Here is a 139,674-nt window from a genome sequence, read left to right on the forward strand (position 1 = left end):
GAAGGATGTATCTGGTTAGAGGGCCCCCTACTCAGGATCCAAGAAGGGCGGAGACATCTAGGGCCCCTTGACGGCCTGGAGTCTGAGCGCCATGGTCCTCGATGTATTTCTTGGGGAGGCAAGGCAGTGCCGCTGTTCCCAGACGCCAGGGAACGTGCCCAGGGCATCCGGCAGAGACAGGACATGACCCTGGCTCTGCTACGTCCCAGGGGAGTGCCCTAATCACTTGGTCCCCTCTCGCCCCGGGGCCATGAGAGTCCAGGCGGGGGTGTTCCCGCTCCACAGCACCGGTGCCCCATGGCAGCATGACAGGGCCAGGCTGGGAAGAGCTGTGGGGCGACGGATGCCCCACACACCGTGGGGGGAGCACAGGCCTGGGCACAGCTCCCAGCCCCCTGCCCAGACCGGCTCGCTCTGGCGTTTCAGGCCCGCTCAGTGTCGCCGCCTATGTGACGCTGACGCCGCTGGTCCCGGGGACGATGGATGCTGCCCAGATCCAGCCGCTTCTCGGGGCTCTGCCCGCGCCCCGGCCAATGGCGGCCTCTGGGAGCAACATCACGGCCCTGGCCATCACCACCCGTGAGTAACACGCCGGCCCCGCAGCCCTGCAGCCAGGGAATTTCTCCTGCCCCGCACAGCCCGCCTGACCTGCAGCCAACCCTCCCCCCGACTGCCCAGACTGCGTCCTTCCCCCCCAACCCCCTGATCTGCGTCCTTCCCCCCCAGCCCCCTGATCTACGTCCATCCCCCCCGCAGCCCCCTGATCTGCGTCCTCCCCCCCGACCCCTGATCTACGTCCTTCCCCACCAGACTGCCTGACACACGTCCATCTGCCCCCCGCCCCTGGACTGCCCGACCCGCGTCCGTCTCCCCCCACAGCCCCCGTGCCATGGTTGGCTGCAATGGCAGAGGGTCCAGGGAGTTCTCCAGGAAGCCTCCGGCTGGCTCGGCAGCCCCCAGGGGACCCTAGGGCAGACCTCAGGCCGAGGCGGTTCCCACCCCGTCCTCACTGTCTCCTCTCTCCTCAGAGTGTGGCCCGATGCAGGGCACCAGCCGGGACTGCCGCTGCCTGCCGGGCTACGAGTGGGACAGCGTCCTCTGCCTCCTGTACGTGAGCTGCGGGGACCTGCTCTCCCCCTGCAGCTGTCTGCGCTGGACGGCCGACAGCCCGGGATACTGCCAGCCGCTGCTCCCCACAACCACAGGCAAGCACCGGCCCAGCGCCCCCCGCGCCCTACCCTGCCCCAGGGACCGGAGGAGCCAAGAGTCCCGCTAGCCGGTTCAGTCCCTGGGGCTGGGCAGCCGGGTGCTGTTTCAGGCAGCAGGTGAAACGATCCCCGCCAGGCAGGACTCCTGGGTTCCCATCTCGCCTTGCCAGCCCCGGGCAGAGGTGTCCGATGGAGGGGGGCTCGGGCCTGACTGTCAGAGGGGCCAGCGGAACAAGTGGGGTGCCCCAAAAAAGTCAGTGCCCCATTGGAAAGGGGCCTGCCCCCCTTCCTGGCCCCTTCTTGGGCCGGTGAGGCTTGGTGGGCATGCTGGGCTGGGTTCCGCACAGCCCCCTGGTGTCCTGTCCGCGTGGCCGAAGGCCACCGTTGGCCCCTGGTCTGCGCAGAAGGGTCCTGCTTTGGGCAGGGCCCGGCGAGGGCTGCTTCCGGCCCGCGGGGCGTGATCCCCCTGCATCTCTTTCCAGCCACCGCGAGCCCAACGCCGAGCCCGCTGCTGATCCCGGCCGGGGGGGACCTCACCCTCGCCTTCAGCCTGCCGGCAGGAGCCTCCGACGTGACGTGGTACCTGCTGGGCTACGACGGGAGCTCGGTGTGGATGCTCCGCAACGGGACGCAGGTGCTGCTGGTGACGAACGGCTCAGAGGCCATCCTGAGAGTCACCTCCCTCTCCCTGGACTGGACAGGTACCCCCCTTTCGCGGTCCTCCCCCCTGCACTCCAGCGGTAGGAGCACAGGCACGGTGCAGACAGTGGGATCCCGAGGCTCTCCCAGCCATCGCCAGCCGGAGAAACCCAGCTCAAACCGCTCCGGGGGGATGTGTGAAATCGTGGGCAGCCGGAGAGGTCATCGAGTCTCTCTAGACTAACCCTGCCGCCCTTCCTGGGCCCCCTCTCTGGGAGCCCCTCCAATCTGCTGACGGGTGCTGTGGCTTGTTTTCTGGATTTCACACGGGCGCAAAGGGGCTGGCCTGGAAGCCCTTCGACCTCAGAGCAGGTCCGACAGGGGCGGTGCAAGCGCCACCCGTCAGCCTGCACCTGGAGGAACCCCCCACCTTGCTGGGAGGGGAACCCAGTCCCCGTTGAATCAGAGAAGGTGAGGGGCCTCGGGAGGTATCTAGTCCCACCCCCTGCTCAGAGCAGGACCAGCCCCAGTAAATCAATGCGGGGCCATCCAGCCACGTGGGCCAATATTACCCTGTCAGGAAGTGGAGCTGTTCTGGGATTGTTGCCTCTCCATTCCAGGATGTGCTCTTACCACGTCCAGATGCCCAGAACAAAGAGAGGGATTCTTGACTTGTCCTTTGTTGGCGTTGTAACACTGCCTGCGGTGACTCAAGAACGCGGGTGCCACACTCAGGGCAGACTGTTACGCCCCAGGGCACAAACCCCAGACTGGCTGAGTTCTGTACGTAGATTGCTGCCAGGTGTGAACCCCTCAGGCACCATGACAGCCGAACCGTGGAGTCACAGCCGGTCTCCCGACCTGTCTCGCCACAATGGTCCCTTACCCCAGGAGTCACAGCAATAGTCAGGTTACTCCCAGCCCCACAGGACCCGTCACTTACCCCAGGCTAGTTGCACCTTAGATCTCTGCACTTGTAGCCAATCCTAGAATAAACTATAAAGATTTACTAAGCAGGAGAAGGAAACCGGAGAGTTATTGACAAGGTTAAAGCAGGTCAACAGAGATACCCAAATGAGTTGCGATCTTAAGTTTCAAAAGATAATAGAAGCTTCTACAACAAGCAAGCTCCGTTAGGGCTAAGCCAGGCTAAGCAGCTGGGGATCTTTCGCGTATGCCTAGTCAGCAGCACAGAGATCGTGTTCCCGCTTGTTAGATCCTGTTTTCTCTTGTTTCCATCCCTCTCCTCCCTTGTGCTCTGAGCTGCAAACTCAGCTGATGGGAGGAATCCACTTGCATGACACCTCTTCAGCGGGGGATGACAAAACAACCAACGTCTTTTGTCCTCTTTAACGTCCCAGTATATCCCATCTGGTGTTGATGGACCTTTCCTGTTGGGCAGGGCATCACACCTCCTGTCAGAGATCAGCCCTGCCCACTAGTGTATGGCCCTCTCCTGGCTGGTGATTTACACGGTGACAGAGGCTCACAGTACAACCGCTCTGCTATGACCTTACGCCAGGGGATGCAGTTATAATAAGTGAGATGAATGCAGGCAGCCACTCACACGCAGTCAGGGAAGTCTAAACACATTCTCCTAGTCTCCACACCTGTTTTAACACGACTAACACGCAGGTGAGCCAGACCGAGGCCAGCTGGAGATTTGTCAGTATTCAGTGGAGACATGGGGACCTTGGCACCTGCTCCGCCACCTCGCAATAATTTTGCAGGACCCTGTGGAAATCAGGTCTGGCCCACCCACCACAGGGCAAGGGGTGACGCTGTTTGATGCCCATCCTTGGCCTCTTTGCTGACGCTGTGCAGGCACGTTAGTTAGTTAGTTAGTTAGTTAGTTAGTTAGTTAGTTAGTTAGGGACTATGCAGGAGTCCTTCCCCCCCACTAGGACCCTGGCACATGAGCCTGTGAGACACCCTCAGCACATTGATCACCTACAGGCTGGAGCAGAGCAGGAATTTGGCACCAGGCGACAGGCCCCAGCAGCGTCTGCAGGGAGAAGAACTGAATTACAACATCTCCAGGGGGAAGTGCCGAGGGGTGGGGGGTGGATTTCAGGTCAGAGCTCAGCCAGGCCATCGTGGCTCATGCTCGCCTCTGGGCACAGCCCCTGAGACCTTCAGCGATCACGAGTGCTGAGGACCCAAGTTTTACGCCTCATCCAAAAACTGGTAGCCCAGCGCTCCCTGTGCTGACCTGGAGCGCAGCCACTTACTGGTTCACCCACAGCAGGGGTGTCCCCCCAGCCGAGCACCCAGCCAGCCTCGGGTGCCAGCTGGAGCGATCATCCCCCCCCTGGGCTGCAGATGGTGCCCCCTCCCACTGTCTTCCTCACCCCTGCGAGGCAGGCTGTGGGGCAGAGCGAGCCGCCCGTGACCCCAGCCTGCCGTCCCGCAGGGGAGTACGTCTGCCAGTACGTCCACAACAATTCCCAGGCGCAGCTCCGGCAGCGCGTCGTCGTCTCGCTGGGCCCCGACGACATCGTCCAGGGGCCGGCCCAGGTGTCCATGAACTGCAACGCCTCCGGCGGGATAAGCCTGCAGTGCTGCATCAGGAACAGAGGCGGAGCCTACACCGTGTCCTGGAGCCCCGGCCCCACAGCTCCAGGTGCGTGGGGTGGGGGGGAGCGCCACACAACCCCCAAACACTAGGACCCTGCGCTGGCTGTGGCTGGGAGTGGAGCCCACGGGCCGTTCCCCGCCCGAGAACCAGGACTCACCAGGCTGGCTCAGGCCCGTGGTGCAGCTGGTCTAGGATCTTGTTCCCTGCCAGCCTGGCGCTCTCGGGAGGCGAGGACAGGCCCAGCCAGCTGTGCAATGCTGACACCTCCTCCCGGAGCCCGGCTGAGCCCAGCCGTGATGGCGCTTAGCTGCGGTTTCCAGAGCTGGTCACTCGTGGCTGTATAAAAGGCCACGTGTCGCCACAGGCTTTCCTTCACCCACCGCCGGCCGGAAGGAAGCCCCACGGGCTGCCGGCATGCTGCCCAAAAGAGCCTCTCCTCCTGGTCTTGCAGGCAGTGTCGCCTGGTGGTTAGCGCTGGAAGTAGGCCCTCTTCCTGGCCGTCACTGAAGGGCCGTGTGACCTTCAGAAGTCGTCTCCCTCTCCGTGCTGCAGCGGCCCCGGCCCTGCGCCGCGGCTGATGCTAATTAATGAATGTGCGTCGGTCAGGCGCGCCGAGGTCAGACACGTCCTCGCTGGAGCCTCCCGCTTTCCAGCCTGGCCTCTGCCGCCCCGCCAGCCCCTGAGCCCGTTAGCTCGTGTGCGCTGCCTGCCGGCTCCCACGCGCCTGCCTGTGTCCCCTCTTTCCCTTGGCAGCTGACCTGGTCGGCGACACGGACCCTCTCTGCCATTCCCTCGCCCTGGAGACCTGCCCGGCCCAGGACACCCCATACCAGTGCGTGTTCGAGAGCCAGGGGCTGGGCTCGGCCCAGACGGTGGTGACCGTGTCTGGAATCCGAGGTGAGACGCGCTACGCCAGCCCCGGGAATTCTGCTGGTCCTTTCGGCTCCCCGGGGGCCAGGCCCGGCTCTCACCCCCAGCTGATGAAGGCATGACACGCTCAGCCCCTCTGGCGGGGGACAGCGTCCAGCCACCCTAACTCTCGGGGGCCCTCGTGGTACTCTCCGCTCGTCCGTGCCCCCATGGGGAGAGCATCTCCCGCTGTCTGATGGCGGAGGGCGCCGGAGATGCGCAGAGACTGTCACTGACAATCGGTCTGTGCGTTACGTCTCCACTCCTTTGTGCGGGCCTCGTCCCCGGTGTTCGCTCCGCATCAGCGGATTGCTATTTCCTGACGCTGTCCCCGGCCCAGCCGCTTTGCCCTCACGCTGTCTTCTTCTCCCCTCTCTGCCGTCCCAGCCGGGGAGCCCTTCTGTCCCAGCGACGACGCGCAAGGCAGCTGGGCCGCCACCAAGGCCGGGCGGGTGGCTGAGATCTCATGCCCTGACGACAGAGCCGGGACGGTGCAGAGGAGCTGCTCCTCCGAAGGGATCTGGGGAGCGGTGATAGCCCAGTGCACCGACCGGCAGCTCCTGGCTGGACTGCGCCGCGTTCAGGTGAGCCAAGGCTTCGTGCCACCCGTTCGCTCGTTGGCTCTAGGATCCCAGCCTACCTGCCTTCCACGCAGTGGCTGCATGCCAGCCTCACGGCTCACGCACCCCATGGCTAACACTCTCCCCGCAAGGGAGCCCTGCTTGCCAAGAAGGCTAATAGCATATTGGGCTGCATTAGGAGGAGCATTGCCAGCAGGTCACGGGAAGTGATTATTCCCCTCTATTCGGCATTAGTGAGGCCGCATTTGGAGTATTGTGTCCAGTTTTGGGTCCCCCACTACAAGAAGGATGTGGACAAGTTAGAGAGAGTCCAGCGGAGGGCAACAAAAATGATGAGGGGGCTGGAGCACAAGACTTATGAGGAGAGGCTGAGGGAACTAGGCTTGTTTAGTCTGAGGGGGGATTTGATAGCAGCCTTTAACTACCTGCAGGGGGTTCCAGGGAGGATGGAGCTAGGCTGTTCTCGGTGGTGGCAGATGACAGAACAAGGAGCAACGGTCTAAAGTTGCAGTGGGGGAGGTCTAGGTTGGACATTAGGAAAAAGGTGGTGGTGAAGCACTGGAATGGGTTACCTAGGGAGCTGGTGGAATCTTGATGCTTCCTGTTGCGCAGAGGAACGAGGGGCCCGCTGCTAGGATCCTGCCGCTGCCCCTTCGCTGGTGTACGGGAAATGTTCTTGGCTATAGAATGAGGGCCTGGAAATTCACAGCAGAGCTTCCAGCAACACACTTGTCCATTGCGTCCGTCAGTGCAAAGCGTCGTCAGCTAGCTGCCTCCAGCCGTGGAGAAAGGGGCTAGACCGAGACCCGCCGGGGCCTAGGCCTCCCCTCCACACCATCCTGCGGAAGCTGAGAAGCTGCCCCTGACTTTGGTGCCTGCATTGGCTCCCCTCCTGCATGGCCGGGGGGGGCTGGGGCCCTGCAGACCAGTGCGAGGGGTCGGCTTGGAAGTGGAAGGCTCCGTAACGTTGGTCCCTGAGTTCGTCCAGGTGCCTCGGCTTATGAAATCTCAGTCCCTCACACACCTGCGCTGGCTGACCTTCTCCCCCTCTCTCTTGTCACGCTCCAGCTGCTCCTGGCAGGTCTGGGCAACCCCCGGAGCGAGCTGGCACGGCTGATCGAGTGGCTGAGGGTGCAGACTCAGCCTGGGCAGGGCCGTGTGAGCAACGCCTTGGACCTCCTGGTTCTAGTGACCATAGTGGACACCATGTCCCGTATCACCACGGACAGCACCGTGCACCTCAACAGCAGCATGGTGACCGTGAGTACCCGGGACGCCGCGCGGGTTGGCTCGCGGACCTGGCAGGGCATGGGCTGCCCACTCAGGGCGGGATGGGGGGGGGGGGATGCTGGATGTTTTGCACAGGGCACTGAGGCTCCATGGGGACGTTGCACCCACCTACTTGATCACAGCTGTCGGGAGGGGGGGAAGCATGGGGTCATTCAGTCCTTCTGCTGGGAGACCCGGCCACCGGGAACGACACACGACATTCCCCACGGCCCGTCATTACTCTTATTTCCCGTTTACATTGCAGTAGCACCCCAGGACTTCAGGGCAGACCCGGCCTCCGTGGCATGGGGCGTTGCAAAGACACCCTGTCCCCACCCGCGGCACTAGCTTTCTTACACCGTGCATGGATTTGGCCCTCAATGGCAAGCATGGGGAGCCAGACGGGAAGAGAAATGCGGGGGGAGGATGGGGAGAGAGCAGAGATGGAGCTAGATGGGGGACCCACACAGACACCCCGCGGGCAACGGGGACAGTAGAATGTCAGCATTCACCAGCAAACATCGGATGAGTCACGGCAGTTAGCGCCTATGCCAAGGGTGGGGGAAGTGAGGTCGCAGCATAGACACGGAGCCCAGCCGCTGTCACTCCCTGGGGTGCAGGGGAGAGGCCAGCTCTGGGAATCAGCCCCAGAGGCAACCGAACGCTGGCAAATGCCGTCTTTCTTCTGGCAGAGTTTCCTGGCCGCTGCCAGCCAGATGCTTGACTTCGATCCGGACGCCCTGTGGGTCGCAGCACAAGCTCGCGTCCCCTCCACGGCCTCCACGTTCCTGCAGTCCATCGAGAACATCACCAGGCGGCTGGTCCCCGGGGAAGGCAACTTCACCTTCGTCCTGCCCAACGTCGAGCTCCAGGGGTCCGTCTTCCACCCGGACTCGCCGACCGACTACACCAAAACCTTCCGCACGCAGCCCCTGCTCCAAGTCCACATCAGCAAGGAGGTGGTGGCGGAGCTGGTGCGCCTGGGAGCCAATGTCACCGTCACCAGCATGGTGCTGAAGAAGCTGGGCAGATTTCTGCCCCCAAACTATGGCCGAGGGCTCAACAGCTCCCGCTATGTCCTCGGCAGCCTGCTCTTCTCCAGCAACATCATGTCCAGCAATGGGAGCGTGAGCCAGGCTGAGATTGCCATGAGCTTCGGCCACGGGAACCAGACAGGGGAGAAGGCTGGGGCAGCCTCTGGGGAGGAGAGGCCCCAGTGCGTGTTCTGGGACCACAGCTTGTTCCGCGGGGAAGGAGGTTGGTCCGCTCAGGGATGCCAGACCTTGGGCACAGGCACCGCCACCAAGTGCACCTGCCAGCACCTGACCTCCTTCTCCGTCCTCATGTCCATCCATAGCATCGCGGACAGCTTCTGGCTGGACTTCCTTAGCAAGTTCGGGGTCTGCGCCTCCATCCTGGCTCTGCTCCTCTGCCTGGGGATCTACTCCCTGGTCTGGCGGTCGGTGGTCAGGAATCAGATCTCGCACTTCCGCTACCTGTCTCTCGTCAACATCGCCCTGTCCCTGCTGATGGGCAATCTGTGGTTCTTGGGCTCCACCTGGATGGCCAAGAGCCACGAGAACAAGCTCTGCGTGGCTGCCACGTTCTTCACGCACTTCTTCTACCTGGCCATGTTCTTCTGGATGCTCGTCCAAGCCCTCATGCTTTTCCACCGCCTGGTCTTCGTCTTCCACCAGCTGGCCACGGCCTCCGTCCTGCCCTTCATGGTGACCATGGGGTACCTGTGCCCGCTTGTCATTGCAGCCGCTGCCGTGGCCGTTTACTTCCCCACGCAGGGCTACGTCCAGGCCATGGCCTGTTGGCTCAACGTGCACACCGGGGCCATCTACGCCTTCGCCGTGCCTGTCCTGGTCATTGTCCTGGTCAACGTGCTGATCCTTCTCGTTGTGGTGATGAAGCTGATGAGGCCGTCGGTGTCCGAGGGACCCCAGGGAGACGAGAGGAAAACCTTGCTCAATATTCTCAAAGCTCTGCTCATCCTGACACCCGTCTTTGGCCTGACCTGGGGGCTGGGGGTTGTCACCATGACAAGCCAGGCCTCTGAATTGTTCCATTATCTCTTCGCCGTCCTCAACTCATTTCAGGTAGGTGACGTGACTTTGCGATCCACCACCTATGTAAGACTCTATCTGCCTGTGACCTCTTTCCAGGTGTACGGGGGGCACCTCCAGACACACGGCCTGGCAGCCTGCTACCAGCAGCCCATGAGGGACAGGCAGCTAGGGATTGCCACGGCTCAGGGCTGGCCCAGCCATGTCCCCGTCCCTCTGTGTCTAGAGCTAACCATACTGAGCCTCACAAGTATCAGGAAATCAGACTATAGGTTGGGAATCAATGCCTCTTTTGTCTCTGTCTTCACAGACAAGGTCAGCTCCCAGACTGCTGCACTGGGCAGCACAGCATGGGGAGGAGGTGAGCAGCCCTCAGTGCTGAAGGAACAGGGTCAGGACTATTTAAAAAGGCTGGACATGCACAGGTCCATGGGGCCAGATGCATCCGAGGGTGCTGAGGGAGTTGGCTGATATGATTGCAGAGCCATTGGCTATTATCTTTGAAAACTCATGGTGATTTGGGGAGGTCCCAGATGACTGGGAAAAGGCAAATCTAGTGCCCATCTTCAAAAAAGGGAAGGAGGAGGATCTGGGGAACTACAGATCGGTCAGCCTCACCTCAGTCACCGGAAAAATCACGGAGCAGGTCCTCAAGGAATCTATTCTGAGGCACTTGAAGGAGAGGAAGGTGATCAGGAACAGTCAGCATGGATTCACCAAGGGCAAGTCATGTCTGACCAACTATGATGAAATGACTGGCTCTGTGGATATGGGGAAAGCGGTGGACATGATATACCTTGGCTTTAGCAAAGCTTTTGATATGGTCTCCCACAGTATGAGTTGATGAATAAACTATAAAATGGATAGAGAGCTGGATAGATCATCAGGCTCAACAGGCAGTGATCAATGGGCTCCATGTCTAGTTGGCAGCCGGTCACAAGCGGAGTGCCCCAGGGGTCGGTCCTGGGGCTGGTTTTGTTCAACATCTTCATTAATGATCTGGAGGATGGGATGGATGCACCCTCAGCAAGTTTGCAGACGACACTAAGCTGGGGGCAGTGGTAGATACCCTGCAAGGTAGGGATAGAATACAGAGTGACCTAGACGAACTGGAGGATTGGGCCAAAAGAAATCTAATGAGGTTCAGCAAGAACAAGTGCAGAGTCCTCCACTTAGGAAGGAAGAATCCCATGCACAGCTACAGACTGGGGACCGACGAGCTAGGCAGTAGTTCTGCAGAAAAGAACCTGGGGGTTACAGTGGATAAAAAGCTGGATACGAGTCAGCAGTGTGCCCTGGTTGCCAAGAAGGCTAATAGCATATTGGGCTGCATTAGTAGGAGCATTGCCAGCAGATGGAGGGAAGTGATTATTCCCCTCTATTCAGCATTGGTGAGGCCGCATTTGGAGTATTGTGTCCAATTTTGGGACCCCCACTACAGGAAGGATGTGGAGAAGTTAGAGAGAGTCCAGCGGATGGCAACGAAAATGATTAGGGGGCTGGAGCACAAGACTTATGAGGAGAGGCTGAGGGAACTAGGCTTGTTTAGTCTGCAGAAGAGAAGAATGAGGGCCGACCTGATAGCAGCCTTTAACTTTTTCACTCAGGGGGTGGTGAAGCACTGGAATGGGTTACCTAGGGAGGTGGTGAAATCTCCATCCTCAGAGGTTTTTACAGCCTGGCTTGACAAAGCCCTGGCTGGGATGGTTTAGTTGGGGTTGGTCCTGCTTTGAACAGCGGGTTGGACTAGATACCTCCTGAGGTCTCTGCCAACCCTCATCTTCTAGGATTCTCTGACTCACTGGACAATATTGGAGCAGCACTCGTTGGGAATCGATAAGCAAATGCCCTTTATTTCCCTTTCACGCAGGGTGTCTTCATCCTGGTCTTTGGCTGCCTGATGGACAAGAAGGTGAGCTGCCCCTCTTCCTGGCATGCATCATTCACTCTTGACCAAAGACACTTCCAGACAGCCTTCAAAAACAATCGCCATCTTAACTAGCTAAGAACGGCCATGCTGGCCAGACCAATGGTCCATCTCGCCCAATATCCTGTCTTCCGACAGGCTAACAGGAGTGACCTTGTGTTTCCTACAGGTGCGGGACGCTCTGCTCCATCGCGTCCATAAAGAGGTCAGCTCCATGGCTGCCACCTCCCAGGTGAGTTTGATCCCAGCTCCCGTTTAGCACAGTAGGAGTGAGTTGGTTTGCGGTCCGCCGTGCCTCCCGCATGCTCACCTTGGGAAGAAGGGAGCAGCCACACAGGGTGACACGGGTTCAAGACAAGCCAGTCACCCAGCCTGACTAGCAAAATCGTCTCCCAACGGCGAAGGTCGGCTGGAGCTGAGAACAGACTCCCAAGGGAGGGGCACCTGTATCATTTAGAAGCACCCAGACAATGCCCTGGGGAGGGAGGTGGTGAGCGGGGATGAGGTGTAATCCCACTGCCAACTTCTCTGATTCTATAACTGCCCCGAAAGTCTTGGCCCGAAGCAGTACATGGGATGTGGCTAGAGACAGGCATAACCGCCATGTGAGCTGTCATCAGTTTCAGGTCAGTGTGGTGCGTTGTTGGCATGAGATTGTAAGAGTCGCCAGATTTGGGGCTGGGAAGGAATTTCCCCCCGGGTCAGATTGGCCGAGACCCTGGGGGTGTTTTCGCCTTCCTCTGCAGCATGAGGCACGGGTCACTGGCAGCTTTAAACTGGTGTAAATGGTGGATTCTCTGTCACTTGACGTCTTCAAACCATGATTGGAGGACAGCAGTAGCTCAGCCAGAGGTCAGGGTCTGTTAAGAGGAGTGGGTGAGGTTCTGTGGCCTGCGGTGCACAGGAGGTCAGACTAGATGATCACCATGGTCCCTTCTCCCCTTAAAGTCTACGAGTCCTCGGCACGTAAAAGGGACACAGCCCTGGGGTCTCTGCCAGGGGCAGGTGCTGTGGATCAGACGTCTGTCCGGGACCTTGGGGATTTCTGTTGGCTTGCTTGAAGCTGACACCGTGGTGTGTTGGGGATTGTGTCTGGGACCATGTGGGAGAGAAGGTCAGAGACCGGCTGAGTGGCACTAGCATGGATCTAGCCTTCTGTCCTCTGAGCCTTGATCACGCTTCATCATCCTTGTGGTCACGAGGGGGCAGGGCTGACCTAGGAGAGACAGGTTTAAAAGCCAGATGCTAAGGGGAGCTAGTAAGCAGGGGGCAGCAAACAGGGGGATTTGAGAGGGGATTTGTAGGAGAGACGTGCATAAAACAGCATGGTTCGGAGAGGCCACATGGCCTATGCAAACACTGGCCCTAGCACCTGTGGCCAGACAGAGAACCCGACCACGGGCGCCTCTGCCCAAGTCCTGGTGTGGATTTGCAGAGACTGTGGCCCGCTTTGCCCCATCACAGAAAGCCAGGCTGCGGGGAACCGTCCCATGTGAGGTGCCAACTGGTGGACTCTCTCAGGACGCGGGTGGAAGAGCTACAGGAAGAGGTGGCTAGGCTTTGGCGCCTCCGCGCACACGAGCAATTCATTGGAAACATGCCCCCGCAGACCTCCAGTGCCGAGGAAGCCATCCAGCAGGAGCGGACTGCAGCAGCACCAGCAGGGGAGGAGGAAGCAGCTCTTTCGCAGGAAGAAGCTGGCAGCTGGTCACTTCTGGCAGCAGGCAGAGCTCCAGCCCCGCTCCCAACTCACTGGCCAGAAAGAGAAGAAAAGCGTGCCGCCCTGGCAATGAGGGATGAGGCGTCTTCCCCGAAGGGGAGGAGGAGAAGCCATGTACCCCCAGACTGGGAGGACAGAGGAAACGAAGGGTGGTGATCAGGCAATGGCAGAGTTCGTAATTCTAAGGAGCGGTGGGAGGGAAATCAGCACAACAAAGACAATGGACTTCGAGAAGGAAGACTTCAGCGAACTCGGAGAGTTGGCAGGTAAGATCAAGGCTAAGGGGGAAAAGAGTTCGGGACAGCTGGCAGGTTTTTAGAGACAATATTAAAGGCACCAGAGCTACCGAGCCCACTGCGTAGGAAAGAGAGGCAACATGGTAAGAGACCAGCAAATCTTCAACGGCCTGAAACTCAAAGCCCAGTTCTCCAGAAGTGGAAACGAGGTCAAATTACCAAAGGATGAATATAAAAAGAACCAGCACAAGCATGCAGGGACACAATTAGAAAGACCCAGGTGAAAAACGAGATTAAACGATCTAGGGACATAAAAGGTAGCAAGAAAACATTGTAAAAATCCATCAGACGCAAGAGGAAGGCCAAGGCCAGGTCGGCCCGGGACCCAATGAGGCAGGAAAGCCAATAACTGAAAACGCAGCCATGGCCAAGGTGTTCGTGCCTTTTTTTGTTTCCGTTTTCACCAAAAAAGCTAGCAGTGATCGGCCAATGAGCACAGTGAACAGCAGCGAAAATGAGGGTAAAACAGGGAAAGAAGACGTCAAGAATGACTTAGGCCTGGTCTAGGCTAGAGGGTTTTGTTGACAGAACGGTGCTGGTGTACGCACTGCAATCAGCACACAGCACCCCACCCACAACACTGCCCTGTTTGTTCGACAAAACAGAACCACCTGGACAAGAGGTGCAGGGCTTCTGGGCATAGACACTGCATCCCCTTGCGGGGGTGCCGGGACTGGCATTCTTGTCAATTTCGCCACTCCCTGGAGCGGTGACATTGACGAGAAAGCCAGGGGCAGTTGGAGCCTGGGGAGGGGGCAGCTGGACGCGGGTGGCTGCCGCCTGATTCCCAGCTGCGTGCCGGGACAGGGTAGGAAGCGGACAGCTGCCGCCCAGCTTCCTGGGACCCGGGTGGCTGGCACCCACCTCTGGGTGGGACAGGGCGGGATGCGGGCAGCTCCAGGCGGGACTGGGGAGTGTGCGGTGGGGAGCAGGGGGCAGCCCACAGGGAGCCCAGGAGCCTGTGGGCTCCCGGCAGGGAGCTGAGAGACACACTCCATGGACCTAAGGAGAGCAGAGTGGACAGCAGCCAGCGCTGTGATTATAGCAGTGGCCATGTTTATTGTTCTCGTGTAGGCAAGGCCTTAGACAAGTTCAATGTCTTCAAGTCAGCAGGACCTGACCAAATACGTCTTCGAATACCTAAGGAATTGGCTGAAGAGATCTCTGAGCCATTAGTGATTATCTCTGAGAATTTGTGGACGACGGGAGAAAGCCCCGAGGACAGGAAAAGGGCGAATATTGAACCCATCTATAAAAAGGGGAATGAGGACAACTCACGGAGTTACAGACCAGTCAGCTTCACTTTGGCACCCAGGAGGATAATGGAGCAAATAATCAATCAATCAATCTGTTAGCATCTAGAAGACAATCAAGTGATAAAAACAATCAGCATGGATTTGTCAAGAACAAATCATGGTAAAGCAACTTAAGATCCTTCTTTGACAGGGTAACAAGCCTTGTGGATGGAGTGAGGCAGCAGATGTGCCTTATCTCGACTGTAGAAAGGCTTTTGTTACTGTCACGTGACCAGCTCATAAACAAACTAGAGAAATACAGCCTGGTTGGAAAAACGGTGCTCAGAGAGTAGTTATCACGGTTCGTAACTGAGCTGGAAGGGTATATCGAGTGGGATCCCACAGGGAATCTGTCCTGGGTCCAGGTCTCCTCAATATCTTCATTTATGATTTGGATAACGGCATAGAGAGCAGACGGATAAAGCGTGCAGACGATACCAGCCTGGGAAGGTTGCAAGCACTTTTGGAGGACGTGATTAGGGTTCAAAAGGATCTTGACAAACTGGAGAAATGGTCTGAAGTAAAGAGGATGAACTTCAGTGAGGACAAATGCATCGTACTCCATGTAGGAAGAAAAAACCCAATTGTACGCATACAAAATGGGAAGAGACTGCCTCGGAAGGAGCACTGCAGAAAAGGATCTGATCTGGGAGTCAGAGTGGATCAAGTGCAGCAAGGGCAGGTTAGGTTGGACGTTAGGAAAAGCTTCGTAACTGTCCGGGCAGTTAAGCACTGAAACAGATTACCTGGGGGGGGAGGGTTGTGGACTCTCCATCACTGGAGGTTTTTCAGAACAGGTTAGACAAACACCTGTCAGGGCTGGTCTGCTTGGTCCTGCCTCAGTGCAGGGGACTGGACTAGATGTCCTCTCGAGGTCCCTTCCAGTCCCACATTGCTCAGATTCTATGGCCGAGCATCTCAGCACGGCTTCCTCCGGTGCCCATTTGGCAGAAGGGCGCCCGTTGCTGAGCCAGTGCTGGCGGCTCAGCAGCGTGCCACCTCTATCCTTTCTTCCAGGGCCGTGCGGGTTTTCCTCCTACCAGGCTGATCAGGAGTATTTGAGCATCCCTGGTCCCCGGAGGGAATCCGCCCCTCCTATACCCGTCATCCTGTATTGTGGCCAGCAGCCTGGAACGTCTCTCTCTGGCTCAGTCCCTCACCCGGTTCAGTCGCTCCTCTCTGGGGTTGGGCTGTGCTTTGTGTCCGGTCACTGTAAGGCGAGAGCCTGCCCGTGTTTCACTCATTGCCCTGGGGCGAGGCGTCCACTAGCACTTGCTCTGCGTGGGAGTCCTACAGCCGTTAGTTGATGGTACAGACCTGTCCTTCCTGCTGCTTATTTGTTGTGTTTTCTGCAGGGCTAACTCCTTCCAGCAGCTGGGGTTTTGTTTGGATTGGGGTCCCCCTATATTTCCCATTGCTCCCCTTTGAAAGCAGCCCCGTGCTCAGAAGCCCGCATCACGGCCTCTCTCCAGCTGAGCTGACTGGCCGCCCTGTGAATGAATTTCCCCTCTTCCCTTCTCTGGGCCTGGGTCTGCTGGCCGGCATCCAAGGGGACTGACATCCACGGGGACTGACCTTTTTCTCTTTGTTCACAGCGAGCGAGTGAAAGTTTGGATCCAAAGCCACGCGAATAAGGCGGCCCGAGGCCTGGGCATGTGAGTCTGTGTCCGCCCGGGAGCGCTCTGGGCTTGGGCTGAGCTGACCTGTGACGCAGGGGCGTATCCAGCACTTCTCTACAGCCCCCGAATATTTCTGGCCATTTGGAGGAAGGAAACCTTCCCCACTGTGTGCAGGGAGCCTGAAAATAGCGCTCTGAGAGCAGCCGCGCACCTGAAGGGTTTGGAAAGGGAGGTGGGGACGCGAACGTTCATTTGTTCACACCACTCGCTGGACGCATTCTCACCAGGCGTCCGCGCAGCGACCGGAACAAATGCAGCGCGTGACGCTGGCCGCCGCCGAGGGATGGTGGGAAACAAGCCGGGGAGCAGGTGCAGGAAGGAGGGAATCCACTGCCCAGGCCTGCTGAGCTAATCGGACACACGGCCGGGAGGGAACTGCACCACTCAAGTCCCCTGGCTGCTCCATATTGCACCTAGGAGCTAAGCGTGGCCATGCCCAGCTGACAATGGGCACGTGTGCCTGGCACCTAGCCGGTGTCCGGCCCAGCTCAGGCAGACGTGCATGGGGCCGCTCTGATCCCGCTTGCACACTAAAAACAGCAGCGTGGCCGCGTGGGTGCGGGATCGGGTTTGCCACCCAAGCGCAGACCCAGCCGAGATCCTAGCGCGGCAGTCAGGCAGCTAACTCAAGCTGGCACGCCTCCCGCCACGGCCACGCTGCTATTTTTAGCACCCTAGTTCAACCATAGCTACTGCTTGTACTGCTACCAGCCGCGGCATTGCAGCTCCAGCTGCCATGCAGCCGTGCATCTCCTGGACCAGGTAGGCAGGGACGTGACATCACCCAGGTACACGAAGCATAGCCCGGGAGGGGCTTTTCTACGGCCTCTTTCAGCTGAGGACCTCCAAGCACTGAACATTGTAAGGGCATGAACGGTGAAAAAACTCTTTCCACTCCCCTTCAGCACCTGACCTCCAGCCCCTTAGCAAAGCCTGGGTGCGTGCCCTGGGCCACATCACAACCCCCTGGAATCTCTGTTCCCAGCTGTACGACTGATATAGTAACACCTCCCTTGCAGGGGGTGCTGAGAGATGTAATCCAGATTTGCAGTGTGCTCTGAGAGCCGTGGCTGAAAGGCAATTAATATATGAGCAAAGCCCCAGCGTTGGCTGGGTGGATTGGGGCCAGCTCCCCACATTTCAAGCGATCTCCCCCGGCACATTAAAGATCCCAATCCTCAGTGGGCTGGGGGTGAGTCATTACGGTAGGTAAAGGCAATGTTATGAGGCCCTAAACTACTCAGCCATGGTACAAAGGTCACTTCTGTTTGCCATCAGTCAAGGCGCCAGCATGTACTGGGGGCTGCTGACAGGCAGACGAGTGATTCCTTGCTGTGCTCAGGTCTGCTCCCTTTGGGCCCTGTCGACACCAGCAGACCCTTAGCTCTCCCCGCTTGCCGTTTCACTGATTGTAGCTGTAAGTGCAGAGCAGCGCAGAGAACACAGGACCTAAGAACCCCAGCATGGACAATCTCTCACCTAGTTAGTTCAGCCCTGCAGAGCCAGCAGAGCAAATCAGCCTGCACCGCGCAGCTCGGCACGATGATGGGGTGGAGACATGAAGAGTTCGAGGATTTTGAAGGGAAGAAGAAAGGGTTTGGAGAAGCTAGTTGAGGGCATGTCTACATACAATGACATCCAGTCACCCAGTAACCTAGCTAGTAAAAACAGCATCCAGAGAAGACCTCCACTGATTTATAAACTGGAAAAAAATGATACCATATCTACTGAGAGAGAATGAACCTTAATAGGGGGTTTTTGTGGATCTGTCATCTGTTACTACACAGCAGCAAATGCTTTGGGGAAGAGTAATTCGCTGTGTGTGTAGAAGTCTCTTTTGGGGTAATTAAAAAACGGACACATTCTGTCACTAAAAAGGACACTGTGAGGAAGTAAGTTTTAAAGCCATTTTTCCCTTCTCACAACCCCTTTACTCAGCCTCCATGTTGAAAGTGTCGTTAGTGTGTGTAAGCGGCCTGCAGCCCTTCGCTGATTATGTAGCTTGATAAACATCAGCTGCGTTATTAATAAAACGACTTCAATCTTTTAAAGACAGCTTCTAATTATCTCTCTTCTAAATATTTGTCTACTTGGCAGGTTTTTGAAGACAAAAGCGGCTTTCAACTGACGGGCGTTCTTCCATATATTTCTTTTCTGCATCATAAAAGCGTTTACAGCTTCTGCTCCTGGAGGAAAGATGAAATCAGTAGCTCCATTTTTTTTTATACCATGTCTTAGTCCCTTAAAAAAAATCAACTCTACCTTGAAGATACAAAGACGTTTTACATTTTAAATATACACAGCCTGCTGCAGCAAGCACCCTGCAGAGAATGGCAACTGTCAGCAAAAACCAGAAAAAAACTTCAGCAATGAAGCAAATGCCTGGCAATATTTTAATGTATATCATTAAAAAAAAGGATGCTCATAAAATATTGAAGTAGTGTAGCACTTTGTGGGTGTGGGTGGACCGGAATAGCTGATAAAGAGTCTGTAGTTTAAATACGAGGCTTCTGCCTGTTAAATACCAAGGGGAAGGATGATGTTAAAAGTTAACAAATCCAAGTAATCCCTAGAACAGCGCAATGTAAGGGAAGATTTCCCACAGCTCCAAGATGCTCAAGGAGGGCAGATGTTAGCAGCAGCATGGTCCGGTCACAGGTGCTCCTGCACCCCCGGCTTGAAGTTTTTTCCATCATATATGGAGTTTACAGTTCGGTTCAGTGGCTCTCAGCGCCCCCACTATAAAAAGTGTTCTAGCACCACTGGGTCCAGTGAATAGGGCCCCAGACGAAGAGCCAGACCTGGTTTCTAATCCTGGTTCTACTACGGCCCTGCTATGCGACTTCGAGCAAGTCTCCTTGCCAGTCACGCGCACTTGTCAGTTTAGTTCAGAAGCCCTTCGGGAGCAGGACCACACTCTGACTACGTTTGTACAGTCACAGGCACCGGGGGGCCTGTCTTATTTGGGCCTCCAGCTATCACTGTAACAAAGATAATCAAGAACATCTTAGGAAGGGTGGCCGCCATGACAGCAGCAATTCAACCCATGGTTAGCACTCGGTGCTTTTCACGCACAGTGGCGAGTGGCGGCCCACCTGCTCCCTCTGGGATGGATGGAGATAGTGCAGCAGTAAGAGGGGAACTTGCCCAGTGTCACCCAGCAGCTCAGGGGCAGAGCTGGGAATACAAGGCAGATCTCCCGCAGTCTGTGCCCGGGACCACGCTGCCTCTCCAGTGTACCACTGCCATCTCCAGGGCTAATCTGGGGCCCACGCCCCCTGGCTTTAAGGGTATTGTGCCTGCTTACAGCACGGGTTAATCTGACTAATGACAACTCTTCGATTTGAATACCATCTTTTTAGACGTGAGGAGAAATTCCTTGACTAAAACCACAAATGCTTGTGTAGTCTCCCATCCTTCAGAGGTTCCTATTTGAATCACGACTGGTTCCTGTGAATGTCCCTCTCCTTCTGGTCTGTGATCATAGAAGATGAGGGTTGAAGGGACCTCAGGAGGTCTCTAGTCCCACCCCCTGCTCACAGCAGGACCAACCCCAACTACAGTGATGTCATCGTTTAACTGGTTTGGACCACCCCCAAGTCATTAGTGTAGTGCACCAAAGCATGAACACTTCTGGAGCACATGTTCATCTACCCTCATCAGACAGGCAGGGTATAAGAGTGTTAAGTTATGGGGCTACTCCAGATCCCCCCAGAAAACTCTGCCCTTGACCTCAGTCTCTGCCTCCCCTTATCCCGCTCATTACACATTCCAAGTAAGACCTGCAGCAGATGCTCCTTTTCTACAAGGAAACTAGGGAAGGAGACTTTTCTGACACTTACTGACCATTTCCTCACAACAGGTGCAGGCAGCAGAAGCCATGGTCTGTTAAATGTCCTGAGAATGTTAAGCACATGACAGGAAAAACCAAGCCCAAAGGTCCGGACTGATGCGATGTAATGCTGTGTAGCTAGAGCTGTATCAGTCCCAGGATATTGAGAGAGAGAAGATGGATGAGGGAATATTTTATTTTTGGACCAACTTCCGTTGGTGAGAGAGGGCCTTCCAGCCACACAGGTCTGGCAAAGTACTCCCAACGCCACAGCGAAAAGCAAGTGGAACACAGTGTTGCCTGAAGAGCTGTGTGGCTTCAAAGCCTGTCTCTGTCACCCACTGAAACAGACTAATGGGAGGTGAGTCCTCCCAGTCCTTCTACCACAGTCTTGGTTCGGAGAGCACAGCTGATCTGCGTGGCTGACAGCAGACAATGTAACTGAGAACATTTGAGATTGAATTCAAATTCTTACACTGCCTCCAATTTTTTTTTCATGTTTCAAAGTACTACAGAATTCTGTATTAAAACATGCAACTAAGTTATTCTGGGGGAAGCCGGAGGGTTTGGAAGAAGGGTGAGGGACAGTTTCATATAAACGTATCAGTTTTATTTCTTTAAAATTAGATTCTGGACCACAGGTCTGCAGCACCGTGTGGATTCTGTGGCAAATTCCATGGAGCCCCTTAGTCCTATTTTCAAGAGGCCAGAACAGGAACAGCCTGTGATGTCTCAAAGTCTCAGAGCACATCGTGCTTGAAACCTTCCATGTACATGTAAATAACCAAGGGAAGAAAAACAAACAAACTCTCCAGTCTCCAAATTCTTCTCTGGTTTATTAAGGTTGACAAGTGGTGACAGACACTGGCATCTAATGCAGTTGCAGTTACTTCCCAATGCTGCTTGGACTCTGTGGTACCCTTTATAAACACTAGCTCATTCAACTCAGTTTGCATCTCCTCTTTAATAAGCCCTATCCTTACCGGACAGCTTAGCCTAAGAGGCGGAGCCTGCAGACTGACACACTAAATACTTGGCAAGTCTCTGCTTCAAAACACAACTTCGCGTACCCAAAACTGCATTACTCGTTTTTAAGAAAAACCCTGTTTATAAAGAGTGACAGTTAAGTTTTGGTTAATTGCAGGAACTCCCTCCACGCCCAAGAGCCCAGTTAACTTCTTGTTGGCATATTCCATACAGCATTAATTAGTTCCAGATCACTGGCAGGGTAACTAGAAGGTATTTACAAAGGCCACCAGAAATCCTTTCCAAGAAGGATCACAGATACGTTATTAGTGCATTGAAATAGCATTGCCTGGCACGGGACGTGCCACAATCCATTCAGCAGCTCCTTGTCCTGTTACTGGGGGTAAAGTTCCACAATCATGGCATGGCCCTGCAATGCAGAAGCAAAGCATGGTTACTTCACTCTGAAAAACACTGCCCGTAATAAACACACAAGCCAACAGAGGAGCTTCATTGCCAGAGGGTGCTAGTCATTTTGGAGGGACAAGAAGAGATTAATAGCAGGAGTCAGCACACTGGCAGCACACTTCGGATTCTCGGGGGCCACTCCAGAAGCTCTGCAGGAGGCAGTGCATTCTTTTCAGGGGACGGGATTCAAAAGCATGCCTCAGGCTACTCAGGAGTAATCCTGCTAGTCCAAGTAAAAATAATCATGCAGCTCCCACAGAGAGTCCAGGCTAGCCCTCTTCAGATAGGTTTAGTGAGGGCAGGATTGATCTGGCTGTGACCTCTCAAACCAATCCACTGCAGCTAACCACACTAGGCCATTTCTGCAGTTGTCTACTAGCAATAGGTGTAATACTTCTACAGAGATTTCAAAGGACCGACCACCTGGAAGCAGGTCTCATCCCTCGTTTCACACAGTGGTTCTCTTTCCTTACACTGGTAGATGGAATGAAACAAGCCAGACTTTGGAAGGATTCTCAGGGTCCATGAGACAGTGAAAACTGCCCCAGCCAAAGCCACAGCAGAGTAAAGGGGCTTTGACGCATTCCTCCCTTTCGTACTATATCAACAGTGACATGCAGCACTGGCCACCAAATAAGGGTCACTCTCAGACAGTACAGAAATTCTGCAAAAGCAGAGCTGGCTGGCGGCAGCACTCAGCTGCTTGGATAGCATTAATGCCACCGGACGGTAACAAGATTTCCCAGCTGCACCAATGGCAGATGTACACAGGACATGACGACTTCTTGGCAGCGAGAGGAAGTGAGGAATTACTGCCCTTCTCAGCAGAGGGCACGAGGCCAGCAAACCCATGCAGCATTACCTGTCCTCCCGCAGCACAGGCAGCAACCAGACCGTACTGCCCTCCCTCTTTCTTCAGCCTGTGGGCAGCAGTCATCACTAGACGGCAGCCAGTGGCACCAAAAGGATGCCCTAGGGACAGGGAGCCACCCCAGCTATTGAACTTCTCCAGAGGCGGGGCTCCAACCTGCAAGAACAAACCAAAGGAACACGCATGCTAACCTCTGCCCGAGAGGATCACATGACCCATAGAATCATAGAATCATAGAATATTAGAGTTGGAAGGGACCTCAGGAGGTATCTAGTCCAACCCCCTGCTCAAAGCAGGATTAACCTCAGCTATATCATCCCAACCAGGGCTTTGTCAAGCCTCACCTTAAAAACCTCTAAGGATGGAGATTCCACCACCTCCCTAGGTAACCCATTCCAGTGCTTCACCACCCTCCTAGTAAAAAACTTTTTCCTAATGTCCAACTTAGACCTCCCGCCCTGCAACTTGAGACCGTTGCTCCTTGTTCTGTCATCTGCCACCACCGAGAACAGCCTAGCCCCATCCTCCCTGGAACCCCCTTTCAGGTAGTTAAAGGCTGATATCAAATCCCCCCTCACTCTTCTCTTTTGCAGACTAAACAAGCCGAGTTCCCTCAGCCTCTCCTCATAAGTCCTGTGCTCCAGCCCCTAATCATTTTGGTTGCCCTCCGCTGCACTCTCTCCAACTTGTCCACATCCTTTTTGTAGTGAGGGGCCCAAAACTGGACACAATATTCTAAATGCGGCATTACCAATGCCGAATAGAGGGGAATAATCACTTCCCGTGACCTGCTGGCAATGCCCCTCCTAATGCAGCCCAATATGCCATTAGCCTTCTTGACAACCAGGGCACACTGCTGACTCATATCCAGCTTTTTATCCACCGTTACCCCCAGGTCCTTTTCTGCAGAGCTGCTGCCCAGCTTGTCGGTCCCCAGTCTATAGCTGTGCATGGGATTCTTCCTTCCTAAGTGGAGGACTCTGCACTTGTCCTTGTTGAACCTCATTAGATTTCTTTTGGCCCAATCCTCCAGTTTGTTTAGGTCACTCTGTATCCTATCCCTACCCTCCAGGGTATCTACCACTCCCCCCAGCTTAGTGTCGTCCGCAAACTTGCTGAGGGTGCAATCTACCCCATCCTCCAGATCATTAATAAAGATGTTGAACAAAACCGGCCCCAGGACCGACCCCTGGGGCACTCCGCTTGTGACCGGTTGCCAGCTAGACATGGAGCCATTGATCACTACTCGTTGAGCCCTATGCTCTAGCCAGTTCTCTATCCATTTTATAGTCCATTCATCCAACCCATACTTCTTTAACTTGCTGATAAGAATACTGTGTGAGACAGTATCAAAAGCTTTGCTAAAGTCAAGGTATATCACATCCACCGCCTTCCCTACATCAACAGAGCCAGTCACCTCATCATAGAAAGCAATCAGGTTGGTCAGGCATGACTTTCCCTTGGTGAATCCGTGTTGACCGTTCCTGATCACCTTCCTCTCCTCCAAGTGCCTTAAAATGGATTCCTTAAGGACCTGCTCCATGATTTTTCCAGGGATTGAGGTGAGGCTGACCAGTCTGTAGTTCCCCGGATCCTCTTTCCTCCCTTTTTTGAAGATGGGCACTATATTTGCTTTTTTCCAGTCGTCAGGGACCTCCCCCTGTTCCCACGAGCTTTCAAAGATAATAGCCAATGGCTCTGAAATCACCTCAGCCAACTCTCTCAGCACCCTCGGGTGCATTGCATCCGGCCCCATGGACTTGTGAATGTCCAATCCTTCTAAATAGTCTTGGACCCGTTCCTTCAGCACTGCGGGATGTTCGCATCCTTCCCATACGGAGCTCAGGGACTGAAGAGATGTACTAGGCTGGCTAGCCATGCTGCTGGAGTGCTCCCTTAAGCTTACATGGGCTGACTGCAGCGTAAGCAAACGTCTGAGGCTTTATGGTGACACGACGCCATCTACAGCCAGTTAGCTGCTAGAGAACAGTGGTTTCTCTCACCTATCATTTTCACAGAGAAACATTAGCAGCACAGCCCTGTGTCTTTGCCTTCTCTTTTTGCTCATGTGCCAGAGGTCACATTCGAGTGACTACAGCTCATCAAACTAGGAAGAACTGACCCAAAATTATTGATTTTTAGGGAACTGAGCGTTTCTTCCTTGTATAATGCAATGAGCCTTAAAATTACAAAAGCAATGTGGACCTTAAAACCTGCTTCCTGATTGTGAGCTTACCTTCGACTTTCTGCCCATGTAGTTTTGTGCAAACCAATCTGAATCCATAGCTTTCAGGTTAGCCAAAATCTGCCCCTAGAAGGGAAGGGGGGGAAAAAAGACTCATCAGGGACTGCAGCAGACTCAGAATGAAGCATACGCTGGAGCGCTAACATGTTAGGGGTATCGTATTTCTTCAGACTAGTCAGTAACCAAGAAGTATCAACACAGCTGGTTGCACAAAGGGCTAAAGGAACCTCATTTGCATGAGCCTTGTCCCACAATCAGATGATACCTTCAAGAAAAATGTTGCCTCAAACTTAATACGCTGTCTGCCCAGGACAAACTGGACACACACAGCACCTCCACACAGACTAGCTGTTAATGTACAAAATCAGTGTGTGCATACATAAAACTCTATATCCGATAGAGGAAACTGAAGAACAGAGCTCTTGCCATTCCTGACAAAACAAAACAAAATATCCTTCCTATAGATCTTAAACTGGAGAACCCAAATCTGCAACCCAAGACACAAAGATGTGTCGCCTCCTCCATGCACAAGAACATAAGAACAGCCATACTGGGTCAGACCAATGGTCCATCTAGCCCAGTGTCCTGTCTTCTGGCAGTGGCCAATGCCAGGTGCTTCAGAGGGAATGAACAGAGCAGGTAATCAGCAAGTGACCCATCCTGTCGGCCATTTCCTGCCTCTGGCAAACAACAATCCCTGCCTATCTTGGCTAATAGCCATGGACGGACCCATCCTCCATGAACTGATCTAGTTCTTTTTTGAACTCTTGTTCCTGTGGAGATACTTACAGCAAAAGCTTCGTGAAATTCAAATACATCGATATCAGCCAGTGTCAGACCAGCCCTCTCCAGCACTTTGGGAGTCCCATACGTGGGGCTAAAGAAGAGTCAGAAAAGCAAAAATGACATTAATGCATGTGTTCCATGGACTCACCCCCTCCCCCACTACGAGTCCTCTTACATCCTTCCTCTCCTCAGACGTGAGCTGCAGAGTTTAAGATGCCAAACAACTAAGGGCTCATGATGTTTTCAGCCTGCCCCGCTCTTATGCTGAAGGGCACCCCAGAAGTCAGCACCATCTCATACAAAGATGCTTTAGGCAGGTCCAGACGAGTATTTCACTGTATTTCTGAAGTTAACTGACCTCTTTTCGCTGTGTATGCAAGTCTGAGAAGTCCAGACACCAAATGCAATTAGCTGGATTGCATTGCATTCAAAGTCTCACTCTCTCGAGAGGTATGCTGACATCGACACTGAAGCTTAGTACTGCCATACGCATCAGTAACTCGAGGCAACCCCATGATGCTCATGCCGGAGTACCCATGTAATTGTGTTGCTGTAATCCTTGCCTCAGCCCCTCCCTCCTGTTAGTCACCTCCATTTGTTGCCTCATGTCTAGGACTCAGACTTTCTCAGCTCTCTGGGGCAAGGCCCAGGACTTTGTCTGTGAAACTCCTCACTAAACTCTCAGACATTTTACCGCAAGCGAAGCATCTAGTGCTAGTAATTGATGATGTCCAGCAATGCTGAGGGTTTGACTGTCTGGCCATATACCATCACCTACCCCAGCAGGAGCTGGTCCTTTGGATCCTGGGACACGTACACAAAATCCCTGCACAAGAGAAGCACCATTAGTACCAGAAGGGGAAATAAAAGCATGACCAGCTTTCACAAGGCAGATAGAACTGTTCCTTCTACCTTAGGTAGGCCTTTGGTTTATAACCCATCGCCAGAGCCTTCTCCTCAGACATGATCAGAACTGCAGAAGCACCATCCGTCTGAAACAGCCGGACAAAACTTCATCAGACAATTGCTCACAGAGCACTCACACCATGCAAAGGCGACAAGTCTAAGTGTTTGTACAGCACCCAGCAAAACAGGGCCCCAGTCTCTGTTGCAGATACAATCGTAGTTCAAACACACAGAATACACAACAGCATAACTACTAATGCTGCTCTATCAGCTTCTCTGTAACAATCCACCAGAAAGTTACACAGAAAGTTACGCTTGTCTGCTAGTAATCCGTTAGGCTGTGGAACTGACAGTCTTCCAAAAAAAACAGCAGAAGCCTCATCGCTTGGGCTAAAACACTAGGTAAAACACACAGTAGTGAACAATGCAGCACTGGATGGATGGATGGATGGCTAAGACGATCTGTGAGTGGGCTAGCCAAACCAGTGAGGCTGCTGTGATAGCAATAAGCATACCAGATGTGGCTCTTTACTAAATGTGTTTTTTTGACAAAATGGCGGTCTGTGAATTTTATGTGTAGGTGCCATTTTGGCAGCTACTGCGCTTGTATAGTCAGTTTACCAGCATTGTAATTGGCTCATTTGTGCAAAAACGAACACTAAACTTTTATAGCAGAGTGTCTGATGCATCGATTTTATGCTGTCTCGAGAGGAGAATGTATTCCCAAGCTCGCCTACAGCAGAGCCGTAGGTTGTGTCTCTTATACGCCATTATTTTGCAGTGGGGTCAATCCTCAGCAAGTTCCTGGGAATTCCAGGCAGAAAGTGCTGTTGCTGCTTGTGACATGTTACTTTACAGCACAAAGAAAGAAACAGTTGCTGCAAAATGTGAACAGGGTCTAAACACTAGGGCATCTACTTTGTGCTGCACATGGGGACAACACGGTTGCCTTGTGCATTCTGGGAGAGACTCTGAAAGGCATAAAGAACAGCCACTGAAAATCACTGGGAATTGGGCGTGTAACTCTCATTTGTGCCTTGGAAAAACCTTCCCGTCCTGCCTGAAGGCAATTGTAATGAAGCCAACAGATAAAGCAGCCTCAAGTGTTTACAGCTAACATTTTGTTTTTATTTCGGGGGTTTATTGAAGTTAAATTTGTTTAAAAAGAAAATGCAAGTGTCATTTTGCAACCATATTATAAAACAAAGTGGACAACACGATGGAAAAACCAACAAAGTCCGAATAGTGTTAGCGTGACAGAAATATAGACTGGGCACCTGCAACAGGTAGAAAACTGGATCGGTCTCACACATTGCTACACAAATGGATGGTGGTGTACATTACCAGGAAGGAAGAGTTGGCAGCTGTGACAGTCCCATAAGGTTTGACAAAAGCAGCTTTCAGTTTACCCATCTGCTCCATTGAGGAAGGACGGACTCCATTATCTCGGATAACTGTGTCTTTGCCTGATAAAATGGAGCATTCACCTCAGAAGTGGGCATCATACACACTTTGCAGAGAAGAACTCAAGAATGAAGAGAGAGAGTGTTCTATATTTCATGGGAAAAGGAGTGCAAGGAAGGAAGGGAGGCTTCATTCATGCAATGCTGACATTTGATTTGATTTCTTGCCAGAATAGCTCGGTGTTAAGGGAACAGTCTTCAGTATTGAAAAAAAATTCTGCTTCTTTCAAATTGAAGATTTTCTGAAATAAGCTTCCTAAGGAACACAACTGGCACATGCTTCATCATACTGGCACTTTTACTTGGCCTGTTTTTAAACTGGATTTGTTACTCCTTACAAACACTTCCCTGTGGTATAAGTTGTTGCTTGTTAACGCTTTGATTCAAAGGGCAGGGGAGGGGAGAATTCCTCACCTGTGAACTCCTGATCTGCCCTGTACTAAGGCAATATGGAGTCAGGTGCTTCAAGATTTAGATCATAGACTCAGCAAGGACCCAGTCTTGACAACATGCTCCAGACCTAGATCATCGCTTTCTTATGCAGAAACAGGTTGTAAATTAAAGGTTTAAAATACATTTGGCACTGCTGAGGAGTGAAAGTGTGCTGAGAAATACAAAACTTCATGACCTGCCCTGGCCGCTTTCCCTTATAAAGGGAGTGGCATGATTTTGGATTAGCATTAGAATACACGGCTTTTACCTGGCACTTTGAAGGCTACCACATCAGTGAGCAGCCCCTCATCCTGGGCTTTCCTGGCCAGAGTGTGGGAACGCAGGGCATACTCGTCTTGTTCCACACGGGAGATGGCAAAGGCAGCAGCCAACCGATCTGCTGAGTGTCCCATGGTCTCACTGGTGGAAAACTCTGCTACAGCTGGGAGCTAGAGTATAAGGAAGCACATGGTAAGCATATATAAATACCCTCTGTGGAATGGTGGTTATGGGCAGCAAACTACACTACACCATTATAATTTAATATTTGGCTACGTTTCATACATGTAAATCCTTGAAGTCCTCCGTTTATAAAAGAGAGCAATTATTGGCTTTAAACAAATAATAATGCACATTAACTTACGATCAAATAAACTAGAGGAATCCCCATTTCTGAAGCACAGATGACAACGCAGGAAGGCCCAGCCTTTGACTGAGTAAGGGCCATACTGGCCACTTGCCAGGGGCTTGAGGACTGCTCCAGAGTTGCATACAGTGAGGCAGTGAGCAGCTGTCCTTGTATTCAATATGGAGCTGCAGATCAGAGTGACTGTAGGTCCCAAAATGAAGTGAGGCCAGGTTGCTAGGAGCAAGGTAGAGCAATGCATGCTGGCGCCTGCAGCCTCCATGGCCCACACCTCCAGAGGAGGTAGCGTGGAACACAGTGGGCCAAATTTAAGTCATCTTTTATTTAGGATTTAGTACTCCTCCATCTTGACAGAATGGAAGACAGCTTCATGCACATGCACATGCGCCAAGATTCCCATGCTGCTGGATGTGCTATTTTCCACTTCTGGAAGTCTGCTGCATTCAGGTCTGGGTCTCTTATCTCTCAGCTGCACTCTGAGTCTCTCTGCACTCCTACCATTAACTGAAGATAAAGGATTCTATCAATAGCATGTGTGCAAAAATAGCCTCTCTGATGAGGACAGAACTCCAGAAGTCCTCAAATCCTTCACTGTTACTACAACCCTTTTCCTACCCATTTCCACCACTTTACAAGTCATATTTCCTCAGACCATGAGCAGGTGGAGTGGCTCCCTTTACACCATGAAAATGCTAGAGAAAAGAAAGGAGACCATACTATCTAAATAGGCAGGCTGCCCATTCTCACCTATTACGATGAAAGCATTCAGTATCTTGCAGGATTGACCCTGGAGAATAAATTGACTGTGTATTGAGAGGTGTCAATCAAATCAGATGCACAATCCCAGTAATACTGGGAGGAGAATGCCTTCCTCTGTATTCAATGCATTGAAAATGCACCTGATACTACTAGCTTGAAGAGCAATTCATTTTGTCCCTCAATCCCTTGGTTCTAAGAGTTTCAGAAAGTCAAGACGAATTGCACAGCGTTTACACTGTTAGAGTAAGTTTCCTCTTTCCACATTTTAATGTCTTCAGTAAACCCTCTATGCTCTGAGTGTAATGAGTTGGAAAAAGAAAGGTATTTTGAAGTTTAAATAGGTGAAGCTCATTAAGTGCAAGCCTGACTGTCAGAGAACCCTGAAGACAAAAGCAATACATAATTCCGCAAAGAATTTTAGGAGCTGTGCTAATTCATTGGAATCTTGGCCTAAACCTAGACAGGTAGCATGTTGCAGAACAGCCATAGTCTGCATCCCCACATCACCATGTTGACTTCTTCACAGGGCAAAATTAAGTTCCTTTCCCCTAAACTGTGTGTTATTTTACAAGCAGCTATCAAATGGTGAGCTACACACAAAGAAGGACAGATTAAGAACCCTAGTCTCCTACTAAGAGATGGAAGGAAGGCTTTACCTCTGGAGCAAAGTAATCAGGACGGATTTTAGCAAACAGCGTCAGCCTCTGGCCCAAGGTCTTGGCCCTGTTAAGGGAGAGCATAGTCTTCCTCATCTTCCTACTGTGACGAATGGGAACATCCGACATCAACTCCACACCACCAGCTACCACCACATCACACTGGCCAGATGCAATCAGACCAACACCTACAGGAAGCGATGGAGAAGATCATCAGAAGTGTGGGTGGACATCTTTAAAAGAAGCTGAAATACTTCCACTTACTGAAGAGAAGCAACAACTAATCATGGATTTCTCAGGAGCAGATGCAACTAGAAGAAACATCTCTAATCAAGGAGAATATTTTGCATTTTTGTACAGCTGGTCAGCAAACAGATTTCCTTCCAGTGAAAAATGGAGTTTAAAAAAAAAAAAGTCATCCTGATCTGGGACAAAGTGCCAAAAGTTCAAAATTTTCAAAAGTTCAAAATTAAACTCCAAAAAACCTTTGTTTCAGGTCTATTGAAATGTTTCATTTCAATAAATTCAAAAACTTTTTCCCCCTGATTTTGACAAAGTTAGCAAAATTCTAAATTGAACTCCAGTCTTTTGTAATGTTGCACTACTTTCATGCAAGGAATTGAGACAACAATATCCCTCCAACAATTTGGGGCAGAAACCTGGATCTTCAATTTTTGCTCAGTTTTGGTTATACTGAAAGCCATGTTGGCATGAAAGGAGCTGCAACTTTGCCAAGCTGCCACTGGAATGGGTTACCTAGGGAGGTGGTGGAATCTCCATCCTTAGAGGTTTTTAAGGTCCAGCTTGACAAAGCCCTGGCTGGGATGGTTTAGTTGGGGTTGGTCCTGCTTTGAGCAGGGGGTTGGACTAGATGACCTCCAGAGGTCCCTTCCAATCCTAATCTTCTATGATTCTAAGTTCAAGTCTTTACCATTCAGTTTTTCTGGGCAATTTTGACTCTGAGTGGAAACTGCTCCTGAATGATACTGATGATCAAGAGCTGCTGAAGGCATAGAGTATGTTTTTAAATAATCTCTGCTACATTTTACTGAACCAGTGGTTCAATAGCCCCATCTAAACCTCCTCCAGACACTTAACTGTGTTCATTAAGCTGTGCAAGTAGGATAGAGGAAGAGAAAAGGGGCTGCTAATGGCATCTCCTAGTCTACTACCTGTTCTTTCAACCAACATACCTGTGGTCATAGCTTGGTTTGAAGAGATGCAAGCCATAGTGACTGTGTGGGCTGGAGTTTTGTCAGAGAAGCCAGCTCCCAATGCAGCCTATGGGCAACACAAGATAATGATTAAAAACCCCCAGCAGCTCTACCTCATGGCATTTCCTTCTTGAAACATTAAATGGTGGGCATCTTTGCAGACTTTAAGCTGCAGACACGTCAAGTTTCCACCTACACAGCTGAGGTTAGGCATTCCGCCCACATTCACTATGAGGAATCTTCCTTCTATTGTAAGCAGAGAGCTGGCCAGCTGCCTGGCTCTCAAAACTCTTTATCAAACTAGGTGGGTAGCCATCAGCAGCTTCTAAGTGAACAGACAAATTCTGCTTATGCAACACCACCACATTTCTGAACTCGTAATGTATTTTTACTTCATTCCATCATCTATTATAGATGCAAGAAAATGAATGTAATTTGGTTTGAGAACTTGAATACGCTTCAATAGAATACAAGTTGTAATTTGCATACAACTGAACATTAAATGTTTGTGGCAGACCAAGCTCTCCTGAAACAAAGGATATATATTGAAATAACAACAAGCTGTAACAGAGCAGGGAGTGGAGGTCTCGGTCACAAAAGAATAATTGTTTTGGAATACAGGAAGCCATAAGGCAGCACTTTAACTGACACATGGCCAACTAGTTTAAAGTTCAAAACTTCTTTGGAAGTTAAAATTAAACCACAGTCTCATTTGACAAACAGGTGGTCAAAGAAAACACTTGGACATACAAAAATAAACTGCTGATTGAATCTGAAAAGTACTGGTAATAACAAATGCATTTAGAAGAAGTTATGTAACTTTTTGGTGGAATGTCACTGGCTGTTGCGTAGGACATCAGTGAGGCTTCAGAAGTTAGGCTGATTAAAGCAGAATCACGCCTCATGTTATGGAGATGGCTTTACAGTAACAGATTTCTGCACTCTTTTCCCTACATTATGTATAGTCAGTTCTCTCTTTATATCCGCCACCAGGAAAGGCAGCTAAGCTGGCACTCTCCAGGCCACTCAAATGCCACATATTGGATTGCCCAGCTTTATTTTTTTTTTTAAATATTGTAGTGTTATCAAGTATTTCTGGGAAACCAGAGCTTGATCCCAAGTAGACAGTTCAAGTAGAATGATTTATCATCCCTTAATACGGTCCTTCTTTTCAGGCAGTCTCCCATGAAGGATTTCACAGTCATAGCATTGGAATACATTGACAGAGGGTAGATTTAGGATTTTAACAGAATGGGAGTGTCGTTTAATTACTTGATGCACAACACAGCATGAATGGCTTACTTTCCCAATCCACACTTTACTGAACCTATAAGGAGTAGTGATGAACTGATTCTTTTATAAGGGTTAGTTATCTCAGGTTAGCTGTTTAAATCAGCTTCACAGAATACCTGCTTTGTTCAACACACCTCTCTAGCAACATTGCTTGTTTTCACCTCCTGGATAACTGTGCCATAAACAATGTAATCAACAACTTCCTTCGGAACGCTGGTCCGATTCAACAACCCTCTGAGAGAAGAAATCAGATTAAAAAATGTGCAGCAACAAATGAAGTGAGAACTTTGCCAAGGTCCCCAGGCACCCAACTTCAAAAGCTAGCCTGCAAAACAGGGACAACTGCGAGCTTGGTTCTCTAATTCAGAGCAGGTTGCACATATGGCTGCTCAAATCAAGAGCTGTGATTATAAAGTGGAAATAGACTCTCAAAATGAAAGAGAGAAACTCCACCTCTCTTCTTCGATAACCACCCCCTCCCCCATCAATGGCAAGCTAGTTTACCCCTCACTTTCTGAACACCTACTGCTTCTACAAGGATCCACAGAAAACAAGCAGCAAATGTTTCCAAATTTCCATAGAAAATACAGTATACAAATGCTGCAGGATATCCGTACAAACAAGCCTATACATCTCTGTGCCCCATTGCAGGGATATACATAAAACCAAAGTCAATACACATTTGAATTCTGACTTCCTGACACCATCAAGTAAAAGGTACAAGTAAACATGACTCAGGTAGGGGTCTCTGTGGAGGCTTTCTAATGCTACTACCATAACCAAGTAGCCAGTGCACAGCGCTTAACACCAGCATGCAGTCCATGAACATAAAGTGCACAGTTTGCCTGCTGCCAGTCAATCAGATTGACCCCTCTTTGAATCCTTCCTCTGGCTCCCCCTCACCTACTACATCAACCTCAGTGTCAATGCTTTGCATGACTCCAACCCAGCCTTCATCTCAGACCTCAGCTCTTTCTGTGTCATGTCCCCACCACCCAACAACAATGCCAGCCTTGACAAACTCCTTCTCTCCCACCCCCTAACTCCCCCACCACAACTCCTGTCTTCACACTTTTTTCCACACTGCCTTCTACAGTAAGTCTGGAATGACTTCCCAAGCCCAATGTGCCAGGACCCCATCTTTCCTCATTAAAATCCCTCCTAGTGACCCTCTTTTCCAGTCAACCTCCCAGTGCCAGCTAGCCTTCTGAGCTCCTCTTTCACTCAGCTATTGTTTACTCACTGCAGGGAGGCTCTGGCCAAGTCATGCGGCATCAGGTCTGCATATCTGGAAGTTAAGAAAGACAGACTTACAGTCTATTTTATCTACCATTCAGAGTGTATATTTACAGAACAGACATTGCACAGCATCAGAAGTGCAATCACAGAGCCTCTTCATTTAAACATGGCCATTTCACAGTCTTGTTTTGTGAAGACAAACATGTCTACACATGAAAATCCATGTACAACTGCTGTGTGAAGGAAAATCCTGAAACAAGTTATAGCAGCAGCAAAAATATAAACTCTATCCCCTATTTACCTTAGGGAAATGTTAGTAATGGTCCCAATTCAGCTCTGAAGTTAATGGCATTAAGCATCAGTTTTCTAACAAAATCGTTCTGCTTTAGTTTAAAGGTTTTTCACTCCTGACACTGCTACTGGACTATGCCTGGGTCTTGAAAGCAGTTTTGAATCACAGGTGCAGTCACACGAATGGCATGTGAAGACAGATCAGTTGGCCTTGCATGGTGCTAACTGTGCACAGTGGACATATGTCAAGCCTAGAAAACCAGATACCCCAGCCCAGTCATTTCACATCCCTATAAACGCAGGATTTTCTTTGTATTCTTTGGTAATTCATCCTCCTTTCTCATCAGAATCTGTTCTCTCCTTACCCAAGCCAGACAGTCACACTGATGAGGCCCGTTACCTTATAGTTATAACCAAGAAGAAAAAAGGAACCACTTCCTCACCTCTGCTGAACATAAGATACCACATGGCTGCAACTACAGCCTTACTTGATTGCAGTCTTTTAGGTGCTGCTATCCCTGTCATAGGACACTGGAGGTGCAAGATATGTATTCTAACTCTTTAAAACAAGATAAAGAGGAAGGAACCCAAACCACCAAGTCTATTAACCCAGTAGAGTTCAGAAAAACAAGTTGTTAAACTCCTTGCAGTTATTACACTCATCACTCTTTCAGTTATGAGTATGAGTAGCGACAAACGTCAGAACACTGCTGGCACAAACTTCAGGCACAGAGTGAAGTCAATGCAGATAAAGAAGCACAAATATACCAAGCTCAATGTTTTCCATTCAGATTCTAACTGAATCTTTCTACGCGATTAATCAAAGCAAAGAGGTATATTTTCTTTTCATACTTACGAGGTGCCAGACTGCAAAAATGGAATCCGAACCCCATCCACCACAACAATATTCTTCACACCATTTTTGGCTAAGGTTTTCTTACTCTTGGGTTGTACTGTTTGAAGACAATATTTAAACAGCTGTTGACTAGCATGGGAGCAAGTCTGCAGCAAGCTTTTATTTAAAAACAAATACTATTAGAAAGTTTGGGTAAACATTTGTCTGTGGTTAAGTCACAAGCCAAATAGCTAGGAGGCCTGGATTGAATTCTGTTCTCTCCCAATGGCAAGCTGCCTGATCTTGGTCAAGTCACTTAACTTTGCTGACTCTCAGTTTTCACAGCTTAAAGTGATTCACCTCAGACCACACAGCGAGCCAACAGCAGAGCTGGGAACAAGACAGGCAATTCCTGACAGGTGCCTTTGAAATGCTGGATCACGGTAATTAGGAAAAAAAAAAAAAAAAAAAAAAGACCTACTCGAACATCAAATTCAACCCACATCTCCCATCTCTTAGAGTAAGATAAAGTAATATATTGCAATTCAGTAGCATTTGATTGATCATTGTCTGAAGGTATTCTGGACTTGGCCCTAGGAAAATACAGATTAATAAGAAGACTCAATGAGTCAATTTTCTAGTGCAGTCAGGGCTTAAGGGTCTCTTGATTTGTTAAGACAACAATACCAAGTGGTTGCATTTAGAAGACTGAGAAGGGCCATGGTACGTAAAAACTGTTTAAATCCAGCTAAGTATGAGAGCTTAAGTCAGTGAAAAAGCGAGTATGAAGATTCTGCATAGTACTTGTGCTATAGAAGTGGGTTATTTGAGTAAAGCTAAGGGAGAACATGACTATTTCCCAGGTCAGAGCCACAGTTCAGGGGACCACAGGCACTGAGCAAACAATTCAGGATTAAAATAATCAACTAAATGAAGTAGCACTTAAGAACCTCAGTAGCCATTTTTAGTATATAACTATATATACCCACATTAAAGCCTGAGCCCCTTACTCTGAGCCACAGACTGGACCTTATAACCTAATACCACAAGCCTCTTCCGGCCAGTGACCATCTCTTGGTAGGCAGAATGGTCGAGGTGTAACTATCAAACCTAGGCCATTCCAGTTTATCCCCTCTTTGTACAAATCCTCCAATTAGGATGCCATCTAATCTATTATGGGCTGAGCGCTTGTTCAGATCCTCCTTCTGGGCTGTGATTAGAGTCTCTTATTGCTTTTCTGCAGCTGTTTCTAACAGGGGTCCTTAGTGCCTGTGGGACTGCCCACACAAAGACTATCCCACCTCCCAGTACCAGAGCCAGACAAGCTGTCTGTTCCCTCCCTAAAGGAGGATTTGTCTCTCACTTTCTGAATTTCCCTCCAATTAGCTGAGGAAAACCAATTAAAAGTCAGGTTCACTTCCAGGTTCCCCATGCTGCAATGTCTGGGTTGCAAAAACTCCAGAGAAAGGTTTCTTTTAAAGTTCCAATACATTTCCATTGATCTTAGATTTTATAAAACGAGCCAAATGTTAATGGACATCCTCCCTTGAATTGTGCACATTGAGTGCTTCCCTGCCCCTTTCTACATTTTCTACAGTCCATATCCATAGTATATGAACTAGCTTGATATAGTGGACATGTAAACTCTCCTGAACATTAGGGAGTATCAAATATCGAGGTGTGTCATGCCATTTTATAGCTGCCTGCTACCAGCAGTGATAGTCTTCAGCTAACGATAGGATTTGCACTCTGTATCTTCTCAACAGAAATTGGGGCTCATCTCTGACACATCAGAAACACGTGAGATGGAAAGTGTTAGGTTTTAAGACTATTTTCAACTGTGCCATTTGCTATATACTGGGAATCAAGAGCCATATCTTATATCCATACAGTGAAAGGCATAGAAGTAAACAAATCAAAGGCATTAGTTTTGTTTGTCCTCATAAGAAAGGGAGATAATTTGTGATGACCAATAGAAAGGGAATTTACATCCAGACTGAAAATAAGGAAGTCCTACAGTCTGAAGGGGTTGGCTTTTTTTTTTTTTTTTTTTTTTTTTAAAAGGAAAGTTAGGAAACAATTCTTTACAAAAGCAACCTTATTGCATAAAGATCGGATGTGTTTTAGTAAGACAATGTAAGATGAGCACACTTGCTTTATTAAATATCCTTTGGTAGAAGAGACAGATCAGATATTCAGTACACTTATTCTTTTCACAGCCAGCTTTGATGTACTAGAAAAATATTTGGCAGCATATTTCTACTTTCATACTTTTAGAAATGTACTCAGAAACAGGGAAGACGGACTTGGGTTTCTGTGTCTGTCTGGGATAGGTGCAGGGAGAGCAAGGCACCTTGCAAATTTAGTTTTCTAACAGGAACCCATTGAAGATTTTGGTGCATTCACTTTACCTGTGGCTTGTAACAGAGGTGAGCAACTGAAAGATCTTGCAGCTGAAACACACAAGACAGAGGCAGAACAATATTTAAAAACTTGTTACAATAGTAGGAAAAATTTAGACAAGTAATGATGGTAAATGCAACTGCACATTTAGAGAAAACGTCTTGCATATGTTGTGTATAAGCAGCATGTGGGTTTTTCAGAGCAACATGGGAGGAAAAAAAACACATTGAAAATAGGAAAAGTGGTTGTCAAAATCACTAAGTGGCAAGACGACTTGGGTTCAGATGGCACACCTGAATCTACTTTTAACCCATTTCTTAGAAACGGCTAGATGACAGTGTCCTTTTACATGCCATCAACTTAATTTTTAACAATGGGAGAACACTTACAGAATCTGACAGCCCAGGTGGAGGTAGCAGGGAGGTTCCTGATAGCACGGCTCAACATGGAAGTCATTTTGAAATCTAAAGCAGCAGAGGAGGGGAAAGATAGCAATCAGTTTGTTCCGAGGCTTCTGGATGGGCAAGCTACCCAATTCACATGCAGCCAAAGGAAATGGAAGATCCATCTAGTCCATTGGAGGGAAGGACTGTCTTTTGTGGTGTATTTGTATAGTGCAACTTTAATACAAGTAAATAATTATCATTCCTCTTCTAAGACCATGGCACTACAGTATGTTCCAGTACAGACCCATTTTAAAATGCCCCCCACAGCGATGCTTGTGGGAGATGGTCCCACAATCTGACTGATCTCGCTGTTGGTACATTCATCCTGGCGTCCAGCCTTTGCTCAAGTTCGTCCCTTCCCTGATTAGTCACAACCCCTTGCGCTGCCCAAGTCAGCCTCCTTCGGGTTCACGTAGAGACCCCCTGAGCCAGGCAGGACCAGCTGGCACTGCTGGCCCCTGAGCTCGGATCCCTGCAGCCCTCCTGGGGGATCAGCACCGGAGCACAGGCCATCCGCACTGCCCAACCTCTGCCCACGGCTTCACTCACCCCCAGGCGAGAGATCAGAACCCAGCTCTACAGCCCCGCCCCTCTGCAGCCTGCCCCCCACCGCCCGCACTGGCCCCTGCCCTCACCCCAACCTCTTCAGCCAGCCCCCTGCCCCTGCCCTCACCCCAACCTCTTCAGCCAGCCCCCTGCCCCATAGCCCCCACTCCCAGCCAGCTGGCCCCCTGCGCTCACCCCAACCTATTCAGCCTACCCTCCAGCCAGCCAGCCCCCTGCCCTCACCCCACTCTTCAGCCAGCCCCCTGCCCCATAGCCCCCACTCCAGCAGCCAGCCGTCCGTCCCTCTGCCCCCCACCCCTCAGCCCCCACAACTGGCCCCTTGCCCTCACCCCAACCTCTTCAGCCAGCCCCCCGCCCCTGAGACCCCATTCCAGCAGCCAGCCATCCCTCTGCCCCCCACTCCAGCAGCCAGCCCCCCCCCCCGCCCCACCTCCCGCAGCTGGCCCCCTGCCCCCACCCCAACCTCTTCAGCCAGCCCCTCCCCTCCGGCAGCCAGCCCCTCCCCTCCGGCAGCCAGCCCCCCCCCCACTCCAGCAGCCAGCCAGCCTACCCCCCGCCTCTTCCTGGGACCCAGCCCCACCGCCACAGGCCGCCCAGCCTAGGTGGGGCGGGGCGGGGCGCTGTCCCCTCCTCGGGCGCACCCCAGGGGATCGCAGAGCTCCCCCCCACCCCGCGGGTCCCCGAGAGCCGAGGCGCTCCCTCAGAGCGAGGCGGGGGATGGGGGCGGAGGAGGGGCTGGGTCTCGCGCCGGGTCCCCTCTCGGGCCTCGCGCCACCGCCGTTACCTGCCTGCGGCTCTGCCCCTTCCTGCCCGTCTCCCTGACAGCACCCGACTAAGGCCCCGCCCCTCTGCCCTCGGGTGCGCCCCACCTCAGGAAAGACCCCTCCTGGGCCTCTCCCATAGCTGCCCGAGGCACTGCCTGATGGGAGCCCTCTTCGCCCCAAATCTGAACCCACCCGCGCCTGGCCACGGATGGTGACGAGCACAGGGAGGGCTTCGTTGCGTAGTGCTGCCGGGGCAGAACCGGGGAGGTTGGGTGGGGGGGTCCGACGAGAGAGCGAGCGAGTCAGGCAACGCCAAGGGCAGCTCTTCAGGACCGCGGTGTGAAAAGCCCCCGCTCCAGACACGGGGAAAAGGGGGCGTGACGGTCACTCGCCCGCGCGCCTGTGTCGACCTCCCCGAGCAAGATGGCGGCCGCGGTGCGGGCGATCGGGAGCCTGACGCGCTTCACGGCGGCGGCCAAGTACTGTCCACCCCGCCGCGCCGGCTGCCCAGGTGAGGGGAGGGGAGGGGAGCGGAGCGGAGCGGGGCCCGCGGCGGCGTCTGCGCCGGGGCGAGCTGAGGCCCGTTGTGCGGGGCGGGGGGGCCCCGCCTCCCCCCAGAGCACCTCTACCCGCTTTGCTTACCGCCTCGCTCGGGGCGAAGCCTCCCCCCGGCTCCCTCTGCCCCCGGGGAGGCCGCGCTGCCCCGCGGTAGGGCTGGGCCCGGCCCGGTCTGGTGCCGAGGGCAGGGCTCGGGCCCCCGCCTTCTGTCAGTGCTAATTCGGCGGGTGTCGGGGCCGGCTCCGCATCTCCCGAGCCCCTGGGGCCCGGCCCGGACCGGTTCTGCCCAACGCGGTGGAGGGAGGGGCAGACCTGCGGGTCCCCGCCTGACACGGCTTGGGATCCGCTCAGGCCCCTTCCAACCATGCCCAGGATCGGCCCCCACCCTCCCCACGTAACCCCCCCCCCAAACACGCCCAGGATCGGGGCCTCGCTGAGCTTTAAATCGCTGGCCTGGTTGGCTCTGGGGTCGAGCGGGAGGCGGCTACACCTGTTCCTGTTCGATTCCCCAACGGCCTTCTGCTTGTTGTGGCTTTTGTGGGGTGATGGGTTTGATGATGATGGGTTTGGTTTAAGATCAGCTAAAGTTGATGGGCGGAGGTGCCTCAGGGCTGGGATTCTGAGGTAAGAGCCCCTCTGCCGGATTCAGAGCCCGCTGGACTTTGCACAAACCAGCAAAGGTCAATCAGAGCCCAGTTAATTGTGGTGACTTACTGTACTGACTTACTCTCACTTAGTCTCTGATTCATAGTTAGCCTAAATCAATAGTCATGAGAACTAATTGACTAATCTGAGAGCTAATCCGATCATCGTTTGCTGGTTTGTGTGAAATTCAGTGGGTTCTTAATCCAGTGAACCGGTCTTTACATTGGAACTCATTTCCACAGTTGTCGATAGTTTGTTCTCGTTACTGTCAGCAGATGTATCCAAGACACTGACCTACACACAATTTTGGAGGGGCTTTTTCCAGGTCAGGGTAGAGGGCCAATGGAAGGGAGGGTTTCGTTCTGTAAATACAAAGTTAAATAGTTTGAAGAGAGTTGTGTTCCCATATCAGTTTAGAATTGTAACTTTGTCATAAATGATACATGATCTTACAAGCCATGGAGTGGAATGCTTAAAAAAAACAAAAAAAAACCCAACATTGCAGTTTTAATTGCTGGAGGCCTCTCTCTCTGCTTCGTTTCTTGTTTTCAGGATTCTCACTCTGACTGATAATCTCCTCCCTTAAAAATATGCCTTGTTTGGTTCTTTGGGCTCCCCATTCACCGTAGTTGATGGCAGCCTGCCTGGAATAGTCTTGTGCTCTTCACACCCCCTAAATGGGTGTTTGCCAAATTGGGGGGCAGGACTTGCAGGGGCAGGGCAAAAGACTGAGGACAAAAGCATCATACGTGAGGAAAGTTACATGATCTTGGAGCCATCCCTACTGCAGATAGATTTCCACTGCTGCTAGTAAAACAGGCAGCTCATTGAAAGTCTTCTGTCTTGTACCTCTCAGCTCCTAGTTCAGCTCATAGGTGCAGGGCTGGAAACATGGGCAACAGCCTGTCACCCAAGCTTCTTTTTTTCTGCTCCCTTGATGCTCAGTTTAGTGTTCCAGATTGTAAGAGGCCTGGCAACATGGAGCCACTTATGGATGCTATTGTCCCCACTGCAAGCAGCATGCAATCTACTGGTGAGTTGGAGAGTACAGGCAAAGAGACCAAAATAAATAAAATTGCTAGGAGAAAATGAGACAGCTGTGTCATGGTGTGGAGGATGTCATCCATCCTCCAATTCATTACAAGGAAAAGGGATATTCCAGCAAATATGGGGAGCCACTCCCCTAAATAAAAGTTCTGGTGAACTTGGCACTGTCCTAAAACTACTTTGCCCTTCTAGTGTTCTCTATCCAGTAGTTTACAAGAGGGTGTAATTTCTCTGCCTCAGTCTCCCCATCTAGAAAAGTCTATTTATATTCTGCAAAAAAAATAGCACCACATAGTTTTGTGTCTCCTCTTTTTGATCATTTTACTAGTAAGTAGGTGTTTCTTCTGTTATCAAAGTACCTAAGTCAAGCTGGATGTTTTCCTCCGTATGCATTCTCATCAGTAATGGTTTTGGTTGAATTCTGCCTTCAGTGGCACTTGTGCATCCAATTTGGGAAGCTTAAGTTCACTAATGTTTGTAAAAAAAATGTCTATCCTATAATGGGAAGAACTAGAGAAGTGCAAGGTATTACCAAGGTAAAAATCCGTTCCCCTCCAAAGTTACTTTTTTTGTAAAAACAAGCTTTTGCAAAACCAAACAATGTTACAAGCATTTTGATTGGTTTCAATGCTTTAAAAAATCTGTTCTTAACAAACCTTTCCTGCCGTGCTGGAAATGTATTCAAAAGTAGAATTGACTAGAAACTACCAACAGAAGTAAAACTGACTAATTTCTTTTCATTGTACAAGCAGGGTGAAGACTACAATATAAGCAGTGAAAAGTAAAACTAGATTTTTGTCTTTCAGTTCTAATATAATGTTGGAAATACTTAAGGAATTAAAATAGAGAGGCCTGATGCTGTTCCTTTAAAAAATACAAGACGATTTTATCTATAACCTTGATTTGTACAAATTCATGTTACTAGTTGTAAATGATTTGCAGTTTAAAGTAGCAATGTTTTTACTGTAAGCTGCCTGTAAGTCACATTTTGTTGTGGTTGAGTTTTAAGCCTGGTTATTGCTTTCAAAGAGCATTCTGGCTTCTGCAACTTTATAAAGACAAATTTTTCAGGATAACATGTATCAAAAGTATTTTAATGCTTTTGTATAGTTATTACTAAATCACCAAAATTTTTAGCTGGTTTGCATTTAACAATAGTGATGAGATCTCTGCCCCAGAGAGCTTACAGACTAAATAGATAATATGCAGATAAAGGAAGGGAGAGAGGATGCAGTGAAAATTAGCATGTTTTGTTCCAGATTCTTGTTGTTTTTTAGCTTTTGTACCTTTAGCCTGTTTTGCTGAAACCTCTTAAAATGGATGTAGGGTGCCCAGTATAAAGGGCTTCCTGGATAAAGCATTTAATGAGAACTTAAGAGGAGAGGCAAAGGCATATTAGACCATGTAACTTGGCAAGGGTTAATTCAGCCATTCAGTTACTTGCATAAGTTCATGAAATAAGAGATTCTGTAGCTTTAAAAAGGCAGACCTATTAGATGAAGTCTAGAACATTGTCAACATATTGAAGTGCAAATCCTTATTATACACATAAAAATACGTTGGTTAGTGACTTGTAATGCTCCCCAGACTTTCCTGTAATCAGGCCTTGCCTATAGCGCAGACTCCTGGGAGAGGTGGGGGTTGGGGACATTACCAGTCATGGTCATGTAATTTAGTCTCGGTTGTTCATCTCATTTCTCCCTCCTGCTGCATGTGATAGTGGTGCAACCCCAGGTCTAAACTGAGCAAGTTCTACAAGGTTGGTGCCCTTTATCACAAAAACGCAGCCTGCAAAAGTCACTATGAAATGCTGCATTTTACTCCATATGACAAGATGGATCATTTATGCTGGAACCTCAAGTGTCAAGTTGCTGCATCAGTTCTGAAGATGCTGGCAATGCAAGTGCTACATTTTGTAGTGATCAGATGCAGCTGGCTGGCCTTCAGTGACCCAAACCTAGGCACTCCCATTGCTAGAATCTTAAGGCTATCAAAGATTTCACAAAGCGTTTGTAATCTGGGCCTCCGTTTTAGCCAAAAATCATCTAAAAGTAAAGTCTGGAAATCAAAACCAGGAGGTGAATTTCTTTATTAGATGTTGTGAAGAATACATCACTCCCACTGTCTCAGAAAGGAATCCAAGTGTGACACGCACATTTTCCATTCTCCCAAAGCAATTTACCTTGCTTGGGTTCCTGGGCATGCTGAAATGTAGGCCATAGGTCGCTCCCTCGCTCTGGGAGGAGACCATTTAGAAATGTAGGGCAAAGTGCATGGAACAGCTTTGAGCCAAGATGATGTGGCTGTGGGGGAGGGGGTAAGTGCTGATTTGTGAAGCAAAGTGCAGCCTGCCTGATTAATCATTGTCTGACTCTACTGGCTGGTTGGAGATGTATTCCCCCACACTTGGTCCTGCTCCTGGATTTCCCAGGTGGTTTTGCCTTTGGGATAGGGATGGTCTGCCTCGTGGGTTGGCACCCTGAAAATAAACCAATGTAGCATCCTCTAATCTAATGGCTGTTTGCTTCCAACATACCCGTTGGGATTCACTGTTGGAAGAGCAGCATTTTTGATTGTTTGACTCAAAATAGCTGGTAGCAGTGGCTTCCACCGTCATGGGGAAAGCAGGTGCTGGCTCCAGGGGCTGTGGGCAGCCCAGAGCTGCATTGGAAGGAGCTTTTGGCCAAAGTGAAGATCATTTGAACAGAAGGGATTTTCAGAGTAACAATAGGGATAACTGGAGCAAAAAATACAAGATGCTAACTTCTGGGGGCAGGAAAAGGGATTCTCTGGGTGAGGTTCTGCAGGTCAAAGCCTAAATGTCCCTCTTTACTTGTTCTAGTACAATCAGAGGGCCCCACAAGTCAAAAGAGGACAAGCTTATCTAAAGATCTGCACGTACAGTTGTCATGGGTGGTGACTGAGCTACTGTGTTAGCATAGAGGGTGGAGGGGAGAAAAGAAACCTATTTGTGGGGCTTCATTTGTGGCCTATCAAGCATTCCTTGTAGATTACAGACTAATCCCCCAAGGGAAGGAGTGGAGGCCTTGGCCCATGTGATATTTATGACTGTGCTGGAGAATGCACTCTGCTGGCACAGGTCTGCTGTAGCTGAGGAGGAATGTCTAATGTCTGATTCCTAGGCTCAGAACTCTCCAGAATGCGCCATGTCCTGCAATCTCTGTAACTGAGATGGTTTTTTAGTTTGCTACACATGAATAAACAGATGCTGGACCATGCATGCTAACATCAAAGGCAAACAGCATCGGTGGGTGATACCAAAGTCCATGGGTCTCTTATGTGGGTATTCATGATGCTGGAAAGTCAGTCTGTGGCCTGAAGATCACAAACAGCACATGGCCTGCATGAGTTCTATGCTGCTACTGAAGAATCTCTGTAGAAGCTGTTGAGTAATATATGGGCAGGGGTGAGGGAGGAACTAAAAATCTCACTCAGTGGCTGCTTTGAGGACAATGTAACGTAAATGTGGCTGCACTCGTTTTTTGGGAAACCCTGTAACTCCTGTTAACTTTCCTTCCCAAGGTTACGCCTGCCGAAATGTTGCCACCTCCTCGTCTCTTCAGGGTAAGTGTAAAAAGACTGACTGACTGATTTGTGACCTGTTCTGCTAAAATCCAGTAAGAACATAAGTCTGAGAGAGAATGTTTTGCCTTTTGTTTCCAGCTAGAACGCATGTTAACTATGATGTCAAAGGAGATGTTGCAGTTGTACGTTTCAACTCCCCAGATTCAAAGGTATTGCTTTAATCACCTGTGACTACTAGACATGTGTTTTTCAAAAAGGCTAAAGTGAGAATAGAAGTAATGGTTGAGAGAAGGCATAAAAAATTATTAGCAGTCTAAAGAGAGGCTGAAAAGTCACATTGTTTAGATTTGAGGGGACATGATATAACAAATGAGAAAGTATGTCAGGTGCTCCTTTTACTCTTTTTTTATACAGGAACTAGGGGTTATCTACTGAAATTGAAGGGAAGTATATTTAAAACTGATGAAAGGAAACTTTTGTACACCGTAAACTAACCTGTGGAATTCACTGCCACAGGATATCAGAGTCCAAGAGCTTACTAGGCTTCAAACTAGATGATCCTTTCGTATGGCTAATGAGAACATCCATAGCTATGATATGGAGAACTAAAAGATTTAAAGGGATCATAAGTTCTCTTGCTTCAGATCACAAACCAACCACTAACTGATGAGAGTTAGGAAGACACTTCCCCTAGAGACAGGTTATTTCACAATAGCAGATTGAGATTTCACCTTTGAAGCATCTGGCACTGGCCACTGTCAAGGACAGGATTGTGAATTGGAGTCTGCTGTGCAATTCCTGTGGCGCACTCAACCTCTCAGACTTTATAGCAGAACTCTGCTCTGAGTAACTTGGCTGAATACAGTGTTATATTGTGCCAGGCTATAGGCTTACTCTCCTGGGGAGTTCCCAATCTATATCTCTCCCCCACACACACTTCCTGCATGAAGCAAATATAAGCAGGTGTAGAGCAAATAGTAGATCTTTCTTTTCCCTTGAAAGTCTTTTAATTTTGCAGGGAAATGGAAAGGTATTTGTCCACGAGGGGTTAAGCTCTGCCTCCTCCTTCATTCTGTATTTACAGTGTTTATTTGCTGTCTGCAGGTCAACACTCTGTCCAAACAACTGCAGTCAGAGTTCACAGAAGTAATGAATGAAATCTGGGCCAATGAGGCTATCAAAAGTGCTGTCCTAATCTCTGCAAAGCCAGGCTGCTTCATCGCTGGGGCTGATATCAAGTAAGTTTTGAGGCTTAAGTCACCTGCCGACTGACGCTTTGTTCATGCCCTTTGCAGACAGGAGTATTTTCTTCTGTCTGGGATCCTAAGTGACATGAGCTTGCTAGCTGTGCTTCCTCACTACTGAGGCAGCAGTCTGATTACCCAGTCTGTCCTCATGTATCTTGGCAGAGGTCTGCTTAGCAGGACTTGGAGCTGAGATCGCTTGGAATGGTGGATTCCCCACCACTGGCCGTTTTTTAAGTCAAGATTGGGTGTCTTAAAGATCTGCTCTAGGAATTATTTAGGGGCAGCTCTCTGATGAGGTCAGACTGCATGATCACAATAGTCCCTTCTGGCCTTCCAGTCTATGGAGCATGGCTGGTCAGTGCGGCCCGTTACATTCTGACATGTTGCCCCCACTTCCCTGAATGCAGAGGTGCAGTCCGAGAAACAGCAATTCCCAGAATGCGTTTACTGTGAGCCAGACAGCCTGCGTGGTTTGAGCATTGCATGCTGGCAGGTGGGCCACGCGTCATGAGAAGAGCGGGTGCATTATGCTCCAGAGGCAAATGAAGTTGGGCCCCAGGTTCCTGGCAACTTGGCAGTGCAGCCTTTGGGTTAGGCACGTTTCTGGGCCTCCCTACTGTAGGGGTGTTTAAACACCAGAATGCGTACACAGACTGCACACCGGCTCCCTGGTCGGACAATGAACGCTGCCCTGCTTTCTGTTCACATCTGCCTGCCCAGACGTTATCACTTCAGAGTGACTTGGGAGCCTTGTGTCTGGACTCAGGATTTTATATTCGGGGTTCTCTGGAGAGAGCAGCAGCTTCAAGGAATTGATAGTGAGCTACTTGGTCAGGTGGGAAAGGGGGAAGCTGCGAATTGAAAAGGAAAACTTTGTGCTCTTCAACACACTGACTTCCTCGCCAAACCCTGGAAGGGAAAAGATTTGATCCACAATGCACTGTGGAGGAGGAGGTGGCCAGAGCTGCTATGTTCTTTTTGAAAAAGGACGGGTTGAATTAGAGGCTTCCCTTGGTCTCAGCGTGAAGATCCTGCTACACTGGACCTGGCTGGCAGCAGAGCGTGTTCCAAATGGCACTGGTTGGCTAGCGGTTTCTAATTGGATGAGTGTGTGAGATCGGAATGCAGCCATGTGCTGCTTACAAATTATCCTGCTGTCCTCTACCTGCCCTAGGAGGCCAGTGTTGGCAAAGCCTCTTGAGTGAGCTCTTTCTCCCCTGTAGTTGATCAGCAGAGCTCTCTAGCGGAGTGATTCAGCCCACCAGTCTTAGCAGATTTCCTGCATTGCCTGGCAGTTAGGGCTAGAGGTTACATTGATCCCGCATGTTGCTTAATACAGCTTTGGGGAGTAGGAAACCGCTCCCCATTTTACAGACGCTGTCTCGGCATTGCCATGCTAATCTGATCAGTCTTTCCACCCTGCTGCAGCATGATCGAATCCTGCAAGACCGTTCAGGAAGTGACTCAGCTTTCTCAGGAAGGACAGAAGATGTTTGAGAGACTCGAAAAATCTCCAAAGCCCATAGTTGCTGCCATCAGTGGCTCCTGCCTGGGAGGAGGATTAGAGGTACTGTAGGGAGTTTCAGAGCTGCTGGGGAGATGGTGCTGTCATTCTGGCATCAGTCTGCAGAGATCTCTGGGCTACTTGAGAGAATTCAGCTGCATTCCTGAGAGGGTACAAATGAGATTTCAGGCCTTATAGCAGCCAGCATACCTGCTAAATTCATTTTAGGGTAAAGGACATATTTTGTTGCATTTGAGGTCTCTGGCATAGTCATCCTTCTTCTTAGCTTGAGGTTTGATTGTCTCACAAGCTTAATGCAGGGATGGACCAGGCCAGATTTGGGAGACCTCTAGGGAAAACACAAGGGCTGTCACAAGAGGCATTGGTGACTTGACAGATGGCCGTCTGTTCTGATGCTGACCTGATGCCTTAGCACTGTGCTAGAGGGCATGTTACTGGAGCTGCTGCTGTTCAGATGAGACCCAGAATTCAGGTGCTGATCACTTGTGTTCTTTTAAAGGCCCTTGCTAGAACGAGAATGTAAAGTGGGGCTCCTGGCCATATTTCAATTTGAGTAATTGTACCCATCCTCTCTACAGTTCCCTTGTAACTTCAGCTGGGTACAGTATTCACTTCCTAGTCTGAATGGTTTAGTGTTATGCACTGTCAAATAGCTCCTGCACGCCCCTGGTGGGGATAGGAATGTGAGAGGATATAGTCTAGGAGGGAGGTGAGCGGTAAGAGTTTAGCTTGACGGTTGTAAACTGCCAGCTCTTCTGGTGGCTCTGGAGGAAAGGCATTAAATGCAAAATGGTTATTGCTAGGAATGAAATCTCAGGGGTTGTAGGTTTGGTCCCTTGGCCTGTCTCTCTGCTATCTAAGCCTCACCGATCTAGTGAAGGGTCTGGCATGGTATCAGCATGGGGGTAAATGCCATCTTCCGTGCCACAGGGTTAATCTGTAAATAGGATTATGCTCTGTTTGCACTTAATGAGATTAGCCAATAAGAACCAGGTGATCTTTAAAAGTGCCCTGGCTGGGGTCTAGCAGGAATCTGCATGGCCCCCGTGACCCAGTGTCCATCCCCAGAGCTGGAGGAGACAATGGCGGAGTCCCAGGCAGTTCCGCTCACCTAGCGGATGGGAGTGGGGTGTATTGATGGGCCTTTGCATTTTCCCCAGTCATGGATGCTATGGAAGGGCAGGCTATTCTATTTGATATATTTGTCTCCTGTCCAAGGTTGCCATCTCCTGTCAATACAGAATAGCTACAAAGGACAAGAAGACCGTCTTGGGCACACCTGAGGTGTTACTGGGGCTGCTGCCAGGTGCAGGGGGCACTCAGAGGTTGCCAAAAATGGTAAGTTAACAACTGACCTAGAATGAGCAGTCCCTGTCCTCCAAATCGCTATCTCCAGGTCTGACACCCTCTGTCTGCCTTCCAGGTGGGGCTTCCTGCCGCCTTTGACATGATGCTGACGGGGAAAAACATCCGTGCGGACAGAGCAAAGAAGATGGGGCTGGTTGATCAACTGGTTGATCCACTAGGTGAGATGCCAAGTCATGAGAATGGCCTTAGAGCTGCTTGGGAGCTAATCTGTCACCCTTTGGGTTCATCCCTCCAATTCGATTAAAGGGGTAGAGAAGTCCTTGGTGCCGTCATTCATCTAACTGGGTGCAGAGTTCACCCTCTGGGCTGGGTGCTGCTTTCCAGATTCTCTGCTTTTGGGGAGGCAACAGGAGTCGCAGTGCAGTGCATTCACGGTGGGGAGCATATGTTTGCCATAAGCTAGATGAGTTTGCCAAGGTTAGAATACAGGGTGGCTTGGTTGCTCTTTTTGTGAGCAGATAATTTGGGCTAAGAGCCTGCATTCTGTGTTGATCATGTCTTGCTAATTGAGCACATCAAATGATTATTAAAAGTAATGGATATCCCAAGGCCTGGATTTCCGGGCAGTATCTGTGCTCTGCATAACTGTAGGTGATCTGCTGTTTCTCCAGTGATGGGGGAGCCCCAGAGCTTTTGGGCACTCAAAATTGCTAATCCCCTTTCACTTAGAAGGGGGAAATGCCTTGCAAGTTGCAGTCATGATCCAAAGTGCTAAATCTCTGTTACCTGTGAAAAATCCACACCCCTGAGTGATATAGGGCGTATCTGCATTTAAAACGCTGCACTGGTGCAGCTGCAGTGCTTCAGTGAGTACACGCTACACTGACAGGTGAGAGCTGTCCCGTTACTGTAGTTAATCCAGCGCCCTGAGAAGCAGGCGCATTCTCTGAATAGCTCTGTCTACACAGGGTTTAAGGTCGGTGTAACTTGTTGCTCAAGGGGGTAGATTTTTCATACCCTGAGTGATGTAGTTATACCAACATAGGTTTGTAGTGTAGACCAGACCATAGTTCAGCCAACCTAACCCCCCAGGGTAGACTGCGCGACGCCAGTGGAAGAATTCTCCATTGACCTAGCTACTGCCTCTTGGGGCGGTGGATTGCCTATGCCCCAGGGAGAGCCATTCCCCTCAACATAGTGTTTCTGCTGAAGCACTAAAGCAGCACTGCTGTATTTCAAGTGCGGACAAAGCCCTTCGAATGTCACAGCTAAATACAAGGTAGAAGACTGGGGGACAGATTGTTTAGCACCAGTAGTTTTGTTTCTGTAGCAATTTGTGGTCCGTCCCGCCCTGGGTGCTTGGCCAGCTCTGAAGGTGCTGAGAAGTAAGGGTGGCATGGTATGGTATTGCCACCCTTACATCTCTGCTGCTGTTGGCGGTAGCAGCGCCCTCAGAGCTGGGTATCTGGCCAGAAGCCGCTGCTCTCCGGCCACCCAGCTATGAGTGTTTGCAGTAAGTGGTATTTGGGTTTTTTTTCTCTCCTGCAGCTTTGCATGCCCCCTGGGGAAGGTGCCCCTCCCTGTCCTCCCTCCCTCCCATTTGAGAACCTCTGTAAGGGACTCTTCAAGGGGAAGTGAGCAGTTAACACCTCCAAAGTCATAGGACAAAAAAGGGGGGTTTACAGATTGTTACAATAAGCCATAAAATCCAGTGTCTTTTAAGTCCATGATTTTTAGTGTCTAGCAAAGTTGTGAATTTAACTTCCCAGGCATGTCTTTTGAAGGAGTTGTGTAGGTTTCCTTTGAGGGTGAGCGCTGAGAGGTCAGATACGGAGTGATCTCTTTCTGAAAAGTGTTCACCCCCGGGTGATAGAGCGGTTTTGTCTTTTATTGTGTTCTGTGTGTGTTGGTTTGAGAGCGTAATGATCCTCGTTTTGCCCACGCAGCTGCTGTTGGGCAGTTAGTGCACTGCATGAGGTACATCACATGGGATGGGCATGTGTGGGACCCCTGGATCTTGAAAGGTGTGTTGTGGGGGTGTTGATCCTTGTAGCAGTGCAGATATGCGTACAGGTTTTGCATCTATTGTGTCAGGGTCTGGTGCCGTGTTGAGTTGGTGTGCACTGGTCTGAGGGGAGCTTGCGTCTGATGATGAACTTAGCAAATTTGAGTGGTTTTTTTGAAAGCCAGAAGAGGTGGTTCAGGAAAGGTTTCTTTCAGGCCAGGGTCCCCCTTGAGAATGGGTTGTAATTGTTTAATGATACCCCATGTGGGTTCCTGGGTAGGGTAGTAGGTGACAACTGGGGTGTGTGGTCAGAGCGTTTTTCCCATATTGAAGCAGGTTCTCTTGAGGTATTTGGGTGGCCCATTCCATGATGTGATCTACCTCTCTGGTGGAGTGTCCTTGTTTGGTGAGGGCCATTCTGAGTCCTGGACTTTCTCCTCAGAGCATATTCTGTGGTATCTCAATGCCTGGCGGTAGATAACAGATTTCTTGATCTGTCTGGGGTGGCTACTGGATCTGGGAAGGTAGATGTGGTGATCACTGGGTTAGTTGTCTGTAGGGTTCCATTGCTGAAGCTGATTGTGGTGTCCAGGAAGCTGATGCTAGTGTGGAAGTGTTCCAGAGAGAGTTTGATGGACGGGTGGTGGTGGCTGAAGTTGTGGTGGAAATCTATGAGGGAGTTCAGGTCGTCTGTCCAGAGGATGAAAACATCAGTCTCTCTTAGGTGTATTATTAGTTTCATGGTGCACTTTTCCAGTAATTCAAGGTGGCCCATGAAGAGGTGGCCTATTGGGGAACCGTCCTAGTACCCATGGCTATTCTCGGGGTTTGGATAAGGTGTTTTGTTGTTGAATGTAAAATTATGGGTGAGGATGAAATGGATGAGTTTGATGTTTGGGGTGAATATCTGAGAGTTGTTCAGCGTCTTGTAGATATTTGAGGCAGGCAATGGTGCGGTCACTGTGAGGGATATTGGTGTATAGGAGGTGACATCCATGGTACAGCGTGTTAACTACTTACATTAAACAATCTGTTCCACCTCGTGTTTTGCTCTGAGACTCTGGTTACCTTTCCCAGACCTGAAGAAGAGCTCTGTAAGCTCAAAAGCATGTCTCTCACCAACAGACGTTGACCCAATAAAAGATATTACCTCGCCCACCTTGTCTCTCTGACATCCTGGGACCACTCTGGCTACAGCACTGCATACAACAATGGACAGTGTACTCCCTGCCTATTTCTGCAAGGTTTTAGTCCACCCACACTGGCGTTACTCAGAAAATGCCATAATGTTAAAGCTAAATTGCAATTTTATGCCTTCCTTAAAAGCTCTTTGCTCAACTCCTCTGTAATTGATATTTCTACTTGATAACAGTTCTGTGGGCTAGGGTGGTGCGGTGCTCTAGAGATCAACAGAGATGTGTCCGCTTTGGTCTCATCTTTAGAGGGAGAACTGTTCCCAACAGAACACCTCCTCCTCATGTAATGCTGTGGGCTGCATTCCCCCTCTCTGACCCATCCTTTCTCTGTTCACAGGCCCAGGTATAAAAAGTCCAGAAGATCGAACAGTTGAGTACCTGGAGGAGGTAGCGATTGGCTTTGCCAGAGGACTCGCCAATAAGACAGTGTCCCCCAAAAGGGAAAAAGGGCTGGTTCAGAGTAAGTGCATGGGCTGCAGGCAATAAAGCTTACCTTAAAGGCGTTTTAATAGGTTCATTCAGTTCTGCCTCTAGACATGTGATTTTGAATCCTCAAGAAATCCCTCTTGGATTGGCCTGATTTTAGACAGCAGTAGCCATGCTGTAAGAACCCCATGAGCTGGCAGGATTGCTGGTGTCTGCTGAGGAGCAGGGCGTGCCGCACATCGGCCAAGCTGTGTGCAAGGGCCCGTGGGACAGGAACAGTGGGGAGTTGTTCAGACTGAGGTGCGTTGGTGGATCTGTAGGGGGAAACCTCTGCAGTAGCTTCCCACAGTATCCTGGTCTAGCCGGTGTTAAGGTCACGCTTTTCATCTGGACTTGTGCATTGACTGCGGCTATGATCCTGTTTAGAAAAGCACTTTCTCGAGTGGGTAGCGGTTAGAATCGTTATTTAATGGAGTCTGGGGAAGCCACGAAGTCTCACTCTGAAGTCCTGCTTCATTGAAGTCCATTAGCATTCTTGCCCTTGATTTCCATAGGAGCAGCCTTTAGCTGTGTATGGAATTTATCGCACTGGAATGGACTCTAAGAAAGTTCAGTTGTCAAAATGGCCTGCTTTCTAATCTGATCTGTGCTAGCCATATCTAGTAACGGGGTTTAAGATAAACCCCTCTCTTCTCCTTCCGTGTTAGTGAGTCAGAGCTGCAGCATTCACACTGGTCACTGTAGCTGACTAGCTTGTGTCCAGTTAAGAGCTGGACTTGGGCATACGACACATCACTGAAGTCTTGCCTTGTGTCATCTTGCAGAGCTGATGGACTATGCCCTGTCTGTTCCCCTTGTGAGGCAGCAGGTCTACAAAACAGTGGAGAAAAGGGTGCAGAAGCAGACCAAAGGACTCTACCCTGCTCCCCTGAAAATCATTGAGGTAATCCCCCACCGAGTCACATGGCACTAACATTGCATCTGTGTGGGGTTGATGAACTCTCTGGGGCAGGGATCATTTGTACAGCACCTAACACAACAGGGTTCTGGTTCATGACTGGGACACCTGGGGCTAGGTTAATACAAATAATTGCCCTTTACGGAGGGAGATTGGTCTTCCCCTTGCACTTAATCAAGTCTAAATAGCTGTAAGAATTCGGATGGGTGCCTCTCTAATCAATGTCTGTCCACTTAGTATCATGGGTAACTTGTGCCGCAGATTCAGCGGAATTCAGAATAGTTTTCTTTTGGAAACTAATCCTCATTCAAATACAAGCATTGCAGTATTCTGGTGATGGGTGATACCAGAACCACCGTAGAAGGAAGGAGGATGGATAAGAGACACAATTCCTCTGTGAAAGCTTCAGCTGCAGCCCTTGCAGCATCCTCACGCCATCTCTAGTTAGATAACTTGATGGTAAATTCATTGGAGCACTGTAATTTTTGTGCAACGCGAAGTACACGGGGTAAAAATCTCAAGCAGCTAAGCCATTTAGGCATCTAAATCCCGCTGAACCAATTACATGTAGGCTCCTAAGTCACTTAGTTGCCCCTGAAAACTTTGCCTGCCATGTCCTGTTGTTTTTAAACTTTTTTAAATAACAGGCCACTCTTGGTGAGTCACTAAAATCTTTCCGCTGCCCCTGCTGGTGTATTAGTGCCAGTTGCCTTAGCCCCTGAGTTGTGCAAAGCACTACTGAAATAACTACAGATTCTAAGAGTGGTGCACGAATTACACTGACAGGAACTTGTATGTCCACACCATCGATATATCTACTGTATGAATATGTTGACGTGAGCTCTGCTTAGGATAACATGGAATAGATGCGCAAGAGTTTAAAGAGAATCTCATGGATGGAACTGGCCAGGAAGAGCTGACAGTTTGGCTCTTCCTGATGTTAAATGTGTTGTCTGCAAAAGGAGCATAATGTTGTATGAAATGGCCCGTTTTCACTGTGTCTCTTCTGCATCTAGGTTGTGAAGACTGGCCTGGAGCAGGGGAATGAAGCTGGCTACCTCATGGAATCCCAGGTAAGCATGTGACACTCTTCTTTTATTCTTCAGCTACGTGTTTCCCTCAAACTTGTTGTTTTCAGCCTGGCACAAGGGAATGTTCTTTAAAGGGACAATCCAGAAGGGGATGGTGTTGGGCACCTGTCCTGTGACACTAGGCTGCCATTCTGGGCGGAACTGGGTCTGTACCTTCCCTACCCGCACATACGTTCACATTTTAAACCAGGGAGATAATGCAGTCAGATATTCACGAGAACGGCTAAGGCACCTCCTGTTCCTGGGTCATAGAGGCTATGGCCTGCTAGCAGAGTAGGTAAGTGCTGCATGATGAGAGCACAGCCAGAGACCGAACAGGGGGATGAAACACAGGAGCTGCCATACCAGATCAGGGCAGTGGTCTGTCTTGTCCAGTTATCTGTCTGACAGTGGTCAGTACCAGATGCTTCAAAGGCAATTGCAGGAAACCCCCTTTGGGCATTAACGGAATAACTTGCCTGTAAAGAAGCTTCTTCCTAACCCCGTTAGTAGTTGGTTCCTGCCCCTGTGGCAGAAGGGCTTCCCTTCCTTAGGATGAGTGTCTTTATAACTTTGGCTGGTGTCGCTAACACAAAGATCTAATCCTGTTTAGTCTCTTTTGAGGCTTTTGGCCTCTGCCATGTGGCAGTGAGTTCCACAGGTGGCTTGTGCATCATGTAAAGTATTTTTCTTTGATCTTTTAACCTTTTGTCCTTTCACTTTCACTAGCTGTCCTCTAATTCTTGGAGTGTGAGAAACTGTGAAGAAGCACAGCATGTATCCCCTCGGCACCATGTGTCGTTTTGTGTTCCTCTAGCACCGTGGTCCCTGAACTTTTTGGTCCATGCCACCCCTGCCTGAGAGCCAGGGGTTGGAGCTGCAGCAGGGTTGGGAGCTGGGCATGGGCCGGAGCGGAGCTGAGGGCAGAGCAGGGCTGGGAGGCGTTCCCCCTTCCCCCCATGGGGGCTGGCCTGGGCCCTGCTGCACCCTCCTCCCCCAAACATTCCTCTGTGCCCCTCTAGGGGAGCGTGTCCCACAGCTTGGGGACCACTGCTCTAGCGTGTCTCCTCTGTCTCTTCTGAACAGTTCTAATGGTCTCAGTCTCCTATGGAAGTCTTTCCCCACCTGTCTGTGATCCCTCTGTTTCTGTCCTGTAAGAGGCTGACCTGAGCTAAGCACAGTGTTCTGGATAACTGTATAGGGCTCACTCATATAATGGTTCACTTAACAATTTCATTATTTTCTGTTCCTGTCATTCTACGTCCTAACGCTGTTTCCTTTTTCGATCGGTGCTGTGCATTGGACAGCTGTTTTTTATAGCGTTGTCCACAGTGATGTCCAGGTCTCTTTCCTGAATAGTTCCAGGTAATTTAGGACTCAGTAACATGAATGAACAATTCAAATTATTCCTTCCAACATCAGTTACATTGTATCTTGTCAGTGCTGAATTTCATCTACCATGTTGTCCATTCACCTAGGTGGGTTATGTCCCTCATTCTTCAATCGTAACTAACCTACTTAATTTGTCCTCTGCACATTTTTCCACCTCACTGTTTAATCCCATTTTCCAGGTCATGAATATTTAACATCTGTCCTAGTAAAGATCATTAAGGCCTCCCATGGTTAACTTTGTGCCATACTGAAAACTGGCCACTTTTACTCTCCAGGTCAGGACTTCACCATGCATCATCCCAGGGTTTCATTAATAGCCTCATGAGGGACTCTGTCAAAGTCTCTTTGAAAGTCCAATATATTCATTTCTCTATTTTGTGGACATGCTCAGAATAACTTAATAGATTAGTCTGGCACAGATTTCCTTTGCAGAAATCTTGCTAGTTAGTCCTATCACATCCTGTTTACCTGAGTGGGTGTTTTTTTGTCATCACTTCAACAGTGTACCTGATACTGAGGTAAGGCTCCCAATCTAACTCCCAGGACCCCCACTGCCTTTTTTGACACTCCAGTCCTCTGACACATTAGCTGTTTTTGAAGGTGTTTGTTCCTGCGGGACTCCTGGGTGTATCCTGTCTGTTCCTGGTGACACAGCCCTCCTACGTTTGAGTGGTGCTGGAACAAACTCTTCGATCTGACAGTTCCTTAACCGAAAGAGTAATCCAGGATAGATCTCCCCAACATCCTCTGAAGAGTGATGTGAGGAAATCACTTAGCTTGTCAGCAGTAGCTCTATATCTGATGATTCCCCTTTGCACCCTAGCAATAGGCAGACCTGCAGATTCTCTTACTGGCTTCCTGTATCTAATATCCTTAAAGATTTCTTGTGGAGTTTTTTGTCTCTGGCTTTTTGCCCTTCACTGTGAATCTTACACATTGCCTCCTGTAGCATATGCTGTGTGTGTTGGTTTCCCTGGAGTTGGATTTCCAGCTTGAATTAACACCGTGAGCTTTGCTGTTTAACCAGACTGACATTTCTTGCCTGCCTGCTTCCTTGGTGCTTTAGTTAAATGGCCAAGCTCGAGAGGTTATTCTGACCAAAGCGTGGGGAGCTGGCTCACCAGCTTCTCCAGACCACTGATGTGACAGCAGAGACGTACAGGCTGCCAGATGAGAGTAGGTAGAAACTGGTCTATAAAGGGATATAAATGTATGCTTCATGTGCATAAAGCCTTTGAGACTAGGACCCTTACTATCATATTTCCTAGGATGGGTCTACAATAAGTCCAAGGAAGCACAGGGGGCAAAAAATTAGTGACCCTGGACCTGCCCTCCAATGAGCGTATACCAGTGGTTCCCAATCTTTTTAGCTTGAGGGCCACAAATATGATTTTTATAACCCTAAAGGGTCACCAGTCTCTGCCAACAGCCCTCCTTACCCCCCTGCAGCCAGCGGGAAGGAGTTCAGCGAGGAGGATCTCCTGTCCCCCTGGCTGCAGCAGGGAATCCTGCGCTCCACCTGGGTTCCTAGGCAGTGACTCCCTTCTGCAGGTGGGGGCATGGATGATCAGTGCTCCCCTCCCTCTGGCTCCGGCAGGGACCCCAGCACCTAGGGACCCAGGTGGAGCGCTTTGCTGTGCTCCCTGCTACAGCTAAGGGGAGGAGAGTGCTGATCTCCCCTTTCCTTGGCTGCAGCAAGGAACCTGCACTGTCTTTCAGCCCCGCAGCAATGTGCTCTGCCTGCGTCCTTGGACAGCAGCAGGTCCCTTCCGCAGCCAGCGGGAAAGGAGCACAGGCTATTGTGAAAGCCCCCACAGGCTACGGGTGGGAAACCACTGGTATATACCCTCGCCCAGTGGCAGAGCATCTCCATTCCCACAGCAGCTCCGAATGCAGCTGGCCACAGGAGTAGCTCCGGCATTAGCCTGTGGACTGCTCTCCTGGCACCCTGCTACACAGCCAGAGTGTACATGAACCACAAGCAGCTGTCCTGTCTGCGAGCCGCACGCGGGGAATGGAGGAAGAGCTATAAATTAGCAGAAAGCAAAAACTCGTGTGATGGGGTGGAGGAACAAACAGGAGAGAGAACCAGCTGAAATCAAGTCCCCAGCTGTGCTGGGCTATGGCACCAGTGGGCCCCCTTGTTCGTCACAAGGGAGGCACTGCTAGATGAAAGACGAGAACAAGAGAGGTTCTACAGTCTGTGTTATGCAGGAGGCCAGGTTAGAAAATCAGTGGCCCCTTCTGGCCATGTAATCTGTGAACACTGTGCCAAGGGGTGGATGACACACGTCAGAAGCCATAGATCGTGTTCTAGCTATAGGAAATCATATCCTTGAAAGAGCAGGCTTCTGCTTGTTTTTTTGGCAACCCCAAAGGGGGGCTCACTGGAATTTGATGGGTCACTGCGGAGACACTAGTGGTCTGAGGCTGTCAATAAGAGGTCGCAGCAATCCCTTGTTCTTGTCTCCCTCTAGAGGTTTAGCTATTCTGTACTCCCACTAGGGGCGGCAGTGCGTTATCCCCCGGTGCAGCTCTAGAATGTCGGCACTGTTCTGGAATGCCAGTGTATTTTTTCTGTCTTTTCATACAAGCCACAAATGCTGACATGGTTAAATCCCAGAGGCCAAAACTTCTGACTTCCTTTCCAGAAATTTGGTGAACTTGCAGTGACTGGAGAATCTAAAGCGTTGACGGGCCTCTACCATGGGCAGGTGCTGTGCAAGAAGAACAAGTTTGGGACACCAAACCAAGAGGTCAAGTAAGTTCAACGCAGACTGGTTAAAAGATAGTAATCAGAGCAGTGAAGAGAATCTCTTAGACCTAGGCATGCCCCTCTAGGCCGTTAAGGGCTGGAATGCAGACCATTTCTGTTCAGCAGTGTGGCAAAAAGAGCAGTTCCAGCATCCTCTGGAAGGTCTGACTTCTCCCTAGCAGGTAGAGTCTCCCCACTTGAGGATATGTTTTTCTAGGTGAGACTTGGCTGCTGTCAGATGCAAATGTGTTCAGGTTGGTGATCTGCCCTGAGGTTAACCAGCATTTCTACTAGGAACTTAGTTTAACCAGGGATTGCTGCTACTTGAATTGCATTGACTGACAAAACTAATGAAGGGCACGCACAGATTCTTCTAACTTGCTCTTGTTTAACTTGTGCGGCCAACTGCCTGTTGGGTCATCCTTAGGCTGACCCCATGCCCTATCCTCCGGGATTGAGGAAGATCCTTGGAGTGATGCAGTCCCTCACGCTGCCTGGAGTGGCTTACGCCTCGGGGCAGACTTTCAAGAAACAGGGCACATACAACACAAGCAGTCGGGGGTCTACGTAGATTTCACCAACCAAGTAACAAGTGTGAACTCCTCGGGCACTAGAACAGCCTTAATAGGGAGCCACAAACAGTCCCCTTGCGTACTGTGGTCTGTCTTGCCACCCAGGCAAGCTTGACTTGTTGATAGATGGTCCCTTACATCAAAAATCACAACAATACTCAGGTTACTCCCCGTCCCAAAGGACCAGTCACTTACCCCAGGTCATTTGTATGCATATCTCAAGCCAAAGATCACACTTGTAGCCAATAAACCTTTAGTTAGTTTTGTTACAGGATTAACTAGGAAAAAGAAATGAGTTATTTACAAGGTTAAAGCAGGTAAACGTACACAAATGAGGTACAATCAAGTTCAAAAGGTTGTAGAAGCTTCTGTAATAAGCAAGCTTTTATGTCCTTTCAGGCTAATGCAAGCCAAGCAGGCTAGGGGTGTCTTGCTTATGTTTAGGAATCTTTGCCCCTCAGAGTCCAGACAGCATAAAGATAGCAATTTTTCCTTAACAGGCATTTTTATTCCCTCCCCCTGCATTCAAGCGGGGGTGGAATGTGGACTTGTGCACATTGCTTCCCCACCCCCTGAGAAGGTATCAACAAAGTCCTCTGTCCTCAACGGATTGTCTGGTGTCTGTAGACCCTTTTTGGGGGAGAAGATAACCCCACCTGTGATAAACTAGCATTTCATGTTTGGTAAAGCTTCTCCCCTGACTGGGGGGAATTTACAGTCCGAACAAACGTATATAGGACAGAGCAAACATTTAAATGTTCCCTTATAACTTGGGATACCGATATTGTAAATGGGATTTGACTCATGCTGCGTGTATTGGCATTCCATGGGATCTAAATACATTCTTATAATGCTAATATCGGGTTTTAACCATACTGGCCCCGGTGAGCCAGACTGTAGAGCCCTGCAATGGAACTGGGATCCCGCAGAACCCGCCGCCATAATAGCAGGAGCAGGATTTTAAAAATGTTCCGCGCAGGGTTCCGACAGACTGATTTTTCAGCCATGCATTTGTCGGTGTTTGGCGAGGCCTAGGGCCCTTGGCATGAGCTGGCACCTGGTCTGCCAGCATCGCCCTCCCCCGCCCGCAGTTTGCAGGCGGTGCTCTCTACCTTAGTGGGAACAGAGCAGTGTGACCAGTTCTTAGATCTGCAGCGAGGCTGGCAGCCTGCCTGTTAGGAGTGTGGAAAAACAAAACTTTGTGTCTAAAGATCAGAATTGTGACATGCACAGCAGCTGCTTCCGGGTGGCCTGACCCGCTCTCCCAACCTGACTGACGCAGAAAAGCCCAGAGGCAGCCTAGTCCTGCTGAAATGGTGTCTGCTTTCTCCTCCCTGTCATCGCACACTCTGCCACTGGGGATCAGCCAGGCATACAGGTCTCGCTTACGGACAATCCGCACTAACCCGACCCCCTCTGCCACAAAACAAGGGTCATGCTAATAATTGCTCAGTATCAAAACTGTGAGAGTTGAAAGCCCCTGGGAAGCCCCCTACCCAAACCAAGAAGTGAGCCCGGGCCTCTGCTATGGCACCTGAAAATGAGCCTCTGGTATCCCTCGAGGGAAGAGCAGGGCATTGCTTTAAGTATTGTATTGCAGAACAAGCCATGGCTGCCGTGCGTCCCATTTGGGAACAGGATTTCTACTCTTCTTAATGTTGCTATTGCATGAACTTATTTTATCAGCTGCAGCAGTAGAACAACTATAAACCAAGACTTTCCTGCACTGATTGGTTTTAAAAATTGATTGGGATTAAATTTGCATGTTAAGCTGTCTAGGCATTTATACAATCTTCAAGACTGCTATCTGAGCTTGCCAGCCAAAATCCGTACTGTCTTCATGAATACAAATGCTAACGATCTAAATAGTAAGTTGAGTGTACTTGAGAGCCTGGTATTCAAGGATATTGATATAATAGGCATCACAGAAACTTGGCAGAATGATGATAATCAATGGGCGATGGTAATACTAGGGTAAAAAATACGTAGGAATGACAGAATAGGTCATGCTGATGGGAGAGTAGAACTATATATGAAAGAGAATGGAGTCAGATGTAGTAAAAATATTAAATGAATCATAGTATCTAGAATCTTTCTGGATAGACATTCCATGCTTGAATAATAAGAAAACAGCAGTAGGACTATGCTACCGACCACCTGTCCAGGTTAGTGACTGTGATTGTGAAATGCTCAGGGAGATTTGAGAGGCTGCAGAAACAGAAAACCCAATAATAATGGGGGATTTCAGCTATCCCTATATTGATTGGGAACATGTCATCTCTGGATGGGATGCAGAGATAAAATTTCTAGACATCATTAATGACGGCTTCTTGAGCAGCTATTCCTGGAACCCCCAAGGGGAAAGGCAATCCTTGATTTAGTTCTAAGTGGTGCACAGGATCTGATCCAAGCAGAGAATATCATGGAGCCACTCAGTAATAACAGCCATAATGTAATAAATTTAACATCCTAGTGGGTGGAGAGGGGGAAATGCCAAAGAAACCCACCACAGTAGCATTTAACTTCAGAAAGGGGAACAACACAAAAAGGTGACTAGTTAAACAGAAATGAAAAGGAAAAGTAATGAGTGAAATGCCTGCAGGCTCTGTGGGAACTAGTTAAAAACACCATAAGAGGCTCAAACTAAATGTATACTGCAAATTAAAGAAAAACAGTAAGGACCAAAAAAAAAGCCACCATATTTAAATAGAGTAAGAGAGACAGAGGCAAAAAGCCTTCCTTTAAAAATTGGAGTCAAATCCTGCAGAGGAAAATAAAGGGGCATAAACTTTCTGGCAAGTCAAATGTAAAAATGTAATTAGGCAGGCCAAAAAAGAATTCAAAGAGAACAAGCAAAAGACGTGCAGACTAACAGAAAATATTTGTAAGTACATCAGAAGCAGGATGCTCGTGAAACAGTCAGTGGGGCCACCGGACAATGAAGGTGCTAAAGGGAAGCACTCAAGGCAGACAAGGCAGTTGCAGAGAAACTAAATGAATTCTTTGCATCTGTCTTCACTGCAGAGGATGAGGGAGATGCCCACACCGGAGCCATTCTTCTTAGGTAACAAATCTGAGAAACTGTCCCAGATTGAGGTGTCATAGAGGAGGTTGTGGAACAAACTGATAAACTAAACAGCAGTAAGTCATCAAGACCAGATGGTGTATCACCCAAGAGTTCTAAAGGAACTCAAATGTGAACTTGCAAAACTGCTAACTGTGGTATGTAACCCACCGCATAAATCAGCCTCTGTTCCAGATGACTGGCAGATAGCTGATGTATTGCTGTTTTGGTTTTTTTGTTTGTGTGTTTTTTATAGAAGGCTCCAGAGGCAATCCTGGCAGTTACAGGCTGGTAAGCCTAACTTTGGTACCAGTCAAATTGGCTGAAACTACAGTAAAGAATAGAATTATCAAACACCTGGATTAACCTGATAGGTTGGGGAAGAGTCAACATGGTTTTTGTAAAGGGAAATAATGCCTCACCAATCTATTAGAATTGTTTGAGAGGATCAACAAGTTTGTAGACATGGGTGATCAACTGGATACAGAATATTTAAACTTTCAGAAAGCCTTTGATGAGAGCCTCATCAATGGCTGGTAAGCAAAGTAAGCAGTCATGGGATAAGAGAAGGTCCTCTACTGGATCAATAACTGGTTAAAGGGTAGGAATATTATCAGTTTTCATGGTGGAGAGAAGTAAATAGCAGGATCCTCCAAGGATCTGTACTGGAATCAGCGTTGTTGAGCATATTCATAAATGATCTGGAAAAAAGGGTAAGCAATGAGCTGGCAAAGTTTACAGAAGATATATTATTTAAGATGGTTAAGTTCAAAGTAGACTGAAGAGCTATAAAGGGATCTCACAAAAGTGGGGATGACTAGGCAACAAAATGCTGATGAAATTCATTGTTGATAGATGCAAAATAATGCACATTGGGAAACGTAATCCAGCTATACCTACAAAATGATGGGGTCTAAATTAGCTGTTACCACTCAAGAAAGATCTTGGAGTTATTGCAGACAATGGGGGAGGTCTAGGTTGGATATTAGGAAAACACTTTTTCACTAGGAGGGTGGTGAAGCACTGGAATGGGTTGGATGAATGGACTATAAAATGGATAGTGAACTGGCTAGAGCATAGGGCTCAACGAGTAGTGATCAATGGCTCCATGTCTAGCTGGCAACCGGTCACAAGTGGAGTTCCCCAGGGGTCGGTCCTGGGGCCGGTTTTGTTCAACATCTTTATTAATGATTTGGAGGATGGGGTAGATTGCACCCTCAGCAAGTTTGCGGACGACACTAAGCTGGGGGGAGTGGTAGATACCCTGCAAGGTAGGGATAGGATACAGTGACCTAAACAAACTGGAGGATTGGGCCAAAAGAAATCTAATGAGGTTCAACAAAGAAAAGTGCAGAGTCCTCCACTTAGGAAGAAAGAATCCCATGCACAGCTATAGACTGGGGACCGACGAGCTGGGCAGCAGCTCTGCAGAAAAGGACCTGGGGGTAACAGTGGATAAAAAGCTGGATATGAGTCAGCAGTGTGCCCTGGTTGTCAAGAAGGCTAATGGCATATTGGGCTGCATTAGGAGGGGCATTGCTAGCAGGTCACGGGAAGTGATTATTCCCCTCTATTCGGCATTGGTGAGGCCGCATTTAGAATATTGTGTCCAGTTTTGGGCCCCCCACTACAAAAAGGATGTGGACAAGTTGGAGAGAGTTCAGCGGAGGGTAACAAAAATGATTAGGGGGCTGGAGCACAGGACTTATGAGGAGAGGCTGAGGGAACTGGGCTTGTTTAGTCTGCAAAAGAGAAGAGTGAGGGGGGATTTGATACGGCCTTTAACTACCTGAAAGGGGGTTCTAGGGAGGATGGGGCTAGGCTGTTCTCGGTGGTGGCAGATGACAGAACAAGGAGCAACGGTCTCAAGTTGCAGGGAGGGAGGTCTAGGTTGGACATTAGGAAAAAGTTTTTTACTAGGAGGGTGGTGAAGCACTGGAATGGGTTACCTAGGGAGGTGGTGGAATCTCCATCCTTAGAGGTTTTTAAGATGTGGCTTGACAAAGCCCTGGCTGGGATGGTTTAGTGGGGGTTGGTCCTGCTCTGAGCAGAGGGTTGGACTAGATACCTCCTGAGGTCTCTGCCAATCCTAAACTTCTAGGATTCTCTGAAAATATCCGCTCAATGTGCAGTGACCATCAAAAAAGCTAACAATGTTAAGAACCATTCGGAAAGGAATAGATAATAAGACAGAAAATATAATGCCTCTGTACAAATCCATGGCACTCCCACACCTAGAATACTGGGTGCAGCTCTGGGTGTCACATTTTAAAAAAAATATTGCAATTGGAAAAAAAATACAGAGAAGGGCAACAAAAATGAATAGGGGTATGGAATAGCTTCCGTGTGAGGAGATATTAAAAAGACGAGTTATTCAGCTTGGAAGACAACTGAGGAGCGATGATAGAGGTCTGTAAAATCGTGACTGGTATGGAGAAAGTGAGTAAAATGTGTTTAGCCTTCAGATAATGCAGGAACCAGGGTCACCCGATGAAATTAACAGGCAGCAGGTTTTAAAACAACACAAAAAAGTACTTCCCATAACGCACAGTCATCCCCTGGCAACAAGTTCCACAGGTTGTTGTGAAGGCCAAAAGTATAACTGGATTAAAAAAAAAAACTAGATAAGTTTATGGACAATTGGCCCATCAATCTCTATTAGCCAAGGTGGCAGGGACACAGCCTCATGCTCTGGGTGTCCCTAGACCTCTGACTGCCAGGAGCTGGGAGTGGATGACGGGAGGGATCACTCAATTATTGTCCTGTTCTGTTCATTCCCTCTGAAGTATCTGGCTCTGGCCCTGTTGGAAGACAAGATGCTGGGCTAGTTGGACCATTGACATGACCACCCATGCTTAGGTGACTCCAGGAATGAACTGCTCGTTGGACTCTTAAATGTCCAGCTGCTTGGTGTGGTAAAGTGACGGTAACGAACTTGCAGGGCATGATCCGTTGGGACATCGCTGTCTACAAGGTTCATGTGCAGGATGAATGTACAGGGGGGCAGCTGCACCTTGCGTAGGCATGCTGCGTGGAGAGATTGGACCAGTTAAATAGTTAAAACAAGAATTTGATTCTTGTGCACTAAGGCCTGGCCCAGGAAGGAGGAATTAGTGATCTCTGGCTGTTGGAGCCTCTTATCAGCTGGCACCACGTCTCTTAGGGCCTCTCGCTCAGAGTCTGGATTGTTGTGTGGATTTCTAGGTGTCTTTAGCTATGGCGTGTGTAAGGCAGCAGTGAGCGTGAGAGCGTGACTGAATTTGGCATCTGCTAAAGAGTGTGCAGGGGCAAATGTGCAGCCGTCTGGCATAGGTGACTTACGAGATCTGAACAGCAAATGGCCAAAAGGACCTTCCGGTCACTAGGAGGGTGCTGGGTGGACAGCAGCCCTGAGAGCAGTCACTGCAAGGCTTCAGACTCTGTTACTCTGCAGTGAGGTTTTTAGGGACGCCTTTGCTTAGGAAACGGAAATCCGGACTCTAGGTGATTCTCTCGGGCGTAGAATAGCAGGGCAGTGCTCCTTCGCTGCGCCTGGGAAACCCATCAGCATGAGGCAGACCCTTGCAATATGGCAGCTCCCCCAGTCAGACAGTACTCAAGCAGAGGATTGACCTCGGTGGGGTGGCGGTGGCCCGGGGGTGAGTTTTTTGTCCTGCATCTAACAAATGAAAGCAGATCGCTGATGTGTCATTCATCCCCTTTTGCTGCAGGACCCTGGCTGTGCTGGGCGCTGGGCTGATGGGAGCCGGGATTGCCCAGGTGTCTGTGGACAAGGGCCTGAAGACCATTCTGAAGGACACAACGCTACAAGGATTAAGTAGGGGACAGCAGCAGGTCTTCAAAGGGTACGTGAGCGTCAGACAAGCAGGGCTGGGTTGGAGGGGGCCTCCTTTGTGCCGAGTACTTCTGCCTTCACAAACTGAGCGGGGCTGACTGGCACATCCACTCTCTTGGAGCCTGCTGCGTGTGGAAGGGCGTCTCCCGCCACCACGGCAGAGCGGGACATTTGCACACACTGCAAGGACGCTGCTATTTCTGGGTCTGATGGACCTAAGGAGCGAAAAGGCTGGATGGCTTGATGGTGCCTTGGCATCAACACTTACCCAGACGTGTTCCTTGTTCCAGGCCCAGGCTGTAAGCGGTAACAACCAATATACGCCATGCTGGTAACCAGGCCCAGCCATCTGTGTAGAGACCTGTAGTGGGACCTGGTGGGGCTTCTCAGGTGGGCAGCTGGAACAAGGTGTGATGCTGATCTGCCCTTGATCTGATGCAAGGTGTGATGCTGATCTGCTTGCACTTCGCCGAACATGGGCTGCATCATGTCTTCACTAGCAGCGGAGTGTGTGCTTGTCCCCTCCCGCGTCCCCTGTGACACACAGACCCGTTGGCTTCTGAAGGCAGTCATTGAGCAGATACTTGTTCTGCCTCACTTCCCCCAAAGCCGCCTCCCATTGCTGCCAGTGAAGTTTAGCTTATGTAGCTAGGGAGTGGGGGGCTTTAAAACCTCATTTCTGGTTCCCCCTTTTCTGTGTGCCCCCTAAGGCTGCGGGATGATGCTCGCCTTCCCAAGCATCAGGATGAAGGCTCAAGCCTTAGGTTTGCCACCCAAACCCCTCCAGTCTAATCAGAGAATCATAGAAGATGAGGGTTGGAAGGGACATCAGCAGGTGTCTAGTCCAACCCCTGCTCAAAGCAGGACTAACCTCAGCTAAATCATCCCAGCCAGGGCTTTGTCAAGCCGCAGCTTAAAAACCTCTAAGGATGGAGGATCTACCACCTCCCCCAGGTAACCCATTCCAGTGCTTCACCACCCTCCTAGGGAAAAACCTTTTCCTAATATCCAACCTAGGCCTCCTCAACTGCAACTTGAGACAGTTGCTCCTTGTTCTGTCATCTACCACCACTGAGAACAGCCTAGCCCCATCCTCCCTGGAACCCCCTTTCAGGAAGTTGAAGGCTGCTATCAAATCCCCCCTCATTCTTCTCTTTTGCAGACTGAACAAGCCTAGTTCCCTCAGCCTCTCCTCATAAGCCTTGTGCCCCAGCCCCTTAATCATTTTTGTTGCCCTCCGCTGGACTCTCCAACTTGGCCACGTCCTTTTTGTAGTGGGGGGCCCAAAACTGGACACAATACTCCCTGCGGCCTGACCCTGTTCCTTCAGCACTGCGGGATGTTCACCTCCTCCCCATTCTGTGCTGCCCAGTCCTGTAGTCTGGGAGTTGATCTTATCTGTGAAGACAGAGGCAAAAAAGGCATTGAGTACCTTGGCTTTCTCCACATCCTCTGTCACTAGGTTGCCTCCCCCATTCTGTAAGGGGCCCACACTTTCCCTAATCTTCCTCTTGTTGGTAACATACCTGTAGAAACCCTTCTTGTTCCCTCTCACGTCCCTTGCTAGCTGCAACTCCAGTTGTGCTTTGGCCTTCCTGATTTCATTCCTGCATGTTCAAGCAGTATTTTTATAATCCTCCCTAGTCATCTGACCAAGCTTCCACTTCTTGTAAGCTTCTTTTTTGTGTTTAAGCTCACCAGAGACTTCTTTGTTAAGCCAAGCTGGTTGTCTGCCATATTTGCTATTCTTCCTGCACATTGGGATGGTTTGTTCCTGCACCCTCAATAAGGTCTCTTTAAAATACAGCCAGCTGTCTTGGATTCCTTTTCCCCCTCATATTAGCCTCCCGGGGATCCTGCCCATCAGCTCCCTGAGGGAGTCAAAGTCTGCTTTTCAGAAGTCCAGGGTCCGTATCCTGCTGTTCTCCTTTCTTCCTTTTGTCAGGATCCTGAACTCGACCATCTCCTGGTCACTGCTGCCTATGTTACCACCCACTTCTACTTCCCCACCAAATCTTCCCTGTTTGTGAGCAGCAGGTCAAGAGGAGCATGGCCCCTAGTTGGCTGCTCCAGCACTTGCACCAGGAAATTGTCAGCGACGCTCTCCAAAAACTTCCTGGACTGTCTGTGCTCTGCTGAATTGCTCTTCCAGCAGATGTCAGGGTGATTGAAGTCCCCCATGACAACCAGGTCCTGTGACCTGGAAACTTTCCCTAGCTGACTGAAGAAAGCCTCATCTACCTCGTCCTCCTGGTCTGGTGGTCTATAACAGACACCCACCACAACATCACCCTTATTGTTCTTGCTTCTAAACTTAACCCAGAGACTCTCAACTGGCTTATCTCCAGTTTCATACTGGAGCTCAGAGCAATCATAGTGCTCTCTTACATACAGTGCAACTCCTCCCCCCTTTCGCCCCTGCCTGTCCTTCCACAACAGTTCATACCCCTCCATGGCAGTGCTCCAGTCCTGGGAAGCAGCACTGTTTGCATCAGGAGGCCTCCTGGCAGCAGAGCGTCCCTCCCACAGCCGATAGACAGGGCAGTGATCCTCGCCTGGATTAGACAGGTGTGTGACAGGGCCCCCGTGCTGGCTGGGAGGGAGGGAGGGATTGACGCACAGGCTATGCTGTGCGCGGCTAGTCCTCGTGTAGCACGGCCAGGCTGCCTTGCTCTGGGGGGTGCTGCTGGCCGAGTGTTAACAAGGCTGCTTCTCACCAGGCTTAATGACAGAGTGAAGAAGAAGAGCCTGACCTCATTTGAGAGGGATACGATCCTCAGTAACATGACAGGGCAGCTGGATTACAAGGGCTTTGACAAGGCCGACATGGTGATCGAAGCTGTGTTTGAGGACATCGGCATCAAACACAAAGTGCTGAAGGAGGTGGAAGCGGTGAGTTTTCCCATCTCTGAACGGCTTCTGCCCAGCATATGGCATGTGTATGGCACAGCCTGCCCCACCCTCTCCAGGGGACTATCAGGTCCACTCCGTATGACGCAGCTCACACTACCTGCAGGAGGTTACTCGGACCTATCTAGCTTCAGTGCCTGGGAGGGCTGCAGGGAACAGTTTTCCTGCTCTGTCTCACCAGTGCTTTTTGCAGGCTTATGCCTGTCGTTGGCCTCTTGTTTCTTGGGGGTTTGAAGTGCAAAGGGGGTATCTCACCTACACCATCCCTCCTTAATCCCTTGTTTACCACCTCATGCTAACTTGCTTCTTCCCCACTTGCTGTTCGTTGCTACCAGGTTAGTGGTCTTAGCAAGTTACTCTTTGTGTTAGAAGAACTGGTCTCTGTTCCTGTATGGTGCTGATTGGGGTGCGTTGGCAGAGCCATGTGGGCCAAGGATTGGAATAACTTTTAGTCAGATTGTAGGAGCAGTGCGTTGAGGAGGAAATCTGGTGTTGGCAGTCACAGCACAGGGCTGGGAGTCAGATCAGGCTTTGCCATGGACTTGGAGTTGCTGAACATCTCTGGCTTCAGTCTCCATCTGTAAAACTGTCCCACCTACCGAGGTGTTACGCAAAAGAGCTCAGATCCTCTGGTGACGGGTGCTAGACATGCACAGTGATACTAGGAGTCCTGGAAGGATTGCTGAAGTCCGCTTGTACGTGGTGTTTATGGTGCCTGTTCTTGTTTCCGTAGGTGGTCCCCCCTCACTGTATCTTTGCCAGTAACACATCTGCTCTTCCAATCAGTCAAATTGCTGCTGCTAGCAAAAGGCCAGAAAAGGTGAGTACCAGAGACCCTCATGCAGTTCACACAGAGCAGCCTGGCACAGAGCGGTGAATGCCAGCAGATTGTATTTTCCAGTCTGGGGGTTTGCTGTCGGAGGCAGTCGTGGAGAGGTGCAGATGGTACAGCTCATTTTCTGTTGGCAGCAGGAAACAAGCCGATGTGAGCTCCCCAGTGCAGTGCTTTGAATGAGCTTTTGTACCTGTCTGCGGATACGTTGCTGAGAGGAGTGAGGCGTGGGGAGATTGGTACTGAACTGCTGCGTCCAGTTCTGGTGTCGGTACTTCAAAAACTCGGTTGAAAAATTGGAGCGGGGTCAGGGAAGTGCCACAAAACTGATTCAAGGGCTGGAAAAAATGTCTTAATGAGACTTAAAGAGCTCAGTCCGGTTAGCTGATCAGACCGAGGTGACTTGCTTAATGCGCAAGGACCTTCGCAGGGAGAAAATACCAGGTACTAAAGGCCCATTTAAGAACATAAGAACGGCCGTACTGGGTCAGACCAATGGTCCACCTAGCCCAGTGTCTGCCTCCCCACAGGCTGCTGCCAGAGGCTTCAGAGGGAATGAACAGAACAGAGCAATTATCGAGTGATCCTTCCCGTCATCCAGTCCCAGCTTCTGACAGTCAAAGGCTTAGGGACACGTGGAGCAGGGGGTTGCATCCCTGACCATCTTGGCTAAAGCCGTCGATGGACCGATCCTCCATGAACTTAGCTAGTTCTTTTTTGAACCCAGTTAAGCTTTGACATTCACAACATCCCCTGCAACAAGCACCACAGGTTGACTGGGGGGGCATGTGAAGAAGTACTTGCTTTTCTTTGTTTGAAACCTGCTGCCTACTGATTACATTGGGGGACCCCCTGGTTTGTGTGTGATGTGAAGGGGTAAATAACGCTTTACACCGGTGACTGCGATTAGCAAATGTCTCCAACAGCCAGTGCTGGGACACTAGAAGGGGAGGGCTCTGCGTTACTGCGGAGGATTCTTTTGTGGGTGTCCAGTAAGTGGGTCTTGCCCACATGCTCAGAGTCTAACTGATCACCACGTTTGGGGCTGGGAAGGAATTTTGGGGGTTTTCACCTTCCTCTGCAACATGGGCCGTAGATCACTTGCGGATTTGAAATCGAGTAGATGGTGAATTCTCTGTACCTTGACGTCTTTATAACAAGCTTTGAGGACTTCCATAACCTCTGGCCGAGTTACTGGCCTATGATAGGAGGGGGTGGGTGAGGGTCCGTGACCTGTGACATGCAGGAGGTCAGACTCAATGATCATGATGGTCCCTTCTGGCCTGACAAGGATGGAGCTTTGCCTTTCGAGATCGAGAAAATGCTGCACATCAGACGGTCTTTACTCCAGCTAGAGCTGGGTATGTTCTTGTGGAGTAGTGTAGTGACCGAACGTCAGGCACTGCATGCGCCCTCTGGGACCGGAGGGGCTGGCGTGCTGCAATGAGCTAACCAGAAGGCACTGGTTCACGTGGAAGCGGTTACCACAGCTAAGCTTGCTCTAAGGCGAGCCTGTGTTGCTAGTGGCAAGGACTCTTCTTCCGTTCCTGTAGCAGTGAGTTCAGGAACCTGCCTTGGGACTCCAGGAGCAGCAGGGGGAGGAGGTGCAGCGTACGCTGTGCCATAGTGCAGATCCTTAGCGGCTGTTTGTTTCCATGACACGAGCAGGCGTTGCTATGGGGAGGGGGGAGCTGGAGGCAGTGTGACTGGCAGAAAGGAGCCCACTGCTGAGTTGGAGGAGAGCAGCACATTGAGGGCAAGTATGGGCTGCGGTCAAAGAACCAAAGCGATGTGCAGCTCAAATGGCTTCAGCGGGTTCCCTTGCCTCCTGCAGGGGGCCCGTTCCTGTCTGCGCTGGGCAGAGTCCGGGCAATGGAAGTGTTCCCTTTGTTAGGTCAGGTTACAAGGCCGTCACTCAGTCTGTGGCAAGGGGCTCACCAGCTCCATCTGGGTACTTGGTGAGCGGGGCTCGGCTCCAGGCCAGCTCTGAATGAGCCATCGGTACAGGGAATAGTTCCTCTCCTCGGTTCTCAGTTACTTACCACAACAATCGCTCTCTGAAATGCAGATTGTTCAAACTTGCAAATGAGCTTCCTCCATTTCCTCTTGCGGGATAAATTGCCCGTGTGACCATGCTTTATGGAAAACCAGTCGGGTGTCAGTTAACTAATTAACATACCTCTGTGAGATTGCAGTCTGCAATGCTAGTTAAAGGTGCCTCTGTCGTGTTAGTGCAATGTGTAGCTTCCAGCAGGCGTGAAGAGGACAGCCTGATTACATGGCTGCATTAGTCAAATAGACTGCAGAACTCAATAATGTAAACTTAAGTGATGTTCCCGTAGGAGGGTTGCCCTTACCTCTCTATTAGTGTCTGAAAATGAACCGATCTGTGCTCAAATTCAGAGCATCTCTGTGCAGCAGCTACAGAAAACCCAGGCTGCGGCACAGGGAATTCATTCAACATTGGTAGCTCTTTATAACCACTGCTGTAGCGTTTGTTTGTTTTTTTTCAGTTTCCAAAGCACTGAACAGGCATTAGTCCCATTCCCCGTCTCCCCCAGTGAGTTCCTAGGTCTGTCCATAGCCTTGCCTTACAGAGGGGAAGGCAGCACAGACATCATGTGGCTTGCCCAGTGGCTGAGCTGAGACTACTAGAGTACAGAAGATAGGGCCTTCAGTGACCATTAGCCAAGATGGTCAGGGACGCGACCCCATGCTGTGGGTGTCCCTCAGCCTCTGATTGCCAGATGCTAGGACTGGGCCCCTTGATAATCGCCCTGATCTGTTCATTCCCTCTGAAACACCTGGAACCAGCCGCTGCTGGAGGACTAGATGGACCGTTGGTCTGACTCAGTGGGGCTGCTCTTAGGTTCAGATAATGCTGCTGCCTCCAGGCTGTGTGACATGCTGATGTTCACACCCTGCCTTGCTAGGGAGTTGTATATTTGCTTTAAAAAAGCCAAGCTTGAGTCCTGTGGGAAAAGGAAATAGACCTTTAAGTGATATTTTGCTTAATACTTGGCCACTGAAGTTGAGTGCAGAAGACATCTCTCCATTCTGACAACTCCAAGGCTGAGATTTTCCCGTTAAGTTTCCTTAACCAAATTAGGGACCATATCCTTGGTGTAATAAACAAACACAACTCCACTTCTAGGCCACCACGTCAAATCCCTCCTGAGGTTTTAGAAGCTTCTGTCTGAAACCAGTCTGTGTCCCTAATGGAGAACTTCACACCTAAAAACCACTACAAAAACCAAACGTCCGGAAAAGCCTCCATAGACGTTGTACAGCACATTGCTGCTTCCTTCGCTGAATTCTCAGTGATCTTTGAGCAGTACGGTTGCAGGGCCTCCAGAGAAATGTGTGACTCTTACTAGGATATCAGGAAGGAGGCACCTTTGAGAGTCTGCCTGAAACCAGAACTGTGTGTTAGCCTCCGAGCTGTGTCCAGAGAGCTGCAAAGCAAGGTCCATGCCTTATTTTCTGAACCCTAAACCCTTCCGCCCTCCTTCCTCCCGCGGCAGGTGATTGGGATGCACTACTTCTCCCCGGTTGACAAGATGCAGCTGCTAGAAATTATCACCACGGACAAAACCTCCCCGGACACAGCTGCCTCCGCCGTAGCTGTGGGCCTCAAGCAGGGCAAGGTCATCATTGTGGTCAAGGTAAAGTACTGCCGCTCGAGATCCTGGCAGTCCCTATACGGCTGAGAGTGTCCAAGGTGGTCGCTGGTTAAAGAGGAGCTTGGAAGCCTTTCAGGCTTGGTCGGGGGGGTTGAGTTGCTCCAGTGTTAATGGCTTAGCCCTGGGACTAGGGAGAGTTGGAGACATTTGTCAGACCCTGGGCCTGGTCACTCCCCCGTCAGTGAGAGCAGGTGTGTGGGGCTCTCTGAGCCGGCTCCCTGCAGTGCTGGGAATGGTCTGTCTGGTGGTAATACTGTGGTCAGAGCCTCTGACTTGACCATTGGTCTCTGGAGAACACTCACCTTCTCTCTGACTTGACAGCAAAGGTGAGTGTTCATCTTGTTCCCCCGACTGCTGCTTGGGGCAGTTCATGTGCTAGGTCACGTCCCTTCCTATTCGCTGCCCCCCAGCACAGACTGGGCTTGGTGTGAATTCCACAAACGTGGTACAAGAACAGACCCTGCTTCTAAACTGCAGAACTCTGGCCGTGACCCACCCAGCTCAATGGGGTCTCTGGCCGCTGTTGTGCGACATGCGTTTCAGGAGCTTAGCAGGAAGCAGACGTTTGAGGAGCTTCCCGCATTCCTGTATCTTCCACTCAGGTCAAAACAAACTGTTCTAGGAGTTGATGGTTCTAGAGCATTGAAAATCCTGGGCAGTTCAGTGTGTCTGAAATCTGGCTCCATCTCGGTGGAGAAGCAGGGCTTGCAAAGTAACTAGGCAGGGGATCCTTGATGTAGCAGTGCTCCTGACACTAACCTGCCTTGCTGTTCCATTTCCCCTCTCCCAGGATGGGCCAGGTTTCTACACCACCAGATGTCTGGGGCCAATGCTGGCTGAAGTGGTCCGAGTGCTCCAGGTGGGTATTGGAGGCGAGCGTGCTGTGGGGAAGCACCAGGGCAGCTGCCAAATGTTAAAGGACACCAGATTCTCCTGCTTCTCCCTATAAAATCAGGCTGGCCCTAGAAGGGGGTATGAGAGAAACTGTCTTCTCCCTGCCTCCTGGACTGGGCAGACCTCTGCAGCCCCAGGGCTGATGCAGGTTAGGTCTCTGTAGATGCCTCCCCACCCTTCCCTGCATATCCATTCTCCAGCTCAGTGCGGGCAGTTGCTTTACTTTCCCTGAGATTATGCGCACAGGTGCTTGGTGTGTAGCAAACACCCCCGGTGTCCGTTTTGGGAGGATGACAATGTGCCCACCAATCCCTGGATCCCAGCCTGCCGAGCGGCTGGTGGGATTGTTACAAAGAGGAAGTGGAGAAGGACGGAGGGGAGGGAAGTCATTCCTGTCACTTGACTTGGGATCTCTTCCTCTGATACCGAGTTCGGACACAAAGCATAACCTCGGATCGTCTGAGAGCTCCTTTACCATGGGGTTACTGCCTGAGCGTCCAGCCGGCCACCGGGCTCTCCTACCCAAGAACCCGCAGGCAGCTCAGATGGTGCCACGTTGTACATGAACTTGTGTAGAATTTTTGGCAGCTCCAAGCTGCCGTTCCCCTGGTACCGGAAACAGGGATTTGCCTGGAAAAATAAGTGGTGGTTGCCACCCACAATCCCCTCTGAGCCCTGACCTGTGGTGCTGTCTGCTGGTGAACGTCACACCTGAAAGAGCAAGTCCCTGAACCCCTTTGCCTTCGATGATGTCCCCACCTATCCGCTAGGAACCCCTGCCTCTCTGAGGGTTGAGTCAATGTAGATCTGGTAAAGCTCTTTGAGATCATTGGCTGGAAGGCCCTAGTGAAAGACACACATTGTACAGCGAAGGGGCAGAGTAGTCCTGAGAACGGGCAGGAGGCATTGAGTGGCAGAAATGTCCCCTGGATGGAACAAGGGTTTGAGCTGGGAGAGCAGCAGGTTCTAATCTCATCTCTGCCACGGCCTTGGTATAAAGCTTTGGGCAAGTTGTTTATCCTCTGCCTCAGTTTCCCCATGGGGGAACGCTTGCACATCTGCGTGAAGCCTGGGGGTCACTGGATGGACCAGAAGAGCAGAGGTCTTCACGAGCCTACGCTCGGACTGTGCGCACTTTGGGGCTGGGGCAGGCGCTTTAGCACAGTGGGAGCCAGGTCCAGGGCACTGGCTCCTAGGTGCTCCATTGGTACATAAAGTCCAGTGCTGTGCCCCCGGCCACTGGCTGACACTTGAAGGGGGACCCAAAGAAATCTGCCTGGCTACAGCTGGCTGCAGCATCCCCAGACATTTTAAAACTTCCTGGGTTTGCGCCGTTCCTGGTTCCTGCCACCGTTTGCCTATTTCCCTGGAAGGGTGTTTAGCTGGCAGAAGCCAGATAACGTCTAGATTGGCCAGAGGCTGAAATGTACCAGCAGGGACTAGGCCTGTGCTGTTGGCTGGGCCCCGGGCGGTAAGGCTCTACGTCTCCACCCTCGGGGACGCGAGAGGCCTGTGTTCTCCTGAGTGCTCACCGGCCTTTGCTCCCCCTCTGCCCCCACAGGAAGGCACTGACCCCAAGAAAGTGGACGCCCTTTCCACAGCGTTCGGCTTTCCCGTGGGCGCCGCCACCTTGATCGACGAGGTGGGTGTGGACGTGGCCACGCACGTCGCGGAGGATCTTGGCAAGGCCTTTGGCCAGCGCTTCGGGGGAGGCAACACTGAGCTGTTCAAGCGCATGGTGGAAAAAGGCTTTTTAGGTGAGTGGCCCCGGTTCTCTTGTTCGGTGCCAGCCCCTCTTCTCCCTTTGTCCCAGGACCGGGCTGCCCATCGTCCTCTCCAGGGATACACCAACTCGCTGCTGAAGGGCCCCTGTGAGTCCTGGTCCGAGGAGGCTGGTTATTGACCGCCTGCTCCTGGGTGGGGCTGCAGCTCAGCTCACCCCACCCCACCCCAGTGACATGGGAGTCGCATGAGATGCAGCTGTGACAAAGCAACTGCTGGCCACCAGAGGCCGCGGTTCCCTGCAGGTGTGCCCCAGGGCATGCCCCTTCACCAGGGGCTGCTCGACAGACAGCTGGACTGCGTGTTCCAGCCTCCCAGGGAGTGGTGTAGGCTGGGACCTGTAGTCGAGGCGGGCTCCGTCTCTTCTGAAGGCTGCTGGACTGTAGACATGGGCTGCAACTGGCCAGCAGCTCCACTTGGCTCACTCCGGTCTCAGTTTTGGGATGTCCCGTGAGCCCAGTGGGTTCCTGCTCGGAAGCCTTGATGAGATGCGAAGGCCGGGGAGGGTCTGCTGTGGGGAGAGCAGTGGCAGCCGGCCGCCCCGCCTCACCTGTGCCTTTGAGCAGCGTCAATCTTAAATACCGGGGAGACTGGCAGTGCCGGCTGCCTCCTGGCAGGGCCCCACAGATCTGCCTGACCACCCCTCCCGCTTGCCTGCCCCTTCCCTCGGGACGTGAGCTGTTCCCATCTCCAGTGGGCTGAGATCCAGACGTCATCTGGCTCCCATCACTGAAGTACAGGGAAGAGGCTCCTGGGTGGCATTTGAGGTGGGGGTGGCCTCTGGTCCCCTGGGTACCTGCTGCTGGTGTCGGCAGAGAAGCACATACCTGAACCGCCGTCCGTATGGACCAGGCAACCCATCGGATCAGTGACAGTTGGAGGGCTGCTCCCCCCAGCTCAGCCGGTGACTGATATCCCCCCCCTTCCCCGGCAGGCCGCAAGGCAGGGAAGGGTTTCTACGTGTACCAGGAAGGTGTGAAAAACAGGAGCGTGAACTCCGGCATGGACGAGATCTTGGCACAGTTCAAGGTGCCCTCCAACCCCGAGGTGTAAGTATGAACCCCAAGGAGGGGGGGGGGCAGCGTGGGCTGGCTCTGGGCACCCCACCTCTCCCAAACCAACTCTTCTGTTGCCTGCTGCTGACACACCCCTGGGGCTGGTCCCCTGTGGGGACTGGCACGGGCTGTGCTGGGCATCCAAGCAGAGCAGCCCTGGGAGCTGGGGCCAGGCCCTCTGGCCAGTCTGGTGCTTGGCTGATCTCCAGTTTAACTGGCCACCCCGCACCCCTAGGGCACTAGGGGGTCACTGGCAGCGGCTGGGTGTCTTGGGGAATGGCCAGTGCCCATGGGCATGGGGCTGTACTAAACGGGACGCTGGTAATGCACCCCCAGGCTTGGTGCTAGTTAAAGGGGGATCGGTACGGTCCCTGGCCCCTCTATCTGGGACAAGGATTCTCAAACGGGGGGGTCAGGACCCCTCCAGGGGTGGCGAGCTGGCTGCCCCGTGCATGGCTGCAGAGCTGCGTGGCCAGAGAGCAGCGGCTGCTGGCCGGGTGCTCTGGGGGCAGCGCAGGAGTAAGGATGGCATTGGGGGGGTCGTCACAGCCTGAAATATTTTCAGAGGGGGTCCCAGGGAAAACAGTTTGAGACCCCCTGAGCTAGGATCCGCTACGCTCTGAAAGCAGGTCTGTCGCGGGGCCTGCCCGATCTCTGCCTTACCGGGGGTCCCCAGGCTGGCCCTCGCTGCCGGCTCCAATCAGGAGGCCGCTGCACACCGCCTGGCACTCGGCAAGCCGTGGCTGCCCTTTCCCTGCCGCCCCCGCACGCTCCTCACTGCGTCTCGAGGCCGGGGCTGCCCCTGGCGTCTGCCCCATGGCCGCTCTGTGACCTGAGGACTCTCGCTCTCTTCCAGCTGCACCGAGGAGGACATCCAGCTGCGCCTGGTGACCAGGTTTGTGAACGAGGCAGCAATGTGCCTGCAGGAAGGGATCCTCAGCAACCCCGTGGAAGGAGACATCGGGGCTGTCTTTGGCCTGGGCTTCCCGCCCTGTCTGGGAGGTGAGTGGCTTGAGTGGCCTGGGAGCAAACACGGGCGCCCAGCAGGGCAGTGAACTAGCCCAGTGGGCCTGTGCCCACCAGAGATCTAGGTCTCAGCCCCCGTCTGCTGGGAGGGGCGTGACGTGCGACCGAGCCAGCCCCTAGCATGGGTGCGGGGTTTGGCCAGTCTAACGACTGTTGCCTCTGGAGCTTATTTTGCTTGGGAGGCCCGGAGGCTGGGCTGGAATAAGCTGTGCTGGCTAAAGCGCCGCTTCTCCTTTAAAGCTGGGGCCGTGCAGCTACACCAGCAAAGCCTGCCCCGGGTGGCTCCGGTGTAAGGCTTAGTCTGCACTGCAAAGCGCTGTGGGCACAGCTGGGCTGGCTGGAACTGTTCAGTGCTGTATCTAGGTATATAATCCCCCCCGCCTTGCCCCCAGCCAGGGTAGCTGTGCCGCCAGAAGCCTTGGTTTAGATGCAGCTAGGCCCACAGAAGAGTCTCTCTGCTGAGATGGTGTCCCTCGGGGAGGGGGTGTCACTGTGCTGGTGAAAAAACTCCTCTCCTGCCTTACGCCGTCTCCTTCGGGGGGCTCTGCAGCATGGCTATACCGGCCCAGACTGTAGTGTAGACAAGACCAAGTAACAAGTGAATTGGACATGGTGCCGGTCTGCGTTTACACTGCATTGTCTGGGGTCCTGGGAGTGTCGTGAGAGCTTGAAGCTGTGCCTGGTTCCCGCCCGTGAGCGCTGAACTAGTCGGCCGAGAGCCCGCCACGAGACTGGCGCGTGCATGGCAGGCGTTCAGCGATGTGGGGGGAGTTCGCCATGGGGCAGTTGTCTAGGACACGGCGAAGCGTGCGCACCGCTCCGGGACGGGCTGCAGAGACCAGGGATCCTGGGCTTCTGTTGAAACTGCCCTGAGGGGCGAGCTCTGCGCAGTCCCCCGCTGCCGCCTGCAGACCCGGGGCATGGCGGGGACGAGAGCACAGCTGATTTTAACATGCGATTTCTGACCCGGCTGGGCATGGCCAGGGTAAGCGCCTGGGGCCCAGGATTCAGGGGCTTGCCTTCCCCTGCTGTTGCCTACAGCCCTGTCGAACCTCCTAGCCAGCCGCTCGACCACGCTCTCCTCAGGCTCCTTCAAGCAGCTGCTGTGCTCGGTGTGGGCAGGGTGGGCGTGCTGAGACATGGAGCAGGGACTGAATTCGCCTCCTGGCTGTTCCGGGGAGCCTGCCCCCCCACACCCGAGCAGAGCTCAGCCCCCAGCCCAGGGGCGGGCTCTAGGATCGAGTCTGGCGTCTTGCCCCTTCTCCCGGGCGTGGCCTGGTTCCCCACGGGCTCTGCAGCGGTGACTTAGTCCCGTGTTCTGTGGCAGGTCCTTTCAGATACGCAGACTCCTTTGGAGCCAAACAGCTGGTGGACAAGCTGAGGAAGTACGAAGCCGTCTACGGAAGCCAGTTCACGCCGTGCCAGCTGCTCCTGGATCACGCCAAAGACCAGAGCAAGAAATTTCACCCCTGAGTGCGTCCGCGTGCCTCCATCCCTAGATGGACTCGCAGGGAGAGGCCGGGGGGAGCCTGCTTGCCAGCCAGACGGCGCCGTTCTCTGCCAGTTCATCTCCGAGCGATCGGGGTGGGAGGCAGTGAACTGTCCTGAGGTTTGGAGCCCACGAAGTGCCTTAGCAGCTGCTGCCTCTCAGGCACTCGGTCGCCCTCGCCCGTCTCGTTGGAAGATGCCCCTCGCGTTTGAAGAAGGGGGGGTTTGCGTTCAGCCTCTGCACACTGTGCCCTTCAGAGCCGTCCGTCCAGCCTGTGGCGTTAACCGCCTGGCCGCGGCCCACGGCAAACGTTTAACAATAAACCACCCAGCTCTTGATTTCGGACTCTGCCTGCTTCATCCTGTCTCGCTGGGGAAGTTGCCGGCCTGGGCCCTTGTGTACAGAGGGGTGGAACCAGGGGGCGGGTGGAAATCAAGCAGTGACTCCAGGGTGGGCCTGGCTGGGGCGGGCAGTTTGCTGAGGTGTGAAACTAACAAAGGGGCCCTTGGAGTTAATGGAGGATGTGGGGGGGGAAGCGGAACAACAGCCTGTTCTGTCCCCTCTGGCGTAAATCAATACCCAGCCTCCAGCCCTTGTCTGGCGCGGCTGGCGGCCTGCGGGGTTAGCCTGGCAGATGGACCCTCCTCTAATGGCAGATCAATCCCCCAAGGCCAGGAAGGTCTGCTGGGGGAGAGCTTAATTTAAACTAGAAGGCTTTAAATCTCTGCGCACCTGTCACTAATAGCAGGCCGGCCCCTCCCACCGGGGTGCATGGCGCAGACCCCGCAGGACATGGTGCTCCGGCTTCCTGTAACAGACCCCTCGCCCCCAGCAGGTGCCTCTCCCTCTCCTCTAGCTGTTACCGGAGTGAAAACGGGGGGCTGGGAGCCTGGGCCTGAGCCCCTCGGGTGCCAACCACCCCTAGTCCTGCTCCCACCGCCTCCCAGAAGGAAACGTTCCCTCTGTTCGGCTCTGGCCACCTGCCCCAGTGAGACACCCCTTCCCCCCTCCAGGCCTGTTAGCTGGCTGCCCAGCTGCAGAGGTCACCTCCACCCCTGGGAAGTCGGGGTCCTCCTGGTTTTCCAGGGGACGGGGCTGTACATTCGCACCTGCCGGAGCTCTGCCCCCTCCGCCCCTCCTCTTCCCTCATCGTGAGCTGCCTGCCTTGTTCCAGCAGCTCCCGGCTCTGTGAGCACCGCAGCCGGGGCCACGTTAACTGGCTGGGGCGTGGCTCCCCGCCACCCTCTTGTAGCCAGCGATGGGTGGAAGCTGGGTCCTTGCCCTGGGCCGTACGCAGGCTACGGCAGGGAGCCGTCAGGCTGTCAAAGGGCCGAGATTGATGCCCAATGCGGCTACGGGCTGCCTCTCTCTCCCCCTCTGGGGCAAGATCTGCCCCCCAGCACCACTTGCTGCACTAGCATCCAACTAAGCCTGGCTGTGACCCACCCCCTTTGCAAGAGGTGGGTCCCCTTCTTCTCCCCCCCCCCCCCCAGCTGAGCTTTCCCCTGGGGCCAGCGGGAGGGAAGCAATGGGAAGTGGCCCTGCCAGCTCCCTGTTCAGGGAGCTCATGCTGAGTCTACACTGCAGCCTGGGGCAGCTTTCTCTTCCCTCTGCTCTCAGGCCTGTTCAGGAGGGGGCTGAGTCTCTGCTAGGCCCTGCCTCCCCCTGGGGCTGGGAAAGGTGGGTGACCAATGCGGGGTGGTTCCCGGCACCCACTCATCAGAGCCTGCGGCTTTGTCCTGCCAGGGAGTTTGGTGCATGCTGCTCTGCCTCTGCCGTCAGGACAGGTCTTGAGCCAGTTTCTTGTCCTGCTTCCAGCCGTGTCTCCCCGTGGACTAAAGCCAGGAGCAGGGAAACCTTCCTGGGGTCTCAGCCCTCCTGCCTTGGGCCGTCACCCAGGGCAGCCCCTGCGCTGGGTGTGGTGGCTAAAGCGATCTCGGCCCGTGGGGCAGCTGTTGTAACTCTTCCTACGAAGGCAGGTGTGGTGCGTGGCCAGGTCCCTGCCCCCCTTTGCCATTGGCAGCGGCCGTGGCGCTGTTAAAACGCAGACTGGCAAAACGCAGACTCTGGCTTCTCAACCGCACGTTTCCCTTTTTCCCCGGGTCAGTTTTCAAGGCCGAGCCCCGGGTGGATTTCAGCGAGGCTCCCTGGCGCCTTGGCCAGCCCGTGCCCCCAGAACTGGATTTCTGAGCCTCTGCCTGCACTCCCTTGGGCCCGGTGTCCCGGAGAGGCCCAGCCGCTCATCGGGGGCCGGAGATCTGACCCCCCTCCCCCCCCCCCCGCCAGCTTCTTTCATCCCGCCTAGCTGAGCGGCCCTCCCGCCCTTGCACACACAGCCGTCCCCAGGGGCTGGGGCCTCCTTTTCACACCTTTATTTCGCTAATCCGCCAGGATTAAAATAAACCAGTAGAAACAAACAAGTCCGGCCCCGCCCGGTGGGGCTGCATTAACACAGACGCGGGCTGAGCGCCTGAAACGAACCAGCTGGAGCCAAGCTCCTGGGGAGAGGAGAGGGCGGCAGGCCAATAAATACCCAGGCCCCTCTGGCAGGCGAGTTAGCCACGCTGGGGCCGGAGTGGCCGTGGCCAGCTGAGCGCCAGGCCCTGGTTTAGTTCCCGTTACGGGGTTGGGGGCAGGCACAAGTGGCCTGGAGCCGGCAGCGCCACGGGGCGAAGGCTGTACACAAGGCCACGCTGGTTTCCAGGCACGGGGGGCTGGGGGCTTGCCCCGAACAGAAGGTGCTAACGGCATCGTGGTGCAGGCCGGGGCGGCTGGGGCGGGTCCCTGCCCCGGGTGCTGCAGAGGCAGCTGGACGGGGGCAGCCGCCCGGCAGGGGGCTAGGTGGGGGATAGGGGAAGAAGCGTGGCACCTGCACCACTGGCTGGGGGCGGGGGGGGGGGCTGCCAGCCCAGTATCAGCCAGCAGGGCGGGACGGGTGCCCCACTTCCCAGGACCGGGCCCCGGGGCTGGCCACGGCGCTCAGCGCCAGCCTGGATCCTGCCCGGTGCCGCGGGCTCCTGCGCCCGTCGCCTGGGCCCGGGAAGCCGCGGGGGGGGGGAGCAGGAACCACTCGTGCCTGGCCTAGGGGAGGCAGCGGGACCTGCGAGGTGCCAGCCCCGGCCCGGGGGGCAGAGCCTTGACGAGCGGTTTGGGGCTGGGGGGGGAGCTCCAAATCCCTCCCTTAGCCCCATGCGGGGCAGCGTGGGAGTGTCTCTCCTGCCCCCTCGTGTGCGGAGATCGCTGCCCCCCCCCCCCCCCCAGTGGTACCCGGCCACAGCAGCCCTGGCTCCTGGCCAGCCCCCAAAGCCCCACAGGGCGGAGCAGCTCCCCCTTACCCCCCCATTCTGCCTGGGTGAGGGGCTGCGGGGGAGGCCGAGCGTAAAGCTCTGACTGAAAGGCCCCCCCAGCGCCTCCCTGAAAGCAGCCTTGTCCCTGCCATGGCGCCGGGTGGGGGCTGGGCAGGGGGGGCATCGACCCAGCCAGGCAGGCAGCTTCCTCCAGTCCAGCAGCAGCAGGACCATGCCCCTGGGGAGGGGGGGGAGGCGGCTGCAGCCCACCCAAGACCCAAGGAAATGAATTGCAGCGAACTCCGTGAACGCAGCATGGCAGCTCCGCTATTCACTGCAGGCGGGCAGGCCTGGCCCTCAGGACACCTGGGTCCCACTCCCAGCTCTGCCACCCGCCCGCTCGGGCACCCTGGGCAGGTCACAGCTGCCCACCCGGGGGGGTGGGTGAAGTAAGGGGGGGGGCCCAACATCCCCAGCTCCCGCGCGGGATCCGGGCCCCAGGCCCCATGCAGCGGTCAGCAATGGGCCCCACTGCTGGGGGCCTCTGGGTGGTGCAGCGGGAGGATGGGCCCGTCCCGGGCCGGTACAAAGCACGCCCAGCCCCACGCATCGGGCAGCCCCAGGCGGGCAGGGGGCCGGGCGTGTGCAGCGTGGGGTGCTGGCGTGCACGGCCAGGGCCGGGCGGGGTCCATGCCGCGGAGGGGGGCTCCGTACCCGCCCCCCGCCCGCTAGACCTTGGGCCGCCAGCCCTTGATGAACTGCCGGATCTTGGTGACCTGCAGCCGGGGCAGGCGGAAGTCCTCGGCCAGGATCTCCTCGCTCAGCTGCACGAAGATGCTGCCGTCGATACGCTCACGGGCGAAGCCGCTGACCACGTCCTCGGCCAGGCCGATGAAGCGCAGGCAGCGGGACACCTCCTCCACGCCCAGCGCCGCCAGCTCGGCCGGGGGCTGCCAGGCCGAGCCGTCCCCGTTCAGCCGGGGCGGGCCCGGCACGGGGCCCAGGCTCTCGCCCGCCACCAGGCGCGGGGCCGAGGCCGGGGGCGCCTCCACGACGCCCTGCGGGAGGTAGGGGCGGGGGACGCCCCCCTCGGCCCCCCGCCCCGCCACGGGCGGCAGCGGCTCCGGGCCGCGGAGCGCCAGGGTCTCCGCCTCCAGGCTCCGGGGTGGGCGGGGCGGAGGGGCGGGGCCAGCCTTGCCCCGCCCCTCCCGGCTCCGGCGCCGCTCCGGCTCGGGGGAGGCGTCCGCCGAGGGCTGGGAGGTCTCTGCCGCGGCGGGCGTGGGGGCGGAGGGGGGCTGCGGCCACTCCAGGGCCTCCAGCCAGTCGGTGGAGGAGGAGAGGCTGGGCGCGTAGGCGGGGCTGGCGAAGGGGTTCAGGGCCCCGAAGGGGGCGAAGCGTTTCTGGGGGTGGGGGGCCTTGAGCCGGGGGCAGCTGTGGTAGGTCTTGATGGCAGAGGCGGCGCCCCCCAGCAGGGGCACGGAGCGCCCGCTGGCCACACTGGGGCCCGGCTCGGCGTAGGCCCACGGGTCCGACCAGGACGTCTGGCTGGGCTGGGCGCCGGGGGGCAGGGCCCCGGGCAGCTGGCGCCCGGCCGAGTCCCCGGCCTTGCAGTCGCCCCAGGTGCAGGGGTAGCAGTAGAGGGAGTAGGAGTCCGGCGAGGGCGAGCAGCTCCCGCTCCGCGGCCCTGACCTGCCGGGAGGAGACAGAGGGTCAGGCGACAACGGGCCCAACCCACGCCCGGATCTGCCTGGACCGGCCCCCGCTTTGGCAGCTCTTGGCCGAGCGGTGGGGACAGCCACCCCCCCCCCCCTTCGCGGGGAGACGCAGCGGAGACCGGCCGGCAAACCGATCTGGGCAGATCTGGGATGGGGGCCAGGGCCACGTCCCCTCCACTTTGGGGGCTGCTGAAGCTGCCGGGGTCAAGAGAGGAGGACCAGACCCAGTGAGATCTAGGGGGCTGTGGGGGCAACTCCCAGGGCAGAGATAAGAGCCCCCCCCCAGGACGGCAGAGGGTCCCAGCTGGACTGGATGGTGCTCTGGGGTGGGATGGCACCTAGGACGTCCCATCTATGCCTAATTTATAGGAGGCTGTGGTGTTGCCTTCCTGTGATTGGCTTACCCCCCTGGGTGAGGGCGGGGCTACAGGAGACGATAACCCCACCCCCCTCGATCCACAGCGGCCCATGCTTGTGTGTTACATTGGGCCGGCCCACACCCCGGCCCCGATTCCACGCCGTGCTGGTGTCAGGCGGTGGCTCAGAGCTGGGGCGGTCGAGGGCCGTGCCGGCGGGGCTGACCCAAGCTGGAATTTGACCTGGACACAGGATTTAACACCCCTGTGCTCGCGGCAAGAGCCCGCAGCAGGGACCCAGGCCGTGTGAAAGCTGCCCCACCCCACAGTGGCCAGCCTGGGCACTGGCTCGACACCATCCCCCCTTCCCTTCCCCCCAGGCTGCCCGGCCCCGGGAGCTCACTCACCCATCGTGCAGCCCGGACGAGTAGTAGGAGAGGCTGGGGCTGGGCGAGTGCGCCGGCTGAATCTTGGGGAAGCGCAGGGGGACGGGCGGGCTGGCGGTGGCGAGCGGCCGGCTGCCTCGGGGTGGGACGGGGGGCGCATTCAGCAGGCGGCATTCCTCCCGCACCTGGAAGACAGGAGGCGCTGGGGATGGGGCCAGCCCAGAGCGAGACGGGCGCTGCCCGCCCAGCGCGGCCCGAGGCCTGGGCTCCACGTTCGCGCTGGACCCCCAATGCCCGGCCCACCTGCGCTGCAGTATAAGTGCTGGCGACACGGGAGCTCGGCCCCCACCAGGCCCCAGCTGGGACCAGGAAGAAACTCCTCCCCGGTGTCTAGCCCTGCTCAGTGGAGCGAGGGGATGCTGGATCTGGGGGGGCCTCGGGACTGCGCCTGCATCTTCCAGTTCCTGGGCCACACCCCAGCAGCGCCTTCTTGGCCATCATCTTTTATCAGCTGGGCAATAGCCTTGGACCCCACCAGGTTCTCGCCCTGGTCAGGGCCCAGGACCCCGCCCAGCCCAGCCTGTCTGCAGCCAAGCAGCTCTCAGCGCAGCCCCCCAGAGCTGCAGCTAAGTCCCAGCGTCCCCCTGGGCAGCAACGCACCGCCCGCAGCCACAGCCCCACGCACCCAGGGCCTGGGAGCAGGCTGCCGGCTCAGCCTAGGCAGCGATGCAGAGAAAGGCCGAGCCGGGCGCTTTCCAGCCCAGATGAGTGCAAGCCACCGGGTGCGGGGCCCATAAAACCCTGCTTCGACGGCTCAGCCCAGCCGGCGTCTCCCCAGGCGGCAGGGAGCGGAGTGGGGGGTCCCCGGCAGGGGATTGCTGGGGCGCACGAACCCAGAGCGTCAGTCACCCGCCCCGTGCAGACACCTGCCAGCGGGGCCAGCCCCGCGTCACTGCCGCAGCCCCCCGGCTGCTCCGCACCGATCCCGGTGACCCAGGGAGCAAAGCCCTGGCTGGCGGAAGTGAGGGGCCACTGGCCCACGTGGGGGGCACCCTCCTCCCCCCCCCCCCCCCCCCCCCAACGTCCTCAAAACATGCTTCTGCTGGGCCAGCCTTTTAGCCCCCGGCCGCCGCTCGTCAATAGCCCCAGGATCGAGCGGTTCTCAGCCCAGCCTGCCCGCCTGGTCTGCGCACGGTCCGAGCGGGATCCCACCCGGGGCGCCGGCCCCGCTGGCAGAAGCCAGGCGTCTCTGGCTGCCCTGCCTTGGGCAGAGAGCGCATTTGGCCAAGGCTGCGGCGGGGTGCAGGGACGGTGCAGACTGAAGGACAACCTCACCCCAGCTCGGGCACCCGGGGCCGGGCAGGACGCCTGGGTTCTCCCCCGGCTCTGCCGCTGCCTGGCGGTGGGAGCCGGGCTCTGTGTCCAGCGCGGGGCTCATGGGGGTGGCGTCGGGCGCGCCCGGAGACCCAGGGGCCGCAGCCGAACGCTGGCATCGGCTCACGGAGGCAGCAGCGCCCAGCCAGCCGGGGAGGGGGTCGCTTACCGCTTCGGATTTAGGCGGGACGGGAGGCGGCGTCTCGCCCCCCGGCGCCTCCCCCGGCGGGGCGGGGCGGTGGGGGGAGCCCCCCGGCGCGGCGGCGGCGAAGGAGATGAGGTCCCGCTGCCCTTTGCTGGAGCTGCCCAGCCCCGGCGGATGGCTGCCGGGCTCCGAGTACTTCCCCGGGGGCGGGTGGGTCCAGAGCTCCTCGTAGGGGATCTCCAGCGGCTCCTGAGTCCTGAACTCCAGCTCGGCCCAGTCGGGCGTCACGTACTCCCGGTCCGGGTCGGAGAGGTCGGACGGGGCCGAGTGCTCGCGGCGGGGCAGGAGCAGCGGCTGGGGCAGGGGGTCCGGGTGGCTCGGGGCGGCCGGCTCCTCGGGGGGGTGGGCCGCCCCCCCGCCGTAGATGCAGAGCGAGAGGCGCTGGAACGCCGGGGCCAGCTCCTCGCCGGCGCAGCCCTGGAGGCAGAGGCGGACGCGCCGGGGGCTGGCGCACTCCTCCGCCAGGTCGGGCTTGGCCTCCCGCACGGCTCTGGAGTACTCGTCCGGGTTGAAGCGCTCCTGGCAGAGGGCGGCGCTGTCCCGCACCAGCTTCTCCAGCTGGGGGTCGCCCCAGAGGGCCCCGTCGGGCAGGGCGAAGCGGGGCATGTCGGTCAGCAGCAGGAAGTGGAAGGGCACCACGGCCTCCTTGCGCAGGATACAGCAGAGCACCACCGTCTTGGAGATGATGCTGACCAGCTTGTAGCAGTGGCCCTCGCGGATGGCGTGCAGGTCGTAGGGGTTGCGGGCCGGCCGGCGGGGCACGGCCACGCTGACGGGCAGCCGCACCTTCTCGATGATGCTGCGGACCGTGTGCTCCCCCTCCCGCATCTGCAGCTCCAGCGGGCTGCGGGTGCTGAAGCGCCCCTTGCACTGGAAGGGCAGGCTCAGGCTTTCGTTGGTGCGGTGGTTCATGCAGATCAGGCAGGGCATCTTGCCCTTCGCCTGCCTGGCCCCCGGTGGGCCCGCCTTGCCCAGCCTGCGCAGCAGGGCGTTGAAGCGCGACTTCTCCTTGGCCGCCTTGGCGCAGAGGAGCTCGGCCTGGCCCATGGGCGTCAGCTCGTCGCCCGCGTGCAGGGTGAAGTTGTAGACCTCGCTGTCCTCGCTGAATTCCCCGGACACCACCTGCGGGAGGGGAAGACACGGGCACCGGCCGTCAGTGGGGCCGGAGAGGCAGGGGGCACCGCGGGGGCTGGGAGACACAAAGGCGCCGGTGGGTGAAAGGGGCTGGAGCAGCAGATGGCACCGGGCGGTCCCCAGGGCTGGGATGCACGTGGGCCCTGAGGAGTGAATGGGGCCGAGAGGTGGAGGGCACTGGAGACATGGGGGCTGGGAGGCAGACAGCTAAGGAGGGGTGAGTGGGGCCAGAGAGGTAGCTGGCACCAGGGACACGGGGGGCTGGGAAGCACACAGGCCCCGTGGGGTGCATGGGGCCGGAGGCACTGGGGGGCAGGGGCTTGGGAAGCACCCAGGAGGCCCAATGAGGGAACAGCCGTGTCCGTGGATCAGACGAGCGTCTCGGGTCCATGGGCGAGGACACCAACCGCCCAGGGCGCTACATGCCTCAAGCTGAGCGGGCCGAGGCCGCGGGTCCCGAGCGCCGGGTTCCTGCAGGCCTCCAGCACCTTCCTCTGCACAGCCGGTGCCAGCCAGCGGATACTGGGCCGGCTGAGTCCCGCCTGTCCCACGGGACCTGCGCCCAGCCAGCCTGGCACCGGGGAGGTCTGCTGGCAGTTGGCGGGCCGGGCCCCGGCGTGGCGCTGACCTTCACGCTGAAGGTGATGGCCTCCATGACGAAGACGCGGTCCGGGAAGATGCTGGCCACCTCCTCCACGCTGTTGAAATACTGGACGGGTTCTCGCACGTCCCGGTCCTGGTCCAGCAGCTTAAACTTCCCTGCAACGGCCCAGCGCAAACCCCGGTTAATGGCTAGCGGCCCTGCCCAGAAACCCAGCCCCACGTACCCCCAGCCCCACGCCCAGGGGCTCCCAGCAGGTCCCCTCTGCGCCCCCCCAGGGCAAGGGAGCCGGCTCTCCAGGGAAGGGTTGTGGCGTCACCTCCCAGTGGGACAGGCCGGCCTTGGCTGAAGACGGGGACTGAACGAGACGAGACCCGGCAGGGGTTGCCCGGCAGGGCTGTCGCAAAGCCGTGCACACTCTCGCTCCCGGCACCTGGCCCGGCCAGCCTGTGTGGACGCCGTGCGCCCAGGAGGCGGTTTCTCTCCGGGGAGCGGTTGCCAGGTGCTGCAGCGTTGGCTCTGTGCCGCCATCTCGGACCGGCGTGAGGCCGTGGGGCGGAGCGGCCCCTGGGAAGCGGGCAGTGGGGTTTGGGCCCCGATTGCTGTGTGCTTTACGGAAGAATATCCTGTGAGCCCGGCACTGAGTTCTCCTCCGCTGGGGCACGGACCTGCAAGGCCCTGAAATTTGCTCCCGCAGGGCACGGGGCGTGGGGGGGGGCACATGCTGGGATTCCTTCCCGGGGGGACCTTCCCGTTGGGAGCCAGGAGACCCACCTCCCCTTTCTTCACAACCGGACCCAGGCTCCTCTGGCTCTAAGAACAGGTTCCCCTGAGCAGGGACCTCACGGGAGTGTGAACGCAGCTCAGCGCCCTCCCCGTCCCCTCCCCACGGGCCCGGACCCCAGCTCGGTCGCTGGGCGTCTTCGATGGAGCTGCGCAGCATGTGCAGAGGAGGCGGGGGGGGGTCACCTAGCGACAGCCTGTGGGTCCTGCCGCCCCGGATCCTCACCTGGGGAGCTGACGTTTGCACACGGCTGATGCAAGCCCAGGGCGTCAGTGCAAAGCCAGCTCCAGGGGATGCCTCAGGGGGTGGCCAAGGGGTCCTGTCCATGAGAAACGCCAGCAGGCAGCACTGAGCACCTCCGCGCTTCTTCCCCCCCCCCCCCCCCCCCCGAGAGGGTCCCCTCAATACAAATATCAGGGTTTCCTGCCCCAGGCTCTGTTCCTGGGGCAGCCCCGGGGCTCCCTCCCTCCTCAGTCTGCAGCGGCACGGAGCCCAGCCAAGCAGGGTGTCCTCATGGCCCTGGGAAGAATGGAGAGGGCCCGGCCCCCCCTCAGAGCAAGGCCAGCCCCACAACACGTGGGCGCAGAGCCCCGCACAGGGGATGCCAGGGAAGACGCGAGGCGGGTACCGCAACTGATGGAAAGGTGCCCAGATGCTGCCCCGATGGGTGCCAGGGAAGAGCTGACCAGAGATAATGATGCTCCCAGCCCTCCAGAGGCCAACCAGAGCCAGGCCCGCCCCAGTGGGAGCTCACTCTCGGGCCAGCCCCCTCCTTGCGCCCAGAGAAGTGCCCAGTCGCCCCTGCTGTTACAGCCCGGGGCTGGGAGGACGTGGAGCTGCAGAGAGATGAACGGGCGGGAAGGATGGTCCAGTCCGTGCAGCATCTCTTGGCAGGGATGAGGTGAACGCCCACCGCTGGGATGTGGGAGGAAGGGCTAGTGCTGTGGGGCCAAACCCCTCCCGCGGGTCGCTCCAGTGACAAGTGGGGATGATGAATTTGGCTTGTGATTTTTATCCCTATACCAGCAAAACCCAATGACCCCCATCAGCCCTTCCCAGGGGTCGGTCCTGGGGCCGGTTTTATTCAACATCTTCATCAATGAGCTGGAGGATGGGGTGGATTGCACCCTCAGCAAGTCTGCAGATGACACTAAGCTAGGGGGAGTGGAAGATACCCTGGAGGGTAGGGATAGGATACAGAGGGACCTAGACAAACTGGAGGATTGGGCCAAAAGAAATCTGATGAGGTTCAACAAGGACAAGTGCAGAGTCCTCCACTTAGGAAGGAAGAATCCCATGCACAGCTATAGACCGGGGACCGACGAGCTAGACAACAGTTCTGCAGAAAAGGACCTGGGGGTAACAGTGGATAAAAAGCTGGATATGAGTCAGCAGTGTGCCCTGGTTGTCAAGAAGGCTAACAGCATATTGGGCTGCATTAGGAGGGGCATTGCCAGCAGGTCACGGGAAGTGATTATTCCCCTCTATTCGGCATTGGTGAGGCCGCATTTAGAGTATTGTGTCCAGTTTTGGGCCCCCCACTACAAAAAGGATGTGGAGAAGTTGGAGAGAGTGCAGCGGAGGGCAACAAAGATGATTAGGGGGCTGGAGCACAAGACGTATGAGGAGAGGCTGAGGGAACTAGACTTGTTTATTCTGCAGAAGAGAAGAATGAGGGGGATTTGATAGCGGCCTTTAACTACCTGAAAGGGGGTTCCAGGGAGGATGGAGCTAGGCTGTTCTCAGTGGTGGCAGATGACAGAACAAGGAGCAACGGTCTCAAGTTGCAGTGGGGGAGGTCTAGGTTGGATATTAGGAAAACGTTTTTCCCCAGGAGGGTGGTGAAGCACTGGAATGGGTTACCTAGGGAGGTGGTGGAATCTCCATCTTTAGAGGTTTTTAAACTGCGGCTTGACAAAGCCCTGGCTGGGATGATTTAGTTGGGGTTGGTCCTGCTGTGAGCAGGGGGTTGGACTAGATACCTGCTGAGGTCCCTTCCAACCCGCATCTTCTAGGATTCTTCCGCTCCGGGCCATGGGGAAGGAGGGGGCAGGCAGAGATGAGGCCAGCTGGCTGACGGGAAAGCCTGTCCCCACCCCCAAGTGAGCGTGGCATGGCGAGAGAGCAGGAAATCCCCGAGCAGAGGGAGGCTGGATCAATGGGCTGCAGCCAAGCGCTTCCTGGTCAGCTGAGGCTGCGGCGCTGGGCCGTCCCCGGGGTCACTTAGCAAGGACCTGAGGTCAGCTCCGTTCCGCTGGCGCTGCACAGCCAATGCCAGAAGGGGCAGGGGACGCAGAACCAGAGTAGAAACAGCCCCCAGCTGCTCGGAGCAGCCTCTACACGCCTCCCCCTGGAGCCGGCTGCAGGTCGCACTCCCCCTGGTGCCGTGGGGAGCTGCAGTCCGGGGTCACAGGGCTCTTCCCGTGGAATCGGCCGCTGGGGTTTAGGTCAGGAGCCGTGCGACCTACTGGCCAGTCTTTAAGCTGACAATAACAGCTCCCCCCACCGTCGGGCTTGGACCGGGCCCTTCAGAGACACAGCGGAGGCTTTGCCCCTAGCAAGCCACTAGCTAGTAGCAGCAGTAGGCTATTACCCACTCTGTGGACCAGCCACAGGCGGGGGACCCAACTGTGGGAGTGTCACATGATCAGGGTGTGGGCTGGGTGCTAAAGAACAGGGGTGTTACTCCTCTGACTAGCTGGGAAACTTTCTGGGGCGGGGACACCTGGCCCCCCGGCAAGCCGGCGAGATCCGAGAGTTTAGGGGCTGTAAAGGCTGAGGCCTTGTTTTTTGGCTCCGCTGAGGCCTCGTTCCTGGGATAAGCGGTGGCAGCCGTGCCAGGACAGGCAGCCACCACAAGTTAAGTAGCAGGCGGCCACACCTTCACACGCCTGGAACGACCGCAAGAGGACAGAAAACCCGGCTGGTGAGAGGCTGCTCCTGCCCTGACAGAACCTGCCACCCGCAGATAAAGAAACCGATCTTACGCTGCTTACAGGAGACGCTGGGTGACGGCATTCTGCCGGGAAAGGAATCACGTAGCCACACTTGTCAAACTTACACTGCCTGGTGTTTTGTCTTTGTGGTCCCCAGTTCCCGATAGTTTATCCGGATGAGTTCTGGCGGGTTCTTGGATTGTGTCTGGCTGTTGCGTAATGAAGTGTGCACTACTGAAAGCAGTGATGGTGTTGGGCTGGGACTGGTGTCTCGTAGAAAGGACTGGGTGAGGTACAGCTAAGCAGGTCCCACGTTTTGACTATCTAAACTGAGGCCCGAAAGGCAGTTCTTGGGAACCAGACTCCAGGACACAGCCCGTGATCAGAGCTGCCCGACCTCAGCACCCAGCCGACCACACCAGGCAGAAGCTGGAGTCCCCAGCTGATCTGATCCTGACCGGCCGCCGGAGCCGTGTGTCTGCCTTACGGGGAGCGTTGGGTGCTCGGCGGGTGTGTTCTGTGTCGGTCATTGTTCATAAACATTCCTGTGTAAGGCGCCTTCACGGTAAAAGCCCACAAGCCCGCAGAGAATTACACCCGGAGCCCCACGGGCTGGGAAAGGGTGGTGGTGCCTTACCCGGGCTATGGTTTGAGCCCTATGGATTGGGGTAAAAGTGGGGTGCCCTAGTGTGCGGGTAACAGGGCAGCCCGGCCCTCCTTCCAGTGCCAGACCAGAGAGGGACTTGGCTCTCTGAGTGACAGAGGTCTGAGTGCTCCCCACACGCACGCTCTCCTGTACGTCTGTCCGTCCGTTTCAATACACCTGGCTAGCCAGACAGAACCCATCTGTGTGAGCCCCCCACAGACCCATCCCGTTGCTCCATGCTCGACACAAACAGAAGCTGACGCACGGTCCCAGCATCACCCTCTGCTGCCAGCCCCACCACTGGCTCACGGCCCATCCAAGCCAATCTGAATTCATCTGGGCCCAGAGTTTTCCAGCCCTCTGGGCTGAAGGGGGGACGTCACCTGGGCTGCGTATTGGCCCCTTCGCCCAGGGTTGACTCTCACCCTCCGCGAAGATCCTCAAGCACCTACTGGCTTCATAAGCTGATTTGTTGTGGGGTTTGTTTGGCCCAGAACTCTCTGCACATAATTAAGCCCTAGTCAAATAAATCACCTGGGATTGTTTCCCTTTCCTGATTGGACAAGCGTGCAAGAACGTCCAGCGTATATACTTGTGTGTGTGTAACATACACACATAGTGTTCATCAGCAGGGTTTGAACCTGAGAGAGTTTCGGTACCAAAGGACAACTGAAAAACTTGCTTAACTGGTAGCAGTAGTAAGCTGTTACCCTGAGCACCAAAGCACTAACTCCCTTAGCTGGCAGCAGTAGTTGGTTGTTATCCTTGATGTGGAGCAGACACTAGAGGGGGATGCAACACACATTTTCGCAGTATGTTACATGTGCAGGTTAGAGACATGGGGGTGCCACCGTAGTCCTTCCTTGTGATGCCTACCTCCGCGAGGCTAGCAGAGAACTCTGACACCACTTACTATAAAGAACACAAAGAAGACCCCCCACACACACACACACACATCACAATTCATACAGGAATTTAGCATTACCGTCAAATCCTTCTCCAGACAACTCCAAGACAAACGCTACAACCTCATCCCCCACGAATCCACCCCACGCTCCCCAAGACACACAAGCCAGGAAACCCAGGCAGACCCATTGTGTCTGGCCACGACACGCTTACTGAAGGAATATCAGGACTCACAGAAACCACCCTCAAACCACTCACCACACAAAGGGCCAGTTTCTTCCAGGACACAACCGACGTCCTCCCGAAACTCCGCAACATTAACAACTCGCTCAGAACTCCACCCTTGCCACGGTGGATCTCGCCTCCCTACTCACCGACCTCTCTCATCGCTGCCTGGCTCACAGATCTACAAGACAATGGTCGGAGATCCACCCAAACCCAGCGCCAAACTCACCCATTGCAGCCTCACCCACAAAAACGTCCCACTGAACAAAACACTTTGTCCAAACCCTGGGAACAGCCATATCTAGCGAGGGTGACCCTTAAATACGCCAACCTCGCCATGGGCCACCGTGAGGCAGCAGTGCTGGATAAATGCACAACAAAACCAATGATACAGCTGAGAGACATTGATGACGTTTTCATCCTCTGCACAGACGACCTGAACTCCCTCAGAGGTTTCCACCACAACTTCGGCCACCACCACCCGTCCAGCAAACCCTCTGGAACACTTCCACACCAGCATCAGCTTCCTGGACACCACAATCAGCTTCAGCAATGGAACCCTACAGACAACTAACCCAGGGAACAGCGCACCTACCTTCCCAGATCCAGTAGCCAGCCCTGACACACCACGACACCTGCTACCCACAGCCAGGCACTCACACTCCAGAATATACTGCAAACCGAAAGTCCAGGATACACACCTTGACACAACCAAAACTGCCTTCTCCAAACAAGGACACTCCACCAGAGAGGTAGGTCACATTATGGAACGGGCCACCCAAATACCTCCGGAGAACCTGCTTCAGTACAGAAATAAAGCCCCCTCTGTCCGCACACCCCAGCTGTCACCTACCGGCCCACACTGGAATCCATACAGCTTAACAAACAGCTACAGCCCGTACTCGATGGGGACCCCATCCTGAAAGAAACTTTTCCTGAACCTCCGCTTCCGGCCTTCAATCCACCCCCCAACCTCGCCAGGATCATCACCATGGGACGCGTGCTCCCCACAGAGCAGGACACACCCACGCAACGCGGCTCCGAACCCTGCCTGAACAACAGATGCAAAACCCGCAAACATATCTCCACGGCCGCGATGATCAGCAGCCCCTCAACGCACCTTCCAAGATCCATGGGTCCTGCACATTCCTGTCACATGGGATGCACTAAATACCCCCAACGGCTCTGTGGGTGAAACCAGACAGGCACTGCGCGCTCAGATGAACTCACGCAGAACAAGGATAAAGGACACCCGTGGGTGGGCACTTTTCACCGCAATCCCTCCATCTCTGACCTCCCAGCCCCCATCGTCACAGGAAACCTGCCCAACGCCTCCAACAGATGCACCCGGGAACTTCCATCCCTCGTGGCTGGACACCACACGCCACGAATGGAACAGACGCCGCGTTCACGGCTCGTCACGCACGCTGCCGCCTGCCGCCCTGACCTGCCCACTTCATTTCCAGTGCTCCCCGAGCCCGGCGTGCACCATGCACGCTTAACAGCCTGGCCCACTTTGTGTTTCGCTCAGACACCCCCCGACCTGCCCCAGACATGGAGAAGAGCTTCAAAGGCGTGCCCGGCCACCGGCAGAAGCGGGTCCAATAAAAGATAGCACCTGGCTCGGATCCTGGGACCGACACGGCTACAACGCGGCCGCCAGCACGTGCAGGCGGCTGGTCTGGGCTTCCCACGAACCCGGGCACCCGCGGCCTGAGCGTTCGCTTCCCGCGGCTGGGGAGCAGAGAGAAAGCAGGGTTCGAACCCAGCCAGACACACCCTGGGGCACCACAGCCCTACTCCGCTTCCCCTGGTGCCGCACGCCAGCACCAGCCTCAGTGTCCGGGGCTGGGGCTTCTTGGGGTTCGTGTGAGCCCCTCCCTGAAATGCCACGTGAACGTGGCAGAGCTCACCAGGGCAGCCCCCGGGGGCAGGCAGACCGGGCCGCACAGCGGCTCCCTGTTCTCTGCTGCCCGCTGTGACAAGCGGCTGGGGGTCGGGTGGTTCCCGGGGAGGCAGGGCCGGGGTCTGTGCAGGCCGGCGGGAGATCACGGCGAGGGAGAGCCTTCTCCTTCCCGCCTCTTCAGCGGCGCCTCTGCCCCCGGCCCCAACCCCGGCCCAGCAGCTCCTGCCGCTCCCAGGACTCAATGGCAAACGCCAGCTGGTTCCTCTCCCGCTCACTCCGCACGGCCCCGCAGCAGCCCCTGGCATGAAACACGCTGCCCAGAGGGGGAGGAATGGGAGGCTCCTGCGCGGGCCCCCTGGGAACCGCCACGGCCCATCTCCCATTGCCATGGAAACTGCACGCAGGCTGCTGTGGTCCCGAGCCCCCCACGCCGGCCGCAGCTGCCCCAGGGGCTGGGAGGGGGCACGGCAGAGGCTGTGCTTGCAGGGGGGCTGGGAGGGGCCCCTGTGCCCTGCCTCGGCCCTCAGCTTGCTCCGCTCCCCCCTGACACACACATAGAGCCGAGAGAGCCCCGGCCCCGGGAGGCTGATAGACAGAGCTCCTGTCACATCCCCACAGCCCTGGGTCACCCAGCGCCGCTCATCAAGGTGTGTACGGGGGGATCGAGGCTGGGGGGGGAGACGATGCCCTCCCTCCATCTTCACACCCACTCCTGAGTCCAGGATCTGCCTCCCAGGGGAAACAGCTGAGCAGGCGGGCGGCCAGCACCCAACTCGGGTCCCCTCTGCTCTCCAGGCCAGGATCCCAAAGATCCAGGGTCCGACTTCCCCCACCCCCACGGGGACGCGTGTAAGCCCAGGCGCTGGGTGTCCCCGAGGGGGCCGGGGATGAAGCGTGCTGGGGAGCCTGGCTCGCCCAGCGGGATGGCTGGTGGCGCAGGGGTGGAGGGTGACTGCGGGGGCTGAGCTCCCTCTGGGACACGGGGAAAGACCAAGCCCTAGCCCCAGTTTCCAATTCGCTCCTGCTGGGCTCTGCCGGCTACGTAGGAGGTGGAAGGGCTGTCTGAGCCGCAGCCGGGCTGCCAGCCAGTCCCCACCGAGCCAACCCACCTCGCTGTGGCCAGCAACAAGGACTGGGCAAGTTCACGTCCGGCTGACGGGCCGGGCCGGTCTCTGCTGGAGACCCCGGTTCACATCCTGTTTTGGTCACCAGTGGAATGAGTTTGCTGGTCTCAGTGAGAGTTGGGGCACAGGGGCCCAACGGGGCCGTAGCCACCGGCCCACCCCATCTGCTCCCTAGCCCCGGGCCGGCCTGCAGGAGGCAGCGAATTGTTTACTGAAATAAAATAATCACCCGCGCCTCCCCCTCCAGGGAAGTGCTGCTTGGGGGAAACTCCTGTCTGCCCCAAACTGCTCCCCCCCACAGCCAGCACAGCCCAGTCGCCCGGCCTAGCGCCAGAGCGGGGCTGGAGACGGGTCAGAAATGATTCTTGTGCAGTCACACCCGACACTGGGTCCTTGGCTGGAACCAATTCCCAGCCAGCCGGCAAACAGCGAGGCCATGTTTAAAACCGGATCCTCCCGCCACGGCCCGGCAACTCGCCCTCCATGCGCGGCAGAGGAAGGGGAATGTCCCAGCAGGTCGGCGGGAGGCAGGGAGGGCGGGTGTTTAGGGCTAAACTGCCTTGCAACGAAGAGCTTTCCTCTACGTGGATTCGGCTTTGGTCCCAAAGAGACGCGAGGGACCCGGGAGAGGCAGAACCGTCGGCAGGGATCGGAGCTGAGACCTGCCCCCTGGAAGTGCTGGCGACCCACACACGACACAGCCCCAGCAAGCGACACGGACGATTGACCGGACGTGAACGCGACCAGCCCGGGGTCCCCGCTCCCGGAGGAGTGACATGGAACCGGGCTGCACGCCCCGTGACCAGACAGAGCGTCTGGGCCGGCTGCTGCTCGGGACCGGCTGCCACCTGCCGTAAGGACCCGGAGGGACGGAGCCCGGGCAGGGGGGGCAGGTGGCCTGCATGAGTGAGCGGCCGGCTGGGGAGTCACAGACCTTCAGCTCCAGTTACCCGCTGAGCCCTCCCCACGCAGGGGCCTGGGTGATATAATGAAGCGCCTGCCTGGCCCAGGGAAATGTTGTGGGTGCTGAGCTGGCGGAGGTCCGGGCAGCTGCTGCAGGTGGTGATGTGGGTGCAGACGTCACCTGGGGAGGGGGAGCCTTCAGGGACCGTCGCTGGGGCGGGCGTCAGGGGCAGTCCTGCACCAGCGGCTTTGAGAACCGCCCCCTGCATGGCCCCAGCACCGCGGCGAGGGCGAGCGCCTGGCTCTGCAACGCTCCGCTGGGCCGTTTGGAGACCCCCGTCGCCCCGTAACCCCCAGGCACTGGGGCCTCGAAGCAAAACCCGGGGGCCGCGGGCTCTGTGTGCTAGGACACCCCGTCCCCTAGGCGTATTGCCAGGAAATGCACGCACCCCCCGTCACTAACAGCCCTCTCTGCCCCTGTGATTACCCAGTCACCTTCCTTCTGCCCTCCCGGGGACGGCTCCACCCCGTGCCTAACTCCCCTTTACCCTCCTTGGGGTCAACCAGAGCTACGGTCAGAGCCCTGCGGAGATGGGCATGCCCACAGGGTGTGGGAGGATGGAGGCCCCGGGGGCTATCCCAGGGGAAGGGTGGCTAGCCACGCCCCAGCAGGGCTCCGGCCAGGGCCCAGCTCCTCTCACAGGGTCTCACGAAGCATGCCGAACACAGGCTGCAGCAGGCGGAGGGGGCCGGGGCGGGGAACCAGCCCCAGGGACTGATCCCAGCTGTGACCCGACAGCGGCAGAGGAATCCGGGAGATGCTCAGTGCAACTGTGGGATGTGGCCCCCGCCAGCACTCCCAGCCAAGAAGAAGCTGGGTCCTGAGCAACTGATTGGCCCCAGCGCAATGAAGACAAACCAGGACAAACCCCAGGAGCTCAGGGCTGCCACCAAACGCCCTCCCCCGCCCCACGCACCGGCAGGTCTTCATCCTCTGGGCCCCACTGGGGAAGCCCCACCCCAAGGATGCACCTTGGCCTGAGGGATGGCGCTGTCCGTGGGATATTCCTTCCTGACCCCTGCAGGTGGCTGTCTCTGGCCAGAAGTAGGAGGTTCCATCGCCCTTTCCCAGAGCTACGCAAGTCACGAACGATCACCGAATTACCCAGCCCTTTCTCGGATCCAGCCACAGCTGAACCTCAGTGACTGCCCCCTGCAGCAGGGAGTCCCACAGGTCACATTTACGCTGTGTGCATGTTTCCTCTTTAGAGCCAATAACGAACTGCCCTTTCACTGAGTGACCCCCTTGTTAGCACGGGGCCTGACCCCGCAAGGTGCAGGAATCCTCGTGAGAGGCACTGGGCACCCGGTCTTGCCTCCCGCTATCTGGTACCTCCCGGTACCTGGGAATGAGCCCTCAGCTCCCCGTGGCTCCAGAGGGAACGAAGGGCGCACCCCACTTCGCAGCTAATCCAACCCCCACACCTGCTTAGCCCGGGAGCTGACCCCAAAGTGCAACACAGAGAGGCTCCGTTTCCCAGCAGGCCGGCTCGAGGCTGGTGCATAGAAGGGGCAGCCGGCAGGACGGACGGACCTCTGCCCGTCCGAACGTTTCCAACAGGTGGCAAAAAATACCCAGCCACGCCGGAGCCTGCGAGACGGCCACGCGGGGGTTAATCGGACCCGGCTGGGATTCAGCGGCCAGGATTCGGGCTCGCCAAGGGGGAGCTTGTTCTGATTGCGCCTGGCTTGTAACTTGCTACCATGTTTGTGGGGGCGGAGTTCTGCGGCAAGCCCCTCCCCACCCGTCTTGCACCGGCAGGCTGGATTAACCTCTCCCGCCCAACACAAAGACAGTTGTTATTTTGCTACGTTGCCGTTAATTTTCACCACCAGAGCCCGATGCGCCTCCGGGGGAGGAAGCAAAATAAGTGGGCGGGTCTTTGGGGGAGTGGGCGTGGTCACCGCTAGCTTGCCTTTTCCTCGTAGCCCAGGGTGGAAAGCGCCCATAAAGCCAGGGGCCGGCTTCGCCCGTTAGAGGACTGATGAATTATTGAAAAGCTCCCCGAGCCGCTTTACTCGCCTGTGCCCACAAACCAAGCCCCTCAGGGACGCGTTTGCTTAGCGGATGTTTTCACGGGCGTCATTTTCCCAGCGTGAAGTGTTACATGGGGCGCGCCCCCACGCAAAGAACCCGCACACGAGGGCGGGAGACGAGACAAGAAAAGGCCAAACTCAGCTGCCAGGAATGTTATGAAGCAAATCTGCCCCAATCCTGCAAACACCGTGTTAGGCCAGAACGCCCCCTCCTCTCAGCTCACAGATAACTCCGCTGAGCAGAGCCAGGTCTCATAACCCCAAGGAAATAGCCAGCAGCTTCCCAACCTGCCTTTAAAATCTCCAGGCATCCCACAGGATTTTCTCCTTCGCACCGAAAGAAAGACCAGAGAGCGGAGGTAAAAGGTGTTCGCTAGCAAAGGGGAGCTGTCAGACCTGGAGGAGCAGGCGGATGAGAACGCCACTCGTCAAGAGGATTTGGAGGGACTGAAGAGAAGAAGGAAGTTCCTGTGCAAAGAACCAGGGGAGTCCCTTGGAGTTCGTGTGACCCACCTCGTCACCCGCTCCTCCAGCGACTGGGCCACGGAGGGAGACAAGCACCGGCTGCGGAGTCGTCCCTCGAGTCGACATCCCTGCCTGGAGCACTGCAGCTCCCAGCTTCCAACCCTTCTGCTGACCACGTGAGGGCAGAGGGCAGGCAGCCGGCAGTTCGCAGGGTCTAATCCCTGCTCTGACACTGACTCGCTGGGACACCTTGGGCAAGTCTCCAATTCAGCCTCGGTTGCTCTCTGTAAATCTGATTCGGAGCGGCCCGGCTCCTGAAGGACAGAGCCAGGACTGCACGGTTGCTGAGTGCCGGGAGAGGGCAAAGCCGGCTGTGCTACAAACCAGCCGGAAGAGGAGCCACACGTTGGGCTCCTGGCACCCGCTAAGCGCCTTCCTCCTGGTTGCAAGCGAGCTGGTTTAAATGCAGTGGAAGGAAATGCTTCTTTCTTCCCGCGCCCCATCCTGACAGCTGGGCCCGCAGCATCGCCAGGACTGGCAATGCCCTGCGGGTATGTCTGGGGCTGTGGACGGGGAGGGGGGGGGCTCTTCCCTTTGGAGAGCTCTCAACTGCGGAATCCCCTTGGCTTGGCCTGACAGGTCCCAAGTGCAGCCTTTCAGGCCCCTCTGCGAGGCCAATCCATCGGCTGAGCGGGGGGGATCATTCCTGCCGGCTCTTTCTGCACCCCCAGAGGCTGACGCCGGCGTCTCCCGGCTGTGGGCTTTGAACGAGGCAGCCCAGGCACCAGGAGGCTGCGAGACGCGCCTCCAAGACACTGAGCAAATCCATCAGCGTGACGGAGACGGCCGTTCGTGGAGGCCAGGCCGCAGGCGGAAGCACAAAGGCCCCCACCCCCCAGGTCTGCGCGTGCAGATGGAAGGCAGGCACGGCCCGGGTGCACAAAGGAACGCGAGCTGCTCCGGATGCAACCCGGGGCGTGGGTGTCACTCCAGAAGCCCGTTCCTCTGTGCTCTGGCCACGGCTGGAATTGGCCGCTGGGCGACGCGGGCGCGTGTGTCACCACCGCTCCCCAGGGGCGACCCCAACGGCTGGTGTACATGTGACTCCGGCGCTCTGCAGTGGCTGCCGGTTCAAGAGGCTAAACGCCCAGCTGCCGCAGCACCGGGGAGAGTCCCCTGGGGAACCTCCTGGGGCCCAGCCCTGAGTTCTCATGGGTGCGGGTCAGCCGGGGTCCTTGCCTGGTTCTGAAATTCTCACGGGCCACCCGCCCCAGCCTCTGGCAGCCCCCCCCCGCAGCTGGGAGCTGCTTACTCAGCCCCGGCTTGCCGCCCGCCTGGTTCACTGCCGGGAAGCTCTGGGATCCTAAGCACCCTGCCCTTGGAGACGGGCACCTCCTCTTAGCTGGGGGGCCCTCTGCCCTCGCACCACCTCCTGACCCCACAGAGCGCTCAGGCTGTAGCTGGAACCTCTGCACCAGGCGGCGCCCGCTGTCTCCTCCCAGGCCCCGTTCAGACACTTTCCAGCGTGATTTGTTTGGAGCAAAATCCACCCGGGGGTTCTGTGCCGTGGGCAGCAGCGTTCTGCTTTCGTGCCCATGCACGACTCACGACAGGAGCGAGCTCTGGGAAAGGGGCACTTTTGAGAGATTCCCCCCCCACACCCACCCCCAGCTCATTGACACACACAAAACCATCCGGCCGCCACCCCACGAATGATCAGAAAATGCTACCGGCGCCTGGACAGCTGGGATTTTACGCGCTGGCGGCTACCGGCCTCACGGTGGAGAAACGGTTCGTACGAGAGCCTGGGCCACCCGAGTTCTCAGCACTCACGGAGCAGGCGCCTCCCACTGAGCTTGCCTTGCCCGGGTATCGTTGGCCCCAGAGGGGAGCAGACTCCCTGGCCAAGGCCAGCCGGTGAGTTCACGGCAAGGCGTGGAGTGAGACCTGCCTTCACATCCCGCCCATGAGCCGCGCTGCCCCGGGAACGGTCTCGATGCAGGAAGGTCGCCGTGCACAGGGAGCGTCTGGCCCGAGATCTGTCAGCCCTGCTCGCAGGCTGCACCGGCAGATCTGGTGCCACAGCTTCCCGCGGTCACGGCTGGCGCAGTTCCCTGTGCACCACGCGTGCCGTGGGGCCGAGCTGGAGCCCGGCGCGCCTCCAGCTTCACCCCAGGGTGACGGCGACCCGTGGGGGGCTGCGCTCGCCCCGGAGAGCGGCTCCGAGTGCCTGGCCCGCGGGGAGGCCGCCCAGGTCCGAGCGGAGCCCGGTGCGAAAAAATGGGAGCCGGGAAGGGGTGGCCTCTTCCCGCTGCCCGTGGCCACCTCCCCACGTGGCAGTTTCCAAGCCACCAGCCGCAGAGTAAAGGCACCCGCTGCCCTTCAGGCGCAAGCCTGGCAGACTCTGTGCCAGGCCCCGCCACCGCGCCGACACCTGAGGGGCCCCAGAGCCTCCCCCTCCATCTCTGGACACCTGGCAGCTGGCACCACGGAGGCTCTCCATATTATCTGTGTTCCTGTGGCGCCTGGCAGGGCCCACACGTGCGGGGGGAAGGTACACTTTACCAGGGCCTAGAGGCCCTGGGGGGCCCAGCCCAGGCTGCAACCCCCATAACCACGAGGAATAAATGTTTCCCGGCTCATGAGATTGTCTGTCTGGGGGCAGGGAGGGTTACACGTTTGTGCCAGGCCCGAAAAAATGATGCTTGGGCCCTGGCCCACCTGGCCCGGGCCCCCTGGTGCTGGGCGCTGTACAGACAGAACGAAAAGCTGGTCGCGGCCCGGCTAAGCTGAGAGACGGCTGGCTGGGGAGCTGCAGACCGAGGGGTGGGGGTGCAAGGAAAGCAGGCAGCAATGCTGGCGGGGGGAGGCGGGGGGGTCCCGCTGCCTGGACCATCATCCCGCGGTTTGTGGGCCTCATGGCAGAGGCCAGCTGTAAGGAGAGATGTGAAGGGGGCAAAGAGGGGGCTCCCCCCACATCTAGGTCCAGCCCTGCCCAAGGCTGGACCCGGCCCTTTGACTCAGCCCTGGAGCGGTCGGCAGCCTGCCAGGTGCCCCTGTGGGGAAGGAAGCTGAGCTCAGCGTGTCCCCCAGACACCGAGCAGGGCCCCGGGGGGGTCAGTGATGCTGCCCCCCCCCCCCCCCGAGTGCTGCAGTGGCCTCACCCAGGTGCAGGGACACGTCAGAGGCGGCTCCTGTGATGCCCCGCGGCTGCGTTCACGCGAAGGATGCGCGGCCCAGGGACCCCGTCTCCTGGGGGGGCCGGAGGGCAAGACTGGGGAGCACGGGACGAGCTGCGGGGGGGGCTGGGAGGGAGCAGCTGAGGCTGGCTGAGCCCAGTACAGCAGGTTAACACGCTGCTTGGCCTCCCCTTCCCCGCGTCTGCGCCCGGAGCTGGCGAGTAACCGCCCCCTCCCCCCCATTATTTATTTATGAGCAGGGATCGTTACCGGGGGGATGCACTTAGCACAGGCAATAGGGCGCTCTCCACGGCGGCTGCAATGATCTCAGCACGAAACACACAGCCCCATCTGCTCCCAGCCCCCGCCCCCACCCCACCAGCTGGCCACGCACCAGCCTGGCGCCAGCCCTCCTGTGCGACCCCTGACCTCGGACTCACCTGGGCTCCCCCCGGTGACCCTTCGCCCCCCCACGGAGCCCCAGATCCCCCCCCCCCACCAGGAAGCCCCAGGGCGCCACCGAACTTTGCCAGGCCCCAGGGCGGCAGCTTGTGACGGGCTCAGGCCATGGGGCTGCCTGTGTCCGGCTGTGGGTGCGAGCCCCAAATGCAGACGGAGCGACCTGTTCCCAGCTCCATCCTCCAGCCGGCAGGACCCAGGATCCCAGAGGAATCAGGCTGCTCCGCGTGGACCTGCCCCTCTGCAAAGCCCGGCCCGGAAGGCCGTGGGCAGCGTGGTGAGCAAAGAGCGGTCAGCATCACGAGCTCCCGCTTTGCACACCAGTGCTCTGCCAGCCCCGCTCGCCGACGAGGGGCTCGGCAGAGACACGTTCGCGCCGGGTCTCCCGTGAGCTGGCTGAATGCTAAGCAGTACCTGGGGGCGACGCTGCACCCTGGGGTGTTTCCTCCGATGCCGCCGGCCGGGCGCGGGTGAGCGGGCAGCACCGGACGCCCGACCCCCTGCCCCGCTTTCACTGGCGAGCTCAAAGGATGCTGCCGACAGGTGGGGCCTCGGGGAGCTGAGCTGCGCAGCGCGCTGGGTAAACCGAGGCAAGGCTGGGGTAAAATCATGGCAGGTGAGGGGTGGCAGGGACCTCAGGAGGTGTCTAGTCCCACCCCCTGCTCACAGCAGGACTAACCTCAGCTAAACCATCCCAGCCAGGGCTGTGTCACGCCTCAGCTTAAAACCCTCTGAGGATGGAGATTCCCCCACCTCCCCAGGTAACCCATTCCAGTGCTTCACCACCCGCCTAGGGGAAAACGTTTTCCTAATGTCCAACCTAGGCCTCTCCCACTGCAACTTGAGACCATTGCTCCTTGTTCTGTCATCTGCCACCACCGAGAACAGCCTAGCCCCATCCTCCCTGGAACCCCCTTTCAGGTAGTTAAAGGCTGCTATCAACCCCCCTCATTCTTCTCTTCTGCAGACTGAACAAGCCCAGTTCCCTCAGCCTCTCCTCAGAAGTCTTGTGCTCCAGCCCCCCAATCACCCAGGACCCAGCAGTCCTTCCTCCCCTCCCGCTGTGTCCTGCCCCCCACCCCCGGTCACGCTGCCCCTCGGGCAGGCACCGCCGTTTGCCCACGTAGGCCAGACAGTCCCACTTTTCTGTGCTTGGTCCCCAGCTCGTAACGAGACTAAACCGGGCCTGGCTTTGTCCGGCACTGGGCAGGCGACGCCGGTTTGAAGAGCGGCCCCCCCCCCCCCCGCCCCGCCCCCATGACCTGGCACGTACAGTGCAGGTGCGGTTCTGCCGGCGCGAGCGGGGTCACGGGGCAGGGCCGCAAGCTTGGATGCCAGCAGCCAGGGGTGCCCCCTCCCCCTCCTTCCCCAGCCCCCCGTGCCCCCGCCACGCCCCTCCTGAACCCCCAGAACCGCCACCGTGCCCCTGAGCCCCCAGCACCAACAGCCAGATGCCCTCCCACCCCCCAGCATGCCTGCGGGAGCTGAAGGTTCCTCTGCCCCACAGACGAGCCCTCCTCAGGGCCCAGTGGCGGCGCTCGGCTCGCTCGGAGCTCGCTCTCCCGGGGGGGAGGGGGGGCCGGGCCGTGGCGCCCCGCTGGGCCTGGTACCTGGGTACTGGAGCGGGATGTCGATCTTGGGCCCGATGACGTAGTGTCCCTCCTCCAGGCTGTGCGCGGTCACCGTGGTCCACTGGCGGCACGAGTGAATGAGGAGCACGTCCCGCTCACTCACCCCTTCCACGTACTCTCCTGCAGCGGGGACAGAGAGAGGCCTCAGCACCGGGCGGGGAGCCAGCCTGTCGGGTCCCCCCCCAGCCCCCCGCCCCAAAGAGCCCCGCGCCCCGTGGGAGAGGACGTCCCAGCGGGCCCTGGGTTCTGCCGCTGCGCCGCAGAGCGTCACCGCACCGGAGCCACCGGGGGGGGGGGGACACACAGGGCAAGGCACGGACACGGGAAATCCAGCCCCCACCCCACACGTCGACTCAGCAACCTCCGCCGGGCCTTGGCAGGACAGGGCTGGGAGCCAGGACTCCTGGGTCCATGGCCCGGGCCACGCTGCCTCCCCTGTCTGAGCCTCACTTTCCCCTGGGATTCTGCATTTATTTTTTATTCTTCTGGCCTGCGAGGAGAGATTCAAACCCCTGGGTGCTCAGCCCTGTAAAAGGAGGTGGGGGGGGGTCCCTGAAAACACACGTCCAGCACGGGAAGGGCTGTCCCAAGGATGGTGGATGACATGTTCTCCACTAGCGCCAGAAGAACTGGATTTCGTCTGCAGGAAGGCTGGATAGTAGGAAAAACGTCAAGCTGGAAATGCAGCCAAGCTGGGGCAGGCTTCCAAAGGGGGCTGGGGAACCCCCGGCCCTGGAGGGTTTGAAGAACAGGTTGGACAAACCCCTGTCAGGGACAGTCTAGGTGACCTCCCGCGGTCCCTGCCAGCCCGATGGTGCTATGATGCTGTGATCTGTAATACGGCGCACGGGGAGGGTTGGCGCCTTCATTAGTAATCAGCAAATCTCTGGACCGAATTAGTAATCAGCCGGTTTGTAAAGGTGCAATACGAGCCGGTCAGCAACAGAGAGCAGAGCATCCACAGTGGGTTTGCGCTGGTTTAACTGGTGCAATTGTGTGTGTAGACAAGACCTTATAGGACTAAGGGTAGGAAGCACCACAGCTCCATCCCGTCCCCCTGGCCACACTCACTCTCTCCGCTTTGCATGGCAGGTCGAGGGCCCCTTTGGGGACAGGAACTCCTTTCAGAGCCAGGTCGGCTTTCGGCCCCATTCTCCTCCCCGGGTGCAGCCCGTCAGCCCGGGCGACGTAGCGCCTCGGCAAAGCAGATCTTGGCCCCGGGGAGCCGGGATGGCTGTCCCACTCAGGACACCCCCGTGCTAGGGCCGCCCTGGGGACAAGGCGGATGGCGGACAGCGAGCTGGTGACACTGATCTGCGTGGAGCGGGGCGAGGCTTGCGGCAGAGTCTGGCCAGCATGGAGTCTGACCAGCGTGGGAGGCTTTGCCGGGCTGCTCCCCGCTCTGGTAGCTGGGCAGTGCCTGGTGCTGGCTGGGCAGATACGTTCATTTCTCTCATGGAACATGTGCCCAGCAGATGTCAACTGCTCCCGATCAGGCGACTCAAGAGACCTCGGCTCTAAGCTCAGCTCTGCAGCTGGCCTGCTGGGGGATCCTGGGCAAGTGGTTTCCCCTCTCTGTGCCTCAGTTGCCCCTCTCTGTGCCTCAGTTTCCCTGTCTGTAAAATGGGAAGAATGATGCTGCCCTCCGTGGTGAAACGCTGGGAGAGCTACTGATGAAAGGCACCAGATACCAGCTGGGAGTTATCACTAGTATCTCTCCCGGGGGCTCTGTGGAGTTACTACCGCTCCTGTTACTACAGTTACTGGGGGCTGGGGTGCGCGTCAGACCTGAACGCCGTGCGTGAAATCGTGATGCCAAAGGACACTGTTCCTGTGAGAAGCCCTGCGCCCCCTCTTTAAAACAGGGGCATTGAGAGAAACCCATGGCAGGTCCTAAATATTCACTCCTAGCGTAGGGAGAAATATCATTCCCCTCCCGTGAAAAGGGGAGACAGACGTGATTTCAAAGGAACAACCCCGAAGAATTTCAGTCCTCCCTGCCCGCTCCGGGCCAGGCCCGTGGGACTCTCCTGACCACGCCCGCGGCACCAGCCCGGCGGGCCGTGCGTCGCACCCGGGGAGCAGTGCGGGTGCGCGGCTCGGGGGCGTCTCTCTACGTCGGCGTAAATCGCCGGTCAGCGGGCGCCGTTAGCGGAAGCCGGAGCGGAGAGCGCGAATCCGCCCCTCCCCCAGATCTGCCTTCAACAAGGATGTTTCGGGGAATATCCCCCCCCCCGCTCGGCCAGTCCTGAGAGACGAGCGGGTCTCCGCTGCCAAGAGCGGCAGGTTGCCCTGGAAACAACTCTTTGTGCGGATTTAAATAGACGAAGCCGCAAAGCCCAGCTGGGGCGACAACTTTATTGACACCGAATCCAGCGTCCAGGAGACAGCCCGGCGGGAAGGGGGAGGCAGAGCCGCCACGGGGTGGGGTGGTGGGGGGAACCTGCCGCCTCCCGCACGGCGGCCCATGGCATCGCTGACGACCACGGGCCTGGTTTGGTTGGGAGCCACGCCAGGGCACTGGGGACAGCGCCCCCTACAGAGCCCCCCCAGTACTGACACCGAGGGCAGAGCACCCCCCCACTGAGCCCTCTCTCCCCCACAGCCGCACAGGCCCCCCCCCCCCGGGCGCTGCACTGGTGCATCGGCCCCGTATTCACGCCGCGCGGCTCAGGCGCGTCTCCCGCGCGTGGCCCTGCTTTTCCGCAAGCGTCGAGTTTGTCCAACCCGCGCGCTGACGAGCCCCGGATCTCGAGCCCCGCGGGCTGGAAGAGACCAAAGACTGCAGCCTGGGCTCGGAAAGGCGGGGTTAGAAATCAGCCAGGCCAGAGGAAACGTGTCCCTGCAGCTTTGCACGCGCGCACACGCAAACACACACACACAGCATGTGCGAGGCGATGCTGGGAACGTTAGCCGCACACCTTCACTCCCAAGCGTTGTGGTGCAGCGCAGAGTTGTTGCATGTGAAGCTGAGGCAATGACACAATGTTGTCACGGCCACCCCCCCACTCACTGGGCCCAAAACTACCTCCCCCCCTCACTGAGCGAAGTTTTCTACAAGGAACATAAGTGGCCCTCGGCCCCTCCCAATCTTTACCGTATCTATCTTCCCCCTGCTAAAGCCGGGCAGTGCCGTTACTGACTGGAAGCCCAGGGAGAGCAAGTGACATGACCAAGGTTATATTGGAAGCCTGTGGCAGAGGAGGGACTTGAACCCTGATCTCTGATGCCCTCAGAGAGGCCCCAACCACGGCACTTTTGGAGCAGCCCAGGTAACCCTGACCAGAAGAGACCCAATGACAAAGAAAGACATCTGGGGATGAGACCGGGCCCTCCGTGGGAAAACACAGCCACCACAGATGTTGGGATCATCCTGCCACTCTGCAGAAAAGGACCTGGGGGTAACGGTGGATAAAAAGCTGGATATGAGTCAGCAGTGTGCCCTGGTTGTCAAGAAGGCTAATGGCATATTGGGCTGCATTAGGAGGGGCATTGCTAGCAGGTCACGGGAAGTGATTATTCCCCTCTATTCGGCATTGGTGAGGCCGCATTTAGAATATTGTGTCCAGTTTTGGGCCCCCCACAACAAAAAGGATGTGGACAAGTTGGAGAGAGTGCAGCGGAGGGCAACCAAAATGATTAGGGGCTGGAGCACAGGACTTATGAGGAGAGGCTGAGGGAACTGGGCTTGTTTAGTTTGCAAAAGAGAAGAGTGAGGGGGATTTGATAGCAGCCTTTAACTACCTGAAAGGGGTTCCAGGGAGGATGGGGCTAGGCTGTTCTCAGTGGTGGCAGATGACAGAACAAGGAACAACGGTCTCAAGTTGCAGGGCGGGAGGTCTAAGCTGGACATTAGGAAAAAGTTTTTCACTAGGAGGGTGGTGAAGCACTGGAATGGGTTACCTAGGGAGGTGGTGGAATCTCCATCCTTAGAGGTTTTTAAGCTGAGGCTTGACACAGCCCTGGTTGGGATGATATAGCTGAGGTTAGTCCTGCTTTGAGCAGGGGTTGGACTAGATACCTCCTGAGGTCCCTTCCAACTCTAATATTCTATGATTCTATGATAATGGAGTCAGGGGGCACCTTAACAGTCAGCAAAAAATTCCCCACTGTCCGTCTGCTTTCAGTTTTCTTACAAACACACAAACTGCGCCCAGGCCTGAGTCGTCCTTTCCGGGGAGTGGCCAGGACACACGCAGGCTCAGGAACCCTGGAGTAAAAACCAGCTTTCCCCGGGGCGCTCGTGATGCAGCAGAGGCGAGTGACGCTGAAAGTCCTTTTGGAAACCACGTCTCCCTTTTCCCTGCGCTTGGCCCGGCGAGCGTCACGTTCTGCCTCTGGCAGACATGGGCTCCCAGCAGGCGAACGTGTGACTCTCCGGCCCCCCCCAATCCGCAATGAGCTCTGCACGAGTTGGAGCTGGGTCCCCCCTTCGCCAGGCCCCAGATTTCAATTCAGCCGGCGTATGGTAGTTCCCACCCTAGATCAGGCCCCGACCCACAGCTGAAAGGTTGCCTCCACCAGCCCCCATCCGCTGAGCCCTCCGGTTACCCACCCCAGCCTGCTTTCAAATCTCACCACGCGGGGACAGACGGGCAGCAGGTAGCATGGCTCCCCCAGCGCTCCCGGGAGCTGGCTCTCCACCCATCCTCCTCAGCTCCCCACACTCCCAGCCTCCGGGCCCTGCCCGCCCAGCGCGCGCGGCAGGAGCAGCATATGGGACGACCGGGCTGCTAGCCCCCCAGCGGCCTGTGCCAGGGGTGGGCGGGCAGCGGGCAGCCCTCCCCGCACGTTGTTCCACAAACCGCAGCAACAGTTACTAGGGAAATCTGCAAAGTTCCAGGGACTTGAAATGCAAACGGCCCCTCCTGGCAGCTGCTGGCAAGCGGGCCCGGGCCGCAAAGACAGCTCCTTTGTGTCGCTGCCACTGCTGCTGCCCGGGGAGAGGACGCGCACGTAAATCCAGCGCCACTGTGTGCTCTGGCTGGCTGTGTGTGTGTGCGGTGTGTGCCGGGGCCCGCACAGCCCCGCCGGCTCGAGCAGACGCGACCGAGAGCGACAGGGCGCTTCGGGGCTCACGTTCCAGGCACCTCGGTAGCCGAAAGATCCCGCAAAAGTGGAGAGAGAGCGGCGGAAAGGAGCCGCGGCGGGAGGGTCTGACTCCTGGGGGGAGAGCATGGCTCACTGGGGCAAGCGACACCGGGGGCCTGCGAGGAGCTGCCACGTATGTGGAGGGTGCAGGCCCCAAGTGGGGTTATTTAGGGTGCTACACAGGTGGGGAAAGGGGCAGAGGCAAAGGGATGAAACTGAGTTAAGGGGAAAATGTAGGTTGAAAACCAGGCAACATGCTCCAGCCCCGAGAGGTGTCAGGGTGAAGGTCTGTCTCCCTTGGGCTTGGCGTCCCTCCTCACTGAGACCATTGAACCAGGGCTGGAACAGCCCGCATGGGAAACACACAGATGGTGTCGGATCTCGCTGGAACAGTCATTTCCCCTAGGCTGGCACCAAGGCCTCTGGTGCTGATGTGACCCAGTAGGGAGGGTCTCCAGACGGACCCTCTGTGCAGACTGGGTCACCCAGGACACCGAGCCACTCTCCTTCTCTTCCAGGATCGCCTTATTTACAGAGTCGTCAATTTTGCAGCTAATCCCCCGAACCTGGCTCCTCCGTAAATCTATTTGTCATGCGCCCGTCGTGGTCACTGGGCGCTCAGACAGGCAGACCCCCCAGCTCCGGCGCTGGCCACGTCATGCCAACTCCCCTCCCCGGGGCTGCTCCAAGCAACTCCAGCCTCTGCCTTCCAAGAGGAAGCGGAAATCAATCGAAGATAAACAGGTAACACGTCAGTTTGTAACACAGGCCCAGCCTCCGTCATTAACTCATCCTGAGCACCTGGGGCCCCCGGGAATTCCTCTCATGCAGCCGACAGCCAGCCCGCACAGCATCACCGATCTGGGGGGGACACAACCCAATCCTTCTGCTCCAGAGAGCACACGTCCCTATCGTTCAAGCTCTAGCAGTCGTACAGCTTTTATCCTCTGCAGGCTGCAGCCACTAGAGGGCAATATAGCCACACACACGTACGAGCCCTTCGCCTATGACGCCCAGTTTAATGGTGCTGGGGACAAGAGCCCCGGTAAAACCCAGCTGGCTTTCCCCCGCAGGGTCGGAGCCAAAGCCCCCTGCCGTCAATGGGAGTCTTTCCATGGACGTCAGCCTTTGGGCCCAGCCCTTCCCGGTGCCGCATGTCCCCAACAGCCAGCTACGCCTGTGCAAATCCTCCCACGCCCGCCGGGCTGCCCAGAGAGTCGAGTGTGACGGGGGCAGGGCTGCCCCGGGGCACCCCCCCGCTGTCCACGTGTGGTGCTGCAGGCACGCCCTGCCTCAGTTTGCTCCTTGGACGTCAGTCTGCACCGGGCAGAGTGGCGCCCCCCCCCCACAGCCCAGTCAACAACTGACAAAGTCCAAACACACCACAAGTTCTTTTGCCCCTTTTGGCCACCCTTCCGGGCACCCGGCAACTCTCCCCACGCTGGGGCAGCGCACAGACTCCCGGCTGACTTCCTTGGCACGCCCAGCTTCTTCCAGCCCCTGCTTCCGCAGGAGCCTCGCTTGCTCTCCCAGGTCTTCTCCCACGCCGAGGCCTGGGCCACACTTCCAGGGTCGATCAGCATCGCTACGGTGCTCAGGGGTATGAAAAATCCACCCCCGTCAGCAACGCAGCGATGCCGACCCCCCCCCCCGGGTAGACAGGGCTCGGTCAACGGAGCAACGCTCCTGCCGGGCCAGCTACGGCTGCTCAGGAGGTGAATTACTCACAGGGCTGGGGAAACCCCTTCTGCCACTGTAGGAAGCGTCTGCAGGACAGGAGCAGCATGTACTGACATGGCCTGAGACTCCTCAGCCTGCGGATGAGGCCCACGTGTTTAAGGCTGCCCCCTGAGCCTCTTAGCTCAGCCTCTCAGGCCGGGAGGCCGCTAATTTCGGCCCAGGTGGGCTGAGTAACAGAGTGTGATGGAGAAGGGCTGCATGGAGGCCAATGGGGGCAGACCACAGGGTGACCAGATGCCCCAATTTTCTAGGGACACTCCCGCTATTCAGAGCTTTTCTCATCTATCGGCGCCTATTACCCTGATTTGTCACACGTGCATCTGGTCACCCTCGCAGAGCACGACGGGGACGAAGGGTCACTGAGCAATGTAGCTACGTCAGTCGAAAGGTTCAGGGTAGGCCAGCACTCAGTTCGGGAAGGGACGTGCAGGAGAGCTAAGAACGGACGACGTCAAGGGGGCTGAGGAGTTTTATGCCTGTTTTGCTTCAGTCTTCGCTAAAAGGTTCATACCCAGCACAATTCACAGTCCCAGGCAGGGAAAGGAAGCGAGCGAAAGTAGGGAGAGAAGAGTTTCGAGAATATTTAGCTACGTTCGATGTATTCAAGTCGGCAGGGCCTGATGAAATGTATCTGAGGGCACTTAAGGAACTAGTGGAAGCAACCTCAGAACGGTTAGCAATTCTCTTCCAGAATTCAGGGAGGATGGGTGAGGTCCCGGAGGACTGGACAAGGGCAGACATGGTACCTGTCTTTAAAAGCAGGAACAACGCGGAGCTGGGGAATTCTACACCAGTCAGCCTGACTTCAACACCTGGGAAGGTAGCGGAACAACTGATTAAACCAGCAATCTGGAAGCACCTGGCAGATCAGAGCGTTATAAGGATGGATTTGCCAAGTACTAAACATGCCAAAGCAACCGAATTTCCTCCTTTGAGAGGGTTTCTGGCCAAGTGGATGGGGCAAGCTGTATACGTGATACATCTTGAGTTTAGGAAGGCTTTTGACACTGTCCCACATGACATGCTCATAAGCAAACTAGGCAAACGTGTTCCAGATGAAACTACTATAAGGTGGATACCCAACTGGTTGACCATACTCCAAGAGTAGTTATCACTGGTTCACCATCCAGCTGGGAGGTCGTGTGTAGTGGGGTTCCTCAAGGGCCAGTCCTAAGCCCAGTACTAGTCAATATTTTAGTTAATGACTTGGTTAACCGAGTGGAGAGTGTTCTGATAAAATCTGCAGATGACACCAGCTGGGAAGGGTTGCGACAGGTTTCGAACCCGACAGACTGGAGGCCTGGTCTGAAATCAACCTGATGAAATTCAGCAAAGACAAAGGAAAAGTACTGCACTTAGGAAGGAAAAAGCAAACGCACAAAATGGGGAATAACTGCCTAGGCAGTGGCAGTGCTGACAAGGATCTGGGTGTTAGAGAATCACACATTGAACATGAGCCAACAGTGTGGTGCAGCTGCAAAAAAAGCTAATCTCGTTCTGAGGTGTATTAGCAGTGCTGTGTGTAAGATACGGGAGGTAACTGTCCTGCTTCGCTATTCACAAGTGAGGCTTCAGCTGGAGTTCTGTGTCCAGTATTGGGCTCCACATTTTAAGAGAGCTGTGTGCAATTTAGAGAGAACCCAGAGGCGAGCAACAAAACCTGAAGAAAGGGTTAGAAAACCTGACCTGTGCCGAAAGGTGAACACAACTGGCCATGTTTAGCGTGAGAAAGGGGGGACGTGGTAACTGTCTTCAGGTACGTGAAGGGCTGTGACAGAAAGGTGATCAATTGTTCTCCAGGTCTAGTGTAGGTAGGACAAGAAGACATGGACTCAATCTGCAGCAAGGGAGAGTTTGGTTCGATAGCAGAAAAAACTTTCTACCTGTAACGAGAGTTAAACTCCAGAATACTCTTCCGCGGGCGGTTGGGGAATCCCGGTCACGGGCGGTCTTTAAGAAGAGGCTGGCCACACACCTGGCAAGGATGGTCTAGGTTTACTTGCTGCTGCCTGCCCAGAGAGCCGGACTTGGTGACTTCGCAAGGTCCCTTCCAGCCCCACATTTCTCTGATGCTACAATTCTGCCTGGAGAACCTTCCTTACGGGCAACTTACACATCGGAAGGAAAGAGCCCAGCTTGAGTCTCAGATCCCAGGTGGCCTTTCTTGGATGGGCACCAGGAAGAAACACCCACAGCTTCTTGCTTGTAACCTGCGCATGCCTGACACGAAGCGTGCGGCCCCCACGGCACCGTCACCGTGCCGCTTGCACAGGCGCTCGTGCTAAACGTCAGCCCCCCCCCCGGAGCTTGTGCCACTGAGTTTGAATCTGGCAGTGCATAAAATGCCAGGCAATCAGCACAGCTGCAGTAACTGGGGCCTGATGCTCATGAGTGAGAGAGATGGTCCCGACAATCCCGGCTCTTTGCCGGGGGGAGAGAAGGAGAAGCTCAGCTGAAAGTCTGTGGTATCGTAGCCATGGTTCAGTGGACTGGATTCTCTTCTGTGGACCAGAGCCGAGGGCAAGCAGAGGACAGACGGCTGCCTCAACTTCCCTCCAAGCATGATGTGCTGGACCGAACAATTCAGGGGCCCAGCGGGGAGCTCAGGCAACCACTGGGTTTAGTGAGGAACATCACAGCCCAGGGACATTCACTGGAACAAAAAAAAATCGCCCACAGACTTGACTTCTCAGGCTGAAAACGTGGAATCGCCGTGAAACTGGAACCAGTGGGGCGGGGCCCGGACCGGGGCACAGGGAAGAAAACCTCAGGCGAGGCTCAAAAGCCCGGCAGCCATCTGCGGGGTGCATCCGTCTCCAACTTCTATTGCTCCAGCCAAAAGCCGCCACTTGGAGTGGGAGACATCCGAGCAAAGCCCGAGACATTGGGAGCTGGAAAAGCCCCATTAGATCGTCCGGTCCAGCCCCCGCCCCGCTGCTGAGACAGGCAGGGTTGCTCCTGTGGGCCTGTTCCCCAGGGCTTGGGTCAGTCGAGTTACAAGTGATGGAGCCAGGGGGCTCCTGCGATGTCCCTGGACACTCGCTTCCATAGGAAACGATTCCTGGGATCCTGCCTGGATTCCCCTTTGCTTGTTTGCTTCTCCTAGCTGGCTGGCCGGCCCTCCTCTGCCCCATAGACTGGTGTCGACTGTTGGTTACCGAGCAGCCCCCGGTCTGCACTTGGCTCGCCCTGTCAGAGCCCGCGGCAAGCACGGGGCTGGCTTGCGAGGAGCTCAGACAAAAGGCACAGAAGCCATTATCTGGAGCGGTCTTTACAGGCAGGTCAGTCACAAGGAAAAAGGAGACCTGGAGCAAACCAACAGCCCCACACAGCCTGCTCTGCCCCTCAGCGCCCCCTCCCCCGCCCCGCCGGCAATTTCTTTAACAAAGGGGGCTGGGCAAACGCGGTGCCGTGATGGTCCCTGGCACGAAAACCATGAAGCACTTTAGCTGCTCCAGGATCTCTGCATAGTTCAGCTCCAGCAGGGCTCCTCGGAGCTGCAGCGTCCCAGGGCTAGTGCTGCACACGCACACACGGCCACGCAACGCAACACAACGTGTGCCTGGACACACATGGATACGCACACACACGCACACGCACACGGCCATGCAACGGCCATGCAACGCGTGCATGGACACAAATGCACACGCACACACGGCCGGACACACACACACATACTCAGACACACATGCATGGCCACACATGGATATGCACAAACCCGCACACAAATGCACGGCCGGGCACACACATGCATGCCCGTACAGACACACCTGCACACAAATGCACTCACAAACAGTGGGCGAACACACATGCACACACACGCAGCTGCACACAAAGGTACGGACACATGCACACGAACGCACACGCGTGCACACACCCACACAAAGACCGGAGCCCCACAGCCAGCCCGACAACTCCCAGCCGGCAGAGCTGCGGTGACAGGCTAAGTCTGGCGTGGCGGTCACTGCGGAGCCGGGCGCAGCCAGCCCCCGGCCCGTCTGGGAGGGTGGGAGCGGCAGAGGGTGCAGGGGAAAGTGTAGGGCCCCTGCAGTGAGCACACACAAACCTATGGGTCCTGCCCCCTGACTCCGGCAATGCAAGTCAACAATAGCAATCATAATACTGTAGGTCCTACACAGCTGGGGGAGGAGGAGACGATCAGAACCGGTCTCCGCCCAGAGCATCCCCTGGCAGACGCCCCCTGCCCCCAGGAGGGCGACCCCTGAGCCCAGCCCTGAGCTGCTTTGGGGGCGCCCCTGCGGGCAGGCAGGGCTGGGGCCGGGCCGGGCCCGGCTGCTCCCGGGGAAGTTGCGGGGCGAGGTGTCCCGGCGGCTCCGGCCCCCCTCGCCGGCCCCATTCACACGGGCAGGACCTGCCGCTGCCATGAGCCATTAGCATTCAGGGCAGCACACGTGCTGGGCACGGCGCACCCCCCTCCTCCTCCTCCTCCTCGCCCGCAGCCTGCCCCCCCCCGGCCCAGCCGGGCCGCCAGCCACGGCCCCCCCCGGGCGGCTCCCCCCCGCCCGCCCCCCAAGTCCCCTTCGCAGCCCTCGCCATCCCCCGGGGGGGCAATGGGGGGGGAGATCGGGGGCAGGGAGGGAGAAGACAGGGGGCGGGGAGGAGGGGGCGGGGGCCAGGAGGGCAGGGCGGGGGGCGGGACTGGGGGGCAGGATGGGGGGCGAGGAGGAGGGGGCGGGGGGCAGGAGGGGGGCAGGATGGGGGGCGGGGCGGGGGGGGGCTCTCGCTCGTCGTCACTTGCCCCCCGCGCCCCGTGGGAAGTTTGGCCCGGCCCGGCCCGGCCCGGCGCGGCCCCTCACCTGGCCCCAGGCGCACCAGCGCGGGCAGGCGGCTCTGGCTGACGATGGTGTCCAGGGGCAGCGCCCCCGCGCTCCAGCTGATCCGGGCCAGCCCGGCGGCCAGTCCCTCCATGTCCGCGGCAGCCGCATCGCCCCCGGCCGGGCTCAGGCGCGGGGGCCCCGGGGCCGGGGGGCCGGGCTGGGCGCGGGCGGCATCTCCGCCTCCCCGAGCGGCAGCAGCCCGGCCGGGCGCAGCATCAGCACCAGGGCGCCCTGCCCGCCTGCCTGCCCGCCTCCCGCCCCCCAGCGCCCGAGGGCCCCGCCCCCAGCCCGCCCCCAGCCCCCCAACGCCGCCGGCCCCGCCCCGGGCACCACCCCCATCTCCCCCATCACCCTCAGCCCCGCCCCCAGCCCCCCATTGCCCTCCCTCCCCAACCCCCACCACCCCCAGCCCCATCTGTGCCAGGCCCCACCCCAGCCCCCCATTGCCCTCAGGTCCCCAGCCCCCATCACCCTCAAGCCCCAACCCCAGCCCCGCCATCACCCCCAGCCCCAGCCCCCCATTGCCCTCCGTCCCCAACCCCCATCGCCCCCCCAGCCCCACCTCAAACCCCGCCCCCAGGCCCCCCAAGCCCTCAGCCCTGCCTGGACCCCCACCTCCCCCTACCGTCACCTTCCCCAGCCTCAGCCCCGTCCCCAGTCCCCCATCCCCCGTCCCCCGTCCCCAGTCCCCCATCACTCCCACCTGCCCCCAGCCCTGCCCGGCCCCCACCCGGGGACTCCCCTGCCCCTTGTCCCCCCAGCCCTGGCCTCCTCTTCCCGTCCTACTGGGTCTCCTCCCCCCTACAACCCTCTGGCCCTGCCCCTCGGCCCCACAACCTAGCCCTGCTCCTCACCTCCCCCATCCCTGCAGCCCCCCAACCAGCCCTTCTCCTTTCTCTCACTTCCCCCCTAACCCAGCCCCTGTCCCTTTCCTCCCAACCCCCGCCTGGAGACTCTCCAGTCCCCTCCTATCTCTGCTCCAGGCTCAGCTCTGCCGTGCCCTCCCCTCCAGCCCAGCTGGCAACCAAACTGGGACACCCCTCGCCCCCCGGACCATGCCGGGTGGCAGGGCCTCCAGAGGGACCGAGTCCTGGTACCACAAACCAGGTCCATTAGTGCTGACGGCTGGAAGAGCGGAGGAGGAGTGCAAGGGGCATCGCGGGACTCCAGTAGCAGCTGGGGTTGGGGAAGCCCAACCTGGAAGAGCTGGGACATTTTGTGAGTTTGCTGGAATAAAAAAATCTCCGGCTGAATCTTTCTCACTTCGCGTGAGCCAGCTGGGGGCATGGGCAGCCCTAAGCCCACCTCAGAAGTGGCTGCTTCACTGGGCCCAGAGAGATTTTGCAAAGAGCTGTGTGCCCCTCCAGGATGGGAGAGGCTGTTTCAAACTCCAAACTGACAGGGCTCAAAATGTACCTGTAAGTGGGGAATCGTCACCAAGGGGGTGTGTTTGCACCCAGGGAACGATTCTTGGCCCTGGGCCATTTAACATAGTGACTGGGAAGAAACCATGAAATCCTCAACGATCAACTTTGCAGATGACTCAAAACCGGCAGGCATGGGAAATCATGACGAGGACAGGTCGCTGACACAGAGCGATCTGGCTTGCATGGTAAAGGGGAAGCAAGCGAACAATGTGTGTTTTAACACATAAGAACGGCCACGTTCGGTCAGACCAATGGTCCCTCCAGCCCAGGGGCCCGTCTTCTGACAATGGCCAATGCCAGGTGCTTCCGAAGGAATGAACAGAAGAAGGCAATTTATCAAGTAACCCACCGCCCGTCGTCCAGTCCCGGCTTCTGGCAATGAAAGGCGAGGGACACCCAGACCAGGGGGTTGCATCGCTGCCCATCTTGGCTAATAGCCATTAATGGACCTGTCCTCCAGGAACGTAGCTACTTCTTTTTGAACCCAGTTATACTTCTGACATTCAAAATATCCCCTGGCAGCGCATTGCACAGTTAACTGCACTGGGTGAAGAAGTGCTTCCTTCTGCTTGTTTTAAACCTGCCGCCTGTTAATTTCATTGGCTGGCCCCTGGTTCTTGTGTTATGTGAAGAGGTAAATAACCCACCTAAGTCACTATCTTCACTCCATTCATCATTTTATAGCCCTCGATCATATCCCCTCTCCCCAGTCATCTCTTTTCCAAGCTGAACAGTCCCGGTCTTTTTAATCTCTCCTCATACGGAAGCTGTTCCATCCCCCTAATCATTTTTGTTCCCTTCTCTGCACCTTTTCCAATTCTAATGTTTCTTTTTTCTCATGGGGCAACCAGAACCGCACACAGTATTCAAGAGGTGGGCATGCCACTGATTGATAGAGGGGCATTATGGTATTTTCTGTCTTATTAGCTATCCCTTTCCTAATGGTTCTTCACATCTGGTTAGCTCTTCTTGCTGCTGCTGCAAATTGAGTGGATGTTTTCAGAGAACCATCCACAATGACTCCAAGATCTCTTTCTTGAGTGGGAACAGCTAATTTAGACCCATCGTTTTGTATGTGTAGTTGGGGTTATGTTTTTCCAATGTGCATTATTTTGCATCTATCAGCACTGAATCTCAGCTGCCATTTTCCTCTCAGTCACCTAGTTTAGTGAGATCCCTTTGTAACTCTTCGCAGTCTGCTTTGAACTTAACTATCTTGAGTAATGTAGTATTGTCTGCAACTTTACCCCTTTTTCCAGATCATTTATGAGTATGTTGAGCAACACTGGGCCCAGGTCAGATTCCTGGGGAACCCTGCTATTTACCTCTCTCCACTGTGAAAACTGACCATTTATTCCTACCCTTTGTTTCCTGTCTTTTAACCAGTTACTGTTCCATGAGCAGACCTTCCCTTTTATCCCATGACTCCTTACTTTGCTTCAGAGCCTTTGGTGTGGTACCTTGTCAAAGGCTTTCTGAAAGTCCATGTACACTAGATCCACTGGATCACTCTTGTTCACTTGCTTGTTGACCCCCTCAAAGAATTCTAGTAGATTGGTGAGGCATGATTTCCCTTTACAAAAGCCATAGTTGTTGGCCAAAATCTTGTTTTTGAAATATATGTAAGAACAGCGCCACAAACACCCCCCCCCTTCCTACCAAAAGGCACACCAGTCTGAATCAAAAGCTAAAACCTCAAACTGACTATTACTGTTCTAGCCTTTTACATGTTAATTCAAGTCTTTCTGCACTTTGTATAATTTTAAGATTGTTTGTAAATGTCTGTGCTATGTCCACTGGCCAGTTTATCTGTTAATTTTACCTGCTTCCAATATATTTGTAAAAATCCTATTCTAAGTACAAAAGCCACACTGTGCAATGTAATGTATCTATCTAATTGTGAAAGACACTGTCAAAAATGAAATAAGGTTTGCTCTAAACAGCTAGGAGTTGGCCCTGAGTGATTGAAGTGTGAATGGCCGAGCAATTGAGTTGGGTGTAGACAAAAAGAGTGATTGAACAATTGGTCTGAGTAAGGGATATCGAAACAGACATGAAGAAAACACCAGCCTCACCTAAAATGCTTGAGGGAAGAAGAGAGAAGCAAAGATGATCAAACGGCTGAAGAGAAACCCACACTGATAACTTTGGAGCCAGCACATTTCAAAGGACAAAATCTGATCAGGCTTGCAACAATGTGGGTGATTGAGAATCACACCAAGAATGCAGTTGCAGCATGACAATGCAAAACCCATAGACTTACATGGGGTCCTTTCCCTATAAAATGGGACAAGAAGATGAAGGCTGGAGGTTCAGGTCTACAACATCACATTAGCCAGGAGTACCGATGCGCATCGGCAGAACCTTGCTCCTCATCCTCATGCTCTAGTCACCTGGCCAGTGACTATCATGAGCACCAAGAAGCTGGTAACTATGACATCTGGAAGATCCCTATGTATGTTTGTCTGTCTCTATCTGTGTGTGCCTGTCAGTGTGTGTGAATGTGAATGAAAGCATCAATTGAAACATGTCTCTGTAATTTGTAGTATTGATATAATGTTAATACTGTTTTCCTAGTGTTTACATTATTATTAATGCTATTTCACTAAGTAGAGCACAATATTAATGTTATTACAGTGTTGATACTTTTCTTTTCTTTGATACTATCTACAGAAGTTTCTATGTTCACAATAAATGTGGCTTGTTGCCTTATCCCCTAATAAGATCCTGTAATATTTGTTATTTGGGTAACATAGTGACTCGTCCCCAACATATCGTGTTTATCTATGCGTTTGATAATTCTGTACTATAGTTTCAACCAGTTTGCCTGGTACTGGGTCAACATGTTCCCAGTCAATAGGGGATAGTTGAAAACCCCCATTATTACTGGGTTTTCTGTTTTTGTAGCCTCTCTAATCTCCCTGAACATTTCACAGTCATTGTCACCACCTTGGTCAAGTGGTCGGTATTCTATTTCTATTCTATTTCTATTTGGAATTTCTATCCAGAGAGATTCTATGGACCAGTTTGATTCATTTAATATTTTTACGATATTTGACTCTATGCTTTCTTTCACCAGCATGACTTGCTCTGTCATTCCTATGTATTTTGTACCCTGGTGTTACCGTAGCTTTTAGCAGCAAGAGTTGTTCACTGCTGGAAAAAGTCACCAAGGGACAAGGCGGATTCTCCATCACGGACAATATTTAAATCAGGATTGGATATTTTTCTAAAAGATCTTCTCTACAAATGATTGTGGGGCAGCTCTTTGGCCTGTGTTATTCCCAGCTAGATGATCACAGTGGTCCCCCCCAGGCCTGGGAATCTATGAATCTCGTAAAAGTATTGATGACCATGTGGACATCAGTGCAGTCACCGACAGAGAAAACTTCACTTCAGCGTCCGGGAAAAGGCTCAGCTCATCCCCCTGCCAGCCACGCGACACAAGGATCCCCTCCAGCTGCTAGCAGTATTGGGACTGTGACCTACAGCTCTTTAACAGTTTGGAGCTCATCCACTAAGGGGCAGCACACACATACACACGTTCATTCCAGCAGGGTCGTTGCATCAGCACAACCTGTGCCACTGCCAGGGGCTTCTAACTTCCTGCAGGCAAGGCTCACTGGAAAGCTGGGGCAAGCTGAGTCGATGCCAAATAAACTCCCGGTGACTGTACGGCAGCGGGAACCACCTGCTGTACCCTTATTATAAAACACAGACTCGTGGGTAAGCAGATCTGACCGAGCGCTCCCCTGACACCTAGTGGTGAACTGAGGGAAGAGACCTTAAGGGCAGTCGGTATTTGCATAGATACGCCTACTCTGCCTAAGTGACACAGCGATGGACCTGCTTTCCCGAAGTGATCAATGTTGGCAGTGTTGGGTCAAAATTGACTTGAGTATTGAATGCAAGGGTCATGATGTTCTTATCCTTATTGTCTCAGTAATTAGCAGCAGAACTGTGCTTCGCCTGCCCTGACTGAGAGGGTCACCCTAAGCTGAACCTCACTCGCTCAGACATGATGGCGAATCCAAGTGACAGGGAGGGTAAGGATACGGGGAGCCAGAGACCTGGTGTTCCTATCAGATGGTGTGGATGCTGTTTTAAAAGTCCGAGATGCCAGTTGTCTAGCCCCTTGTCAGTGTTTAAAGACGGAGCTGTTCAGACTCCATGGGGATTGTCTTACAGTGAAGGACGACACTTCTTGGTGAAATCACCAAGGGACTCCGTGGGGATTGTCTTACAGTGAAGGACGACACTTCTTGGTGAAATCACCAAGGGCTAAAATCACTAAGAACTGGCCCAAGCAGCAGAAGCTCAGGCCGTGGCATTGCAGAGGTGAGCGCGATGGCCGCAGAGACAGCGGGCAGCCGCAGCCATATTGCTGTGTCTGAGGTGGTGAGCCACATGAATGCACCCCTGAACTCTGGGACTTGGCTGATTTCAGACAGCCGAGGGGGAGCGGGGTGCAGCAGAGGGAAGGGGAGCGGCATGTTAAAAGGACATTTGTCTGCCAGAATTTCACGCCACAAGGTGGGAAATTGATTCAAAGGACACTGCCCGTCACCCTGTGGGTAGCAGGTGGTTACGTGCTTTCGAATCACTGCTGTTGTGTTTTCCCAAATTAATGCTGCCTCCCCTTTCCCTTCTAATGAAAGTTTTCTTTCGTTATACACAGACTCGGTGCTGGCGAATGCGGAAGTGTTGCCACTTGGAGGCATCCAGAGGGGTGGTTAGTTTTCCCAGATTACTGGGTGGGGGGCGTGAGCCCGTTCTGTGTTGCGATGTTAAAAGGAACCCCTAGACATCGAACGCAGCCCTCGTCACTGTCACAGCACCTGGCGGAAGGTTTACAAGCGAGACTAATACCTACCTGCCTCCCAGGGCTATAGGGAGGGTTAGTAGCTGTCAGACTGGGGCAAACTTTGCTCTGGCTAACGGGGTGCAAACGTCAGTGTATTTCCCTGATGTAAATGGGGCAGGACTCGGTGCCCTCTGTACCACGGCACGTAGAGGAGTGAGTACTGGCTATGTCAGACACAAAGAACCAGCGGCAGGAGCCTTGCCTCTGTAGCTCACGCTATCACTGCTTATGCTTCTAGTCTGGGAGGTCCCTGGGTCACTCCCTGGCTGTCCTTGGCATGTGGAAAGCTTTCCCTGAATGCCTGCTGTAAGAACCAGAGTGGGGTGCTTCAGCTGGTCTATGGGCTGGCCAAGCCCACCCCCAGGGAAGCAGACAGACAGACGTCTGAGTCCTGCTGGGCTGAGATTGATGCTATTTCCCCACCTCTGCCTGTGGAAATCCATCCCCCAGGGCCCCGGAGTTTCCCCTCCAGCTGGTCACTCAAATCTAGCCAGGCCAATAGCAGCTGTGAGTCGTTCCCTGCTGCAGGGGTCGCATTGAGCATCTGACTGATGTGCTGCGGGTTCTCTCTGCGGAGCCAGCCCACGCTGGAGCTCCAGCCGCCGCCCAGCAGCATGCTGGTTCTGTGGTGTGGACACTGGCCCCCCGGGCTCTCAGCAGAGACCATCAGAGCACTACATGCAGGCTCCGGGAAGCCAGCAGCTGGGGATAACTTTTGGTCCCCGTCAGTCCGGGCTGGAGTCTCGCTGGTAACCCAGCCGCGGAAAGGTTTGGTCCAACACCACCAGACCTCTGGGCCCCTCCAGTCGCCCAGGGAGATCAGCTCTGGTGCCTAGCGCAGGAGTCTGCCACCTCCAGGGCATGCTCCCCCCTGGTGGGGGGGTGACCCCAGGGGGGAGATTTGTGAATGGTTTTTACCGGACAGATGTTAAGAAATCAAAAGTAACTGACCGAAGAGTCGCTCAGCCCTCAGCCGGGATCCTGCTCCAGGAGGGGGCCCAGCGCAAAGGATAAAGGCAGAGCCGTCGCTCTCACTGCGCTCCTGCGTGGCAGCTGGCTGCCCAGCTCTCGGCCCTTCCTGCTTCCCCTGGGTGTATTTCCCCTTGGCTGGCAGCCCAGAGGAACTCAGCCGTCTGTGGCATCCCCCTCGCCGCTCCATTAGCGCCGGATTGGATTTCCGGACCATAATGGACACTTCCCCTGCTCCCCGCGCCAAAGGCCGAGGAAGAAATTAGCTTTCCCCCAGAGAGCGCCACACGCTGTGCAACAGACGGAGGCCTGGGGCTGCCCAGACGCTCCGGGGAGGCCGGTGTCTTGGTGCCACGCTGCGACTCACCGTCCCAAGCTGGGGAAATGCGGCGTCTGGGCCTGGCAGCCGCAGGTAACGGGCTCTGGGACGCTGCAGTCACGCCTGGATCACGCACCAAGCTCAGGCGGCTGAGAACAAACCCGGACGGAGGAAAGCGTGTGTCACCGGCCCGCCGTGGGACAGAGCGGAGAATGCCACATTCCGGACAAAGCACGGAGAATAGGGCAGACTCAGCCCCAGCGGGCGGTTCTCCCGGCGTTAGATTATTCCACGCCAGCCACAAATGGGAACTTCTGCCTCTCCCCACGCTGAGCAAGAACTCCAGACTGCAGCCTCCTGCGGCATCCCAGCCCTTGTCTCACGACCCAGACGCTGGACGCGACGGTAAGAGGTTTTTGAAAACCAGTTTCACCAAATATAGGGTCCAGCTAATCCCAAGAGCTCAGCCACTTAGCCAGGTCACTATATAACTCAGATCTTACCCAATGAGCAGGCTGCTGTCAGTCCTTCAGCAACTAAGAGGAGTATAAATGCTTAATAGATCATCCGTGTTCCTCGATCAAAGCAGTGCTGGAATAAACCGCTATCTTGTAAAATCTCTGGTATCTTCCCAAAGATTGGGAGGGCTTCAGTCCAGAGGTCAAAATGCTCCTTTTAGTTGTAAATCCACAGGCCAGAGGGTGAGGCAGATCTCTCAGGGGTCTGTTATATCCTCTGCCATGTTCCTGGAAATGTACTGTTTCGAACACTGCTCACAGGATGTGTTTGTGGAAAGTCACTGGGCCAGATGGAGTCCAGGGTCACAGGAGCATCTCACGTGTCCTTATGTGCTTTGGTGACTCATGGGGACAGCCATGGCCCATATTCTTGCAAAGGATTGCAAGGATTGCAGGAAGGTTGATGGGGTGGATGAGGTTGGTCATCTAACATAGAGAATGCCAGTGAAAATGAGGTAGGATCTGGGACTAAAATAGGGAACGAACAAGTTAAAAATTACTGAGCCAATTCAGTCTTCGGTTCACCAGGGCCTGATGAAATGCATCCTAGAATCCTCAAGGAGCTGACAGCTGAGCCATGAGCGATTATCTTCCAAAACGTCCTGGAAGACGGGAGAGATTCCAGAGGACAGGAAATGTGCAAATATATAGAGCCAGTCTATAAAGAGGGGAATAATGACAACCGGGGCTATTACAGACCAGTCAGCATCACTGCAATACCTGGAAAGAGAATGGAGCACATAATTAACCAAGCCATTTGCAAACACCTAGAAGATAAGAAACAGTCAGCCTGGATTTTTTCAGGAACAAATTGTGTCAAACAGCTTTCTTTGCCTGGGTAACACGCCTTGTGGATAGATGGTAAGCGGTAGATGTGGTCTGTCTCGACTCTAGTACGGCTTTTGATGGTGTCTCGCATGACCTGCTTATAAACAAACTAGGGAAATGCAGCCTGGATGGAGCTACAGTAAGGTGGGTGCAGAACTGGTTGGAAAACCATTCCCAAAGAGTAGTTATCAGCGGGTCACAGCCACGCTGGACGGGCAGATCGAGTGGGGTCCCGCAGGGCTCAGTTCTGGGTCCGGTTCTGTTCAATATCTTCATCAGTGATTTAGATAATGGCATAGAGAGAACACTTATAAAGTCTGCGGACGATACCAAGCTGGGAGGGGGTACAAGAGCTTTGGAGAATAGGATTAAAATTGAAAATGATCTGGACAAAGGGGAGAAATGGTCTGAGGTAAATAGGATGAAATTCAATACGGACAAATGCAAAGTATCCACCTGAGAAGGAACAATCAGTTGCACACGTACACAATGGGCAATGGCTGCCTAGGCAGAAGCACTGCAGAAAGGGATCTGGGCTCATAGTGGATCACAAGCTAAATCCGAGTCAGCAGTGTGGCACTGTGCAAAAAGAGCAAACTTCCTTCTGGGGTGTGTCAGCAGGAGTGTTGTAAGCAAGACACGAGAAGTCATTCTTCCACTCTGCTCTGCGCTGATTAGACCTCAGCTGGAGTCTTGTGTCCTGTTCTGGGCACCACGTTACAGGGAAGATGTGGAAAAATTGGGGAAAGTCCAGAGAAGAGCAACGAAAATGATGCAAGGTCTAGAAAACGTGACCTAGGAGGGAAGATTGGAAAAATTGGGTTTGTTTAGTCTAGAAAAGCGACGACTGAGGGGGGACGTGAGAACGGTTTTCAAGTCATAAAAGGTTGTTACAAGGAGGAGGGAGAAAAATTGTTCCCCTGAACCTCTGAGGACAGGACAAGAAGCAATGGGCTTAAATTGCATCAAAGGCAGTTTAGGTTGGACATTAGGAAAAACTTCCTACCTGGGTGGTTAATCACCAGGATAAATTGCCTGGGGAGGTTGTGGAGTCTCTGTCATTGGAGACTTTTAAGAGCAGGTTAGACAAACACCTGACAGGGATGGGCTTGATCAGGGGTTCTCAAACAGGGGGTCAGGACCCCTCAAGGGGCTGCAAGGTTATCATGAGCTGTCAGCCCTCGCACAGGCCGTGGCTGCGGCTGTCAGAGCCCTTCAGAGCTTGGTGGCCAGAGAGCAGCGGCTGCTGGCCAGGTGCTCTGACGGCAGTGTCGCCCCAGGAGCAGCACAGCCCTAAGGGTGGCATGGCATGGCATGGGGGAATGTCATGGGGGTGGGGTTGTCACAGCCTGAAAGGGGGTCTCAGTCAAAAACGTTTGAGAACCTCTGGTCTAGGTAGTTCCTGGTCCTGCCATAAGTACAGGAGACTGGACTAGACGACCTTGAGAGGTCCCGTCCAGCCCTGCGAGTCTACGGCCCATTGTGAGAGTGACGTGTCCTTAATGGGCCATCAACACACAGCTCTCTTACCTTATCCAGTGGGTATCGCCCAGGAATCCAACACAGGGTGTGTGATGCCAGTACTTGGCCAATATTCATAACTTCCGGTACAAAGACGATACGTGCCTATCGCCAGGACAGTCACACTTGGGCAATCATAACTTGTCCATTGACACCTTACAGGGCGCATTTTATGCAAGATTTGGTGCAATTACATAACGGTGGCAATAGCAAGGATCTAAGTGATCAGCTTCAAGCAGATTGCGTCACAGTCTGGCAGTGAGAAGACTCAGGAAGGCAGGCTGCAATTGTACGGGATCTTCAATGACCAGAGGCGGATGGAAGAACCTCGGTTTGACACCCCATACAAAAGAGGCGCATCCAGCTGCACAGCGCCCCCAGCACTGTACTCGCGCGTTGGTTCAGTGCTGACTCGGAAGGAAAAGATTCAGTTCCTGAAAGGCCAAGTGTCATTTCCTGCAGCACCCAGGTTTTCCTGGAAGGTCTCCCAGCCAAACAATGCCCAGACCCAACTCTAGGAGACCTGAGAAGCTCCTGGCTTGTTAGAGTATAGATATTCGGGCCGGCCTGTAAAGGCCTATGATTTCAGGGATATAAAAACAAAGAATCAAAATCCCAGGCTCTGGGCCTCCTCTCACTGTGACAATCCGAGACCTCGTGCTTTGGCTAAGCAAAACCAAACGCAGCAGAGGCAGCCATAAACCGGGAAGCGTGTGGTCACATCCGCACATTCCAACAAATGACATTAAAGCAAGGTAATACCAGGCTGTTTAGAAGGCGATCCAGGCTAGCGCCTCCAGATAAAGAAAAGACCCTAGAATGCTTAAAGAAAACTTTGGTTGACAGCGTGCTGTCTGGTTTTTAACACTTGTCAACTGTTGTGGTTGTAGAATCGACGCTTCGTATTGTTTGGCCATTATGGGGCCCACTGTTCTGATCATTTCTGTCTGAGTCTTTGGTGCTTTCTGTCTGTCCCATAACTAACTGTAATCAGTTAAGGGGGTGGGGTATGATTGGTTAGAGAATTGCGTTACAATGTGTTAGGACTGGCTAAAGAATTATCCTGTAATATTTTTAAGAAAATGATTGGTTAAGTAAGATACACCATAAAACCTGAGATCAAACAGGAAGTAAGCTGGGAATGATTCAGCTGAGGTTAGTCCTGCTTTGAGCAGGGGGTGGGACTAGATGCCTCCTGAGCTCCCTTCCAACCCTAATACTCTATGATTCTATGATTCTAAGAAGGACAATTACTGGTGTGAAGAATGGGAATTGATGCTTGTGTGATCACCCCAATAAACCCATTGTATTGCCCGCTGCTGGACTCTGGACTTCTGCTTCTGTCAGCGAACCAAGAACTGAGGGAAGGGGCCGTAACAGGGGTAAAGGCAGGTCTGTAGACACATGGAGGGACAAGCTATATTCTGTTCTGCTTTGCATGTTTCCAACAGGCTTGCCAGTGAAATGCTGATGCTCTGATTTCTCTTGCTGAGGACGCCAACCGAGCACAGCATCCAGCTGAACGTCCAGACACACAGTGTGGTTTGCAGTGCTGGGTGTGGCAGCAGGAAACCTCGTGTTTTGACTCATGTGCAGATAGCGTGGGCCCCCCTTGGATCTCTCTGCAATGGAGACAAACAGTCTTGGTGATTTCCAGAATGGCTTGGTTTTAGCTAGATCAAAGGCCGCTCCCCGTCTCATATAGCTAAGGTATGAAAGGAGGTCCCACACTGAGATTATGTGGTTTAGAGGAAAACACTGGTAGATGAATAGACTGGCTAAAATGAAAATCTGACAGCACTTTAGATGAGAGTTTAGAGTGTGGCCGTAAAGAGATCCTATCCTTAAAAAATACCTTAAATGGGGGGGTCTGCCATCCAGGCCCCAATCTCCCCAACCCTGCAGACTGACAGGATAGCTACTAGAAAGGCTGTCTTCATAGCTAAGTGAAGAAAGGAGCAGGTTGACATAGGCTCAGACAGAAGTCCCAGGTTGAGATCCCAAGAAGGAGCAGGCCCCTTAGCCTGGGAGTTGAGATTCCCTACATCATTAATAAATCTTGAGGGCATAGGGTGAGCAAATATGGAAAACCCTTCTAGTGGCGGGTGAACTGCCCATGTCACAGCCAGATGAATCTTAATAGAGCTAATTGAGAACCCTGATTTCTTCGAGTCCAGCAGGTAACCCAAGAAGGCTGAGCGCAAAGAGGATTCAGGCACAAGACAGTGATGCCAGTGGTAGAAAGTTTTCCATTTCTCAAGGTAAATAATTTGCGTTGACTCCCGTCTGTGGGTTAGTAATACCTGTTGTACTCCTGGTGAGCAGGTGGATTCTAACCCCGTGAACGATCGAGAAGCCATGCTTGGAGGTGGAGGACCCCCTAGGTTTGGGCAAAGCAAGCAATCCGCAGCCTGGGAGAGGAGATGGGGTTGGTTGGACGCTTGAATGCTGGTTGGACACACAGATGGAGCAGCTAAGAGTACCGAGCCTGTCTCGGCCGGGTCAGTACTACCAGGATAACCCTGTCCTCGTCCCGTCTGAGCTTGTTCATCACTCTTAGTATTAGTGGTATTTGAAGGAAATGCACAGAACAGGCCCTTCGCCAGGGAAGGAGAAAAGCGCCGCCCAAAGACCTAGGTCTCCTCTTGAGCAGAGTAGGGGGCACGTCTTGTTGCTGAATGTGGCAAAGAGCTCCACCTCTGGGATTTCCGTGAAGAATTTGAGTGTCCCACTCCGCTTCACACTCCTGGGAGACATGCCTGCGAGGCAGACTGGCTGTGACACTCTGGACTCCAGCGAGGTAAACGGCCAAGAGCTGAGGCTGATGGGCCACACGCCAGTTCCAAAACTGTATAGCTTCAGTACACGGGGAGGAGGATCTTGCTCCTGTCCATTGGCTGATAGAGAACACGCAAGCACATTGTCTGTCGTCCTCCTCGCTGATTTGCCCTTTGTGAGGGATGGGAACTAAAGGCAGGGCCTTCCTGACTTCCCTGTCTTCCAGCAGCATGTTGGTATGGAGATTGATTTCCTGAGGTGACCATCTGGCCCTGAGTTGTGAGGGTACTGAGCTGTGCTCCCCACCCTAGCAGTGATGCATCTGTTCTCACAGATATGATTGGAGCTGGGAAGATGAGAGGAAAGCCCACGCAGACAGTGAGTTGATTTTTCCACCAGTCTAGGGTGTTCTTCACCTGGAAAGGAACCTCACCTGCTGTCTAAGCTGTCTCTGGTTGAGGACTAGATCATAGAATCATAGAATATTAGAGTTGGCAGGGACCTCAGGAGGTATCTAGTCCAACCCCCTGCTCAAAGCAGGACCGACCCCAACTAAACCATCCCAGCCAGGGCTTTGTCAAGCTGCAGCTTAAAAACCTGCAAGGATGGAGATTCCGCCACCTCCCTAGGTAACCCATTCCAGTGCTTCACCACCCTCCCAGTGAACATTTTTTTCCTAATATCCAACCTAGACCTCCCCCACTGCAACTTGAGACCGTTGCTCCTAGTTCTGTCATCTGCCACCACTGAGAACAGCCTAGCTCCATCCTCCCTGGAACCCCCTTCAGATAGTTAAAGGCTGCTATCAAATCTCCCCTCACTCTTCTCTTCTGCAGACTAAACAAGCCCAGTTCCCTCAGCCTCTCCTCATAAGTCTTGTGCTCCAGCCCCCTAATCATTTTGGTTGCCCTCCGCTGCACTCTCTCTAACTTGTCCACATCCTTTTTGTAGTGGGGGGCCCAAAACTGGACACAATATTCTAAATGCAGCCTCACCAATGCCGAATAGAGGGGAATAATCACTTCCCTCGATCTGCTGGCAATGCCCTCCTAATGCAGCCCAATATGCCATTAGCCTTCTTGACAACCAGGGCACACTGCTGACTCATCTCCAGCTTCTTATCCACTGTAACCCCAGGTCCTTTTCTGCAGAACTGCTGCCCAGCTCGTCGGTCCCCAGTCTGTAGCTGTGCATGGGATTCTTCCTTCCTCAGTGCAGGACTCTGCACTTGTCCTTGTTGAACTTCATCAGATTTCTTTTGGCCCAATCCTCCAATATGTCTAGGTCACTCTGTATCCTATCCCTGCCTTCCAGGGTATCTACCACTCCCCCTAGCTTAGTGTCATCCGCAAACTTGCTGAGGGTACAATCTACCCCATCCTCCAGATCATTGATGAACATGTTGAACAAAACCAGCCCCAGCACCGACCCCTGGGGAACTCCGCTTGTGACCGGCTGCCAGCTAGACATGGAGCCGTTGATCACTACTCGTTGATCTTTCTGAAACAGCCCTGACAGCAGTGGCTGAATAGTCTTGCATGCTCAGACATGAAGGTGCAGGCTGCCCTACGACCCAGGAGCTGTAAACGGTTCCTTGCCATAGCTGGGGCGCTCCCGTGAATCGGCCTGACCAGACGTGCTAAGTGAGGAATCAGTCGGGGGGAGGGAGGCCCTGGCTGCCAACCACGCCCCGGACATCTCTGTGAGTTGTGTTCTCGGTATAGGGGCTAAGGCAAGTTTTTTATGTTTAGCTGGAGACCCAGCTGCTGGAACAGGGGGAGAGCTGTCTGGGTGGAAGTCAGCATTGCTGCCTACCATCGACCCTTGAGTAGCCAGTCATTGAGATACAGGAAGACTAAAATCGCTTCTCACCGAAGTCAGCAGCCAATACCACTAGAACAGCCTTGGGCCAGTACTGAAAATGATTCTGGCCCATGGTAAAAGGTCGGTACTTTCTGTGTGCGGCTTGTATCACTGTATGGAAATGGGAGTCCTGCAGGCTGAGGGCTGAGAGCCGATCTCCTGCGTATAGAGAAGGAATTATAGCTGCCAAACTCACCATCCTCAACTTCTGGGACTTGACGAATTTGTTCGGTCGTCTCAGTTCTAAGATCAGTCTCCACCCTCTGTCCCTTGCCCCCCGTGAAGAGACGGGACTGGCTCTATCGCTCAGAAACGAGGGAGAGAATGCACTTCTTGGCTCAGGAAAGTCATGTGAAACAGGTCCCTGAAGAGGGAGGGGAACTAGGGTGGGAGCGGGAGGGACATAAAGTAGATGGTGTAGCCCAGTGTTATAACCTCTCTGACCTGCTTGTCTGTTGTAACACGCCGCCAAGCCTGCTGGAAATGGGAAAGGTGGTCTCCAAAAGTGGGGAGGTGGGTGAAAGGTTGCAGCTTGCAAACGAGCAACGAGGGAGAAGTCGAACCCTCAACCACCCCATCAAAATTGCTGTTTTGATGATGGTTTGTTTATTGCGTAAGAAAGGGGAGGAGCTCTCTCCCTTTGGAATCCTTGTCTCTTCCTAGGTGGTCCTGTGAAATCCAGTGAACTGGGCAGGGTGCGATGTCTGGGCAGTTTGAGACCAGCTACATCTCCTCTTGTCTATAGGGCTATAAGAGACCTCAGCATAGCCTGGAGTCCTTCAGCGTGTGCAGGGACTCATCTGTAGTCCCTGAGAAGAGCTTCTGACCATCTAACAGTCCTCAACAGCATTCTGAACGTCTCTCAGGACCCCAGAGAGGACATGACAACCGCTGTGGAGATGGATCGGGCGGCGGTGTCTACAGCATCTAAGGACACTTGGCAAGAAGTTCTGGCTACTAGCTGACCCTCCGTGGCGGTGGCCTGGAAGTGCTCTCTGAGCACTTGTGGGAGCCGTTCACTAAAGGATGCAAACGTGTTGGAATTCATGAAGTCACCCTCGACCATGAGCGTCTGATTGCTTGCAGTCCAGAATTGCAGGGTCACGGGTGAATGCATCTTTGTCCAGAAAGGTCTAACTTCTTCTGGTCCTTGTCTTCAGGGGCAGACCTGGAGTAATGTTCTTTGCCCCTCTCATTTACAGTGCCCACTACCAGGGAATTGGTGGGGGGACAAAAATTCCACATCCCTGGGAGGAATATAATCTTTTTTATCCTCCTGTTTACAAGGTGACGGGATGGTGGCAGGCGTTAGCCACGCAGCCTTTGCTGGATCTAGGAGTGCTTCATTAAGGGATAGCGCAACCCAGCTGGATGTTGCTGGCTGCAGAATGTCCAGGAGTCGGTGGTGTGAGTCTTTAACCTCCGCCAGCGGTATCGGGAGGGTGTCAGCCCCCATCTTCACAAGGTCCTGGAACTGGTGCCCATCGACGGGGGTGGAGGCAAGACAGCTTCACCCAGCAGTGAGGATCAGATAGGAGTTTGAGGGGTGGCCTCCTTCGCTGCCCTGGTCTCCTGTTCTCCAACGGTCTTTCCACATGGATAGAGGAGACTGTGTAACTCCAGCCTGTCGGTGCAATGGAGCCGGAGGTCTGGCATATTGCTGCTGATATGCCGCCCAAGGATCTCAGCATGGCCACGGGCGGGCGGGCAGTGGGGACTGGCACCCAGGACTGAGCCCACCATCTCTGTCACGGATGAAGATCCTTGTCAAGCACTGATTCCTGCACGGGTGTGGAGGGGACTGTGCATTGAAAAGGAGGAAACTGACTGAATGCCTCCTTCATCCGCCCCAATGTCCTCCAAAGGGGGGGAGGAGGGGTAGAAAGAGGCGGAGAATCCTGTGGCATTGGGAATCCAGAGACCGGGCTCCCAGTCCGGAGGCTCCTTCGGTTCCCATAAGCAATGGTGACTCTGGCTTGTTTAACGTGGACAAGTCCCTGGAATAGCAGGATTCCTGCGGTACCGAGCAGCTCACGGCCCATGCAGCCATTGAGGCGGCTGATACGGTTGATCTGGAGCGTGTAGGCGCTGGGGCCGAAGTTGTCTGGTGTGGATTAATGGCTGAATTTTGAATACGCTGATACCGAAGCTGGTTGAAAAATGGCTCCTTCGGGGCTGGGGGGAGAGGAAAATTTCTGCTTTTTGACAAAACGTTTACAACCAAAATGTTCCGGTTTGGAAAAGCGGCTGTGATGACCAACCCTCTCTAGGGGCACGCCCCGGTTAGACTACATTGCCCACCATTTCCCTGCAGGGCAAGTCCCCGGCCATGAGGCATCCTGGGAGATGAAGTCTGGATGGGGAGCCCAGCCCATAGAGGAGAATGGGGACATGAGGAAACCAAACTACAACTCCCACAAGGCCGTGTAGCAGGACAGCTGAAGGGAAACGCTTCGGGTTTTTTAAAGTAAAAAATAAAAATTTGCAATGAAAAAAAAGTTTTGGGGAAAAATTGGGTTGCACTGAAAGCTCAATTTGCTGTTGAGAATCAGTTTCTGCAGAAAGTTTCTGCCCAGCAGGTAACTAGTGGACTCCGAAAGGGTAGAGAGCCACTCTGGTAGGAGATACGCCATAAGGACCCGCTCGTGCAGCTGGATCTGCGTGGGCAGAGCCTTGCACCCAGCTAGACTCACTGGGCTGCATGAAGACTCCAGAACCTGCCCAGGAGAATCTGCCTGCGGGATCGGAGCCTAGAAATCCGGAGGGGTCGTCACGGGGCAGTCAGGACTTTGAATTTTAACTGTGCGGGTTTTACGTGCAGGGCCCCTGGAAATGAAAAACATGTGAGGAAAATGTAAAGGGGTAGAAGCCACCAGGCAGAGCTCAGAACGCGGCTGAAGGAGCAGCCCTGCCTCGCCATTCTCAGCGAGACCAGCCAAGGTTTGCACACGCGGAACAGAAACGCTCTCAGCTAGGACACGTGTGAATAGAGTCAATGAGTCACAGCCTGGAGGGAGTTTAGGTGCCTAAATTATAATCCTAGCGCAGCATCAGAGAGCAGCGAATGCCCTAAACACTCGCCCAACGCAACGTCATCCTCCTGTGGCCTTGGAAGGGTGGGATTTTTATCGGTCAGTGTTGCACAGTGTTGATCTTGTGACACACACAAACTGATGGGGAAAAAACAGCTCCATGGCTGCGGATTGAAATGTACAGATAGACAAGGTAAGAAAAAGCTAAGCGGGCCCCTACGCTTCAGCACTCATTAGCATTCGATTTAAGGCTATTTACTTGGTACCTTCTGACATGTGAGGTAAACAGCGTGTGCTTTAACCGCTCGAAATCTTTAACATCCTGACGCTCAGCGTCTGGCGTTAGATAACGATTGTCCGAGTCCCACCTTAATGGCCTACGACACTGAACATGTAAATTGAGCCTTTACAAAAAAAACTTCAAATCTGTAATTGTGCAGATGGGAAAATGTAAATCAATAACATTTGGGGAAAACTCGCCATTAGCCTCAAAATTATCTTTAAAAATGGTATTAAACAAATGAAAATTGCCTTCTGCCATGCCCACCTGTGGTAATATCGAGATGCAATCATAAAATATACCACGAGAGAGCGCCAGCATGTGTCACAGCCACTAACCCACCTCTCAAAACCTGCAGGACTCCAGACTGACCGTTTGCATGAGGGTGATTTTTAAGACTTGCGCTGAGGCCTTTAAATCGGCCTGAAAATTAAAGCATCACGGAGGCCTCTCCCTAGAGATGAGTGCGAATGGGAACAGCTTGGTGGGGTGTTACTGCGTGTTACCACCAGTGCGCCTGGGGAAATGCTGCAGGTGGGCAAGAGATCGTTGCTAAAAATACTGCCTGGGTTTCCAAAGAGTGTGTTGAGCCTTGGGTGTCAGTAGCTTTCATCCTGCACCAGCCCTGGCTCTGCTGCGGGGAGAGGAGCACCCAGTGCAATCAGTGGGAAAATCGGAGATTTTGAAGTGCTAGTTGTGGTAATTGGTGTGTTGGTCACCGGTATTTATCAGTGTAGGCTGTGTGCGTGTGTCCCTGTGGAGATGCTGTCCCAGCTCTGGCCAGGTAACCGAGACGGCTCTCACGATCGAATGAATCGACACGACCGCGGATTAGCTGAGCAACGAAGGCACCCAGGCCAGGTTTACTGCGTGCGACACAATGAGAAATGACTTACAGAGTATCTCTGGGTCAGTTTCATATTGGCGGCGTTACAATGGTCTCGGCCCGACGGCGGGACTTTCCGTTATTCCCTAGAGTGGACGCCGGTATTCCCTCTGACACCCTCTTTTATACACTGTTACATACACTTTCGTTCTGCCCCCTTTGCCGTAGGTAGTTGCCCCCCTCCTGACATAGTCTAATACCACCTTTTTCCATTGATTGGCTGATTTGGGCAAAACAGCTCCACGTATCACCTTTTGTCATTTCTATCCCTCAAAGTGTCATTTTAGGGAGTTAGTATCTTGGTACCTCCTATACCTGCTACATCATTTAAAATTTTGACAGCACTTTCCTGTGCTAATTTCAGCTAGCTTGGGTTTTTCCCCACTTATACTCCTGTTCACTCTGTTTTTTCCACTTAGGCCTTTAGCCTGTTTTACAGGCCTTGAGCTCTCACTTCTGACAACATTTGTCACGCTGTCTGGATAAGGGGGGCCCTGAGGTGTATTCAGGAGCTCTGATTGCTCCTTTCTACACCAGTCTCACGCTGGGGATGTCACGCGGGCTGGCTTGAGTGGGGGGGCATTTAGTATATTGTGTGACATCAGTATGTCAGAATCGTGATAATTCATGTGAGCTATGCCATGTCAGGGACTGTTAGGAGGGATGTCTCGTGCTGAGTAAGATGACAATCTTAGAATCATAGAATCACAGGGACTGTCAGACTTCAGGGCTGTTCCCAGGGTCCCAGCGCCAGGAACAGGCTGCTGTGATGGGGGGGCTTGTTCCCGACACAGCCTGCTCTCGGTCACGGCTCTTTCAGTTCCTGCCTGCTCTGAGAAGGTTTCAGGCGCTGGGCGGACAGGCATTGCTGCTGGCTGGGGCTGCCGGAGGAAGTGAAAAGCCCTGGGAAGGGCTCGCATCTCTCCAAGAGTGTCAGAAATGATTCATCCCTTCAGGCACCAGCTCAGATTGGCGAGGTCCCTACCCTGCTGGGCCAGCCAGTGTCTCAGGCTGCTACGGTTCTGTCATTTCCCCCCACACAATCCACTGCTCCTTGCGTTGGATTAGACACCAAACAAAAATAAGCTGCGCTGCCGGCAGACCCTGGTTCTCTAGGCCCGACAGTCTTTTATTGTGCACCACGACTGCAGCGCCAGCAGATGGGGCCAAGGTAACGGCTTCCTTCAGAGAGGTGAATGCAACTTCATGGGCAGAGAGAACCGAGTCTCCTAGGAACCAGGCTCAGCCAAAGGTGTCCCCAGATGGAAACATCACTGCAGCCAGACAAATCAGCCCCGGCAGTCAGGGACCATAGCAGCAACATGCTGCCCAGTGGCTTCTGACAGCTTCATTTTTTTTTAAGCATCCCAACTGCCCCGCGTCCCCTGTGTCTTCAAGTTCGACCTGCTGGCTTTCCTTCCAAAACCGATCGTTCTTATCAGTCACGTTTATTGCAGGTGAGCCGAGGATCCACTGGCAGAGGGACTCCATTCACTGCGCAGGGAATTCTGCACCTAAAAATGTTGCACGCGATGTTTTAAAATTCTGCAACATTCTGCATAGCTTCGCTGTCAAAAGAGCACAGTGTAAACGCGCCACTTTGGTGATTTATTAAAATACCTGTCAGCAAGTCTGTCTGCTCACACAGAGCCAACCACAGAGAGTCAGGAACTGTTTTGTTGACAAATAGATTCCTTCCTAGCCATATAAATACAGAACTCGGAGCAATAATTCATTAAACTATGATACAGAAACGCGTTCCCCGCACCCTTCAGAAGCAGGGCAAAGGCTTGGGGGACTCGGGGTAACAGAGGAGCTGGGGCAGAGGGAAGTAATTGCTGGGAAGGATCCTGGGAGTGAACCTGGAGGGTTGTTGGGTGTGGGTGGGAGACGCATGGAGCAGGTTTTTGGGGGTTGTTAGGGATCTGGGGAGCCTCCCCCACGCAGACCCTGGCTGACCCCCTGGCCTCTCCCATTCAGTCAGGCTCATCTGCCCCTGTTCCCATGTGTCACAGAATCCCAGAAGATGAGGGGTGGCAGGGACCTCAGGAGGTATCTAGCCCACCCCCTGCTCAAAGCAGGACCAACCCCAACTAAACCATCCCAGCCAGGGCTTTGTCAAGCCGCAGATTAAACGCCTCTAAGGATGGAGATTCCACCACCTCCCTAGGTAACCCATTCCAGTGCTTCACCACCCTCCTAGGATAAAAGTTTTTCCTAATATCCAACCTAGACCTGCCTCACTGCAACTTGAGGCCATTGCTCCTTGTTCTGTCATCTGCCACCACTGAGAATAGCCTAGCTCCATCCTCCCTGGAACCCCCTT

At 54.5% G+C, this 139,674-nt stretch overlaps 4 protein-coding genes across 6 annotated transcripts; 2 read left to right on the forward strand and 2 right to left on the reverse strand.

Moving 5' to 3' along the window:
* The first annotated feature begins 1,821 nt into the window (after positions 1–1,821).
* On the forward strand, positions 1,822–11,968 carry ADGRF3 (adhesion G protein-coupled receptor F3). Its single transcript, XM_067550558.1, has 9 exons — positions 1,822–1,909; positions 4,261–4,470; positions 5,179–5,322; positions 5,722–5,918; positions 6,984–7,175; positions 7,877–9,289; positions 11,127–11,168; positions 11,353–11,415; positions 11,930–11,968. Exons 1-9 carry the CDS (start codon positions 1,822–1,824, stop codon positions 11,966–11,968), a joined length of 2,388 nt encoding a protein of 795 aa, XP_067406659.1.
* Positions 11,969–20,820: 8,852 nt separating this feature from the next.
* HADHB (hydroxyacyl-CoA dehydrogenase trifunctional multienzyme complex subunit beta) lies at positions 20,821–39,326 on the reverse strand. 3 transcript variants are annotated; one of them, XM_067550468.1, is made up of 16 exons: positions 39,280–39,326; positions 37,868–37,942; positions 37,487–37,528; positions 35,097–35,193; positions 33,954–33,998; positions 32,845–32,944; positions 31,397–31,484; positions 30,204–30,391; positions 28,411–28,591; positions 27,592–27,713; positions 26,254–26,333; positions 26,120–26,167; positions 25,345–25,432; positions 24,547–24,621; positions 22,302–22,466; positions 20,821–21,401 (listed from the first exon to the last, which is right to left on the reverse strand). In XM_067550468.1, the coding sequence occupies exons 2-16, from the start codon at positions 37,932–37,934 to the stop codon at positions 21,366–21,368; spliced, it is 1,422 nt and encodes a 473-aa protein (XP_067406569.1). In that variant the 5' UTR covers positions 37,935–37,942; positions 39,280–39,326; the 3' UTR covers positions 20,821–21,365. The 3 variants fall into 3 exon arrangements, with proteins under 3 accessions (XP_067406569.1, XP_067406568.1, XP_067406570.1); XM_067550467.1 differs by having other exon boundaries at positions 39,276–39,308; XM_067550469.1 differs by lacking the exon at positions 39,280–39,326 and adding an exon at positions 39,042–39,062.
* A 315-nt stretch (positions 39,327–39,641) lies between these two features.
* Positions 39,642–80,413, forward strand: HADHA (hydroxyacyl-CoA dehydrogenase trifunctional multienzyme complex subunit alpha). The gene is made up of 20 exons (XM_067550470.1): positions 39,642–39,766; positions 45,049–45,090; positions 45,190–45,260; positions 46,156–46,289; positions 47,727–47,865; positions 49,042–49,161; positions 49,247–49,349; positions 52,670–52,792; positions 53,583–53,701; positions 54,733–54,789; positions 58,830–58,939; positions 66,280–66,414; positions 69,125–69,296; positions 70,048–70,134; positions 73,671–73,811; positions 74,620–74,688; positions 76,285–76,480; positions 77,440–77,554; positions 78,417–78,562; positions 79,914–80,413. The coding sequence occupies exons 1-20, from the start codon at positions 39,679–39,681 to the stop codon at positions 80,057–80,059; spliced, it is 2,313 nt and encodes a 770-aa protein (XP_067406571.1). The 5' UTR covers positions 39,642–39,678; the 3' UTR covers positions 80,060–80,413.
* Positions 80,414–83,935: 3,522 nt separating this feature from the next.
* GAREM2 (GRB2 associated regulator of MAPK1 subtype 2) lies at positions 83,936–118,170 on the reverse strand. The gene is made up of 6 exons (XM_067550560.1): positions 118,043–118,170; positions 106,374–106,514; positions 89,161–89,291; positions 87,363–88,520; positions 85,841–86,004; positions 83,936–85,051 (listed from the first exon to the last, which is right to left on the reverse strand). The coding sequence occupies exons 1-6, from the start codon at positions 118,152–118,154 to the stop codon at positions 84,091–84,093; spliced, it is 2,667 nt and encodes an 888-aa protein (XP_067406661.1). The 5' UTR covers positions 118,155–118,170; the 3' UTR covers positions 83,936–84,090.
* Between the last annotated feature and the right edge of the window lie 21,504 nt (positions 118,171–139,674).

Source organism: Emydura macquarii, unplaced genomic scaffold (assembly GCF_026122565.2).
Source record: "Emydura macquarii macquarii isolate MOO-44397 ecotype Brisbane River unplaced genomic scaffold, CSIRO-AGI_Emac_v2 contig_1300, whole genome shotgun sequence".
Taxonomy (NCBI): domain Eukaryota; kingdom Metazoa; phylum Chordata; order Testudines; family Chelidae; genus Emydura; species Emydura macquarii.

Bases quoted from the DNA above. Each gene is read 5' to 3' on its own strand.
- ADGRF3 (XM_067550558.1), top strand. From the start codon at position 1,822: ATGCTCCGCAACGGGACGCAGGTGCTGCTGGTGACGAACGGCTCAGAG. The intron at 5,919-6,983 runs GTGAGCCAAGGC...GTCACGCTCCAG, and splicing joins CTGGACTGCGCCGCGTTCAG to CTGCTCCTGGCAGGTCTGGG. The intron at 11,416-11,929 runs GTGAGTTTGATC...CTTCCTCTGCAG, and splicing joins CCATGGCTGCCACCTCCCAG to CATGAGGCACGGGTCACTGG.
- HADHB (XM_067550468.1), bottom strand. From the start codon at position 37,934: ATGACTTCCATGTTGAGCCGTGCTATCAGGAACCTCCCTGCTACCTCC. The intron at 37,529-37,867 runs GTAAGTGTTCTC...TGTGTGTTTCAG, and splicing joins CACCTGGGCTGTCAGATTCT to CTGCAAGATCTTTCAGTTGC. The intron at 28,592-30,203 runs GTAAAGCCTTCC...CTTATACTCTAG, and splicing joins CTGATTACTTTGCTCCAGAG to CTCCCAGCTGTAGCAGAGTT.
- HADHA (XM_067550470.1), top strand. From the start codon at position 39,679: ATGGCGGCCGCGGTGCGGGCGATCGGGAGCCTGACGCGCTTCACGGCG. The intron at 47,866-49,041 runs GTACTGTAGGGA...CTCCTGTCCAAG, and splicing joins GCCTGGGAGGAGGATTAGAG to GTTGCCATCTCCTGTCAATA. The intron at 52,793-53,582 runs GTAAGTGCATGG...GTCATCTTGCAG, and splicing joins GGAAAAAGGGCTGGTTCAGA to AGCTGATGGACTATGCCCTG.
- GAREM2 (XM_067550560.1), bottom strand. From the start codon at position 118,154: ATGGAGGGACTGGCCGCCGGGCTGGCCCGGATCAGCTGGAGCGCGGGG. The intron at 106,515-118,042 runs GTGAGGGGCCGC...TCCCCGCTGCAG, and splicing joins GCTGGTGCGCCTGGGGCCAG to GAGAGTACGTGGAAGGGGTG. The intron at 89,292-106,373 runs GTACCAGGCCCA...GGGCCGTTGCAG, and splicing joins CATCCCGCTCCAGTACCCAG to GGAAGTTTAAGCTGCTGGAC.